Below are 144,179 nucleotides of genomic sequence, written 5' to 3' on the forward strand. Positions count from 1 at the left end.
CAGACACCGCTCCCCTGCAAAGTCAGTGTCTTCTGTTGTCAAAGAGAGGCAGAGGAACGGCGTCAAACACAAGCAAAAGATTCAACGCCTAAAAGTCAGATTGGATCTTGTCAGGACATCTTGTCAGGAAAGGTTCTCCACCAAGCCCTAAGAGAGAGGAAGGTTCCCCACCAAGGCAGAAGATGGTGGAGGATAGAGGAGACCCTGGGGGTTTAGGGGTAAAGGTTTCTAAGACTCCTGACTCGTCCATGAAACTAAAACGTAAGGCAGTGAACGACTTTACATCCCAACAGAAGTTGACAAAGATTCCGAAGATGTTGAATAGGAATGAGAAAGGATGGTTTTCAAAAAGCAAGTGTGAGAATGACTCGCCGCCCCGAAAGCCAAAGCTGCCAAGGATTCCTAAGCTTCCGAGGACTCCAGATGTTTCAAAGGATGGGAATGAGGGAGAGAACAGAGAAGAGACATCTCCCAGTGCTTTACCTGAATCACAAACGCTGAACAAACCTGCAAGAGTGGAACTCAAGCCGAAACCTTTTATCAAACCTGCCAGTCCCAATGGTAATAGGCCAGGTAGTCATGCTTGCCCTAATCCGGTCAGGGTATCGCTGCCATATGGCAATGGACATTTTGGGGCAAAAGTCTTTACGAGGCAGCAGGTGTTCTCTGATTGGACTCGCAGACGATCAGGGTGTCCTCCAGAGGAAGTGGAAGGTCCACAGGCCATTCGCAGGTCAAGCTCGGAGACCAGGATCATCCGACCCATTCCAAAACCCAAGCGGAACATCAGCTTCGCTTTGAATCTAAGGAAGGTGCACTGCTTAAAGCCCCGTGAATATGGAAATGATGTCATGTTCAATAGGTCTTACATCGATCCTGAAGATGCACAGCGTTTTGACGAGGAAGAGGAAGATGCTCCTGTGAACTGCCAGAACACGAAGGAACAGCCCCCTGTTAGGTAAGAGAAGCGGCAAGATATAGGGGAGCTGAAGCCTGGACCAAGCGGTGCATGTGAAAAGCACTTCAAAAGGAAGCGTGAAATGCATGAGCCTGCTGCCATTTTGATGAAAAAGAGCGTTGTTCAGGCAAACCATTTGGAAGAAGTCTCTCCATCGTGAACCTCCAAAAGACTCCAGACACTCGTGTAAGGACACCGATCACAAGCCACTGGCAAACGAATATGGTATGTATTCCCTCAGTTTTTTGTGGAATATGTATAGCTAGCATTGGCATGAAAAACGAACACACAGAATAACGCATTACAGGTCAATATTTAGTTAAATTTTATTGGATTTCCAGTCATTGACAAGTTCTTCTGGTTACAGCAAAAAAAAACTGGAGTTGGTTACAAGCGGTCAGAGAAGCAGACGAAGATGCCAAATGAAATTGAAGGTAAGTCGCAGGCTATGCTAGCCTCACATGGTAGGCTACTTTTACAATTGCGCCAATGATTTCCCAGTATTTCAAACAAAGTTGTATATGTATTTTCTTTTAGAATGTTGATGTTGGAATCATCTAGATCAGGGTTTCCCAAAGTCGGGACTGGGCCCCCCGGGTGCACATTTTTTTTGTTGGTCCTTGCACTACACAGCTGAATTAAATAACCAAAGCTTGATGATGAGTTGGTTATTTGAATCAGCTGTGTAGTACTCAAGCCAAAAACAAAACGTGCACCCAGCAAGAGCCCTAGGACGGACTTTGGTAATCCCTGATCTAGATGAAAGGGTATTATGTTATTTATAGGAACTGAGTAGTGAATGCAAATGTTTCATGCTATTGTACACAGGCCTGTGAGCCAGTTTCAATATTACCTAAGTAAAGTTGGGAGTTAAAGTGAGAGGGGTGACACAGAATAGGGGTGGGCAGACAGGGGTATTTCCCAACTCTCACAGGATGTGACTCAATTCGTTACCATATGTAATTGATAAGGGTCATTCCATTTGATTTCAATCACTTTTTGACCGCACCCCTTTTGATTTGAACAAAACTTCCCATACGTATTTGCCCATAGTAGAAGATGTCAGAAAGTGACTTTTTGAACCAGAATGCCAAAACGTTCAGGAGATAGAGGTGCCCAAAGTTGACCCATTTTGCATACCCTACCATACATCCATATCTTCATCACTGGAAAAGATTAAAGGTTGAGTTTGATATAATTTAAAAGCTTACAAAAAAATATTGGCAAGATTATGCTGTGTCTCAACTGATGGCTGGCACAACACATACACCTCAGATTATGTAAATCAGGGTTTAAGATACAACATATGGGAAAAAATAAAGAGTTTACACGTTTTTGATAATTGATGTTGAAGTTTAAAAAACATACATTTTTATAAGTAGTTTACACGTTTGTGCGTATCCTGAATGGGATATGCAAAATGAGTCAACATTAAGCACCTCAATCTCCTGAATGTTTTTGCATTCAGGTCCAAAAAGCCACTTTCTGACCACTTCTACCATGGGAAAATATGTATGGAAAGTTTCGTTCCAATCAAATGGGGTGCAGTCAAAAAGTGACTGCAATCAAATAGAATGACCCATAAAGTAAATGAGAATGCTTGGGGAAAATGTTGATGTACTTGTTCAGAGTGTACAAAAACTTCACTAGAAATCAGCATTATCGATGATAACGTCAATACCAACTTGTTCTTGGGTAACTGTAACCTATATAAGTGTGACTTATGTTGACTGGGTTGGAACATGTTCTAGCCATGAGGCAGTGTTCCCAGGATCCTGTGTACGGTAATAAATAGATTTCTGAACTGAAAAGTCGCCTTACTGATCCTTCATCTCCACTTGGAAACCCAGTAGCTGGGGGACGGCTATTTCTTACAGTGCTAATGTAAATATTTCTCACCTGCTTGCTTATGTTTGCCTCTTAGGTTCCTCTCCGAATGCAAGCCCCCCTCACAGTAACCATCCAGCTTCCTCTCAGAATGCAAGCCCCTCTCACGGTCACCATTCAGGTTCCTCTCAGAATGTATGATCCCCTCGTGGTCGCCATTCATCCTCCAGCCAATTGAGAAGAGTTGAGCCAACAGCCAGGCACCATAGCTCTCCCATGAACGAATGGAATGAGCGGTGGTCAGGAGACAGACGTGATTTGTAAGCCAATCCGCCCTGACAGGATACACCAGACAAAACAGTAGTTGATGGCAACTGGCAAAGACAATACTTTTACCTCAAACCTGACGTTGTGCATATGCTGTTCTTTTTTAAAACTTGAAACACTACAGACAGTGCCTATAAAGCCATATTTAGGCTACATTATGCAGTTTACTTTTCTACATGTTTTTATCTGTTTTTAAATGAATACATTTCTCTCTCTATAATAGGTTCGGATATTTGTGGTTGAAACAGTCAGAAGTGTGTTTTATATACTATGTATATGTGTTATTGTTACTCTTGACACCCAAGGGTGATTTGTGTTTGGTTACCCGTATTCCTATAGTATTGTTGTCCTACATTGTTAGGGCATCATAATGATTGAGTGATGGTATTGGAAATTGTATTTAGTTTGTTTCTAGTATTTTTATTGTCTACTTCTATTGCAGCCAGAACCAAAGCTAACGGGGAGAAACCAGACTGAACTTATTTTTTAAGGAGATTCTCCTGTCCCACACACACATTTTTTTTATTTGTGGTAAAGTGGGTACATGTATCATGGATATCCAACATCAAATGATGTTTGAAAGCCATTCACTTTGTTTAATGTGGTTCCTTGCGCTGGATTTATAGTTATCTGTGGCCATAGATGTTGTTTGTAGTTAAATTCAACTGATGCTGCTCATGTTTCGGGTATTGAGGAAGGTTTGTACTTTACAGGTCACTGGTTTTATACTAAGTCTTAAAAATTGGTCTAAATGCCAAGTTTTGTTTTTAATATCTGATATGACGTGTAAACACAGGATTTGGGGATGTGTTCAAGCCATTCATTTATGTCACTGTGGATGCCAGAAAGTCTGGGTGGCCACTGGTGTTAATATTAGAATGATTGATAGATGGAATGTCCTGACTGGGGTGCAAGCTGATACCATCGTGGTTGGGAGTGTCCTCCAATGACTGTTGGCAACTGTTGGTTAGAACTTGTTTAACGCTGAAGTATATAAACTGAGAGATCTCTTGGTCTATCATTCGGATAGCAAGAGGCAACTTACTTGTATCTTATGTTGAATCCGGTGCCATATTATTAAATACCTTGTATCAAATCTCCATCTAAGAGTTTAGTTGTATTCTTGCATACTGAATTCCTTAATACCAGATAATCTCATCCCGGCCGGCCCCCTACTGTTTCTGTGCCTACCCCTCCCGGGCCATCTACGCTGTAGACCTTCTACTCAAGTGGGGCACTGGGGACAGAGGTGAGGCCTGGGTGTATTAATGCATACGTTTGTGTGTACGTTTCCTCACACATTCACAAGATAGGCTAATTGTATACACTGTGGGAACAGGAGGACAGCTGGTCTGGCCTTGAACTGGCTACAGTCTCAGAAACAATAGATAGGCTAACTGTTATTGTCCACATTCTTATTGATAATCTCACACTTTGCATGGAAATGATCCCACGCATGGTTTACACACTGTCACGATCGTCATGAAAAGTGGACCAAGGCGCAGCGTGATATGCGTACATCTTCTTTAATAGTGTACTATAAACACGATACAAACTACAAACGATACGTGAAGTCCTCGGTTAACAAAACACAAACCTACACGGAACAAGATCCCACAAAACACAAGTGTACAACAGGCTGCCTAAGTATGGTTCCCAATCAGAGACAACAAGCAACAGCTGATTCTCGTTGCCTCTGATTGAGAACCACCCCGGCCAACATAGAAACACATGAACTAGAAACTGAACATAGAAAACGAAACATAGAAACTACACATATAAACTAACACCCTGGCTCAACATACAAGAGTCCCCAGAGCCAGGGCGTGACACACACAGATTTGTGCTTAAGCATTATTGATCAATGAGGCCTTGTAAGTAAGCATTATTCAGTGAATGTGACATACATTTGATCTATTGTTTCTGAGACTAGCCAGTTCAAGGCCAGCTGTCCTCCTGTTCCCACAGTGTATACATGGTAACTGTGATGGATGGTACTGCCGTTGTAAAGAAAGGAGGGGGATCAGTGGAGGACCAGCAGCAGCTGCATGAAACATTAACAAATGTATAGGCGTAAGGTTGTTACTCTGTAAATGTAGTCCCTACATTTACAGACCTAAAACTCATATGACTACCGGGGTTTGTTGGGAATAATATATTTGTTCAAGGTGTGGGAAATGCTGGATAAAAGGATAAAGTGAACACGTTTGATATTTTTAAAGGTTTAATAGAGATACACATATGGGGAGACAGACACGTTCCCTGGAAGGTCCATACCAATCTGCCGAAGAACTGAAGGACAAACCACTCATATATATATATATATATATATATATATATATATATATATATATATATATATATATATATATATATATATATATATACTCATCTTATCTCTGTTCGCTCTCCAAGTGCCTAGGCCCTGGTCAAAACATCTCCACCCTCTGGGTCAGAGTGAACTCTTTCTCATAGTACACGCCTTTTCCTTAATCCCTCCCCAGTTAGTTCACTCCACCATTGTTTCCAATCTTAACATCTTGACTGCCCCGCCCATCATGTGTATTCTTTAATAGTGGCGCAATCTGACTTCTCCTCCTTCTATTCCTTCCGTTTTTAGAAGCAATAGTGGCGTGACTAAACCTTATTATGTAAAAAATAAGTTTTAACCCTTCAATTGATTCATAAAAAATAACAGGCTCTGTTTCTGTTTTAACTCTTTAATTGGTTTTACTCCATAGGCGTAATCAAATAAGAGTCATTTCCTGGCTCTATTTTAGGCCTCTTCCTTTTGCACCATACTTAGCTTGTTATGTTTTATATCCTTGTGTGAGATAGTGGTTAACTGCGATTTAACTATGATTAACTGAAACATCTCCAATATTGTCTTCTGTTATTTAAATTGTGGTCCTGTGTGGCTCAGTTTGTAGAGCATGGCGCTTGGAATGCCAAGGGTCATGGGTTCGATCACCGCTGGGGCCACCCATACGTAAAATGTATGCTCGCATGACTAAGTCGCTTTGTGATATATAACACAGATACTGATCTCTACAGAAATGTAGTTTCACTAAACTGCGAACACCTCAGCGTGTAGGAAAACTGCTATATATCTTAGTGGGAGTTTCCCGTAGTGATAGTTTCCCCCAGGGAGATAGGTACAATAGCATTGTTCATCTATAAGTCAATAGTGATACCATTGCAGAGTATTACCAGTGTAGACCATTGTACACTAAATACCATATACTTAATCAAATTTCTCACACTTAATTTGTATTTCTTCATTTCTCATCAATCTTATTTTAGTTGTATTATATGTCATCCATTATTAACCCCTGCTAATAATATCCAGTGTATGATCCAACCCTCTATGATCTGTTCCTGGATTAAGTGAATGTGTGATGAAGCCTCAGATCCTGGAGGTGAACTTCAGTCCAGACTGCGCCCGGGCCTGCCTCTATCACCCCTGGCTTCTACGACCACATGTTCCAAACACTCTTCCTGGATGAGGCTGATCAGTGCCCTGTCACTCAGGTCTCATGATGACCTCTAACCCCTGACCTCAAACCCCTTCCATATTACGCAGTTGAAAAGGCCCATTTGGAAATTGTGTATTTCCTCTTTCTAGTAGGAATTGATCATGAGTAGTGGTCTGGACCAGAGGTGCCAAATAAATGTTGCCCCGTGGGCCGCATTCGATCTCCACCGAGGTCTGGAGGATCGCACTTAAAATTGATAATATTTCCTTGCCATCAAAATTTGCAAAGACAATTTTAGATTTTTCTATGCTCCCTGACTGTCTAGATTTCATTTTGATGACTGTTAGCAAACTGGAAAGAGTGAAGAGACTATAAATGTATGTTCATTATCATTTCTACACAGTTTTGATTTGGCTTTAGTCATTTTAAATATCAAATGAGTTTTTCCCCAAATCTTTCTTTATTAATTTTCTTATTATTATTCAGATTGACGGATTGAAGGGGCTTGCGGGCCGGATCTGAGCTGCAGGCTGTATATTTGACACCCTGGTCTGGACTGAAGCACACTGATCTCTCTCACACACATACACACACACACACACACACCTACCCCGAGTAGGTAGACCCAGAGTAGGGGTGGTAAAGGGAGGCCAAGGTGGGGAAAGAGTGGGGACAAAGTAGATGTTGGGTAGGTGATCTAGAAGGAGGACAAGAGGAAAGGCAAGTTTTCGCCACTCCAGTACAAAACACTGGAGGAAGTCAACCACTGCACTTCCTGCTGGAGAGGACTGCTGATCAGACAGTCTCTGTCTCACACACACACTTAAGCCCTTCACTCCTACATATCTGTATCCTGTAACGGGGAGAGAGAGTGAAGTAAGGGCCTTGCACTGGTCTGCTCTGTGGTTTCTCTCTCTTCTCTCTGTCTCGATCCTTCTCCAACTTCCAAGGAATACTGGTTTATTTTGTATATTTTCTGATTGGTATTAAACCTCATGGAAATAAACTGACGGAGTGTGGTGTATTACTATTAATTTGTGTGAAGAGCCGTTCATAATCATACCCCAATCATAAGTATGGGTGATTGATACAGATTGATTGGTTGCAGTGTAAAAATCATGTTAAGCATTCACCAAAGGTTCATTCAATAGTGACCTGTGCAGGGGAGACCATTTTTTTGGACTTTCTTAGATGCATACATTTTAGCTTATATAGGCAAGGAACATCTGGTTTAGATCAGTATGCTCTTTTCTGCACAGTTTTCTGTGGTCCTCTGTAGCTCAATTGGTAGAGCATGGCACTTGTAACGCCAGGGTAGTGGGTTCGATCCCCGGGACCACCCATACGTAAAAATTTATGCACACATGACTGTAAGTCGCTTTGGATAAAAGCGTCTGCTAAATGGCATATTATTATAATTTTTTTCTTGCCAAGCTTATCTATTATTTAAGACATACATGCGGGATTGCCATGTTTCATACTCCCCTTCCTCAAATCCAGATTTGTCTCTTCTAGTTCATCTTGGATAACAGCTTTAAAGCACACAGTAGTTATCTAACACAATTGTCATTAAGCTTAATGTTTTCCTTCACAGCAGTAGGTGTGAGTATAACTTACAATGATCAATTCCAGCAATGAATGTATATGTAGATAATGTATGACCACACTAGTGTGTCTTTAGACAAATATGTGTATTAGTTGCCCTTAGAAATGCATGACAACTGTCGTGGTAATTATTCTAATCAAAGGAGAAACGTTTAGATTTCTTCAAAACAATCATAGGCACTCCCTTTCTCTGTTGTTATTACCCTTTGCCCCAAGTCATTATATCCTGTCCATCAATCATACTACCCTAAACATCAGTAATCTACTTTGACATAAAGAATGTAGACTCAGTGGAACCAAACCAATTATCTCATAACTCTTCCTCGGTCCTCACGATTCTAAGCCCTGACATCATAACAGCAAGCCACAGCATCTTGTAGTTATGATATGATGAGTTTCTCTGGTATTAAGCAAGCCAGGATGCAAGAATACAAATAACTCTTAGATGGAGATTTGATACAATGTATTTAATTATACTGCAGCAGATTCAACATAACAAGCTGCAGGTGAGTTACCACTTGCTATCAGAATGAGAGACAAAGAGATCTCTCAGTTTATATACTTCCGGATAAACACGTTTTAACCAACATCTGTCAACCATCACTGGAGGACACTCCCAACCGAGATGGTGCCAGCCGGCACCCCAGGCGGGACATTCCATCTATTAGTAATTCTAAGATAAATAACAGTGGTCTTTCAGACTTCCTGGCTCCCCGAGTGACATGATAAATGGATTGAACACATTCCCAAATTCTGTGTAAACATGTAATATCAAGTTAAGACACATCCTCCTGAATACGTGACAAACAACAGATGTGTGGAATGGGTCAAAAGGTTAGGATTTGTATAAAAGCAATGAATAATTCACAGCGGACAGTATCTGCTGTGAAGACTGTTCTCATTGTATGTTAACCAGGGTTTGGCCCCCAAGACCAGGTTCTTATCAACTATTCATAACAGATCTCGTCCCTGATAACTTACACACACAGACACCAATTCAGTCTATGAAAATGCAGACTGAGTCAGACCAGAGACATCTCCCTCTCACACACACTACTAATCATAGAATAGAATGTGGCTGGTGGTTTTATCACCTAGCCATCACTTAATCAGTTGCCAGCCTAAACTTCAGAGGCTCAACTGAGTTCACACAGACACAGATGACAGAGTTCTAAGAACCCTATTCTATTGCATAAAACAACCATTCGATGCATAAACAGTATTATAACATAATCTTGTAATTTCGCCACCACACAACTTCAATGCCATGTCATTCTATGATAACTTCGATGACAATGTCCTCCGGACTCAACATGTTTTTGGCAATGGGATGGAATTTCACCATTGAATATGCTTTCTAAACAGCTGCAGTCAAGAAAAGATCACGTTTTCTATCTATAGAAAAAAAAAAAGCCACTCATTCCTTCCATATCACTAAGCATTAGTTCAATGAATCACAACGAAACAACTAGTAATTTGTTTGAGCATGCTCAACTGTAACATTGTAGCAGGAAGAAAAAAGTATAAATTATAGTAAGAACAAAACCCAAAACCTCAGAGAAATTATAACGTATTTCTGTTCATTAATTTGTTTTGTAAAATTGGCTTTATGTTTTTTGTCATTTGCTTCAATAAAATAATGGTTCGAGTATACTGCCAATCAGTTGAGAAGGAGCAGAGAATAACTCTGGGGGCGTGGAACATGAATCTACTAGTACCAGCCACGCGCTCTCACCAGAGATACATTTGAAGTTCTAACAGAAGAGAGTAGTGGTTTTGGCAGTAATGCACTATAACGTTGGATGCCGATAAACCCCTCAGAAGAAGAAGAAGAAGAAGAGTGCGAGTTGTTGATGGCTAGATCTCGGTTGGAGATATGCATGTTTACCGCTGATCTGCCGTATTCGAAAGAGAGAGGAGCAGCGCAGGCTTTCTGTAAGTATCCTAGCTCTATATTCTCTTAGGAAAATCCAATGGTTGACATGAACAACAATGCTATCAATGTTGAACAGTATTTTCTGTTTGTTAAAAAAAAAAGCATCGGATTTATGCATGGGTATTCATTCTCCAGGAGTTATCCAAGTAAATACATGGAGGACGGTTTCAATGTGTTTGCTCGTCACTTTGTAACACATCTTAAAGCAGCAATCAGCAGAGGAAACAATAACGAAGTGAATCCCTGCCACTGTTTCTGTAAAAAGCTGAGGAATGGAGCTGGAGAAATGTAACCACTCTAAAATTTATATACAGCGCTATGGATGCAAGAACGGACCATCCATGATATCAAAATTATAGTTTTAACCATGGTCTGAGGCTGTATAGTCAGTGGCGATTTTAGCATGTAAATCTTGGGCAATCAACTTTTTGTTGTTGTTGATGCATGACAGCAAAGACACAACACTAAACAATGCATTAGTTGCACTATATCGGTTATAAACATTGCCCACAAACTGTTAGGGCCTACTAAAAGCTGTCCCAACAATAGAGCTTTCTTTTCAGCGCCATGAAGTGAATCCTTACCAGTGCTACACCTGGCTATCAGCTGAACCTCGTCTTGCAGCGAAACAGTTCATTCAGCCTCATTTACTGCCTGATATGGCTGACTCGCTTAAACAAATGTGGTTTCTACTGACAATTGAGATGTACAAACTATGGGACGATGAGTTGATAAGAGGCCATCCGTAATTTTTATTAAGACATTAATGAGCGAGCTAAGACAGACTATTTGTTCAGCACTTTTGAAATGTAAGACAGTTCTGAATTCTGTATGACAGAATTCAGAACATGAGCCGTTCTTAAAGTATTTTCCTTGTACACCGAATCAGAACCGAAGGATAAATAAAGGGGGCATATAAGCAGACAATAAAAGTTCCTACATTTCACCACCAAGTCAGAACAGTAGGCTAAGGTATGAGGAGGAAAATGACCAAATTATTAGGGTGAGGCACATGGGCTACTAACAGCTTACTACACAATATACACGTAGTATTACTTTCTTAGCTACAGTACACATATCTCCAGGGGCGCAACTTTGGTTTTAGGAGTGGGGGGGACATAATAATAATACTTTTGTATATCCAGTCAGATAAACACTCCAAACAGCCTACCCGACCGCATGGTCCTAAAGCACACCGTTGCCTCGTTTTGTATCACATTCCAATGATAAAACTGGAGGATGGCGGGGGCCCTCCTGCAATTTCAGAATGTGTCTGCCCTGTCCCCAGTGAAAGTTGCGCCCCCTGTATATCTCCCTGGCATATTACAGAATTTATGTTGCAGCATGCTAGACATTTTTGGACTCACAGTTGTGCTGTGCTCACTTGAACAGGAAGGTGGCTCGGCAGTCCTTCTTGTGGGCAAAATTTGTCATGAAACGTTGTGATCAAAGTCTGGTATTCTCTGGATTTATGGTGCTTTCACGATAACTGGAACTCAAAAAAACAAAACAAGGTACAGTGAGGGAAAAAAGTATTTGATCCCCTGCTGATTTTGTACGTTTGCCCACTGACAAAGAAATGATCAGTCTATAATTTTAATGATAGGTTTATTTGAACAGTGAGAGACAGAATAACAACAAAAAAATCCAGACAAACGCATGTCAAAAATGTTATAAATTGATTTGCATTTTAATGAGGGAAATAAGTATTTGACCCCTCTGCAAAACATGACTTAGTACATGGTGGCAAAACCCTTGTTGGCAATCAGAGGTCAGATGTTTCTTGCAGTTGGCCACCAGGTTTGCACACATCTCAGGAGGGATTTTGTTCCACTCCTCTTTGCAGATCTTCTCCAAGTCATTAAGGTTTCGAGGCTGACGTTTGGCAACTCGAACCTTCAGCTCCCTCCACAGATCTTATATGGGATTAAGGTCTGGAGACTGGCTAGGCCACTCCAGGACCTTAATGTGCTTCTTCTTGAGCCACTCCTTTGTTGCCTTGGCCATGTGTTTTGGGTCATTGTCATGCTGGAGTACCCATCCACAACCTATTTTCAATGCCCTGGCTGAGGGAAGGAGGTTCGCACCCAAGAGTTGACAGTACGTGGCCCCGTCCATTGTCCCTTTGATGTGGTGAAGTTGTCCTGTCCCCTTAGCAGAAAAACACCCCCAAAGCACAATGTTTCCACCTCCATGTTTGACAGTGGGGATGGTGTTCTTGGGGTCATAGGCAGCATTCCTCCTCCTCCCAAACACGGCGAGTTGAGTTGATGCCAAAGAGCTCGATTTTGGTCTCATCTGACCACAACACTTTCACCCAGTTCTCCTCTGAATCATTCAGATGTTCATTGGCAAACTTCAGACGGCCCTGTATATTTATTAATTTTATTTTATTTTACCTTTATTTAACTAGGCAAGTCAGTTAAGAACAAATTCTTATTTACAATGACGGCCTACACCGGCCAAACCCGGACGGCGCTGGGCGCCGCCCTATGGGACTCCCAATCACGGCCGGTTGTGATACAGCCTGGAATCGAACCGGGGGTCTCGTATATGTGCTTTCTTGAGCAGGGGGACCTTGCGGGCGCTGCAGGATTTAGCGATATTCATCATTCCTTCAATTCTGACCAGTTTCCCAGTCCCTGCCGATGGGAAAAACATGGATGGTGTTCTTGGGGTGATGAGAGGTGTTGGGTTTGCGCCAGACATAGCACTTTCCTTTATGGCCAAAAAGCTCAGTTTTAGTCTCAACTGACAAGAGTACCTTCTTCCATATGTTTGGGGAGTCTCCCACATGCCTTTTGGTGAACACCAAACATGTTTGCTTATTTTTTTCTTGAAGCAATGGCTTTTTTCTGGCCACTCTTCCGTAAAGCCCAGTTCTGTGGAGTGTATGGCTTAAAGTGGTCCTATGGACAGATACTCCAATCTCCGCTGTGCAGCTTTGCAGCTCCTTCAGGGTTATCTTTGGTCTCTTTGTTGCCTCTCTGATTAATGCCCTCCTTGCCTGTTCCCTGAGTTTTGGTGGGCGGCCCTCTCTTGGCAGGTTTGTTGTGGTGCCGTATTCTTCATTTTTTAATAATGGATTTAATGGTGCTCCTTGGGATGTTGAAAGTTACATTTTTTTTTTTTTATAACCCAACCCTGATCTGTACTTCTCCACAACTTTGTCCCTGACCTGTTTGGAGAGCTCCTTGGTCTTCATGGTGTCACTTGCTTTGTGGTGCCCCTTGCTTAGTGGTGTTGCAGACTCTGGGGCCTTTCAGAACAGGTGTATATATACTGAGATCATGTGACAGATCATGTGACACTTAGATTGCACACGGGTGGACTTTATTTGACGAATTATGTGACTTCTGAAGGTAATTGGTTGCACCAGATCTTATTTAGGGACTTCATAGCAAAGGGGGTGAATACATATGCACGCACCACTTTTCCATTATTTATTATTTAGACGTTTTTGAAACATGTTGTTTTTTTCATTTCACTTCACCAATTTGGACTATTTTGTGTATGTCCATTACATGAAATCCAAATAAAAATCCATTTAAATTACAGGTTGTAATGCAACAAAATAGGAAAAATGCCAAGGGGGATGAATACTTTTGCAAGGCACTGTGTGTGTATATATATATTTTACATTGTTTGCAAACTTTTATATGTGAGACGTATTATTGCCAGAATAACATGCAAAACAGGCAAGAGGTGGGGTCTCAAAACAGGTGGGGCTCTACCCCACCTGCCCTGAATGACGGATCGCCAATTCAGTGAGGGGAAAAAAAGTATTTGATCCCCTGTTGATTTTGTACGTTTGCCCACTGACAAAGACATGATCAGTCTATCATTTTAATGGTAGGTTTATTTGAACAGTGAGAGACAGAATAACAACAACAAAATCCAGAAAAACGCATCTCAAAAATGTTATAAATTGATTTGCATTTTAATGAGGGAAATAAGTATTTAACCCCCTCTCAATCAGAAAGATTTCTGGCTCCCAGGTGTCTTTTTATATTTTTTATATATATTCTCTTAAAGGGAGTGCTCCTAATCTCAGTTTGTTACCTGTATAAAAGACACCTGTCCACAGAAGCAATCAATCAATCAAATTCCAAACTCTCCTCCATGGCCAAGACCAAAGAGCTCTCCAAGGATGTCAGGGACAAGATTGTAGACCTACACAAGGCTGGAATGGGTTACAAGACCATCCCCAAGCAGCTTGGTGAGAAAGTGACAACAGTTGGTGCGATTATTCTCAAATGGAAGAAAGACAAAAGAACTGTCAATCTCCCTCGGCCTGGGGCTCCATGCAAGATCTCACCTCGTGGAGTTGCAATGATCATGAGAACGGTGAGGAATCAGCCCAGAACTACATGGGAGGATCTTGTCAATGATCTCAAGGCAGCTGGGACCATAGTCACCAAGAAAACCATTGGTAACACACTACGCCGTGAAGGACTGAAATCCTGCAGCGCCCGCAAGGTCCCTCTGCTCAAGAAAGCACATATACAGTCCCGTCTGAAGTTTGCCAATGAACATCTGAATGATTCAGAGGAGAACTGGGTGAAAGTGTTGTGGTCAGATGAGACCAAAATCGAGCTCTTTGGCATCAACTCAACTCGCCGTGTTTGGAGGAGGAGGAATGCTGCCTATGACCCCAAGAACACCATCTCCACCGTCAAACATGGAGGTGGAAACATTATGCTTTGGGGGTGTTTTTCTGCTAAGGGGACAGGACAACTTCACCGCATCAAAGGGTCGATGGACGGGGCCATGTACCGTCAAATCTTGGGTGAGAACCTCCTTCCCTCAGCCAGGGCATTGAAAATGGGTTGTGGATGGGGATTCCAGCATGACAATGACCCAAAACACACGGCCAAGGCAACAAAGGAGTGGCTCAAGAAGAAGCACATTAAGGTCCTGGAGTGGCCTAGACAGTCTCCAGACCATAATCCCATAGAAAATCTGTGGAGGGAGCTGAAGGTTTGAGTTGCCAAACATCAGCCTCGAAACCTTAATGACTTGGAGAAGATCTGCAAAGAGGAGTGGGACAGAATCCCTCCTGAGATGTGTGCAAACCTGGTGGCCAACTACAAGAAACGTCTGACCTCTGTGATTGCCAACAAGGGTTTTGCCACCATGTACTAAGTCATGTTTTGCAGAGGGGTCAAATGCTTATTTCCCTTATTAAAATGCAACTCAATTCATAACATTTTTGACATGCGTTTTTCAGGATTTTGTTGTTGTTATTCTGTCTCTCACTGTTCAAATAAACCTACCATTAAAATGATAGACTGATCATGTCTTTGTCAGTGGGCAAACGTACGAAATCAGCAGGGGATCAAATACTTTTTTTCCCTCACTGTATATAGTGTTTGTTTACAGACATTGGTGTAAAATAAGCTTATAGTTTGGGTTCTGATGGGGTATGACAGTTGAACCAAGCTCAGGAGGCGTTTATAAGCTATATTCTTCAAGAATCAATGGGTACAAATCTGTTATGATGAGTTTCTCTGGTATCAAGTAATTCAGGATGCAAGAAGATATTTAACACTTAGATGGAGAGTTGATGCAGATTATTTAATAGATACAGTACCAGGTTCGTATAACAAATGGCATACAGTGGGGAAAAAAAGTATTTAGTCAGCCACCAATTGTGCAAGTTCTCCCACTTAAAAAGATGAGAGAGGCCTGTAATTTTCATCATAGGTACACGTCAACTATGACAGACAAATTGAGAAAAAAAATCCAGAAAATCACATTGTAGGATTTTTAATGAATTCATTTGCAAATTATGGTGGAAAATAAGTATTTGGTCAATAACAAAAGTTTCTCAATACTTTGTTATATACCCTTTGTTGGCAATGACACAGGTCAAACGTTTTCTGTAAGTCTTCACAAGGTTTTCACACACTGTTGCTGGTATTTTGGCCCATTCCTCCATGTAGATCTCCTCTAGAGCAGTGATGTTTTGGGGCTGTCGCTGGGCAACACGGACTTTCAACTCCCTCCAAAGATTTGCTATGGGGTTGAGATCTGGAGACTGGCTAGGCCACTCCAGGACCTTGAAATGCTTCTTACGAAGCCACTCCTTCGTTGCCCGGGCGGTGTGTTTGGGATCATTGTCATGTTGAAAGACCCAGCCACGTTTCATCTTCAATGCCCTTGCTGATGGAAGGAGGTTTTCACTCAAAATCTCACGATACATGGCCCCATTCATTCTTTCCTTTACACGGATCAGTCCTCCTGGTCCCTTTGCAGAAAAACAGACCCAAAGCATGATGTTTCCACCCCCATGCTTCACAGTAGGTATGGTGTTCTTTGGATGCAACTCAGCATTCTTTGTCCTCCAAACACGACGAGTTGAGTTTTTACCAAAAAGTTCTATTTTGGTTTCATCTGACCATATGACATTCTCCCAATCCTCTTCTGGATCATCCAAATGCACTCTAGCAAACTTCAGACGGGCCTGGACATGTACTGGCTTAAGCAGGGGGACACGTCTGGTACTGCAGGATTTGAGTCCCTGGCGGCGTAGTGTGTTACTGATGGTAGGCTTTTTTACTTTGGTCCCAGCTCTCTGCAGGTCATTCACTAGGTCCCCCTGTGTGGTTCTGGGATTTTTGCTCACCGTTCTTGTGATCATTTTGACCCCACGGGGTGAGATCTTGCGTGGAGCCCCAGATCGAGGGAGATTATCAGTGGTCTTGTATGTCTTCCATTTCCTAATAATTGCTCCCACAGTTGATTTCTTCAAACCAAGCTGCTTACCTATTGCAGATTCAGTCTTCCCAGCCTGGTGCAGGTCTACAATTTTGTTTCTGGTGTCCTTTGACAGCTCTTTGGTCATGGCCATAGTGGAGTTTGGAGTGTGACTGTTTGAGGTTGTGGACAGGCGTCTTTTATACTGATAACAAGTTCAAACAGGTGCCATTAATACAGGTAACGAGTGGAGGACAGAGCAGCCTTTTAAAGAAGAAGTTACAGGTCTGTGAGAGCCAGAAATCTTGCTTGTTTGTAGGTGACCAAATACTTATTTTCCACCATAATTTGCAAATAAATTCATAAAAAATCCTACAATGTGATTTTCTGGATTTTTTCTCTCTCAATTTGTCTGTCATAGTTGACGTGTACCTATGATGAAAATTACAGGCCTCTCATCTTTTTAAGTGGGAGAACTTGCACAATTGGTGGCTGACTAAATACTTTTTTCCCCCACTGTAGATGAAGAATTTGTACTTTCCCTCCTTGCATTAATATTGACTGATACATCTCTAGCTGTAATCACTGGCATGTTAGTAATAGTTTGTACAGATCTCAAAAAATCCCAAAATATGGGAAAACACCCCAGAACTATGGCTACAATAAGTACTATTGCCACTATGGGACCCAGAATGCTTGCCATCCATGTTCCTACTGAATTACCACTAAAGAACCTTGAAAAGACTTCAACAGCGTTCAAATTGCTATATCCCCCCACAATCTTTGCATCTCTATTCGTATTCTTAATTCCATCCTGTATTTCTCTAATATTTCCCATAGCTTTAGTTAAATTCCCAAGACCTTCCTTTTCTGATGGCAAGTATGCACAACATGCATCTCCCCCTATAATCGCATACACTCCCCCTTTAGCTGCTATAATAGCATCCAATGCTATGTGATTATCAATTGCATATTGTCTAATGAGTGCCATTTCAGACCCAATTGCTTGAAAACCCTTGACTGTTACTAGGTACCAGGTTTAGGCTGAACTCTGTTCAACCCTGACTCCGTTCCAGTAATATGCCTTAGGATAGACTCTGTGGCACCAAGAGTGACCTATTTAACAGATTTAACTTTGTTCATACAATACTGTGAAAATACGTTATGTCAATATCATAATTTTGTTAATACCAAAATGTATGTAGAAACTGTTGATTGCCCCTTTTTGTTTTCTTTTGACACTTTTTACACTCATAAACATCTGTTTTAATGATATGTATTACTATTATAAATGATGTTAGAAATATGCACGTAATGCCTCATATTTTGGTGGTGTTTTTAATATTAATGCCATTACCCCTACATTTACAATTATTATTAATTACTTCTCCAGTAAGGATGTTTAGCACATTTTGTTGAGTATTATAATAGTGTGGTTTTCTTCATACACTTCAAGGAAAATTCCACCCCAAAACTATCTTTTGGTATTTGTTTCATTAGTCCATTGTTGATATAGTACCATAATGTTTTGTATGTCAGGAATCAGGTTTTCAAGATATATAACTATAAAAATACAGAAATACAGCTGTATGATGCATTTAGCATCATATGATGCTAAATGCATCCTACTGGCTGCTTGGCACGAAGGAGAAATATGATGGCATATGCACAATGGTTGGCCTGTCAGTCTCAAGGTTCTCCTCTGCAGAGCTGATGGCCTTTAGACCTACTTGTGATCTTAGATAGGAAACCCAGTTTCTACTCTACATCCCAACCATGCTGTGACTCCACACCACTGGATTACCTCATCCTTCATCAGTCAGTCCCTCTCACGGTTCCAATCTCAGTGTTTCCTGCTTATAACTACTAATATTATTGTCATCGAAATGTTTTTCCCCCGACTGTAACACCAGTGTTACCCTAGTGTATACATCCTAATGTTATACTAGGAAAATTGTGTTTCTATAGTTAGGGCTGAGAGTGAGGACTTGTGAAGAGAAGAAGCAACAACGAATGCATAATTAAGACAGTTGCTTTGTGAGAAGGTGTTAACCGTCGAAGGTGTAAACAAATGTTCACAGTTAGCCATTGTTATGTAGATGAGCTGGAAAGTACCAGTGGCCTAACCTTGGCTCCAAGTAAGAGCAGGTCCGCTGGAGCCATGTCCCAGTGAGACACGGGTGCCAGCTTGTGTAGATGGCAACAGAAAAGTCAGTCTTTTGGGTAGAACACTGGGGTAAATCCTCAATGGAAATGCGCCATCATGTCCTTTTTTCAGGCCTATCGCCAGGCTATCAGACTCTTGAACAGCCATCACTAACCGTCTACCAAGTGATTCTCACTCACAGAAAACACACACACATGCTATCACACACACTTTTTTAGAGACACATTTTATAGAGACATTAAAACACTGGACACTTCCCATTTCACACTGTGTATTTAAATACTGTATTCTTGATATGGCTCATTCTAATATCTCTACTACTGTACATCACATTTTAGTTACACTGTTTCACTGTTAGGTTCTGAACAAACAGAGTAAAAACTCAAACGGATGACTAGAAAAAGCTCAAACCAAGTTTATTCACCCACTGGGTCAAACAGCTGCAAAAGACAAGGTATGATTACACAAGCACATATATGTATACCCTCCTACTAGGTGGAGTCAACTCCTAGACAGCCAATACATCTCTGTTGCTAGTCAGGAACTTAATTGGTTCCTCTCACTGGTGTAGTCATGGCCCTGCCTGATGCTAGAACCTTATCCTCCCTGTCTTACCTTTATCAGTGACTGAAACCAGATTGATTTCCTTAGCCCCTCTCCTTAGGAGCCTTGATATTCAACAATAACATGTTTGACAGAATGTAAACTTTCTGCACTCCCCTTGTCTCACTCATTAACTTTCCATACACCACGTTCCTATCCACCCTTCATTGACCCCAACCTTTCTTATACATGTAAAGTCATCAATAAGATGTGGCGCAGTCTTCTAAGGCACTGCATCGCAGTGCTAGCTGTGCCACTAGAGATCCTGGTTCGAATCCAGGCTCTGTCGTAGCCGGCCGCGACCAGGAGACCCATGGGGCGGCGCACAATTGGCCCAGCGTCGTCCAGGGTAGGGGAGGGAATGGCCGGCAGGGGATGTAGCTCAGTTGGTAGAGCATGGCGTTTGCAACGCCAGGGTTGTGGGTTCGATAAAATAATGTATGTGCTAACTGTAAGTCGCTCTGGATAAGAGCGTCTGCTAAATGACTAAAATGTAAAATGTAATGTAAATGTAACATGAATAAGTATATTTTAAACTAGAATCCAACAATAACTCTAAAATATAATTATTATTATATCTTGTGTAAATTCATCCAGTGTATATACATAAAGATTGCATTTAGACTACTTGTTACAGTGCTATTTGGGTTGTTAATTGGATTCGTTACGACATTTTATTATATTTTATTTTACTGCATTCTTAGGAGCTAGTAACATAAGCATTTTGCTGCAACCGCTATAACATCTTCTAAACTGTGTAGGTGTGTCACGACTTCCGCCGAGGCTGCCTCCCCTCCTTGTTCGGGCAGGCTTCGGCGTTCATCGTCACCGGCTTACTAGCCACTGCCGCTCCATATATCATCATTCCATTTGTCTTGTCTTGTCAATTACACACACCTGGTTCATAGCCCCTCATTAGTCTGGGTATAAGTGTTCCCTCTGCCCCCCCTGTCCTTGTGGGTGATTGTTTTATGTGAGTTGAGTGTAGCTCGGTGGAGCTACTCATACCTTGTATTGCCGGGGTAGATTATTCCCCTGTGCCTGTATTTTGTTGTCGCTATCCAGCGCAACTGTGTACGATGGAATAAACTCTGTATTCTGTGATTTACCCTCCTGCGCCTCACTCCTTCTAATCACACTCATCACAAGGTGACCAATACACTTTGATTTGAATTTATAATTTTTTCCTATGCAGCCCAGAGGGGTATACTACAAAGCAGGAATAAATGAATTAGCCAGCTAACTTGCCTAAATATTCGGATAACTTTATTTTGTAGAAATCTACGCTTGAAATGGGCATGGTTTAATAGATTCAACAAACAAAAACGCACATCTAAGTTTAAGTTTAGCTTTTTTTGAATTAACCAGAAAATCAATAGTTGTATCTGGTTGCGTATTAAAGTTAGCTGGCTTAATTGATCCTGATTGTAGTATAACAGTCTAGTCCAACCCGAGACGGGCCAATAGCTTAAAACCTGGTGTGACTCTAGGGAAGTTGTCTACATAGCTAGGAATGAATAGGCTCCATTGTTATGTTAACCGTTTAACCATTGTGATTAATTCACTTCAAGGTTGCGTCTCTGCATCACTTCAAGGCTAGAGACAATTGTTGTGTGGTCAATTGTCATAATAATGATTAGCCTGAGACAAGTTACCTTGGTTTAATCCTGAGAAAGGGCCTTGGATATCAACAATGCCATATTTTACACCAAACAGATGTGGAGGGTCCAACACCCTTCCTGATTCCTCTGGAGAGTCAACCTGACCTGAGGTGGAACTTTCCTCCTGCCCAGACTAGTATTTGTGGGGCACAGGCTCCTCCTATATGAGTGTGTACTATGTTGATGGTTTCTGTTGATTGCTCTCTAACTTTCAACCCATAATGTCTGAACTGGCAGTCACATGTCCTAAACATGTTTCAGAGTTGCAGTGTATGTTAGAAAAATCAATAACTTCGTTGATGGATGATATTACGTGTTACACAGGATTTGGGAATGGGGACATTCCATTTACAGTGCCTTGCAAAAGTATTCATCCCCCTTGGCGTTTTTCCTATTTTGTTGCGTTACAACCTGTAATTTAAATGGATTTGTATTTCATGTAATGGACAGTGAAGTGAAATGAAAAAAATAAGTTGTTTCAAAAAATTATAAATAATAAATAACGGAAAAGTGGTGCGTGCATATGTATTCACCCCCTTTGCTATGAAGCCCCTAAATAAGATCTGGTGCAACCAATTACCTTCAGAAGTCACATAATTAGTTAAATAAAGTCCACCTGTGTGCAATCTGTGTCACATGATCTGTCACATGATCTCAGTATATATACACCTGTTCTGAAATGCCCCAGAGTGTGCAACACCACTAAGCAAGGGGCACCACCAAGCAAGCAGCACCATGAAGACCAAGGAGCTCTCCAAACAGGTCAGGGACAAAGTTGTGGAGAAGTACAGATCAGGGTTGGGCTATAAAATAATATCAGAAACTTTGAACATCCCACGGAGCACCGTTAAATCCATTATTAAAAAAATGAAATAATATGGCACCACAACAAACCTGCCAAAAGAGGGCCGCCCACCAAAACTCAGGGAACAGGCAAGGAGGGCATTAATCAGAGGCAACAAAGAGACCAAAGATAACCCTGAAGGAGCTGCAAAGCTCCACAGTGGAGATTGGAGTATCTGTCCATAGGACCACTTTAAGCCATACACTCCACAGAACTGGGCTTTACGGAAGAGTGGCCAGAAAAAAGCCATTGCTTCAAGAAAAAAATAAGCAAACACGTTTGGTGTTCACCAAAAGGCATGTGGGAGACTCTCCAAACATATAGAAGAAGGTACTCTGGTCAGATGAGACTAAAATTGAGCTTTTTGGCCATCAAGGAAAATGCTATGTCTGGCGCAAACCCAACACCTCTCATCACCCCAAGAACACCATCCCCACTGTGAAGCATGGTGGTGGCAGCATCATGCTCTGGGGATGTTTTTAATCGGCAGGGACTGGGAAACTGGTCAGAATTGAAGTAATAATGGATGGCGCTAAATACAGGGAAATTCTTGAGGGAAACCTGTTTCAGTCTTCCAGAGATTTGAGACTGGGACGGAGGTTCACCTTCCAGCAGGACAATGACCCTAAATATACTGCTAAAGCAACACTCAAGTGGTTTAAGGGGAAACATTTAAATGTCTTGGAATGGCCTAGTCAAAGCCCAGACCTCAATCCAATTGAGAATTTGTGGTATGACTTAAAGATTGCTGTACACCAGCGGAACCCATCCAACTTGAAGGAGCTGGAGTAGTTTTGCCTTGAAGAATGGGCAAAAATCCCAGTGGCTACATGTGCCAAGCTTATAGAGACATATCCCAAGAGACTTGCAACTGTAATTGCTGCAAAAGGTGGCTCTACAAAGTATTGACTTTGGTGGGGGTGGTGAATAGTTATGCACGCTCAAGTTTTCTGTATTTTTGTCTTATTTCTTGTTTGTTTCACAATAAAAAATATTTTGCATCTTCAAAGTGGTAGGCATGTTGTGTAAATCAAATGATACAAACCCCCCAAAAATCCATTTTAATTCCAGGTTGTAAGGCAACAAAATAGGAAAAATGCCAAGGTGGGTGAACACTTTCGCAAGCCACTGTATCTAGTTCACTCTGGCGGCAGAAAGTCTGGGTGCCAGGAAGTCTGGTGGCAGCTACCGGTGTTAATCTTAGAATGATTGATAGATGGACTGTCCTGACTGGGGTATATAAACTGAGAGATCTCTTTGTCTATCATTCAGATAGCGAGAGGCAACTCACTTGTATCTTGTTATGTTGAATCCGGTACCGTATTATTAAATCTCCATCTCAGAGTTTAGTTCTATTCTTGCATTCTGAATTCCTTAATACCAGCGAAAGTCATCATATCAATGGATAACCATTGCATAGTTTTCTCAACAGTCTCTATCCTTCTTTCTCCAGAATTGACATCTCAAAATTCAACTATTGAGGATGGTGCCCCATATGCTTGAAATGCAGCCCAGCTCAATGTGCTGGGACAGACAGAGTTGACACAAAATGGATAATGCTTGTGAAAATGCCAGCGCAAGAGAATGGAGAGATTTTGACGGATGCAGCCGCCATAATATGGCTCACTGGGAAAGTGCTCCCCCTGCTGGTGAAAGACAGTACCTCACCCAACAGGAAAGGGAACGCCAGTCGCTGAACCATGAGGAAGAAGCTGCCATGCGGGCCCACTACAACTCCAATAGACAAAACTGTCAAATGGACATCCATGGACATGGGGCACAAGAGACCCAGCCGCCTCCTCTGTATCATCAGGGCCATCACAGAATGGCTCAGAGTCAGAACAAAAGGGATCGGCCCAATCTCTCTGGACCCTTGAGAGGCCAGGCACCCCCTAATGTAACCTTACACCGCAGTGGAGAAATAACAGAAACACGGGTTAAGCATGAACCCCACTTCCCCAGCTATGATTTTTTGCCCCCACTCATTGTCGAAAGAGGGCATGAGGATATTTCCCTTCACCATAACACTGACTGCGATTATATGGTTGGTCGGATAGTGAATCATAACAATCTCCATTACTTGGAAAGCAAATGGCAGATGTTCAATCCCACCCATTCCAATGGACATGCTAGAGGTAATTTTTATGAACATTCAAGGGGACATTCTAATGAATGCTCAAGAGGATGTTCTAGGGGTGGCTCTAGTATACGGTCTAGGGGTGGCTCTAGTGGACATTCTAGGGGTGGGTCTAGTAGACGTTCTAGGGGTGGGTCTAGTGGACATTCTAGGGGTGGGTCTAGTGGACGTTCTAGGGCCCATTCCAGCAGGTCTCCCAGGCTGAACTTCCAGACTAAGCATGTCAATCATTCTCAAACTACGACCAACAGTTCTCCAGACATTCAGAACGCCAACATCACTCCAACTATTCCTGTGGTCAACAACGAACACAGTGTAACAACATTAGGACGAAGAGCAGGTCCTGTGAGAGATTCTACATCACTTGTGGAACTCCCTTCCACGGGAGGTACAGAATCTGGTGTTGTTGACTTTAAAGCAGCCCAGGTAACAAATGCAGACCCCCATGGTATACTAGGACATAGTGTTCCTTCTCAAGCCATAACACAACAAACCGATAATCTTCCTGGCAATGCTGCTCTGGTTTCTCACACCCAGACCTCTGCCACCCCTGAACAGCAACATGATCCCTCTCCTTCTCCCAATCCTCTCACTGAGACACCTCAGAACAAACCTCCTCATAAACATAAGATCTCACTTAATGAAATACAGGACTGGCTCCAGAGTGTTTTAAGATCTAAAAATGGACCCGTAAATGGGAACAACTCAACACAAGACCCCTCTCAGTCCCAACAATCCAGCACAGAGAAGATGGATGTTTTACAAGCAGGCAAAACGCACCGGCATCTAAACACCAAAGACGACCAGGCGAGGCCCCCTAAGTGGTTTAGTGCTGTGGACTCCACTGTACGGCTAGAGATTAAGTCCACCCCCAGGTGTATGACCCTGACGGCAGTCGCCACCGCTCCGCCCCCCGTGGCTATCGTCCCTCCAATGGGTCTACAGAAGTCCCCAGAGCCCATGGAGACAGAGAATGCAGGCAATGAGGTGCCATTTAAGATTTTACAGGCCTGGTCCATTACCGAACAACAGGCGGAAAGCCTGTGGGAAAGAGCTAAAGATGATGCAAGTTCTCGATCTGTCCTAAATGAGACTGTTCAAGTTGAGAGTGTTATGGAGTGTGATAAGCCAGTAGATGCATGTGCAACAAGTTCACTGGCATCTACTGGAGAGGACAATGATGAGGTCCTTCAGGTCAATCCACAGATGGACAAGAGTTCACCTTCACCATTTGTCCACACCAACCCTCAGGCAACTGATATTGTACGCATTTGTGGTACCCAGACAATTGTGGACGTTAGCTCTAATGGCGCAGATGAGAGAACTCTTGATTTGTCCACAATTGATGAAGTTCAGTTCAAATTAAGTACGCTGCAGCAACTGGTTAATTATCTGGAGAGTGCAGCAACAATCACAGAGGCAAAGGATGGTTGTCTAGAGGCCATATTGGAGATGTATTGGGGTGGGGATACCTCTAACCTGTTAAAAGCTTTAAAAGATAAAAGGGATGAGGAAATCATGCAGGATGTGACTGCCTGGGCCACAGAGGATGAGAAGGCAGTGGTTTTCTTTGCAGTCAATGGTATATCACTGGGGGAAGTCGTCAAGAACTTTCCCATTCCAGCACATGTTGACAGCTCTTCCCAAGTGGGTTACAGGTCATCATGGTTAAATGTCAACGAGAAGCTGTATGACATAGACAAAGAATCTGGAAGAGCTTGGTCTCTGTGGTTTATACCAGATAAAGCAGAGGAGAGTTCCAAAGTGGTTGGGGGAGTAAAAATGGATGACACCTTCCACAGCAAGATGGAGTCTGTGGACTTGCCTGCACGACAACCTGTTGAAGCAGAAGCAACAGACTCAGACCTCGCAACAAACACAGCCCTCATGATGGACGCAGACCCCCCAACAGACACAGACCTCCCAAAAGACGCAGACTCAGAGACAGAACCCCCTTCCCCAATGATTTTGACCGTCCTCACATCAGAGGATGCTGTGAGACTGTTTTGCCAGATCGAAAATGGCACTGACCTCCAACTCGGGTCCCATGAACCATGCTCTGAAAACAAAGATAAGACCCAGACAAAGCAACTAGAGAATATAGTCTGTGGCAGCTTAGATAAGTCCTGCTACTGTCCTTGTATTATTGAAACTGACAATGGGTTTGAAATTGGCCTATGTTCCAGTTGTCAGAGAGAGAAAGGATTGCAGCAAGCTACAAGCTGCATAACAATCGCTCACTGCTTTACCTTGTCAGATACAAATGACAATTCAGATCAGGAGACAGAAGAGGTCCCTAAGGACTCTGGGGGGAAGGCAACTGTGGACAATCAATGCAGAGACATGAAGCAGATACAATCAACTGAAGAAGAGGGTGATGACAATCAATCCAGTGACAATAAAACAGAGGGAGAAATGCAGCAATGTACAACCGTCGTACCGATCACTGACTTTTTTCTCTGGTCAGATACAAGTGAGGATTCAGATCAGGAGACAGAGGAGACCCCTAATGAACAACATGCTCAGATTGAGGCTCATGCTTCTAATGTTAAAAGGACAGAGCCTGAAACTGATGCCAAAGCACCATGTGAGTCAGCCCAAGAACATACTACCCAAAGCAAAGTCAGTCCTGGTTCTGATGATAGGGAAAGACGGCAAGAGAAGGACCAAGACTGTAGGACGAGTACATCACCACTTCGCAAGGTTGAGAACCCCTCTAAGTTAAGAGCTGACTTTGTTTCTGACTTTGTCACCCAATACAAAACCTGCAAGTCAAAGAAAAAAATATATGTATATGTAGAACAGGAGAAAACCCTCCATCCAACGTTACCTGATAGACAAAAGCCCAGGAAAAGCAATGGGAGAGCAGAGAGGGGACGGTCACCATCCCAACCCCCTAAGAGCGCTGGGGTGAAGGCAACTGTGAATAATCAACGCAGGGACAAGAAGCCACATGCGTCGCACAAGAGAAGACATTCGACTGAGAGTGATGAAAATCGATGCAAAGACAAGAAGAAGGCATCATCAACTGAAAAAGGGTGTGAGGGCAGTCAATCCAGGGACAAGAAGCCACCGAAGAGGAGACATTCAACTGAGAAAGAGAGTGAGAATAATCAAAGTAGGGACAAGAAGAGGAGACCTTCAATTGAAAATGTGGGTGAGGGCAGTCAATCTAGGGACAAGATGTCACAGAAGAGGAGAACTTCAACTGAAACTGAAGGCAGGAACTTTGGTGACTCCAAAAAGTTGCAGTGCCAGTTGGTGGAAAGAGAGAGGGACAGCTGCAGTGGAAACGCACCGCTGTGCCCTGGGGTGAAAACCCTCCATGTGCAGGGATCCTCAAGTACCACCGTTTCTCTCAAACTCTCCATAAACGTCCCCAAAAAGCCTTCCACAAACAGCTCACCCTCCAAACATACTGAGGAAGTCCCCAAAAGGACAATGGAACAGCCAAAGACTAAAGCCCTGAACCAAACTAGCAGACACCGCTCCCCTGCAAAGTCAGTGTCTCCTGTTGTCAAAGAGAGGCAGAGGAACGGCGTCAAACACAAGCAAAAAATTAAACACCTAACAGTCAGATTGGAAAAGCTGTCCTTATCCAAACATCTTGTCAGGAAAGGTTCTCCACCAAGCCTGAAGACAGAGGAAGGTTCCCCACCAAGGCAGAAGAGGGTGGAGGATAGAGGAGACCCTGGGGGTTTAGGGGTAAAGGTTTCTAAGAATCCTGACTCGTCCATGAAACTTAAACATAAACAGAAGTTGACAAAGATTCTGGAGGTGTTGAATAGGAATGAGAAAGGAAGGATTTCAAAAAGCGAGTGTGAGAATGACTCGCCGCCCCTCAAGCCAAAGCTGCCAAGGATTCCCACGCTTCTGAGGACTCCAGAGGTTTCAAAGGATGGGAATGAGGGAGAGAACAGAGAAGAGACATCTCCCAGTTCTTCACCTGAATCACAAACGCTGAACAAACCTGCAAGAGTGGCACACAAGCTGAAACCTTTTATCAAGCCTACCAGTTCCAATGTTTATAGCCAAGGTAGTCATGTTTGCCCTAATCCGGCCAGGGTATCTCCACCACATGGCAAAGGACATTTTGGGGCAAAAGTCTCAGTGAGGCAGAAGGTGTTCTCTGATTGGGAGAGCAGCTTTTTCCCGACTCCAACCCCCCGGATTCACAGACGATCAGGGTGTCCTCCAGAGGAAGTGGAAGCTCCACAGGCCAGTCCCAGGTCCAGCTCGGAGACCAGGATCATCCGACTCATTCTACAACGTGTCGATGCTCCGCCAAAACCGAAGCGGAACATCAGCTTTGCTTTGAATCCAAGGAAGGTGCACTACTTCAAGCCCCTTGAATATGAAAATGACGTCATGTTCAACAGGTCTTACATGGATGCTGAAGATGCACAGCGTTCTGACGAGGAAGAGGAAGATTCTCCTGTGAACTACCAGAACACGAAGGAACAGCCCCCTATTAGGGAAGAGAAGCGACAAGATATAGGGGAGCTGAAGCCTGGACCAAGCGGTGCATGTGAAAAGAGCTTCAAAAAGAAGCGTGAAATGCATGAGCCTGCTGCCATTTTGATGAAGAAGAGCGTTGTTCAGGCAAACCATTTGGATGAAGTCTCTCCTTCATGAACCTCCAAAAGACTCCAGAAACTCAGGTAAGTACACCGATCACAAGCCACTGGCAAACAAATATGGTATGTATTCCCTCAGTTTTTGTGTAATATGTATAGCTAGCATTGGCATGAAAAATGAACACACAAAATAACACACTACAGGTCAATATTTAGATACACTTTATTGGATTTCCAGTCATTGACAAGTTCTTCTGGTTACAGCAAAAATAATTGGAATTGGTTACAAGTGGTCAGAGAAGCAGAAGAAGAGGCCAAATGAAATTGAAGGTAAGTCCAGGACGGACTTTGGTAAACCCTGATCTAGATGAAAGGGTATTATGTTATTTATTGGAGCTGAGTAGTGATTGCAAATGTATCACACTATTGTACACAGGCCTGTGATCCTGGGTCAATATTACCTAAGTTAAATTGGGAGTCAAAGTGAGAGGGGTGACACAGAATAGGGGTGGGCAGACTGGGGTATTTCCAACTCTCACAGGATGTGACTCAATTCATTACCATATGTTATTGATAAGGGTCATTCCATTTGATTTCAATCACTTTTTGACCGCACCCCTTTTGATTTGAACAAAACTTCCCATACGTATTTGCCCATAGTAGAAGATGTCAGAAAGTGACTTTTTGAACCAGAATGCCAAAACATTCAGGAGATAGAGGTGCCCAAAGTTGACCCATTTTGCATACCCTACCATACATCCATATCTTCTTCATCACTGGAAAAGATTAAAGGTTGAGTTTGATATAATTTAAAAGCTTACAAAAAAATATTGGCAAGATTATGCTGTGTCTCAACTGATGGCTGGCACAACACATACACCTCAGATTATGTAAATGAGGATTTAAGATACAACATATGCGGAAAAAATATTGTTTACACGTTTTTGATAATTGATGTTGAAGTTTAAAACATTTACATTTTTATAAATAGTTTACACGTTTGTGTGTATCCTGAATGGGACATGCGAAATGGGTCAACTTTAAGCACCTCAATCTCCTGAATGTTTTTGCATTCAGGTCCAAAAAGCCACTTTCTGACCACTTCTACCATGGGCAAATATGTATGGAAAGTTTCGTTCCAATCAAATGGGGTGCAGTCAAAAAGTGACTGCAATCAAATGAAATGATCCATAAAGTAAATGAGAAAGCTTGGGGAAAATGTTGATGTACTTGTTCAGAGTGTACAAAAACTTCACTAGAAATCAGCATTATCGATGATAATGTCAATACCAACTTGTTGTTTGTTAACTGAAACCTATAGAAGTGTGACTTGTTTTGACTGGGTTGGAACATGTTCTAGCCATTCTCTGAGTACATGCTGAGGCAGTGTTCCCAGGATCCTGTGTACGGTGAATAAATAGACTTATGAACTGAAAAGTCACCATACTGATCCTTCATCTCCACATGGAAAGCCAGTAGCTGGGGGAAGGCTATTTCCTACAGTACTAATGTAAATATTTCTCACCTGCTTGCTTATGTTTGCCTCTTAGGTTCCTGTAATGATGTCATGTCATGGTATTGTGTGGACCAGGGGAGAGTTAGTAGGTAAGTGGTTTGGTGCCACAGTCTGCATTCCTTATGTCAGAGTAGATTACTGATGTTGATCTTAGAATAATTGATGGACAGGATATAGTGACAGGGGTAAATGGTAATAACATAAAAGAAAGGGAGTGCCCATGGAGGTTTACCAGATGTTTGTGAAGAAACTTGTAACAGAGTGTATATAAGCTGAAGGATCTCTTTGTTATGGAGTTGGAAGATGGCAGAGGCAGGGATATGTCCTCCTTCTGTTATAACTAACCATGGTACCATATTACATATCTTATATGAACTCCCCAGCTAAGTGTCTAAATCTATTCTTACATTCTTAAGTACTTGTTACCCTAGAAACTCATCATAACAGATTGGCGTCTAAATGAACAGGATGTAGTTAACAGCCAAACTAACAGGTAAGCAGACTTTCATTTTTTTGATTATGTCAAATTTTGCTTATCTGTGGTAAGGCTTAGCTTTAACGAACATTTAAGCAATATTTTAAAAGGGGACGATGAGTGGTATTGAGTTATGTAAGAGATGTAAGGAGAAATATAAAATAGGACTATGACATGGTGTTATGATTCAAAAATAGGGTATGGTCGAAGTAAGGAGTAAAAGCAACAGAAGTTCAAATGAGTGGGCGCAGGGCACCCTTGATGTAAGATACATCATAAAGAGAGTGGGCAGGGCACCCTTAATGTACAGTACATTATAAAGAGAGTGGGTTTTTAGTCCCGTAGTGTGTAAGACATTATAAAATAAGTAGGTTACGGACCTTTGATGTGGTAAATCGTCATAAACAGAAGGGAGAATTAATCCCTTTTTAATTACTCAGAACGCCCAGGAGATGGAGCCAATGCAATGTAACATATTGAATCATAGCACCAAAACGACAAATAGGAACTAAATTTTAATACAGATCAGGATGGGGATTTTATTTAAGTGTTTAATTACTAATATTGCATGAACTAATAGCAGTAATGAATGTCCATCTTAGTAGACCGTTATCGGAAGAAAAAAAAACTGTCACTATTAAAAGTAAAGCAGAGTTTCATTTAACTCGAAGAGAGAAACAGGAAATAAAGAAATTATTACAGGCAAATCCGCAGTTAGAATAAGTATTTTGTAAAAGTAATGTAAAGTTAAGTAATTGAATGGGACAACATCGGCTATCTCATGAACAAGAGCAGAAGTTAATTTAATCTGAGGGGTGCATAATAAGTTCTAAAAATGGGTATAATAATTTGATATAAGTTTGGATAAGAAGTTACAATATATAACATAATTAAGTCATTGAATATCAAGGAGTGGTATGGAGATTGTGAGGTTATTTTAGAGAGTAGTGGAAAGGTTTGTATTTTCTGGACAGGCAGGGCAGTGTCCTGAAATTACAGTCTATTTTTTTGGTCCGCTGGGAAAATGTTTGAAGAAGTGATTTGAGTCCATTAAGAATGGTTAAAAACACCACAAACGGATTATTTGATGTGAGTACCTAGAAGTTTCTAACGTTATATATGTACAGTGAGGGAAAAAAGTATTTGATCCCCTGCTGATTTTGTACGTTTGCCCACTGACAAAGACATGATCAGTCTATAATTTTAATGGTAGGTTTATATGAACAGTGAGACACAGAATAACAACAAAAAAATCCTGAAAAACGCATGTCATAAATGTTATAAATTGATTTGCATTTTAATGAGGGAAATAAGTATTTGACCCCTCTGCAAAACATGACTTAGTACTTGGTGGCAAAACCCTTGTTGGCAATCACAGAGCTCAGACGTTTCTTGGAGTTGGCCACCAGGTTTGCACACATCTCACAGGAGGGATTTTGTCCCACTCCTATTTGCAGATCTTCTCCAAGTCATTAAGGTTTCGAGGCTGACGTTTGGCAACTCGAACCTTCAGCTCCCTCCACAGATTTTCTATGGGATTAAGGTCTGGAGACTGGCTAGGCCACTCCAGGACCTTAATGTGCTTCTTCTTGAGCCACTCCTTTGTTGCCTTGGCTGTGTGTTTTGGGTCATTATCATGCTGGAATACCCATCCACGACCAATTTTCAATGCCCTGGCTGAGGGAAGGAGGTTCTCACCCAAGATTTGACGGTACATGGCCCCGTCCATCGTCCCTTTGATGCGGTGAAGTTGTTCTGTCCCCTTAGTAGAAAAACACCCCCAAAGCATAATGTTTCCACCTCCATGTTTGATGGTGGGGATGCTGTTCTTGGGGTCATAGGCAGCATTCCTCCACCTCCAAACACGGCGAGTTGAGTTGATGCCAAAGAGCTCCATTTTGGTCTCATCTGACCACAACACTTTCACCCAGTTCTCCTCTGAATCATTCAGATATTCATTTGCAAACTTCAGACGGCCCTGTATATGTCCTTTCTTGAGCAGGGGGACTTTGCGGGTGCTGCAGGATTTCAGTCCTTCATGGTGTAGTGTGTTACTAATTGTTTTCTTGGTGACTATGGTCCCAGCTGCCTTGAGATCATTGACAAGATCCTCCCATGTAGTTCTGGGCTGATTCCTCACTGTTCTCATGATCATTGCAACTCCACGAGGTGAGATCTTGCATGGAGCCCCAGGCCAAGGGAGATTGACAGTTATTTTGTGTTTCTTCCATTTGCACATAATCGCACCAACTGTTGTCACCTTCTCACGAAGCTGCTTGGCGATGGTCTTGTAGCCCATTCCAGCCTTGTGTAGGTCTACAATCTTGTCCCTGACATCCTTGGAGAGCTCTTTGGTCTTGGCCATGGTGGAGAGTTTGAAATCTGATTGATTGATTGCTTCTGTGGACAGATCTTTTATACAGGTAACAAGCTGAGATTAGGAGCACTCCCTTTAAGAGTGTGCTCCTAATCTCAGCTCGTTACCTGTATGAAAGACACCTGGGAGCCAGATATCTTTCTGATTGAGAGGGGGTCAAATACTTATTTCCCTCATTAAAATGCAAAATCCATTGATAACATTTTTGACATTCGTTTTTCTGGATTTTTTGTTTGTTTTTGTGTACAAAATCAGCAGGGGATCAAATACTTTTTTCCCTCACTGTATAAACTTGCTCACCCAAACGTAGACGTACGTCATGGGTGGGGAAGTAATTAATATGGGTTTTCTAAGTTTGTACCGTTGTTGGATCATGTGATAGAGATAAGGTTTAAGGAATAAACTGACCATAAGTAATGTGGTTATAGACATAATGTATAATATAGTACAAAGCCAATATAGGGTTTCCATTGAACTAATTATCAGGGTAGAGCTAACGTAGTGAAGTGATGGAACTTCATTTTGTATCAGAGAGTAAGATGACAAAACATTGTGATTGAGCTATTTGTGGAATTTATTTCTCATTTGAATGGCATAGAGTAAAATCTGCATTTATGAGTGTAATTCAACTGCTGGTATGTGTTGCTTGAACGGATACTACAGAGTATTTGGTTTGGTGATGTGAATGGAAGATTTGAAGTGTGCGTGGTTGTAATGGTAAGACTCACTTATTTAACAGGATGCGAGACGATTTCGTGCTAGTCATTTTTTGCGTTGCATAAGGGTTTGCTAGATTAAACGATTGAGAATGGTGGCTTAATGTCTATAAATAAATTGGATATTGATAATATGGATATGAATTCAATATATGATGGTAAAATACAGCAAGTGTTTGGTCTTACTTGTAGCCTACTTAGAAAGGACCGTTACCTAGATCTGATGTATTCTGATAATGGCGGATTGGTGGTTTCAGAAGAGCTGTGGCTATGATCTTAGTTGATTACAGGGAAAATAGAATGTAGTTTAGGACGCATAGAGAAGCAAATGTCTTATCTTCATGGGAAGTGAAGCAAGGGAATTCTGAGAATAAAAGGAAATATAACATTGACTGAGGACTATGGCAACTTTTGGTTGCGGTCAATACAGAAGTATTATGGACATACTATCGTAATACATAAGCTGAACCAAACATGACGTTACTACAGCAATTTAGGATGGTTACTGTTGTTAAGTTAGTTTTTAAACCCTACGATAGAGGTAAATGCAGAACGCTGTTTGAGAATGTGTTATTTTGTGTACTAGTAAAGAAAATATGGAAGCGTTTCCATGTTTTTTGTCTGCGGGTGTTAACCATTGGGGCTTGCTGAAACGTGAGAGCGCTGTAAGGGACATTATGGGTTACGTTAGGTGTACAAGGATCAATGGTTGCTGTGGAGAAAGAAGTCATAGGGGGTTGAATGTTTGGTGTGAAAGGGCTAGCTAGTTAGTGGTGCGTACTAGTGGCGTTTAGAGTGGTGACGTAACTTGCTATGCGACATGGAAGTAGTTGTTTAACTTGCTTTGCAAGGACCGCAGATTTTGTGGAGGGATGGGTAACGGTGTTTCGATGGTGAATGTCATCGATGTGTGTAGAGGGTCCCTGGTTCAAGCCCAGGTAGGGACAGAAAGTAAAACTTTTACATAGATGCTATTGACCTAGATTACTAGGTGAATTGATAAGGGATGTAGCTCAGTTGGTAGAGCATGGCGTTTGCAACGCCAGGGTTGTGGGTTTGATTCCCACGGGGGGCCAGTATGAAAAAAAAAATATGTATGCACTCACTAAACTGTAAGTTGCTCTGGATAAGAGCGTCTGCTAAATGACTAAAATGTAAATGTAAATGTATAACATTATGTGAAAGAGATTGTCTTACCAACACATAGCGGATAGGATAACATTGTAATTAAAGTTGCATCGCTGTGAATAGATGTTTTGTTTGTTTTGACTATAATTAAAAAATAATTTGTCATCTGTTGAAGTACCGTTAGATGGAAAGTCAGCGGTAGAGAATGATAGATATGGTAGAGGGTTTTCTATGTTACAAAATAAGTAGGATCATTGGGAGATGTGAAAGGTTGAATTGGATTGCTTAAGTAGTTTGGTATTAAAATAATTATTTCTAGCAAGGTCTATGAAAATATTTTATTAAGTAGTAGGGGTTTGTGGATACAATTTACTAATGACATGATTTAGCAAGAGGGTGAAAGAAAGTAGTGATAAGTGGGCTATATTGACATATGTAGGACGCATTGGGATGATATGAAGAACATGTCTAGATAGTTGAATATGGAAAGTTTTTTGATAATTGGTAATTATTATTATTACATTTTATAGTTTGTTTAAACAACAAGTAGTTATGCAGACAGTTCATTACTTCTAAAAACAATAATCTGTTTATAGTAGGTTGAACAATGGGAGATAGTTGTTACTATTAGGCTGATGGATTAAGTAAACATTATTTGTAAGTTATGAAACAATAGGTTGTTATTGTAAAACATCAATGCAACAGGTTGTGATGATTAAATTACTAGAAAGGGGTTATAGGTTTATATTAGAAGGTGTAGTGAACTTAATGAAACGTGGTATTATCTAGTGTCTTCTGAGTGGGAGTTTTTTTTTTCCAGGATTGATGCAAGTCTACTATAGTATTATGTTAAGGGGAAAGTAGGAGACAACGTATCAAACAATTTTTAAATAGATCCCTGGGATAAAGTCTTACTTACGCAGAGTATGTGATTGTATTGGCTAATGAATTAAATATGACATTTACAGGGGTGACAGGAACAATAGAAGGGGAAACAGATATTTCTTATGTTGTTGATCAAGTAAACGAGAATGGATAATTTGATATGGGATCACATGGAGCAGATTTAGGGGTTCAATAATCAGTGTGAGTATTACAGAGGATAAAGTCTGAAGAGTAATCAATTAAACATAATCATTATCAACTAAAATAAGTTTGAGTGGTTTTCATCTTTTGAGAGATTTTATATAATCTTATTATAGAGTAGTTATGAGGAATTACATTGAAACAAATGATTATTGATGAGATAGGACTGTGTATATCTGTATCATGTTTTGTGTGTACTTACTATTTTTGGATTACTGATTGTAATTGAATGTTAATGAAATGTATAATTTCTCTTCCAGGAGCAAGGGGATTTCCTTATCTCATTGGAATGTTGCCCAGGGCTAGGGGGAGCAGTTTAGTGAAGTTAGGCAGTAATAGGTCATAAAAGGGAGCTACCAAATAAACTAAGGCCTGGCTATTTTTGTTTGTTTTTTTCCAATAGGGTTTTTAAAATAAACCCACAACCCACCTAGGATGATGTTTATATAGGGTTCATATTTTGATTGTAAAGGCTTCAACAGGTCAAAGGTGATAAGTCTTAAAGGAGCACACACAGTGAATTTTATGACGTTTTTTTTTTCTTTTTTGAGTGAGTTTTGGGTACAAATGTGATTTCTTATGAGAAGGCATGTCATGAGGACTTAATGTATACTTGGGGTACACAACATTTATGAAATGTTTTGAATGTTGGTAATGATTAGTATACTATAGAATGGAACAATTAGTTGAATGATTTCAATTACCTCTGCACTCTGTCCAGACTTTCTAGTGTGAATTGATCACCCACACTGGAAATGCCAGAGGAAAGGGAGGAGGAATTTAAGATAATTTATTATACCGAATTGGGGGTTAGTTATAATAAGGATGTTGTGAGGAAGTTTATAATTTGGTAATAATATATATGATTCGAACCATAAAAAAACATAAGAGAGAAAGAGCTATCCTGAATAAGGGATAACCTGTTGCTAGTCAATTGTACTATTCTTGAATTACTTTACTGGATAAAAGTAAGGTAAGATATTATCAAATGTTTTCATTTTAATTTCTTATTTTGGTTTAATAGGCAATGTTGGTGTTTTTGTTTTTGAAAGCATGAATCATGTTGTGACTCGTGTTCAAAAGAGTAGTACTGATGGTATGAGGATTTTGGGGTACATTTGCATATTGTAGTAAGAATATGAGCAGTAGTAATTAATATGTTATGGGTTAGATTAAATGATTTAGGTGAAAATGTATTTGTGGTATAAGGTAGAATGTAGTGGAGGCCTGTCTATGGAAAGAGTGACTATAACAAGATGCAAGAATGTGCACTTCCTAATCGAGGCTTTTCATGACTGATAAGTAGACATGGTAAAGTAGCATATTGTGTATCAACTAACAATGTTTTGAAGATTTTCTTCCAAAAGGGTAAGGATGCTTTGGCAGAACTAACAGGATAATCTGGGCATTTTCTGAGCATAGGAGACTGTGTTGCAGTAAAGGATTACAGAAGTAAAAGCTGGAAAGAATCTAGGTGAAGAGGTTAGTACTAGGTGTTGCAGTAGAAGAGAGAGATACCTGTATATATTTGTCCCACTGTAGGAGAGGAGGAAGATGGAACTGTCTCTGTGGAGCATTGTTTTTGTGTCTATGTCTGTGTGTCGTTGCAGCTGTGAATCTTGAATTCCATATTGGTGCGATGCAAGAAGGACACACTACACAGAGTGATGTGAATAGAAATTGGTATTAAGAATACTTGTTAAAACATAATTTGTCATATGGTCAGTGATTTATATGGATTTCTTGGATTAGAAATGAAATCAATTAAAATGTTATGTTTGTCTTCTAGTGAGGTAAATACAGATGGTGTCTTGATGCATAGCAGGGATAATTTGGCCTAGAATGGTGTGAACCTAAATAAATAAAAGTAACAACCTATGAACCGGCTGAAGATGAATATCAGAGGCGTTGAAGATGTTCCTGTAAAGCACTACTTCTACATGCAACTGGTGTGCAACAGCCAATCGAAGCTATCAAGGGATTATCTCATGTTTTTATATGAAGAGAGTGGGACAGGAGTCCACCATTGAGTGAGAATGGAGAAATACATGTTCAGATACAACATTTATAATGGTTGGCAAATGGACAAGACAATGAGGTTGGGGAGTTGGTGGTGACTCGGATGAGACATTGTATTTGTGACATTGTATTGGGCAAGTCATTTTGAAATGTGAAGATGTCTGAAGAGACGCCAGAAGATTTAAGTGCTGGGAGAAAAAGGGGTTGCTTAGGTGTGTTGAAAATACAATTGGGTTTATCTAAATTTGATAATTTGGGTAGTAGGTATATACACTGATAAATTAATAGTTTTAAGAATGCATTGAGATAATGATCTGTATTTATTATCAGGATGAGGAAGGTCATAATATAATTATGGATGTTTATACTGTATGTTAATATAAATGTACATTCTGACAGTTGTAATGGGTGATACATTTGAGAATTTTAATTTTAATTGATAAGGATCAAGTGAATCAATAACATTTGTCATTTTAAATTTGGTTGAGTTAAGTAATTTGGTTTTGGGTTATAATTTATAAGATGACTGAGTGATTTAAGTGAATCATTAGTATAATTATTTTCAAAATGAAGGATATTGATTGTACAATTTATTTATGGGTTAAAACAGTGATACATTATGGTAATGTCTTAGGATACACTTATATGATTTATTTTGAGTAGACATTGTAGGAAACATAATGTTTTGAAACATGGAAGTTAAGGTGAGGATTGTGAATGAAATCATGAATTTGTTGATTAATTGGGTTAACGTATTACTAACGTATTAACATATTAGTCATTATATACATTTGAAGTATTGGGTGATATTGATATGGATGTTTAGAGTGGTACATATTTATGTTGCTAGGCAAGTACTTAATTAGTTCCTATCATGGGGTTATGCTAATTTCATATGATCTGATTTTGGTTGAATTATTAAAGCATAACTAGTTCAGGGATGTACTGATTTAACAGGGAGTGAAAATAGTGTTGTACTGTGTATGTCTTCTCAGGTATATTAGTAGAACAAAGTCGGAGTTGAACATTGTATCTATTAACAGTCTTGGATTTGTAAGTAATTGGGTCTGAGATGTCACTCATTAGCCTATATAAGTGATAATCACATAGCAATGGATGCTATTAAAGTAGATAAAGAGGGAATGTATGTGATTATATAGGGGATACATGTTGGACATCAAGATTAGGAAGGTATTGGGAATGTAAATAAAGCTATGGGAAATATTAAAGACATATAGGAAGGTATTAGGAGTATGAATAGTGATGTATCAGTCAGTATAAATGCAAAGAGAAAAGATAAATTATTCATCTATATGTTATTCCAGTTTAGAGTCCATTGATAATGTTGATTGAGGAATGTGGAAGATTAAGTTGGAAATGTATAACAGTGGATTTGAAGGTTTACAGGATTGAAGATGTGGAAAGAAGTCTCAGTCGATCAGATAGCGCCCCAAGTGACCAGTGAAAAGCTTGGGGTTCCTCTGACTGAATATGGATGAAGAAGACTGATTTTATTTTTGATACATTCATTTGATAGTAGTAGATTACTGATGTTGATCTTAGAATAATTGATGGACAGGATATAGTGACAGGAGTAAATGGTAATAACATCAAAGAAAGGAAGTGCCCATGGAGGTTTACCAGATGTTCATGAAGAAACTTGTAACAGAGTGTATATAAGCTAAATGATCTCTTTGTTATGGAGTTGGAAGATGGCAGAGGCAGGTCTATGTTCTCCTTCTGTTATAACTAACCATGGTACCATATTAAATATCTTATATGAATTCCCCAGCTAAGTGTCTAAATCTATTCTTACATTCTTAAGTACTTGATACCCTAGAAACTCATCATAACAGCTCCTCTCCGAATGCAAGCCCCCCTCACAGTAACCATCCAGCTTCCTCTCAGAATGCAAGTCCCCCTCAGGTCACCATTCAGGTTCCTCTCAGAATGTAAGCCCCCCTCGTGGTCGCCATTCATCCTCCAGCCAATTGAGAAGAGTTGAGCCAACAGCCAGGCACCATAGCTCTCCCATGAACGAATGGAACGAGCGGTGGTCAGGAGACAGACGTGATTCGTAAGCCAATCAGTCAGCCCTGACAGGATACACCAGACAAAACAGTAGTTAATGGCGATTGGCAAAGACGATACTTTTACCTCAAACCTGAAATCGTGCATATGCTGTTCTTTTTTAAAACTTGAAACACTACAGACAGTGCCTATAAAGCCATATTTAGGCTACATTATGAAGTTTACTTTTCTACATGTTTTATCTGTTTTTAAATGAATAAATTTCTCTCTCTATAATAGGTTTGGTTATTTGTGGTTGAAACAGTCAGAAGTGTGTTTTATATACTATGTATATGTATTACTGTTACTCTTGACACCCAAGGGTGATTGGTGTTTGGTTACCCGTATTCCTATAGTATTGTTTGCCTACATTGTTAGGGCATCATAATGATTGAGTGATGGTATTGGAAATTGAATTTAGTTTGTTTCTAGTATTTTTATTGTCTACTTCTATTGCAGCCAGAACCAAAGCTAACGGGGAGAAACCAGACTGAACTTATTTTTTAAGGAGATTATCCTGTCCCATACACAAAAAATATTGTCAAATGTAACAGTTGCATTTTAACACTGGTGGTAAAGTGGGTAAATGTATCATGGATATCTGATATCAAATGATGTTTGAAAGCCATTAAGTCACTTTGTTTGATTTGGTTTCTTGCAATGGGTTTATAGTTATCTGTGGTTGTTTGTAGTTCAATTCAACTGATACTGCTAATGTTTCGGTTATTGAGGAATGTATGTACTTCACAGGTCACTGGTTTTATACTCCGTCTTAAAAATTGGTCGAAATGCCATGTTTTGTTTTTAATATCTGTCAGTTTTGATGCTGTTTTGTTTTTTAACTCTGATGTTTACAGTATTGTTATGGCACTGAACTAATATCAATTCATAAAATACATTTTTGTTCTTACCTATCCTCTGACTACACAGCATCCAATGAAGAGGATTGTAGTATTCTTTACCCCCACCACCAGGCAAAGATCATATTTGAGACACACAGGTACACCACCAGAGGGAAGCAAAGTACAATGTTAATGTTCATATCATTTCAGTCACTCACTTGTGCAAGGCTTCTAGGTTCTCCTATTTGTTGAGACTTGAGAGACTCACATAGGTGAATGGATAAGAACAGATAACAGAGGGGGATCTTCAGTCATATTTTCTGTTTCTACACAACATTTAGTGTATATTTATTGGATAAAGCCAAGCAGAAACTGCTGCCTACAAGGGTAAGAGTGGTGGAGGCCTGTTGAGAATGTATAGTTAAGCAATAAGGCACGAGGGGTGTGGAATATGGTCAATATACCATGGCTAAAGGCTGTTCTTAAGCATGATGCAACACGGAGTGCCAGGATACAGCCCTTAGCTGTGGTGTATTGGCCATAAACCACAAACCCCTGAGGTGCCTTATTGCTATTATAAACTGGTTACCAACGTAATTAGAGCAGTAAAAATAAATGTTTTGTCATACCCGTGATATTCAGTCTGATATACCATGGCTGTCAGCCAATCAGCATTCAGGGCTGATGTATCTCATCACGAGTTGAAAAGTCCTAACCTTACATACTTAAGGCCAGCTTGCTTTTGTTTCTGTTATCGTTTTCCTCAACCCCAGTTTTTTACTTAATAGCCTATAGGATTCTGTACTTGACTGACCTTGCCTGGGGGATCGGAGGATTAATATCCAGCCAGTATTCAAGCAATCCATGAGAGAGAATTATGGAGTCAGCCAATATAATAGGAGCCTTTCTCCTCCATCCTCCTCCCTGTTCTCCCCTCTTATTCCATCTGTCTCTGTGACAGGAAGGCAGGTTCTCAGCAAGGGGTCATAATATCACACTGTTCTCTGAATGGCTGTAAATGAGCTGTGTGTGTTTTGATCTCAGCAGCACAGGTGTCAGATGAGAGGCACTGGGCTGTGGAGGAAAGGCCCTTCCCAACACAGTGCTAAAACTCTCATGGTCATTAACCTCACCTCACCAGTCATTAGCCTGAGGAAGTCCATAGTGTTAGGATAGGAATATTGGGGAAATGACAGGCTAGATACAGTATGTTAGGCCTATCTCATGAGATAATGTCCATATAAACATTTGAATTAAATGAATAAATTCAGAGAAAATTAAACACAGCCTGCAGCATACAAAATATTGATTAACATGTAGACTTCATACAGTGTACATTATGCACCCAATTTACCTAATTTATGCATCAGGTTTTATTTGAATGTCCCGCCCTGCCACGCGACGAGCGTCCGCCCTCGCGAGGCTTGGAAGCACGCACACACCCCACACACACCGAGCTCGCGCTTCCCACTCTGCTCGTTTCTGTATTGTCAGTGCGACGAAGAGTTGACAATCAGCAAGTATTCTCTTCGATATTTCAGTAAATTTGAGGAACAGGAAACTCTTTTAATTGTGCGTCGGGAACACTGTCATTCTGCCATTTACAAAGACTAAAGAATCGTTTTAAAACCAGTTTTATTCTCGCTATGTAGATGCCGCTGTTGGAGTACTAGGAACGGGAAGACGCTAATCTGTGAACCAAGATGAGTGGGACCAACGCGGCGTCTGGAGCGGCGCCCTGCCGCTTCGCTCACTACTTTGTGATATGCGGGATAGACACCGAAACAGGGCTGGAACCGGACGAATTAGCCGGTAAGATTACTTACTTACTTTTTATTTATTTAAATTAAACTTTTCCCTGTGAGGTACCTATAAGAAAACAACGGATTTCATTTTAAACTAATACACATTAATCTTAGTGACACTATCAATGCATATCATTTATTTGGGACATATTGTATAGATAAATGATGTGCTGTGTTTAAAAACAACAACATAAGGACAATGGCTACAGTTGCAGCCTGACATCACCTTGTTTACATTCTTGTAGTTTCTGATAAACTCAGTTAAAGGTATTGGGGACATTTCTTCACTTGTTTGTCAGACCTTTCCTCGCTGATTGTGTGGACTAAAGAGAGAGGAAGAAAGCAATGGCTATAATGTAATTATTTCAAAGATAAAACAAAAACGCCAACACTTCTTATGAGGCTGGTGTTTCAGTGCAGCACAGTGAAGGATGCAAAAGTGGAGGCTTTTAGGAAGATTTTGATTACAAAGGCTGCTACTAAGGATAATCATCATTATTTTAGTAATAAAATAGTTAACACCCCATTAACCCTTCCTCAGTCAACAAGGACTGAAATTATATCTCTGCACATATTCTAGGGTCAATCAGCATTGGACTCAGGTCTTCTCTCTATTTGTGTTTGGTGAGGCTGTGTGTTTGTTCAGTGCAATAGCAAGCTCTAAGTACTCTCTGTTAACCATGGAGGTCCAGTATTGAAATCAGGGTCACCCCTTCAGTTTTGCATCAGTGACTGAATAAAGTCCACAGCCCCCTAAGCACAAAGCAGATGCCCTCCATCGATCCCCAGCCAGCCCTCCACTGGGCTACGTTCAGCGGCCAACTGGGCTGCGTTTAGAGTCACTGGAACACTGCCAAATAGCAGTGCTCTGGTGTTGCAGCCTGTTCATATTTAATTACCTGGCAGATTCAGACTCTTATTCTCCTGTTGAGTTAAAACATTTCCTCTGTGACATAATCCTTCTATAGGAAAGGGAGCTTTCTTTGACATTGAGTGCTTTGCACATGCGGTTCAATTGGATAAGTAGAAAATGATCCTGTATGGTCGCGTCATACTGTTGTTGCATATGATATCACATGTCTCCGTGGCTGAGTCTGTATAACTAGAAGTTCAGAATTACTTAACGGTCTGTGTGTGTGTTCATGGAACAGCTTATCTCTACCTGAAGTGAGTGATCTGTGATTGCTTCTGATTTGAATTCTTTGTCCATTGGAACAGCTCTACTAGTACTTACCAAGCACACGACTCTAGAATTGGAGGATTCAGGATTCCTTTAGTTGCATATTTAATCAGACACATTTAGTGTCTCTATGGGGGGCAGGATTTTAGGACAATCAAAGAGTGCTGATCAGGGTGTTGTTTTGTGGCTAATCTTTTGATTCTGTGAGGATGAGTTTGCGCTGGGGTGAAGAGGTGGGATGAATGGGATGGCACAGGCAGTTAAACAGCTATCAGGTTATGACACTGTGGGATGTTCCTGTCTGTGTTCCTGTCTCGTCTCTATAAACGTGTGTGTGTGTTGTCTCTGTGACTAAGTTAATGTTTCTGTTTGTCATTTATACAGTGAGGGGGAAAAAGTATTTGATCCCCTGCTGATTTTGTACGTTTGCCCACTGACAAAGACATGATCAGTCTATAATTTTAATGGTAGGTTTATTTGAACAGTGAGAGACAGAATAACAACAAAAACATCCAGAAATTTCAAAAATTTTATAAATTGATTTGCATTTTAATGAGGGAAATAAGTATTTGACCCCTCTGCAAAACATGACTTAGTACTTGGTGGCAAAACCCTTGTTGGCAATCACAGAGGTCAGACGTTTCTTGTAGTTGGCCACCAGGTTTGCACACATCTCAGGAGGGATTTTGTCCCACTCCTCTTTGCAGATCTTCTCCAAGTCATTAAGGTTTCGAGGCTGACGTTTGGCAACTCGAACCTTCAGCTCCCTCCACAGATTTTCTATGGGATTAAGGTCTGGAGACTGGCTAGGCCACTCCAGGACCTTAATGTGCTTCTTCTTGAGCCACTCCTTTGTTGCCTTGGCCGTGTGTTTTGGGTCATGGTCATGCTTGAATACCCATCCACAACCCATTTTCAATGCCCTGGCTGAGCGAAGGAGGGTCTCACCCAAGATTTGATGGTACATGGCCCCGTCCATCGTCCCTTTGATGCGGTGAAGTTGTCCTGTTCCCGTAGCATAAAAACCCCCAAAGCATAATGTTTCCACCTCCATGTTTGACGGTGGGGATGGTGTTCTTGGGGTCATAGGCAGCATTCCTCCTCCTCCAAACACGGCGAGTTAAGTTGATGCCAAATACCTCCATTTTGGTCTCACCCAGTTCTCCTCTGAATCGTTCAGATGTTCATTGGCAAACTTCAGACGGGCATGTATATGTGCTTTCTTGAGCAGGGGGACCCTGCGGGCGCTGCAGGATTTCAGTCCTTCACGGCGTAGTGTGTTACCAATTGTATTTGCGAATAATCACACCAACTGTTGTCACCTTCTCACCAAGCTTCTAGGCGATGGTCTTGTAGCCCATTCCAGCATTGTGTAGGTCTACAATCTTGTCCCTGACATCCTTGGAGAGCTCTTTGGTCTTGGCCATGGTGGAGAGTTTGGAATCTGATTGATTGATTGCTTCTGTGGACAGGTGTCTTTTATACAGGTAACAAGCTAAGATTAGGAGCACTCCCTTTAAGAGTGTGCTCCTAATCTCAGCTCGTTACCTGTATAAAAGACACCTGGGAGCCAGAAATCTTTCTGATTGAGAGGGGGTCAAATACTTATTTCCCTTATTAAAATGCAAATCAATTTATAAAATTTTTGACATGTGATTTTCTGGATTTTGTTGTTGTTATTCTGTCTCTCACTGTTCAAATAAACCTACCATTTAAAATTATAGACTGATCATATCTTTGTCAGTGGGCAAACGTACAAAATCAGCATGGGATCAAATACTTTTTTCCCTCAATGTATGCTTGTGGTTAAGTCTGCATCGGATCCATTTGTTGCCAGTGTGTGTTTACGTGTGTGTGTTGCTATCGGGCTGTGGCACATCATTGATCCTCGGATGTGACACTGATGAGCATCCACCACACTTAGCCCATACGTCTCTCTGTCTGCTGCCCTCACACTGATCACCCCACCTCTCTGAGCATCTGCCTGTGTGTGTGGCTTAAACTGGGGCACAAGTTAACAGTCGGAGGAGTTGAGCCATCAGCTGTTAGGAAAGAAAAGCAAAGGAGGGGAAAGGACAGGGTGAGAGAAATAGATGGTGTGTTGGAGTGATTCGGTAGAAGAGTGGACAGAGTGATGATGTCAGTGTTGCTGTTGATTTATATCATTCAGGGACTATATATGTGGTCCTCTGTAGCTCAATTGGTAGAGCATGGCGCTTGTAACGCCAGGGCAGTGGGTTCGATCCCCGGGACCACCCATACGTAAAAATGTATGCACACATGACTGTAAGTCGCTTTGGATAAAAGCGTCTGCTAAATGGCATATTATATTATATTAACAAAGCTTTGGGGGACGGGGTTTTCGTTTCTTTAGGGGATTTGATGAATCTGTCTCCAGACACGATTAGCTTCAGATTGAGACGCCACCACCTGTCAAAATCATAACTCTACTGTTCTTAATCCTACATACTACTACTCAGCAAAGTCTCTCAGAAAGTACTATACCTATACTTGGGCATTATGGTATAGTATGTCTATGGGTCTCTGTGATTAGGTTGTGTGTGTGTTTTTGAAGTATGGTAGTCTGCTACAACATTTTCTCCATTTAACTTCGAATAGTCGATTGTGGGCTGTTGTGGTGGTCCATTAACGTAGCATTGTTTATCCACAAACACGGTGGAATCCATTACAGCAGCCATTGGTAGACCATTATCTTCTCCCCCTCTCCTTCCCCTCCTCAGCAGCCCATCCCCTCCCCAGGGCTTTGTCATCTGCCCCAGTGAGCAACTGAACATCCACACTGACATTCATTTACAATTCAGATCAGGCAGCTCGTCGCCCATCGCTCTCCTCCCCCACCCCACGACACTCCTCAGATTGCCATGATGGATATCTTTGACATCAACATGTTGCCACTTGCTGTGAGCTTTTTCTTTATTAGCCTCTCTATCGCTATAGCAACCCAAGCCTGGCTTGTATCCTGTTTTACAGTGGCTGGTTTGGTCGGTGCTGGTTTCAGTCTGATCCACATTAGGCTCCGGCCTGGTCTTGCTTATTTTGGGCTGTGAATGTGGCTGTGATTCCCCTCCTTCCATCCCTCTATCCCCCTCCCATTCCCTTTGTGTGACAGTAGGCCTGTTTCCCCAGGCCCATTGTTCTAGGCACCAGGGCCAGACTTCCTGTGGACCTGACTGGCCTTCCCGCCTGCATGCGTGGCTGCTGAGGGGAGGAGAGGAGAGGGGAGGGGAGTGGGTGTCACTTTCCCAGTGGATGCCATCTATCTCCCTAGGTGTGTGTGTGTGTGTTCAGTGTTTGTTCATTCAGTGACCATGGTAGGACCACACTTTTCTTTGGCTTTGACCTCAATGTTTGTCCTTCAGAGATGAAACATTTCCAAAGTAGAGGAGAGTTGAAGTGTGTGTCACTCCTATTAAAGGGATAGTTCGGGATTTTGGCAATGAAGCCTTTTATCTACTATCCCAGAGTCAGATGAACTCATGGATGTCATTTTTATGTCTCTGTGTCCAATATGAAGGAAGTTAAGAGGTAGTTTCGCGAGCCAATGCTAACTAGCATTAGCGCAATGACTGGAGGTCTATGGGAACAGCTAGCATGCTACAAGTTCATCAGACTCCCTTTAATGGTGACACTGTAATAGACGTCTCACTCACTGACTGTATCAGAATCTTGAAGTGGTTTATATATACCCTGGCTGGTGAATAGAGCGACATAAATAGTTCCACTCTAACAGAGGCCCGCCACCAATGTGTTGTTCGTTCCCTGCATTCTAGGACCAGGTGCATTGTGGTCCGGCGTGTGTGCCTTAGACCACTGAGTGGCGCAGTGGTCTAAGGCACTGCATCGCAGTGCTAACTGTGCCACTAGAGATCCTGGTTCGAATCCAGGCTCTGTCGCAGCCGGCCACGACCGGGAGACTCATGGGCGGCGCACAATTGGCCCAGCGTTGTCCAGGGTAGGGGAGGGAATGGCCGGCAGGGATGTAGCTCAGTTGATAGAGCATGGCGTTTGCAACGCCAGGGTTGTGGGTTCGATTCCCACGGGGGGCCAGTATAAAAAAAATATATATATATATATGTATTCACTAACTGTAAGTCGCTCTGGATAAGAGCGTCTGCTAAATGACTAAAACGTAAACGTAAAACGTGTGTGTGGAGGTGAAAGGTGAGAAGGGGTGTGTGCTATTCTGGGAGGTGAGGTTGGCACACCAGCTGGAGAGGGAAAGCTATTAGTTCAGTGTTCCTTCCTTGTGAGCCTCCCCTCTCCTCAGCCCTTCCTCACCTCGCACCCCTCACTCTAAACCACCACCCCACTGATGGGAAAGTATCCAGGAATGCATCCATAAATATGAAATGAAGTAGTCTTACTGACAAACACACTCAAGATGCAGCCTGTACCAGTAAACAACAGATGCCCAGGTTCAGCTTTCAGTAAACAATCCTGCAATGATGCTATGTTCTCTGTCAGGTGAGAATTTTCTGTTTTAGTGGATCCTGTCTCTTTGGAAGGGGTGAGGAAAGGGGAGAGTGTCTCCCTCTGGTCCAGTGGTCCCAGACCTCTTTCTCCCCTCTCTTTTATCCCCGTCCATTCATCCCTGTCTCCCTCTTTCATACCTCACACCTGTCTCCCACACTAACCTCTCTCCCAGTCACACTCAATCGCATATGGACAAGTGTCTTCCCACTTCTATTCACTGCTTATTATCCTGTCATTACCTATAGGATGATGTATGCCATACTTGACACTGATGGATTAAGGTTGGGGTACTGAAATCTTACAAGTAATTCAACCCCATCCATAAACTGTATTGGCTAATACCTGCACATATTTTCTAGTGTCTGTCTCTAGAACTCTATATGTGTCCCTGGAGTGCAGGAGTGTACAAGTGTAGTCTACAAGTGTACTAGTGTTTCTGGTGCTATGACCTACACATTGATAATGAAATATAGGCCTGTAGGGACTAGCTAGGCTGGGCTGAGGTGGGACAGGGAGTGTCAGCAAGCCCAGTGAAGGAGCCTCACAAAGGGATTTGAAGGGCATTACTCCTGGCCTTGGCCATCTGTCCTCCAGGGGCCAGTCTGGAAGACAGCACAATGCAGCCCTTGACTAGTGCTAATACAACACTGACTTATGCTAATGATGACACAGGCCAGCGCTGACGCACGCCCTTGTTGACATATGTTAATGACGATGTAGGAATCTGATAACATAAACCATAGGCTAACACTTATGCTAATTCATATTAATAACATTGTGGCTAACCCCTTCAGTTCTCTGGTAATGTGACCAAGGGGGTATCTCCAGACAAAGGAGAGAGGAAGCTAAATGTCCTCCATAGCAGAGTGAATTCTTCCTTCTTCCCACTCTCTCTCGCAGATGAGTTTCTCTCTCTTTCTCTCTCTCTCTTTCTCTCTCTCTCTTTCTCTTCTTCTCCCCTTTCCTGCTCTCTCTCTCTCTCTCTCTCTCTCTCGCTCTCTGTCTCTCTCTCTCTCTCTCTCTCTCTCTCTCTCTCCACTGTGTAGTGATTTTCCCCATCTCTCTATGCCATCGTCTCATATGTGTCTTTGTGTAGTAGTGTGATCTGTAGTCAGGCCAGTTAGCTAGGCAGTAGGCAGGGCTATCTATCTTTGGGCTGTGGTAAGCCTGTTAGTTTAATCCATTCAGACAGCTCCTCCAGGCTACACTGAGCAGTGCTCCATGCTTTAACAATCTCTCTAATCTAACACAGACCTCCACACACAAACACACACACACGCAACCACAGCCTCTGCAATCTGCTTCCCTGAACGATTTGACCCTTTTAGACATCAGGGCTACTCAACTCCATTCCCACAGAGTCATTCTGTCTGCTTGTTTTTGTCTTGACCAAGGAGGTCAGGGGATTGACCTCTCTTGCCTAGTGATCATACTAGTAGTAACTTAGTAATAACATTTATGCCAAAAAGCAGTGAAAATGGCCAGACACTGAAGTCGACGCGTACTTGAATAGGATAAGATTTGTTTGTTAGGTATAATGTAGGCTACTCTGTCCTTACCGCATAGTCTAGCAAGAAGCTCATTAGATCAATGTCAGGGACACTGTCACCACCATTACCCCCATCTATCACTGTCGACCTGTCAAGTGTTTAAGTTAAAGATCAGAGGTTAACAATGCATCGCAGTGCTAGCTGTGTCACTAGAGATCCTGGTTCGATTCCAGGCTCTGTTGCAGCCGGCCGCGACCGGCAGACCCATGGGGCGGCGCACAATTGGCCCAGCACCGTCCAGGGTAGGGGAGGGTTTGGCCAGCAGGGATGTTCTTGTCCCATCGCGCGCTAGCGACTGCTGTGGAGGGCCGGGCACAGTGCACGCTGACTCGGTCAGAGGTTAAAAGTTGGAACTGACCCACCTGATCATGATGGATACCCAGCCTCAGGGAGGAGTGGGCGAGAGGTGGGGTTGCTGTTGCTGGGATCCTGTTGCCACGGTAGTACTGTCAGTCCCCCAAACCCCCCTCCAAACACACACATACTCCCCGACCAGTCTCAAAACGAGCAGTTGATCACTGAGGGCTGTGCGCCTCATTTCACACACCCCTCCCCTGTTTGACCCTTGACTGTCTCCCATATGCTCCCTCTCTCCCTGGGCTGGGCAGCAGCAGACGTGGGAGAATGGGGTGTAGTGGGTGAGGGACAAAGGAAAGGGAAAGGAAAGGGGATACCTAGTCAGTTGCACAACTGAATGCATTCAACCAAAATGGCTTCCGCATTTAACCCAACGGACGGGGAGTTGTTGTTTTGGGAAGGCCAGCCAGGGGCTTAATGTTATTTATACTGGTGGCCTAGGAGCCATGTTTAGAATGTGGTGTTCAGTGTTAGTAGGCTATTGGAGAAATCACGTTTCTGTAGTTATAAGCTTCTAGCAGATTCTCATACAGCTTTTGTAGATTGATTGTTCTGAAGCGACATTAACTGTGTTGTTGGTGTTGATTTTCTGTCACGTTTTCTTCCACTTTGTCTTTTTCTTCTATAATAGAATGACTCACAGTGCAGAATTGGCACTAGGTAACATTTTTAATGGTGATCGTGAGGTACCATGTGTGCTTTGTCCTCAGTTCTTTTTGAAGTGCCACCTTCCTTCTGTCTGTCTGTTACAAACCATGTTTACTGTTTAATAGCGCTGAGGTTTGTAGTGTTCCATATAGCGCAGCTCTATATGAACGGGCCCTGTATTCATCCTGTGGTAAAAACACCATTGTTACATCTCTGAATGTCAAACAACATATGTTTGTGAGGCGCTCAGCATATGGAAATGTCACTATCTGACATTTCACTCTCTTTGTTTCCATCAGTTATTATTATGCAGCTATCTGTGTGGAAACAGTACTGGCAGGGAAGCCTATTGACTATGAACAGAATTATCTGCCGCAATAGACTGTAACCGAATACTGTATCTCTACGCTTTTAGGTGAAGAGTGCAGAGACTAGTGGAATTATTATACATCATTAAGGTAGACTCCATAATCCTAATTTGCTATTAAAATGACTGGAGTGTTGTATGAAATCTCTTCTCTTGTTGGACAAAAGGTGGAAGTACTTAAAAGCCACAATGGCTGTGATTTTCTAGGAATATGTCCCTTTTTGAAGGGATTGAAGCTGGACTTGAATAAACACTGTAGAGTGCCATTGTTATCGTCAATTTCAAGAGCACTTGAAGACTTCCTGTGGTTTTCTACAATGAGTCAATCTGTACACTCTGCTCAACTATGAGAATCCTGATGTATAGTACATACAGTGAGGGGAAAAAAGTATTTGATCCCCTGCTTATTTTGTACGTTTGCCCACTGACAAAGAAATGATCAGTCTATAATTTTAATGGTAGGTTTATTTGAACAGTGAGAGACAGAATAACAACAACAAAATCCAGAAAATCGCATGTCAAAAATGTTATAAATTGATTTGCATTTGAATGAGGGAAATTAATATTTGACCCCCTCTCAATCAAAAAGATTTCTGGCTCCCAGGTGTCTTTTATACAGGTAACGAGCTGAGATTAGGAGCACACTCTTAAAGGGAGTGCTCCTAATCTCAGTTTGTTACTTGTATAAAAGACACCTGTCCACAGAAGCAATACATCAATCAGATTCCAAACTCTCCACCATGGCCAAGACCAAAGAGCTCTCCAAGGATGTAAGGGACAAGATTGTAGACCTACACAAGGCTGGAATGGGCTACAAGACCATTGCCTAGCAGCTTGGTGAGAAGGTGACAACAGTTGGTGCGATTATTCGCAAATGGAAGAAACACAAAATAACTGTCAATCTCCCTCGGCCTGGGGCTCCATGCAAGATCTCACCTCATGGAGTTGCAATGATCATGAGAACGGTGAGGAATCAGCCCAGAACTACACGGGAGGATCTTGTCAATGATCTCAAGGCAGCTGGGACCATAGTCACCAAGAAAAAAATTGGTAACACACTACGCCGTGAAGGACTGAAATCCTGCAGCGCCCGCAAGGTCCCCCTGCTCAAGAAAGCACATATACAGGGCCGTCTGAAGTTTGCCAATGAACATCTGAATGATTCAGAGGAGAACTGGGTGAAAGTGTTGTGGTCAGATGAGACCAAAATGGAGCTCTTTGGCATCAACTCAACTCACCGTGTTTGGAGGAGGATGAATGCTGCCTATGACCCCAAGAACACCATCTCCACCGTCAAACATGGAGGTGGAAACATTATGCTTTGTGGGTGTTTTTCTGCTAAGGGGACAGGACAATTTCACCTCATCAAAGGGACGATGGACAGGGCCATGTACCGTCAAATCTTGGGTGAGAACCTCCTTCCCTCAGCCAGGGCATTGAAAATGGGTCGTGGATGGGTATTCCAGCATGACAATGACCCAAAACACACAGCCAAGGCAACTAAGGAGTGGCTCAAGAAGAAGCACATAAAGGTCCTGGAGTAGCCTAGCCAGTCTCCAGACCTTAATCCCATAGAAAATCTGTGGAGCTGAAGGTTCGAGTTGCCAAACGTCAGCCTCGAAACCTTAATGACTTGGAGAAGATCTGCAAAGAGGAGTGGAACAAAATCCCTCCTGAGATGTGTGCAAACCTGGTGGCCAACTGCAAGAAACGTCTGACCTCTGTGATTGCCAACAAGGGGTTTGCCAACAAGTACTAAGTCATGTTTTGCAGAGGGGTCAAATACTTATTTCCCTCATTAAAATGCAAATCAATTTATAACATGTTTGACCATGCGTTTTTCTGGATTTTGTTGTTGTTATTCTGTCTCTCACTGTTCAAATAAACCTACCATTAAAATTATAGACTGATCATGTCTTTGTCAGTGGGCAAACATACAAAATCAGCAGGGGATCAAATACTTTTTTCCCTTACTGTACAAGTCAACGTCAGTTAAGCCACAATATATACAATGGTTACCAGGGCAACATATTGACAATCAGTGGTAGCCTGCTCTAGCCTGACGCCTCGTGTTAAATTCTTCCTCTGCTCTGTCGTTCGCTACAGACTTCAGTCTGAATCTGACATAGTTAAAGTGGGTTGGGTGACGTGGTTTGTGGTGAAAACAGTCATCAGCGATTGGATCGTCTCTAACCAATCAAAGTATCAAAGCCAATTACGTACTCCGAAAGCGTCGCTCCACCCACGTGTATTCTGGCTCTGGCCCAACCCATTGGTTTCTGAGACCAATCAGACGGCCCGAATGTGTTCGTGTTCGGTGAAGGGTCGGGGAGTATGGTAATATCCAAAAACAAACGCCAGTGAGCGTGGCATAGCATTTGAACGGAGCAAAGAGTCTGGGTAGCCAGGCAGAGCCTACTCGGCACATGTAACATAATGTTTTTCCATTCCCCTAGAATGCATTGTTGTGTGTGTCGTCATCAAGGTCAGTTGCCGGGTATAGAATAAAGTATTCCATGGACTCTCTCTCTGACTTCCTCCTATTGGCTGACTTCTCCATCCCAACAATAGCATCTCCAACAATAGAACCACAACATGTATTCAAGGCTCATTATACAACTCATTTAGTAAAATATACAATTTATACAAAACATATGCTGCTTGTCCAATATGCTGGTTTCAAACAATGTATTTATATTCCTCTATCCATCCCTTTCTCACCTCCCCCTCAGTCTCTCTGTCAATACAAGGTTCAACCAGTGTAGTTGGTGTGTGTACCCTGGAAAATGGATAGTGGTTATACCCATAGTACAGCCAGTGCTCTGCGGTCTGTGTGATACGTCCTGTTTGTTTGGTCTCTGCCATGGAGGGGGCTGACCTAGAGAGGGCACTGTCAGTATCACTGAAAGACATTTCAAAGAAACCAGGCTTCTGTTGAAATGGCTGACTGGGATTGAGATAAAGGGAAAGGTATAAAGAGAGGGGGAGAGGGAATATAGAGAAATAATGAGAGGTGTGCAGACAAATAGATAGGCGATAGGGAGAAAGAAACAGGTTACAGACCGAGAGGGGAGATGAGGACTCAGCGAGACAGGAAAGAGAAAGTAATCTCTTGGGAGAATCAAATGAGGGAGAACAGAGAAAAGGGAGAGAGAGAATTTATGAAGGCCAAGAGAGGGATAGTAGAAATGTACAAGAAGAAAGATGCTTCTGGATGCAAGCGAGGGAAAATCCCTCTCAGATGAGGAGTTGTGTGTGATTTAATGCACGCTGGGTCATTTCCATCGATCACAGGATGATAATAATACTACACCGCCCGCGTCCCTAGCAACACGGGTCAAACCGTCAGCAGAACAGCACCCGGCCTCCTCCTCTTCATAATAATGTTGTGCGGTTATATCAGGGGCGCCGGCTGTAAATCTCCTTACGTAACTAACACCCGATAGCCATCACCACGGCAGCCATCCAGGGCCGCCTCCCATGACAGATTACATCCCAGGGTAGTGATAGGCTGGTGGTGCCTAGCGACAGGGCCATCGCCACGGTGAGGTGGCGTCCAGTGTGAGGCCATGCTACTGGACAGTCAGGGATTATTCATGTTGCATAAATCAGAACATTTTAGAGCTGAAATGTATTTATTACATAATTTCTGTGTGCCAGCCAGACCAGTTGATGAATGAGAAGAGAAGCATGTTTTTATAGATATTGCTAGAGTGTGTTATGATCACAGACATGCAATATCTGTTGGCTTGGTGTGGCAGATGTGGTTTTAGAGTACTTTTCTCATCTGTGAATCTGTCCAACAAGCATTTTAATGTCATGTCAACATGTTTGAGTCTCTATTTTAATATTGGTTTGAATGTACTTAGTTAGATTATGGATGTTTAGATACATTTGAGAGAATTTGTGAATATATTTAAAGAGCTCCAGTGTAGCCAACAGTAATGTTAATTCAACGACTTGATAGAGGCTAAAGCCGAGTCACATTGGCTGTCCAGTCCACAAGTCCAGTAGGAAAACAACAACACCAACAACCTCCAAGGAACCAGCAGGCCCTCGGAACATTCCAGAACATCTAGTCGCCACGACAACCCCGTTCAGTCTGCTAGGGATTAGTTGGAAGGTATTCTCTGTTGAGGCTGCTGGGAAGTGATCTTTCAACATGATGTGTGCCTTCGACAGAGTGTGTGTGTGTGTGTTTATGTCTGTCTGGTGATGCTTAGCTGGCCAGTCATGTCGACTTTGTTCTTTGACCGAGCTCCAACTCATCCAGCAACCTGTGCCCTGCGATAAGCCTGCTGGGTAAACAATAAGTGACCGCAATCAGATAGGACACATTGATCTCTCTCTGTCTCGCTCTCTCTGTGTCTTGCACATGACACGGACACGCACACACACAGTCCCCAGGCTGTCCCTACATGTCTCATGTTGACAGAGAGGGCAGCAGAGGCTAAGGGCTCATCAGTGGCCTACAGATACACCACCATGATAAAGACATGTAATAAGTAAAGCCGGTGGCGGTGTCACAGCGGTCATAAAGCCTGAAGAACTGTGGGTAATCATTGGCTAGGACTGTCTCTTCTCCGTCACACGCTGATTCATACAGAGCGGCGGTTATAGAGAAGGATGGAGCAGAGAGGGACAATGGGCTGGCAATGCAGGACTAGAGCTAACGGAGAACTCTGTCTGTTCTATCCGTTCTGTTTCTACGTAAAACATACATTATACCTCTGCTGTCTGCTCCATAGAAATATCATTAATTTAATGATCTGCTCACAGTAGTGATGTGATGGATTGTCCTTGTGTAGCCTACCTTTACAATGAAGTGGCGAGCACTGAGCATTCCACATTTGTCTGTAATGGATAAAAGACAATCAATTTTTTTTATTGGTGTCTGTTGATGAGGATAAATAGTAGGACTGTTGGTGTTTAGTAAAAAGGCTCAGACGGATGTTCTGTTCAATGTGTCAGATTATGACTGCACCACTGTTTACATAAACCAAATGATATCTCAGAGAAATGGGGAAGAAGAGCGAGAGAGATGGTGAGGGAGGGAGTGAGAGAAAGAGGGAGAGATGGAAAGCGAGAGAATGAGGCGGATGGCGTGCACAAGAGGTCAAGGGCAGAGCTTGAGATTAAAGGTGCATCGAGGCTTGTGATGAAAAATAACATTGAGGAACAGCTTTTTGATTTTGCCTTAGTGTAAGCCCCAGTCTTGGTTTGATATATCCTGTAGTAAACACTGTCAGTAGCGGTGTCTGGCAGCACAGATTAACCTCAGTCACTGGGGTCTATTTTTACTCACATTGGCTGTGTCTCAAATGGCACCCTATTCCCTAAATATCGCACCACTTTTGACCAGGGCCCATATGACTTTGATCAAAAGTAGTGCACTTTATTGGAAATAGAGCCGTTTGGGATGTAGACATTCACACTGCTGGAGGACTGTGATTGTATGCTGCTAAAGCTCTTTTCTGTAACAGTCACACTCAGCAGAAAGGAAGAAAACTCCTATACCGTGACAGTATAGATTAGTTTGGTGTTGAGAAGTTGGAGTGGAGTTTATGATGATAATGCTTCCATTGATAAGCGGAAAGTAGGAGGGAGGGGTTGGCTGTAGATAGTTATTTTTCTCCTGCTTCTGAGAAATGTGTTTAATCTTGTAATAGGCCTATGTCCATTTATCATGAATTGTGAGACTTTAGAATTATTTGTTAATTTCCTATCTGAAAAATATACTGGACAAAATCTGATGGAGATATTCTCAGTTGATTCATTCAGTCATTCTGAGTTCAGTTCAGTTCAAATATCTCACTGCTATAGGCTCTCCAAACCACCTGCTCTCCATTGAGAGGGAATTGGCTGGAGTCTGTAATACTCAGCTGCAAAGTGATAATGGATTGGAGTGCCGAGATGATTGTGAATGAACAGTAGTAGCTACATTATATGTGGATTGGTGTAATCTCCCTCCAGCTGTTAAACATTTATCAGGGCACACACCAATGTCATTGTGTGTTTTCCTGGATGAAACACAAAGCGTAAATCTCTGTTCTCTGAAAGCTTAATTTCCCCACCAGGGAAATAAGCTCTTTTGTTGTACCTAGCTCTGCTCTTCTTTGCTTAATTTGTGTCCGTCTGTTGGCCACACTGACCGAGCTTGTTACAAAAAGCACTTTGCGTTAGATACCCTGGCTGCGTCTGTGATGATAAAGACAGTAAACATCAGGCTGACTACCTAGAAGCAATATGTCCATGTTCTCTGTAGTCAAACTATTTTCTGTGCGTTTCTGTTTTGTTTCAGTTCATCTTTGTAATGGACTTGTTTTTATGTTTTTATATGCTGTAGGTTACATGAATATGAATTTTACAGTAGATCATAGCAAAGGACTGTACTGAACTATTCAGAGTGAACATAGAATATTCCCATACGTTAAGATTAGGGATAGAGGTGGTACTGTCTGTTATCCTTTGATGGGATTCATTCTAGTGCTTGTGTAACATGGCTCATGTCAACCGTCATTGGGTCAGCAACACTAACCACTACACCAAATGACTTTCCACCCAGTTCAGGAGCGACCGTCTCATTATGGAAGAATGGGCCACTGCCTGTGCAAGGCGAGGATGCCTTGTTATAGGGTGCATCTTTCGACCAATTGTGTAGATAATCCTCTAAGAAAACCAATGGTCCAAACCTTATGTCTCTATCATAATCCGTTCAAAAGTTATTGGAGTTTTTACCCTTGTAGGATGGCCAGTAGTGCTGAGCGATTAACCCCCCCACAAAAAAAGAAATGTTGGTTATTAAACAACGACGAGAGAGAGGGATAGAGACAGTTCATGAAACTATGCCTTAGCTACTTTGAAAAACGAGTAAAATGATTGTCGGACAGCTCTGCAGCATTCTTAGGCAGGCTAGCCCAGCTAAATAGGATGACTAAAGACCGTAGAGTATGGGGAGCAGAGAGATCGTTGTCTGGCTGTTTGGCTGCTACTGCCTGAGCAGAGATGAGGTGATGATGGAATAAAAAAGAATCAAGTCATCAAATAAAAAGTATTTTATTATTTCATAGTAATTTCCTATTTTTCGATTGAAGTCTACCCAATGTGGACCTGACAGAGACAATGGAATATCTTCAATGTTTTGACAATTGAATGTTCACAATTTTTGCCATTGGAATTTCCATTGATCATTTTAATGTCATTATTTAATCTTTTATTTTATTTTTTATCAAAAGCCATGATTCTTTTTTAAAATAATCAAACTGAAACCGAACTGACCTCAAACAGCACTAATCAATGGAGGCCAGAGGAAAAAAAGTGGTAAAAAAATCTGAAAATTGCATTCCATCAGCTAGGCTGGATACTGTGCAAGAATTAAGGCTAATGGCTACCTGGCAGGCTCAGTTACGCATTGAACTCGCCATCTTTCTTCTCGAATCCGCAGGACATAAAACAATATAGAGGGAAGATGGAGACATGACATGTAGCATTTTCATATTTTAGTATACAGTTTTCATATTAATTTGAAAGATTTCTCACAAAAGCAAGCGTATCTCTGTGAAATGGTTAGATTTTTTTATTTGAAATGTCAACGGAGCAATGAGCGTATACCAAGCGTTTTATTTTCAAAGCCTTTTACATTTAATTCAGCTCGTCATGCTAATTTAGCTTTTTGCGACCCGCGGAAACAACTTTGTAGACGACGACCACAAAATGTAAAATCCTCAAAAGTTGTTACGAGAAACCTGCACTGCTATGTCAACAGAGCTCGGTGCTTATTATCGGATGTATTAGGTTACGAAATCCGATTTGGATTGGTGATGGTGGCTCGTTGTGCTGGCTTGTGGAGGATGATGATGTGCTGAATTACAACAGGTTCCGGTTCTGATTTTTGAAAGCCTTGAGGTCCATCTATCCATCCACCATTGTTTCATCTCTTTCCTCATCTATCTTTTTTTTTCCTCTCAGCTTTCCTTCACATTTTATCCATCTGTAGTCAAGTTGTACGGTGGATGTTGTCTTTATACTCCACTGTTGGGGCCTCAATCTGTGAGAGCTGCTGTATGTAAAGTGGCATGCAATTTCAGCTTGTTGCAGGATGATGCAATCTGGGCCAACAGATGAACACACAGATTGGTCATTTGCATGTTGCTTTAGAGACACACACACACACACACACACACACACACACACAATACATACACACACTGTTGCTCAGGTGCTGTTAGGGCTCAGTGATCTGTTTCCTCTCTGGGTATTTGGTATGAAGCCATCTGTAGCAGTAAGCATCACCAGATAGTTGTGGACTGTTGACATTAAACAAGTGATTCTTTGTCTGTTTGTATAAACATTAAGGGGTGAACAAATGAATTACCCTTCTTTACCATACCCACCATCCACACACTTGTCTCTCTCTCTCTCTCAATCTCTCTCACTGTCAGTCTCTCTTTCACCCCCCCTCACTCTCTGTCCTTTAGAATCTCTTGCCTGGCTCCAAGTGAGCACTCTACTTTGTTGGCCTGAGCTTGTGCAGTACAGAGCTCTCTCTCTCTCTCTCTCTCTCTCTCTCTCTCTCTCTCTCTCTCTCTCTCTCTCTCTCTCTCTCTCTCTCTCTCTCTCTCTCTCTCTCTCTCTCTCTCTCTCTCTCTCTCTCTCCTCTCTCTCTCTCTCTCTCTCTCTCTCTCTCTCTCTCTCTCTCTCTCTCTCTCTCTCTCTCTCTCTCTCTCTCTCTCTCTCTCTCTCTCTCTCTCTCTCTCTCTCTCTCTCTCTCTCTCTCTCTCTACTTTTCTCTCTCACTCTCTCTCTCTCTCTCTCTCTCTCTCTCTACTTTTCACTCTCTCTCTCTCCACTTTTCTCTCTCTCTCTCTCTCTACTTTTCACTCTCTCTCTCTCCACTTTTCTCTCTCTCTCTCTCTCTACTTTTCACTCTCTCTCTCTCCACTTTTCACTCTCTGTAATAAAAGTATCTTTCTCTTCTTTGTTGTGAAATGGCCTTCGCATTGTCTGTTGGTTGTCAATCAACTCATGTGTCCACTCCTCTCAACACAGAGGGACCCCTCTCTCTGAGGTGGCCATGGGGCTTCTATTGGGGTGATGCAATTACCATGCGTTTATAGGGTTAAAATAGGATTATGTAACCTCACTTCAACCAGGGCCATTAGTCTCTTCACAGAGCTTTGGGATGCGTAACAGGTTGTCATGGTAACCGAAGGCTTTTAAGCAAGACATGTTATTATGCTGTAGGGGTAGATGGGTTGTTAGGAAGAGAGTGACCCCACCCCCTCCACCACTATAGTCCCATGCTCACTCTGCCTAGACCTAATTATATTTAGATAATTTATGTTGCAGTCAGTTGTTGGCCTTTTGGAAGCATCGAGGCAGCAACATATTTGACCCTTTTATGCACACACACACACACACACATTCAAGCACACACAGCCACACACACACAAAACACATATTTCTCAATGCACAAGTATAGTCATTTTAAGAAATAGTTTCCTTTCTTCAGAGCCCTCACTGACACTACGCACAGATCTTAGAGATGAATGGATCAAAGATGGCCGCCACTGGCGTTCAATGTGCCTGTCTGTGTGATCTCAGCCCTTGTTGGGCAGAGAGGGGCTCTTACAAGGCTACAGAGGGCTCTTACATGGCCGTGCTGCATGAGTGTGTGTACAGCACTGTGGGCAGGAACTAGTCTACAGAAGGCTCCGTAATACTACAGTAATTAGTCTGACGGCCAACCAAGCCAAAGCCTTATCTGTGGATATCAAATGAGACAGCGAGAGATTGAGATGTTTTGTTCCTCTCTCTCTTCTACGCTCTCTCCCGCTCTCTCTCTGTCTTCCTCCCCCTCTGTCTTTTTCACCCCCTATCCCCATCTCTATCTGATGACAGTTCCCCTTCCTCAAGTGCCGAGGGCCAATTTTCTCCTTGTCCTTTCATCTGCCTCTGAGGAATTGAAATGTGCTGCCAGTGGCATTTTTACCACCATTACATTTTAAATTTTATTTAAATAAAGTGATCATGAACAATCTACATTTTACATTTACATTTTAGTCATTTAGCAGACGCTCTTATCCAGAGCGACTTACAGTTAGTGAGTGCATACATTATTATTTATTTTTTTTCATACTGGCCCCTCGTGGGAATCAAACCCACAACCCTGGCGTTGCAAACGCCATGCTCTACCAACTGAGCTACATCCCTGCCGGCCATTCCCTCCCCTAACGTGGACGACGCTGGGCCAATTGTGCGCCTCCCCATGGGTCTCCCGGTCGCGGCCGGCTACGACAGAGCCTGGATTCGAACCAGGATCTCTAGTGGTACAGAGAGGTTATCTACCATGTGATTACTGGTGTAGAAATATAGCAAACCTTTACATCTGAATCAAAACATCCCATCTGCCATTTTACTGTATTTCCTCTTCTCTTTTTTTTGCCAGAAAGACTGTTTATTTTGCGGGAATGGCATTGCTAGGATTTCCGTGCGCAAGATAATTATAAAGAAAAACTGAAGGGATGGGAAATGTTTATATGGAATGTGGCTGGGCATTTGGGGCAGGTTTATTTTGGGGTTGTGGAAACGTCAGGCAGGCTGGCAGTTTGGCCCTGGAGGTTTGGGAGCTGGTACTTCTCCCTAGTGTACGCTACACTGAACTCTACAGCTGTTTTCTCTCTCTCTTCTTTATCTCTATCTCTCTCTCTCTTTCTCTTTCACTCACTCTCCTTTGTTCTCCTTACATCTATCCCTTTCTTTGACGTTTTCGTCCACACACTCCCTCACTCTTGTCTCTTTTGCTCGGTTCTCGTCCTCTAAGGCTCTCTCACTCCCTCTTTCTTTTTTTCACATTCCATCTGCCGTTTCTCTCACTTGCTCTCTGTATTTCTCAGTCCAACAAGTCCACCCTCCCTTCAGTGTTCTCTCCTGGCAGGCTTTCTCCTCTCTCTGTCTTTAGACAGGAGGCTGGGGCAGTCAGGCTGTACACTACTGCAGCTGGCTTTACCCCTGTGGGAATGAACATTTGGACGAACCTACATGAACTTATTATATAACCCCACAGTACATGAACATACTGAACCAAATGAACCCAGATTACTCTTCTAGAGGAACACCTGGCCACCTGAATACACCTCTGTACCTCACAGCTTGGTGGACCAGTCACCCGTCATCATCATTTTCATCACCTTGTTATTGCAATGCATGAAAACAGCTGTTAGTACTGCCCTCATTCAATTGCTTAATTATAAGTTGCTCCTGCCCTCAAAACATAATTAGGACAGGTAGCTACTTGCCGTCCTACTAGAGTTTTCTCCATAGGTCTATTTGATTCCCCCTTTCATCAGGTACCACTTCCAGGATGGGTAAATGTTTTCTGTCCTGTATCTCCTGCTTTATGTTCACTCCCCAGTGCACCACTGACATAAACTCCCTTCTGAGGACTGCCTGTGTGTGTCTCAGACTCCAGTGATGTTGCCATGCAGCGCTAAATCCCTCCTGGAGTGTCTTACTTTTATTTATTCCAGGCTCTGTCGTAGCCGGCCGCGACCGGGAGACCCATGGGGCGGCGCACAATTGGCCCAGCGTCGTCCAGGGTAGGGGAGGGAATGGCCGGCAGGGATGTAGCTCAGTTGGTAGAGCATGGCGTTTGCAACGCCAGGGTTGTGGGTTCGATTCCCAAGGGGGGCCAGTATGAAAAATAAACTAACTGTAAGTCGCGCTGGATAAGAGCGTCTGCTAAATGACTAAAATGTAAATGTAAAATGATTTATAGCCCTTTATCACTCTGAAGCCTGTACCGCCACTCGCACATTGTTACAGCTGCCAGCACGCACGCACACCCCCTGCACAGCATGCTGGGAAATCTCAATCCCAGTTGCATATACAGTGGGGGAAAAAAGTATTTAGTCAGCCACCAATTGTGCAAGTTCTCCCACTTAAAAAGATGAGAGAGGCCTGTAATTTTCATCATAGGTACACGTCAACTATGACAGACGAAATGAGAAAAAAAATCCAGAAAATCACATTGCAAATAAATTCATAAAAAATCCTACAAATTATGGTGGAAAATAAGTATTTGGTCAATAACAAAAGTTTCTCAATACTTTGTTATATACCCTTTGTTGGCAATGACACAGGTCAAACGTTTTCTGTAAGTCTTCACAAGGTTTTCACACACTGTTGCTGGTATTTTGGCACATTCCTCCATGCAGATCTCCTCTAGAGCAGTGATGTTTTGGGGCTGTCACTGGGCAACACAGACTTTCAACTCCCTCCAAAGATTTTCTATGGGGTTGAGATCTGGAGACTGGCTAGGCCACTCCAGGACCTTGAAATGCTTCTTACAAAGCCACTCCTTCGTTGCCCGGGCGGTGTGTTTGGGATCATTGTCATGTTGAAAGACCCAGCCACGTTTCATCTTCAATGCCCTTGCTGATGGAAGGAGGTTTTCACTCAAAATCTCACGATACATGGCCCCATTCATTCTTTCCTTTACACGGATCAGTCGTCCTGGTCCCTTTGCAGAAAAACAGCCCCAAAGCATGATGTTTCCACCCCATGCTTCACAGTAGGTATGGTGTTCTTTGGATGCAACTCAGCATTCTTTGTCCTCCAAACACGACTGAGTTGAGTTTTTACCAAAAAGTTCTATTTTGGTTTCATCTGACCATATGACATTCTCCCAATCCTCTTCTGGATCATCCAAATGCACTCTAGCAAACTTCAGACGGGCCTGGACATGTACTGGCTTAAGCAGGGGGACACGTCTAGCACTGCAGGATTTGAGTCCCTGGCGGCGTAGTGTGTTACTGATGGTAGGCTTTGTTACTTTGGTCCCAGCTCTCTGCAGGTCATTCTCTAGGTCCCCCCGTGTGGTTCTGGGATTTTTGCTCACCGTTCTTGTGATCATTTTGACCCCACGGGGTGAGATCTTGCGTGGAGCCCCAGATCGAGGGAGATTATCAGTGGTCTTGTATGTCTTCCATTTCCTAATAATTGCTCCCACAGTTGATTTCTTCAAACCAAACTGCTTACCTATTGCAGATTCAGTCTTCCCAGCCTGGTGCAGGTCTACAATTTTGTTTCTGGTGTCCTTTGACAGCTCTTTGGTCTTGGCCATAGTGGAGTTTGGAGTGTGACTGTTTGAGGTGTGGACAGGTGTCTTTTATAATAATAATAATATGCCATTTAGCAGACGCTTTTATCCAAAGCGACTTACAGTCATGCGTGCATACATTTTTGTGTATGGGTGGTCCCGGGGTTCGAACCCACTACCTTGGCGTTACAAGCGCCGTGCTCTACCAGCTGAGCTACAGAGGACCACACACTCTTTTATACTGATAACAAGTTCAAACAGGTGCCATTAATACAGGTAACGAGTGGAGGACAGAGGAGCCTCTTAAAGAAGAAGTTACAGGTCTGTGAGAGCCAGAAATCTTGCTTGTTTGTAGGTGACCAAATACTTATTTTCCACCATAATTTGCAAATAAATTCATAAAAAATCCTACAATGTGATTTTCTGGATTTTCTTTTCTCAATTTGTCTGTCATAGTTGACGTGTACCTATGATGAAAATTACAGGCCTCTCTCATCTTTTTAAGTGGGAGAAGTTGCACAATTGGTGGCTGACTAAATACTTTTTTCCCCCACTGTACCTGCCATTTGGGGCAAGATGAAGAGTCATATGTCTGTCAAAATAGTCCCTGAACATTGTTTATAAGGGCTGAAACAGTATCTGAAACTGTAAACTGAAACTGGCTGAAACTGTATGTGCTGCCACCACCATGAATTACAATGGTGGAGCTGATGAGCTATGGAGTATCAACTTTAAGTTTTCTCTGTTATGTATCTCCCTTAAAAGTAGGGCTGGGAATTGGCAGGGACCTCACAATATGATATTATCACAATAACCTAGGTGCCAATATGATATGTATTGCGATTATCCAGATTCTCTATGTATTGTGATTCGATACTGTGATTTATGTTACAAACATATTGCTCACCATGTCTGCTGCAGAGGGATAAGAGAGAGCCTTGAGAAAATTAGTTTTGATCAGTCATGGACATAAAAGTGCTGAAAAAGAATTGGCTCCCCACAACTTTAAAGCTCCATCTCTCTCTCCTAAACAAGCGGGGCTGATGATGCCGTTGTGTCATGGGGAAAGAATGTTGGACAGGTTCCACTGTGGTGAACCCAGCTTAGCAGGGATAAAATAACTGTTGGAGAAGCTTTTTTCCCCTCCTAAATCTCACATCACAAACATGTGCCATATTTTTCCCCTCTAGTGAACTAAAATAAAAACAATGACATGTTTTGTTCAGATCCATCACTTATTACAGGGTGTGGAAATGGAATAAAGATAGCATATTATGTTGATTAATGGGTTGATTAATTGTGATGATTGTTATACCTATAGTGTAAACAGTGTTTATTAAGCTGCACCTGTACTCACTCACTTCCTCAGCTACACCTCCACATTTAGTATAGGGATCAGCAACACCTTCTAATTGACCTGTCATTGGATCACGTTGCAGTGAGTCATTAAGCTGGGACAAGTCTATCTGGCTCAACGAAGGACCCCTGGGAGAGTGGTGCATGTGCCTGAATAAAAATGAGTCATCCACACACCACCTCCTTTCCCCCTTCCTTTCTTTTCTCTCGCCTTCTCCTCACCCTCCTCCTCTCCCTCCTCCCACTAACCCAGGCTCGCATTTCTCTTTCCCTCTGTTTTACCCCTGTCCCTCCTCTCTTCTCTCCCCCTCATGGGGAGAGGGGACAAAGCAGTGCCTGAGAGAATTACAAAGTGGTGACATCACCGTGCCAGTGTTCTGTCCCTGTACTCGGGACAATAGAGCGATGAATAGGGCCATCAGAACCAGGCTAATTTGGGCTGTGACATGACCATTGTGACACAACACACACACACACACACACACACTGACAAACAAAAACAAAGCAGATGCACACTCACACCAATGTATTCATGCACACACTGTTATTCTGTCTCACACACTCCCACACACACATCCGGCCCTGCATCAAGACCCCTCATGTAAAGATAATTCATGATAATTAAGAGATTACAAGGTGGCGACCCTGCCCCCTACCTGTTTATCTTGTTGCCAGGAGACAGATGCGGTGCTGCTCTATTGCTGGTGTCACTGTGGCACTGCCAGTCTTGGTTGGGCTTGTAAGTAAGCATTTCACGGTAAGGTCTACACCAGTTGTATTCGGCGCATGTGACAAATAAAACTTGATTTGATTTCAGCACTGTAGCACTGCCAGTCTTGGTTGGGTGATTTAGCACTGTAGCACTGAGAGTCTTGGTTGGCTGGGTTCAGCACTGTAGCACTGCCAGTCTTGGTTGGCTGGGTTCAGCACTGTAGCACTGCCAGTCTTGGTTGGGTGGGTTCAGCACTGTAGCACTGCCAGTCTTGGTTGGGTGGGTTCAGCACTGTAGCACTGCCAGTCTTGGTTGGGTGGGTTCAGCACTGTAGCACTGCCAGTCTTGGTTGGGTGGGTTCAGCACTGTAGCACTGCCAGTCTTGGTTGGGTGGGTTCAGCACTGTGGGTGGTGTGGTTGGAGGTTATGGGGGAAGAGTTGTGTGTATGTGCATTGTACATGATCGTGAATGAGAAAGTGTGGCTGCATTCGCCAGTCTTTGTGTCTCTGTATATGTGTGTGTGTGAGTGTTTGACTGTGTGTGTGTATCCTGACTAGGCCTGAGCAGGTGTTGGTGCTGGTCTGGTGCGTACTGGAATGTGTTCAGAAGCCCAATGGGCCAATGGGAACAGGGCCAGCACTGCAGGATGCAGCACAGCTAACTTTAACACTGAGCTACTGTTCCTAGGTGGGGCAGTAAAGTATTAGCCAAATCATGAAATGTTACTAGCTATAATAATACAATTTTATTTCAATTTTATTAGTCTTAAATCAGGACTTAAAGCTTATCTTTTTAATTTTACAACCTGTACATTTCTCTTTGTCATAATAATTATCATCTTTTGTCCTCAGAATTCTTTGTTCGTACTTTGTCATTTCACAGGCATAATGTATTCAGGAGACACTCTGATATAGAGATGTTTTTTTTAAGTTAATGTCTAGAAGCCCATGGGATTGTCTGTCATGATGGCCCCTACTGCAGAATGTCACATCTATCCATTCATAGTGCTGGCTCCCGTCTCTGTCAGGGCTAGGTGACGATCGGGGACTGACTGTGTTGTCAACCACCCACAAAGCAACTCTCTGTGTGCTACAATCCAACAGAGCTGATTCAACCCAATGGCACACACATACATGCATGCATATACAGACATGCGCACACACACAGAGAGACAGACACACAGTCTCTGGCTACAGCCACGTCTGACGGACGCCAACTCTGTCATGGCAACAAAGCCTCTCAATCATTCTTTGTGGCTGCCATCCCCAGCTGCTTGTGTTGTCTACTACAGTCTCTCCCAGTGTAGCATGTATGAACACCCTGCAGCCCAGCCTGCTGAATACAACACATGCATTATACATCACCGTCTGGAGCTACACTGTGTATGTGTGTGTGTGTCTGCATAGTGATGAGAGTGTGTATGAGACTTTCTGGTTGTATAGATGAGCTGATTGCTGCTCTAATTGGCCAGTGTTTTGGGTGCTGATGCTGAAGGGGTTGGAGATGGGGTCTCCCTCCTAATGAGGGAGAACACGTGTGTCTTTCTCTCTGGGGCTTTTGGCTGTAATTAGGGGTGCATTAAGTGGTCTCTGGTTTCAATCATCACACATTCAACTGGAGCTTCAGAGGACTAGATTAGGAATAGTGTGTGAGTGGGCCTGAATGGGGTTTAGTTGTTTATGGATAGAAATAATGAACCTCAAATTATAATGTGTGTCATGGAGGGAGAACATGAGAGGGAGAGGTTGGGAGGAAGGGAGAAAGAGGAGGGAGAGAAGGAATAGAGAGCGAGAGAGGTCAGAAGAGAAAGAGATCGAATGAGAGCGGGTGATGGAGAGAGAATGTATTTTACCTGCTTTGATAGGCCATGAAATGAATGAGCACATTGGATAGAATCCCATTACTTCACACCCTGTCGATAGAACTCAGCTCATCACAACTACCGGTAGATAGATGCGAAAATGACACCTTCAGAAATGCCTGAATAGGGGAGGCTACTTGTCTTGTGTTTTAAAGGTGTTGTCACTTATGAGTGTTGTGAGAGTGTTGGAGATGATAATCTGTGTGCGCTCCTCTGCACTACTCCATCCAAGGCCTGTCCTTGATCTGTGGTCGGCTCACGTTCTGTCTGTCAGGTGTTCAGGTCTGGCTCGGACTAGGGCTGTCGCGCTGACCGAATTACCGCCACACCAGCAGTCACGGTAATCCCATTCCAAAACTGTGCAAATGAATGGCGCTGATGGGTAGCCTACCAAACTTGCTAATGGCCCTCGTTAATGGCCTGGTACCCAGCGCTCTAGTGTCCCTATAATCACTTTGTGATTGAATTTGAATAATCTGAATGAGGACAAATGGTGATGGGAGTTGGAGGTCCCGTTCCAAAAAGCAAAGAGCGAGCAGCTGTAGGCTATTAGGGAGTAGAGGCCCTGTGTGTGTGTGTGTGTGTGTGTGTGTGTGTGTGTGTGTGTGTGTGTGTGTGTGTGTGTGTGTGTGAGTAACACACAGGATGGAGGGAGAGACACCAATTCTTGCTAGTTATTTATCATCCCATCTGATTACATAGTACTACCTGTCTTGACTGCATCAAACCGAGAGAAGCTAGCTAACTAGGCTAATTGAGGCTAGCCATAACGTCTCACCGTCCTACAGTTATCCTACACATAACAACAACTCTATTCAGATTATAGTGTAAATAGCAGCCTACCTGTTGGCTTTTGGTCGTTGTAGCCTTTCTTTCTCATTTCACTTTTAATTCTGTCATTTTAATTCCATCTTCCATTCATTAGATATCTCCTAACCTTCTTGCTACACAAGCAGAGCAGCAATGCAATTGTCTCTCTCTCGGCAATGATCAGAGCACATGCCCAAATCATCAATATAGAGTCGCATCATGCAGCCCATATGTTTTGATTTCTAAGACATTCCCAGGTTTATCGGCCTATCACAGCTAAATAAATAATTGATTTTATTGTGATGGTGAATGCTATATTAAATGGATTTATTCAACTTTTTTAAATGTAGAGGTTCCCAAGGCGCGGAAGCCTGGAGATGCTAAACATATTTATGTTAATTAATGGTCAATTACTGTGAGACCGGCAGTCATTTGCATGACAATTACCAGCTGTCAAAATGTCATGACCGCCACAGCCCTAGGTCAGACAGGTCAGACTGCTCTGACCGCTGTCTGTCGTTATAAAAAAACAAGCATCGTACACCCACATCGACACACACAGTAGGAGGCTTGGTTTTCACAACCAGTGCCAGGGCATTGGTTTTGGCTTGAGTTGACTGGTCAGGGCTTAAATGGATGTAGGATTTCAATGTATTATCCCCTGTCTCTTTTTTTGTACTCCTGAATTATACATCCATGCATCTCTGTTATGCATTCCAGTGTAGCAGATTATCATGATTGTATTTTATAATACATGCACAGCTCCCACTGTTGTGTGCTATACAGAGACAAAGCACAGGCTGTCCTCAGGAATGGTATATGTTGTGGGACATCCACTGTCCTTATCTGCCCCCTTTGACCTCCCACCTCTGAACTCCAGTCGACCTGTCACACTGTGACAGCAGGGGGAAGACCATGATAAAACGTGTGTTTTTTCCCTTCTTATCGCTCTGGGTGCAAAGGTCATACTGTCTCTTATTATCCTCCCCCTGTCCTACTGTACTGTAGTGTGTATGTGTGTAAAGATGACAAATTGCTATCTTTTTCATTGCTCATCCTTTCTTAAAGGCCATCTCCCTATCTCCACTTACCTCAGGATGCACTTCATTAAACAGTAGCAATCTTTCTCCTCATCTGGCTGCTCTTTGAGGTAGCAGGTTCCAACAGACACACACACACACTCACACACACTTTTACGGTTATTGTTTTACAGGCCTTGTGCTGTGATGTAATGGTCTCCCAGCCAAAATGGCCCAGGTTTATGGACCATAGTGAGATCTGATGAACACTGCCCAACCCTGGATCAGAGAGTTTGATGAGCTGCCTGACATTAAAGAGATGGACAGCTATAGGCTGCCAACCACTACAGTATAATAGCCAGTAAGATACTGTGGGATGGAGGGAGATAGGGTGTGTATAAATCAGATATGAATTGTGAGGTTACTCATCATGCGAGGTTAGCTTGCTGAACTAGCTTCACTTCATGTTCCATGCTTCAAAGTCTCTCTATGAGCGATAGGAACAGAGAAAGAGAGAGAAATGTAACGTTCAGTGACATGTGACATAAAGGTATAGTGGAAAACAAGGTGGCGCAACGTAAACAACAACAACAACAGGAAAAACACTGGTTAACAGGTGTGTGATTCAATCTGCACTGTGTCCTTTGTGTCAGAGAGGAAGAACAAAGGGGAGTGTGAGAGAGAAAGAACAAGAAATTGTGTGTGTGAGAGAGAACGAGAGAAAATGAGGGAGAGGGATTGAGGGAGGGAGAGAGGGAATGCGAGGGAGGGCTGCGAGGGAGGGAGAGAAAACCAAATCCAAGTTTATTGGTCGCATACACAGTTTTGCAGATGTTATCGCAGGTGCAGCGAAATGCTTATGTCTCTAGCTCCAACAGTGCAGCAATATCTAGCAATACAATAACTATACACACAAAATCCAAAAGTTTTAAAAAAGAACAAGAAATTAAGACATCACACACAAGGCACACCTGTTAATTGAAATGCATTCCAGGTGACTACCTCATGAAGCTGGTTGAGAGAATGCCAAGAGTGTGCAAAGCTGTCATCAAGGCAAAGGGTGGCTACTTTGAAGAATCTTAAAATATATATTTGTTTAACACTTTTTTGGTTACTACATGAATCCATATGTGTTATTTCATAGTTTTGATGTTTTCACTATTATTCTACAATGGTGAAAATAGTAAAAATAAAGAAAAACGTTGAATGAGGTGTGTCCAAACTTTTGACCGGTACTGTATATGTTTGTTACTGCTCGACTAAAACAATTTAGGTCAACCAACAGCCGAATGACAAAACAATCGACCAGTCGACTAATCAGCCCTAGTGTGTGCTATGTTGCTTTATAGCGATGCGTCGTCCATGATTGTGTGAGCAGTTAGCCAAAGCATGGTCCATACTCTCCAAGTGGCCGTTGCCTCCAGTTGGTGGAAACACTCCTCTGCTCTCCCACTGTAATGCTATGAATATGGAGGAGGTTGTGGACAGAAGTCAATCTCTGCATCATTAAAGAGCAGAGAGAATGAATATGGTATTAAACTCTTATTATTCAACATCATTACATCCAGGCCACCACCACTCAATACACAATTACAATGGCCCTGATGGCTATAGATAAAAACTGTATTGTTCCTTTTGTGTTAGAGCTTATGTGGTACATTGTATTGGTGCTTTACAGGATATTGTAGTCAGATCATTCAGTCCTACCATTGGAATGAGTTGGTCCAGTATATTGTATCAGTGTTTATGGCGCCAATAATGAGTGGTATCATTTCAGACAAGTGTGTATTGATTTAGCCTTGGTTTTCATTGAGCCTGGTCTCCCAGTAGAATCTCAATAGGATCCCGCAACCCATTCCAGCCCAATAGGTAATCAGCTTAATACTGCTGCACATTGATCCTCATTCCATTTCTAATCATTACAATCACTCACAACTAGCTTTGTATTGGGGACAACAGATCAATTTGGTGTGTGTGTACGTTTCTGCATGTGTGTATCCATGTGAGTGTGCATCTCTGTGTGTACGTTTCTGTGAGTGTGCGTGCATGAGCCCTGCACCATGTAACACAACACACAGTGTGGTGCTGACTGACACACTCAGAGGCCTGGCAGACACACACAACTGAAGGTCACCATCAGTTACAGACAGCCCTCCCCTTTGTGTGTGTGTGATGCTGGCGAGATGAATTGCCGTGTGAACGGGGAGATAAGAAAGAGCTTGTACCTCCACTGGTCTACACACTGCATCTGTGAGTGTGAGTGTTAGAGAGAGAGAGAAGGGGTTGGCATTGGGCCTCGTGTTGCACAGGATGTTGTGCAGACAGCTGTGTGTTTCTCACTGTGTAGTGTGTGTTCTGTGTGCCCATGAGGACTCTTATCTACTCTTATCCCAGTACATCTTCCAGTTCAGTTACAACAGACATATCAAAACAATAGATTTTAAGCTATTTACAAAGCAGATTCATGAGTTTATTCTGTAAATAGAGACCGGGATAAAGAATGTGTCACCAGCAGAGAAGCACAAGGACAGAGAGGGAGAGAGAGAGGGAGGGGGAGGGAGGGAGAGAGAGAGAAATTGCATAGATTGCAGCCTTCAAATATGATAAGTGCGATGGCATTATATAACATAGATATAGAGGTGTTGGGTTGGCATGTGCCTGTCTGCATGCTGTACTGTGTGTGTGATCTCCATGTGAGTGTTGCAGAATCAGGGTTGGAGTAATGATAGTGACCGCTGTAATGACTTGACAGAGCTCTGTGCTGCTGTCATAAAGCTGTACAACAGGGATGAGTACGGTTCAGAAAGTGCTTTCCTCAGGGTTTGTCATTACACAGCCCCCTTCCCCACCTGGCCAGTGTACACAATGTACCTCTGTGCTATAATAAAAGTCTGTCAGAGAGAGAGAGACGATGTGTCATACTCATCATAATGACCCTTCAGTCTTCTCTGCTTGTGTGTTTGTGGAGCTAGGTTTTCAGGGCAGATCCCTTCAGTGAGAGACAACACACACACCCCGGTGGCTCCGCTCTGATCATTGACCTGGTTAGACATGAGAGACAGTCAGAGCTCTGTGGCTTAGTTAGTCAGTCATCTGGGAGACATTTAATTACTTAGCTAGGGCCTTTAATGTACAAACCAATGACTCTGGAAAAACTCAGCCTGGAATAGGAGAGACTGGGCTGTGCAGCGTGCATGCAGGATTTAGGTTTGTGTGAGAGAATGTTTGATAGTGTGAGATTCAAGATGGTGCCCCCGTCCCCCATCCCCCCCAGGACAGCCTCAATTCATCGGGGCATGGACTCTACAAGGTGTCAAAAGCATTCCACAGGGATGCTGGCCCATGTTGACTCCAATGCTGCCCACAGTTGTCAAGTTGGCTGGATGTCCTTTGGGTGGTGGACCATTCTTGATATACACAGGAAACTGTTGAGCGTGAAAAATCCAGCAGCGTTGCAATTCTTGACACAAACCGGTGTGCCTGGCACCTACTACCATACCCCGTTCAAAGAGACTTAAATATTTTGTCTTGCCCATTCACCCTCTGAATGGCACACATACACAATCCATGTCTCAATTGTCTTGAGGCTTAAAATCCTTCTTTAACCTGTCTCTTCCCCTTCATCTACACTGATTTGAAGTGGATTTAACAAGTGACATCAATAAGGGATCATAGCTTTCACCTGGATTCACCTGGTCATTCTATGTCATGGAAAGAGCGGGTGTTCTTAATATTTTGTACACTCAGTGTATCACTGGAATTTATTCAGGAAATGAACAGGAAACAGAATTTATCATGGTGTTTGTTTGAAGCTGTGAGTGCTGCTACACCACAGGCATTGGGCTGGAAAGATACTAAAGGTGTTTGCTGGTCTGGGGTTTGTGTAGGCTGCTTCTGCTTTGATGATGCCAGGAAATGTTATCCTAATAACATGGTCCAGTCTGCAGCCTGCAGCCAGACAGCCTGCTGCTCACTAACTAACGATAAGCCATAAGCCACTGCACCCTCTGCGCCATCATATGTCAAACTGTCACTGCAACATGCTAATACATTTACTGTCTGTCCCCAATACTCTCACACACCTGCCTGTCCAGCTTTTCTCTTCTCCTTCACTACCACTGATGCATATAAGATCTGGATAGATTGAAAATGTATTGCTTATACCTATCAAATGTTGTCGGATCAGTGGTCGTGAAGGAAAGGAAGCGGTTTGAGACTATTGGGACTTGACATGTTTTTTGACATGTTTTGTTTTGATGTGTCTGACTACGTTTCATGTTTATGCTTGTCTCATTCATCATGCTTTAATCATTGATTCATTTTGCGTTTGTGTGCTTTTTTGTGTGTTTGGTTTGACATGGGCTGTTTCTTGTTCTTTTCTGCATGTGCCTCCACCATAGCTTTGTACCAATGGCTAGAGGCTGACCGCCAAGGCAGAGACCCCGATACAGCAGCCACAGGTAAACTCCACCAACGTTATCCCATCCAGAGGTGTACAACTCTCTCTCCCTTCAGATACTAACTTGCATAGTATCTCCTCTCTTCCTTCATCTCTCCCTCCTCCTCTTTTTTAAGACCCTTCCTTACCAAAACTTCAACCTCTCCCCACCACTCTATTTAATGAAGACCATCATATCCTCCTTGCCTCCATTGTCCACTCCCTTTCTTCCTTTCACCCTCCCTCCTTCTCTCCATATCTATCTTTCCATATCTCTCTCTCTCTCTTCCGGTCGACCCTTCCCCAGTCGTTGTATGTGGGTCAGGTTCTCAGAGCTTGTTATTCCAAATCAGTCACTCTCCTCTGAAGCGGGCTATTTTTACCTTCATCCTCCTCATCCTCCTTCTCTTTCTCTAATGAAAGAGTTTTACCAGGCAGTTTCTCTCTTCTTCACTCACTGTTGTATTTGATAGTGGAGGTTTGGCTTTCTCCTCTCAATCTCTCTCTCTTTCTTTCTCTCTCCCTTATTTCACGTGTGTGTCCTGGTTTAACTTTGAGAGACAGAGGGAGTAAGAGGGAGGGAGAGAATGAGGAAGAGAGAGAGGAAGAGAGAGAGAGAGTTATTAGAGAGGAAAGAGGCTTAGGCCCTCTCCTCTCTGTCCTGTCCACTCCTGTTTGTCTCAGCTAAGGGCCTTAGGAGAGCTTTAGGCATCCTTCTCGTGCCAGCTCAGATCACTGTACCTCCACACAGGCACTGAAACCAGGAGCTAACCCACGGGCACTGCCAACAACAAGGCACTCAGGCAAGAGATGGCAGGATAGTGTGTGTGTGTTCGAAACAGAGCTATAGAGATACAGGGACAGTATAATAGGACAGAGTGCTTAACAGCAGCTGGAACGTCTTGGCATTGTGTTTACATGCTAAAGACATCTGTTTAGCACTGGAAATCTGGAAAGTGTTGGAAATTTAAAGATCAACACACACACAAACACACACAGGCATCCCTCTGGAGGACCGAGGTTATCCAACTGTAACCTTGAGATGTTTTTTTTCTGGTCTCTACATGACAGAGTGGGAGAGTGTTCACCAACACTGCCAAAATGTCAACTGCCCACACATACACACACACACACACACACACACTGATACAATAACACTAACGCCTAAAGCGGTATCCAAATCCCTAGCTCACGACAGCCATCAATATCCATCAAAGCAGTGCAGGTTAAGGCTTGTCTAACATCTCTACTCTTCCATCTCCTTACATTAACCCAGCTGTGTGTCCCCATCTCGCCCCATTCCTCCCCCACACTCTTCAGTTTTCCAGCTTTCTCCCGTGCTGCTATCTGGCTCCCTGCCTCTGTTTCTTTCTGCTCCCCCTTGCTTGTGTTTGACCTCTCGGACTCCTGCTGCTGGTTTGTGCCCTGCAATCATCCTCACAATATCTCACCCTTGCATGGTGTGTGCGTGTGACCTCATCCTTCAGTCTTTTGTTCTGAAGGGGTTTGATATCGTACCATTTCCAGCCCTAACACTCCGGTGACGAACCATTTGAGTATGTACAGTGAGGGAAAAAAGTATTTGATCCCCTGCTGATTTTGTACGTTTGCTCACTGACAAAAACATGATCAGTTTATAATTTTAATGGTAGGTTTATTTGAATGGTGTGAGACAGATTAACAACAAAAAAATCCAGAAAAACGCATGTTATAAATTGATTTGCATTTTAATGAGGGAAATAAGTATTTGACCCCTCTGCAAAACATGACTTAGTACTTGGTGGCAAAACCCTTGTTGGCAATCACAGAGGTCAGACGTTTCTTGTAGTTGGCCACCAGGTTTGCACACATCTCAGGAGGGATTTTGTCCCACTCCTCTTTGCAGATCTTCTCCAAGTCATTAAGGTTTCGAGGCTGATGTTTGGCAACTCGAACCTTCAGCTCCCTCCACAGATTTTCTATGGGATTAAGGTCTGGAGACTGGCTAGGCCACTCCAGGACCTTAATGTGCTTCTTCTTGAGCCACTCCTTTGTTGCCTTGGCCGTGTGTTTTGGGTCATTGTCATGCTGGAATACCCATCCACGACCCATTTTCAATGCCCTGGCTGAGGGAAGGAGGTTCTCACCCAAGATTTGACGGTACATGGCCCCGTCCATTGTCCCTTTGATGCGGTGAAGTTGTCCTGTCCCCTTAGCAGAAAAACACCCCCAAAGCATAATGTTTCCACCTCCATGTTTGACGGTGGGGATGGTGTTCTTGGGGTCATAGGCAGCATTCCTCCTCCTCCAAACACGGCGAGTTGAGTTGATGGCAAAGAGCTCGGTTTTGGTCTCATCTGACCACAACACTTTCACCCAGTTCTCCTCTGAATCATTCAGATGTTCATTGGCAAACTTCAGACGGGCCTGTATATGTGCTTTCTTAAGCAGGGGGACCTTGCGGGCGCTGCAGGATTTCAGTCCTTCACGGCGTAGTGTGTTACCAATTGTTTTCTTGGTGACTATGGTCCCAGCTGCCTTGAGATCATTGACAAGATCCTCCCGTGTAGTTCTGGGCTGATTCCTCACCGTTCTCATGATCATTGCAACTCTACGAGGTGAGATCTTGCATGGAGCCCCAAGCCGAGGGAGATTGACAGTCTTTTGTGTTTCTTACATTTGCGAATAATCGCACCAACTGTTGTCACCTTCTCACCAAGTTGCTTGGCGATGGTCTTGTAGCCCATTCCAGCCTTGTGTAGGTCTACAATCTTGTCCCTGACATCCTTGGAGAGCTCTTTGGTCTTGGCCATGGTGGAGAGTTTGGAATCTGATTGATTGATTGCTTCTGTGGACAGGTGTCTTTTATACAGGTAACAAGCTGAGATTAGAAGCACTCCCTTTAAGAGTGTGCTCCTAATCTCAGCTCGTTACCCATATAAAAGACACCTGGGAGCCAGAAATCTTTCTGATTGAGAGGAGGTCAAATACTTATTTCCCTCATTAAAATGCAAATCAATTTATAACATTTCTGACATAAGTTTTTCTGACTTTTGTTGTTGTTATTCTGTCTCTCACTGTTCAAATAAACTTACCATTAAAATTATAGACTGATAATTTCTTTGTCAGTGGGCAAACGTACAAAATCAGCAGGGGATCAAATAGTTTTTTCCCTCACTGTATGTCATTTCCTTGTTTACTAGTATAGGAGAAGACGATTGCCATGATAACTGTCCATGAGATTGTCCCTCTACTACAGGAAACTAAATCAACAACATGTACTTGTGTTGTAAACACTGTAACCTTCCAACCGTTCTTACTGATGGTGATAGACTATTCATCTTACTATCTCTGCAAAACACATTACATTGATCTGAGGTAGTTGCAATCGCCATGAAATGATAATTGTGACATATTTAAAACTATCACTTTGCTCCTCCCTCCATTCTCCTCATCCTTCCACTACCCTCTGACCTCGCTCGCATCATCAAAAGGCGCTGAAACGGTCATCATGATTGGTACAACCCTGCCCATCTAACAGTTATTTTCACTTATCTGAAATCAATGGGTGTTGGTCTCCCTGTTGTTGCTGTAGTATTGGAGACCTGGTCACCCACAGTTAAATAACTAGTGTGCCTGGATTAGCACTAACATTTAATGGCCCACTCTGAGACTTCTTAGTATACAGAGATGATCTCTCCATTGGAAGCAACAGTCAGTAGTTGGACAATCATGATCATGGCTTCTTAGTTTTGGTATTGAACCCCATCAAAGAGCCAATGTCTATAGTCACTAGGTAATGTGATTCCATGCTAGGAAGCTACAGAGAAAGCACACAGTAGTGAAGGAAATGGATAAGACTCTGTAAACTGCACACATCTTATTACTGCTTAGCTAAGCTAAGCTAATGACACGGTCCCAGCTGCTCCTTACTCAGTGGACCTGTTGTTGTAGTCAGTGCAGCTGTCTGACACATGAGCCAATATGGTCCTGCTCATATACACCATTAGACACGCTGCTGCTGCCCCATTAGATACACACTGTTACTTGTGTAGCATTGAGGCTTTTAGCAGCCTAGCATCAAGGCTGGGGCTTAATGATGATGATGTAGATGTGTTGTTCATTACACCTTGCTGTTTTCCACATGAGAGGCTGGCAAAGTGAGGGGAACAAGAACAAGGAAGGCCGGCAAGGGGGAATATCTATTGTCGTGTGTGTGGGTGGGGGAAGGGGGAGTGGAGAGCTTCATAGCACAGCTGCTGACAGATAGGAATTCCAGCTATGAGATATCCCAGAATGCTGTGCAACATACAGCTGTGCTTATTCTTGTGTTTTCTTCCTTCTTGTATTCCCTTATGACGATCTTTGATCCCCCTCTTATGCGCGCACCCCCCCCACACGCACACTTTGACACACACTAATATCTCTGGTTAGAGTCAACTTGGTTGTCCAGGTAAACCTCTCAACTGGGCGAGAGACTTGACCGCTCTCGCTTTCTTTCTCTCTCCTTTTCTCTGTCTCTAGGGGAGAACTTTGAGCAGAGCCCCCTGAAGAGGACGTTCAAGTCTAAAGTCCTGGCCCACTACCCTGAGAACGTGGAGTGGAACCCTTTCGACCAGGATGCTGTCAACATGGTGGGTGAACCATCACTGCGTTTTGAGCCAAACTGGGTGGTGTATGGATGGAGGGACCATATTGGAGAAATGATGGCAGGGTTGAGGAGTAACTGATTACTTGTAATCAGTTACATGTAATCTGATTACAAAAAACTGTAACTGTAATCGGTTACGTTACCGGCAAAAATGTTGTAACCAGATTACAGATACATTTGAAAAACTAGATGATTACTTATTGGATTACTTTTTAATTCAGAAATTATGTTTGTGAAAAAATACATTATGACACCTTTCTGTTTTCTCAATGACATTCAATTCAGCATTGAAAAACAGGACAATTTAAAGTTTGTTCCACATGAGCAAGTCTGACCACAAGTCAGAGACCACTATGATGACAGAGACCACTATGATGACAGAGACTGCTATGATGACAGAGACCGCTATGATGACAGAGACTGCTATGATGACAGAGACCACTATGATGACAGAGACCGCTATGATGACAGAGACCACTATGATGACAGAGACCACTATGATGACAGAGACCACTATGATGACAGAGACCACTATGATGACAGAGACCACTATGATGACAGAGACCACTATGATGACCTCCAAATGCGTTTGATGGATCCTTTTTGTCTTCTTCTAATGCCTCTTACGGGGAAAGTCATCCAAAAGAAAGTGAAATTAATCAGATTACATTACTGAGTTTGAGTAAACCAAAAGTTACTTTACTTATTACAATTTTGGACAGGTAACTAGTATCTGTAACGGATTACATTTAGAAAGTAACCTACTTAACCCTGAATGAGGGGAATAGAAAGATGATGAACAGGCTCTTCAATCTAATGAGTGGGTAGCAGGGAACCAAACTGGGTTCGAGGAAGGAGTGGATGGAGGGACCATATTGGGGAACAGAAGGAGGATAAATGGGGGCTATTGACTCTAACAATACCCCAACTAGCCATTGAAAAGCCTTTTAGATCGTTTACAGGGGAAAGGAAGGACATGCTAGGATTATTACAACCGATGCTTTAGGAAACAACGCACGCACACACACACACCATTGGAGCAGAGAGGCCCAGGATTAAGACACAATGCAGTGACTTCTCTCTAGGGTATCCTGGGTAATGGGGTGAAGGCACCAAATCCCCTCTGTCTCTATGGATTTACCCAGGGGGTTTTGCAGGCTACGCTACACAGACTGTGGCTGCTTTGCTGCAGTTGGGGTTTAGATTGAGTTGTTTCGTGTTGACAGGGGATGAGTGGAGGGGAAGCGTGCCAGGGTGGAAAGTAACGTTAGGGGAGGGAATATCTGATAAGACAAAGCTTTATATTGTGAAATATCTGCATTCATGAGAAAAAAAAGGAAAAGTTAAGATGGTGATGATGAAATTGTATTTGTGCTTTATAGGATTTTATAAAACTGGGTGGTTTGAGCCCTGAATTCTGATTGGCTGAAAGCCATGGTGTATCAGACCGTATACCACGAACATGACAGAACATTTATTTTCACTGCTTTAATTACGTTGGCAACCAGTGGTCTAAGGCACTGCATCGCAGTGCTAGCTGTGCCACTAGAGATCCTGGTTCGAATCCAGGCTCTGTCGTAGCCGGCCGCGACCGGGAGACCCATGGGGGCGGCGCACAATTGGCCCAGCGTTGTCCAGGGTAGGGGAGGGAATGACCGGCAGGGGATGTAGCTCAGTTGGTAGAGCATGGCGTTTGCAACGCCAGGGTTGTGGGTTCGATAAAATAATGTATGTGCTAACTAACTGTAAGTCGCTCTGGATAAGAGCGTCTGCTAAATGACTAAAATGTAAAAAATGTAAATGAAATAAAGCTCCTCGGGGGTTTGTGATATATGGCCAATATATCACGACTAAGGGCTGTGTCCAGGCACTCCGCGTTGTGTCGTGCTTAAGAACAGCCCTTAGCCGTGGTATATTGGCCATATATCACACCTCCTCGGGCCTTATTGCTTAAATAACCCATACACTGCAGGAAATGGCAAACCAGAAGACTACATTAAACATTTATTGAATCACTCAAGACCTGTCATGGAAGACGGTGCCAAAGGTCCTGCTGACCTGTCACTCAATGATCTGGGTCCACTGAAGTGTATGTGGTTGAGGGATCGGATGTTTGTGGTGTGGTATTTGTGTGTGTGTGTGTGTGGGTCAATTTGTGTGTGTTTGCCTAGCCCAGCATATTGAACCCCAGTAGAGCTAGCTGATATTGATACTTATCCCTCAAGGCCCTATAGAGGAGGCTCTGGAAGCATTGGGTGTCGGCTGACCCTGCCTCTCGTGATGCAAGGTCACTATTTTTCCGTTGGTGTTGGCCATTACGTCACACACTGGCGTCAGCACCGCTGAATAATTCACATCGGGTTCTCCGCTTACGTCGGCATGGAAACGACGGCCCATTGTCCGGTGTGTTCCAAGCGGTTCCAGGTCTGAAATGGAACACCAATGCAGCTATGAAGGCTTCGATGGCAGAACCATTATGAATCTCAGCCCTCTCCCTACTTGCCTCAACCCAACCCCCTTAATTTCAATGTATAGTATCTCCATCCTACTCATCCTCCCTCATCCCACTCTCCCTTCATTTCCCTCCTCTCTTATCTATACTCTCCCTATCCATAGGGGGAGGTAACCCTAGTGTAATCACACTTCCTGCCCCTGTGGGCCTGGCAACAAAGCCCTTCTGATGATTGTTTTTCATATCCCAATCCTTTTCTCATAAATCCCTACCTCGATTATTCTTTCTTTCAATTCAATTTCAATTCAATTTAAGGGCTTTATTGGCATGGGAAACGTATGTTAACATTGCCAAAGCAAGTGAAGTAGATAGTAAACAAAAGTGAAATAAACAATAAATATTAACAGTAAACATTACACTCAGAAGTTTCAAAAGAATAAAGACATTTCAAATGTCATTATGTATATATACAGTGTTGTAACAATGTGCAAATAGTTAAAGTACAAATGGGAAAATAAATAAACATAAATATGGGTTGTATTTACAATGGTGTTTGTTCTTCACTGGTTGCCCTTTTCTTGTGGCAACAGGTCACAAACCTTGCAGCTGTGATGGCACACTGGTATTTCACCCAGTAGATAAGGGAGTTTATCAAAATTGGGTTTGTTTTCGAATTCTTTGTGGATCGCTGTAATCTGAGGGAAATATGTGTCTCTAATATGGTCATACATTTGGCAGGAGGTTAGGAAGTGCAGCTCAGTTTCCACCTCATTTTGTGGGCAGTGTGCACATAGCCTGTCTTCTCTTGAGAGCCAGGTCTGCCTACGGCGGCCTTTCTCAATAGCAAGGCTATGCTCACTGAGTCTGTACATAGTCAAAGCTTTCCTTAAGTTTGGGTCAGTCACAGTGGTCAGGTATTCTGCCACTGTGTACTCTCTGTTTAGGGCCAAATAGCATTCTAGTTTGCTCTGTTTCTTTGTTAATTCTTTCCAATGTGTCAAGTAATTCTCTTTTTGTTTTCTCATGATTTGGTTGGGTCTAATTGTGTTGTTGTCTCTGTCTCTCTGTCTCGCTCTCTCTCTCTCTGTCTCTCTATCTCTGTGTGCACTGATGGATTTTCTTGTTAATTGGGCCCTGAGTCAGAAGGTGTGTGTGAGAATAAGGAGAGCTGTGTGAGAGAGAGAGTGCCCGATGATATGAATGTGTATGTGCTTCAGTTTGTTGAACTTATTGCTCCATAATCATCAGTGCGTCACTCACCCGGACCCCCCACATCATCCCGTGTCCGTGCCGGAAATGGGGATAATTTAACACATGGGAACATTACCTGGGATTATCCAGGAATACTGTGAAATGTTCTGCTAGGAATTCCGAAAAGTCTATCTGAAGTAATTTTGAGCCTAACAACAGAGCTGAGGCCCCAGGTTGATGGCCCCAGACACAGTTATGGTTGACAGGAGAGTGGGATGGCTTTTAGGCCTGGAGCCTTTCCTGTAAACAGTCAACAGTTTCTGCTCCCTTTGTTAGAACAGGAAGAGAGTTTTGAGGGAGACTTCAATGGAAGTGTGTCAATGGGATTAGATGAAGCTGCTGTGCTACGGAGTCACTTGTATATGTATACAACATGTCAGATAGTGTTGAGTTGTTGATACTGTGTAATGTGTTTCAGAGCAGTGTTGGTTTAGGCATGTATTCTCCAACATGCATGCAGAGTTGTACTGATGTTGATTGCCTGTTGTTGTTTCCCCGGTTTCAACCTACAGTAGGTCGAAAATGTGCAGGTTAAGACAACAAATCTGTGACCAGCTCCGTTGCTAATTAGCATAGCTGGCCCCATTGTTGAACGATTTGAATTGGAAGCATAGAGAATCTAATTTCTGGTGAGAAAATGCAGCATTTCGGATGTTTTTCATTTGCCTCTTGAGGTAGTGTGGGAGTGATTATCTAGTGATCAGTTGAAACCATGATTCACTCACCCCTCTTATAATCCAGTCCGAACAGAACATTGGCCAACTACAGGCCTGTGCCTGTTGCTTGTTTATCTGTGTTAGCGACAGAGGTTAATTTGTGTGTGTGTGTGTTATGATTCATTTTGTATTCAGCTCAGCTCTGCAAATCAACATAATGGAGATAATCAAGCATATTTTATTTCATGCTGGCTGCTGTGTTGCTGACTGAGGTGCTATCAAAGTAGATTATGCTGACTTGATTAGGGATGCGACACACACACACACACACACGTAGATGTACACACCCACACAGTCTGGTACACGCATAGTCTGGTACATGCAGTCTCAGTTGTTTCTGATGTAAGGCCTCTGCGTTGGTTCTGTCAACGATCTCAATTATTAATACCACGTTAATAATCATCATTATTATTGTCTTTCCCCCCCCTCCCTCCCTCTCTTGCTCCGTAGCTCTGTATGCCCAAAGGCCTGTCGTTCAGGACGCAGGCGGACAGCCGGGAGCCCCAGTTCCACTCCTTCCTGATCACCCGGGAGGACGGCTCTCGCACCTACGGCTTCGTCCACACCTTCTACGAGGAGGTGACGTCCCCTCAGATCTGCTCGGCCATGCAGACCCTCTACCAGATGCACCAGGCCGAGAACCCTTCCTCCGCCACCCCCTCCTCCTCTTCCTCCTCTTCCTCCAGTATGGACTCTCTGGCTAGCAGCCTCGACGAAGCAGATTCTCCATCTTCATCATCTTGCCGGTCGGTGGCGTGCGGCGGCTACGACGCGTCGCGGGACACCCTCTACGTCTCCAAGGCGTTGTGTCTGATCACGCCCATGCCTTTCATGCACGCCTGCCGCCGTTTCCTGTCCCAGATGCACCGGGCCGTCACGGCTGCCTCGCCCCCGCCCCTCCCCCTGGAGAGCTACGTCCACAACGTCCTGTACGAGGTGCCCCTGCCCCCTCCGGGGCGCTCGCTGAAGTTCCACGGGGTGTACGAGCCCATCGTGTGTCAGCGTCCTGGGCCTGGGGAGCTGCCTCTGGCTGACTTCCCTCTGGGCCAGACCTTCACTCTGCTGGGGGTAGAGAACCTGGTGCAGCTGTTCAACTGCACCCTGCTGGAGATGCAGATTCTGCTCTACTCACAGGGTAAGGGGCGCTTATTATACGTGTATACACACAACTACACACACACACACACACTCCTCTCTGCCTCTACATTCCAGGTTGTTGAGTGGGGGTTGCTGCCACAGCCAGTGGTGATGACAGAAACCAGGTTGGGGGATGGTTGGATAAGTCATTCCTCCCTATTCCTCAACACATCCCCTCAGCTGGAGCCAATGGAACGTTACTGGCTGTGTCATTACTGCGGTGTGATCTGTGGTCCAGGCTTGTGCCTGGCTCCCTGGCCCTAATGAGTTTAGGATTAGACTACTGTAATCTGGGTGTGGTAGAGAGCTGTTCCTCTCCCTGGGACTGGATCTAGGCAGGTTGACTGACTGAGATTAGGAAGCATGGTCAGTCAAAGGACAAACAGACAGCAGTCTGTAGATGACAGGCCAAGACTGACTGTATCTGCCGTAGACTTCACTGTAGAATACAGAACACTAAACTAAAGGATGCCATTATCTGATTGCCTGAAGACTGTTGCAGAGAAAGCGACATTGCGAGAGCTTCTGGTGTGTTGACTGTTTGATTGGGTGGTTCTGGTCCATTGACATCCTTTGGAATGGAAAGTAGTCTTGCCTAATGAATTAATGGGTTATGAGTTTCCATTAAGTGGCTCTTGATTTGTTTTAGAGTTGATGGAGTTTAATTTCCCTAATGTAATGATCTGTAATGCATGGGAGTTCATTAGTTGAGTTTATGTCAGTCAAACAAAGGGATTCCACTGTGACTAGCACCATGCCATTTCTGTCTGCTTGAGAGAAAATGACAGCGACAGGCCTCCCTCCTCCTTCCTCATACACCCCTCCGCTCCCATCCATCCCCACTCATCTGTCATCTATCCATTGATGAGAAATTATCTCCCATGTTTAATTAATCAAATCAACTGTCAGACGGAATCGCTCCTAAAACAGAATAATTAAAAACCTCTCGTTCCGAATGAAAAAACATTCCAGTAACGTTTTAATGTTCCTCATTCTTCACCGGGAAGCGTTGGCGGCATCCTATTTCGCTCCTACCCTGTGACACGGCTGCTAAAAGGCATTCTAATTTCTCTATAATAAAAACACTGTGCTTCATTTGCCTGGAGGCGCTTTGATGGAAGGGTTGAGACACGGAAACTGCATCTATAACATGTTCTGTGGATACACATTTTGACATGCAGTTGAGAGAAAAGGTTGCAGTTTAAAAGCAAATTTCCTGCGATTCTACACATTCTGCCATGGCTGAGATTTAAAAAAAATATATATTTTTTAAAGCTAATTTCCTGCAATTCTATGCATTTTGCCATGGCTAATGCTGTGTTCTTTTGCTCAAACATAATAATAAAATCTATACTGCTAAAATCAATGTTTGGGGAATTGTTTTCTTCTCCCGGACTTTTATGTTGGTGATTGCTAGTTCTCAAAGATTATATACTAAAAAGGTCCATTATCTACTCTACATACATTATATCTGGTTGTAGTCGTTTAAGTTGACACTGAAAGCGCTTTTCCATCACGAAAATTAGGCGACCAGAAAAAACGCTTAGGCGGGCCGCCCAAGGATTTCAATAGCAGAAAAATCCCTGCATTCACCCAGAGAGACTTAGTCAGTCAGTGCACACAATAAGGTGGTTGATCAAAAGCATACTGTTGGTATGAAAATGAGTGGACTCTACACCATGTCTCCTTCCCCCCTCTCTCTGTGCTTGGAGTGCACCTGGTTTCTGTTGTTAACCATTGTTGGCTTGTCTCTTCCCTTCTGAGAGTGTGTGTCTGTTAGGGAACAGTTTCACTATGAGTTGCCTCAGGTCATATGTTCAGCCTTGAAACACAGCTGCCGATCTTTGTCTCTTCCGTTAAAATTTTCTACTTGGCCTCAGCAGCATTGTGGTCAGCTGTATCTGAATTGGATGTTTGCAGATGATGACTATGCAATGCATTCCCCTATTTATCAAGCAATAATATACAATATTTTACACACAACCCTCCATTGGAATTCAGTATTGGAGGGAGTTATGAAAGTTTAATGGCCCTGTGTAATAGAGTTAAACACTTTCGCGTCATCTCTGCCTGAAATCACCTCCCCATGTAGTTCAGCTGAGGTCAACGTCGGACAGAGAGAATAATATTATTCTGTTTTTTCACTCTTATTTTCCCCCCTCACCCCCCATGAGCCATTGCGGGGTGCTTTGATGTTTTTCGTGTTCGGGGAAAACTGGAGTCTGACATCTGTGAAGGGTTGCATATTAAATTAGGAAGAGCTGGCGTCAAATCAGCACGGCTTATGTATTAATGAAGTCTGTCGAGACGCTGTGTATTCATATTCATATAGAGGCCAAACTTATCTTCGCATAATACGATCATAACAGTGGATGAATGAGGAGGGAAAGAGGGGATATAGTTGCTGAGACATGAGTAAAGTACCATGAATCATCCTTTAATAAGAATCACTCTTTCTTTCTCTGCATCACAGAGCAGGCTGTGTCAAGTTAAAACCCTCAACATGCAGAGGCTTGTGAGAGTTTATTAGGTTATAAACTGGGTCATCTTCATTTTTGTGCTCTTATGTACCTCGTTGTGGTTCTATTGCTCTGTTTATTTCAGAGAGAGACTGGTTTCCCACAGGTAACGCCAAAAAGGCATGTTCAAGCAATGGACCCCCTTGGTTGTTGGCGATACTTTGAAGTAGTTACCGGTAAAATGATTGCAAGCATTTCTTTGGTAGACTAGAAGCTGAAGGGCAAATTGGTACAGTTATGCAATACAAATAAATGGATATTAGTGTGCTGTGTAGGTTCCTTTTATTTTATGCATTGCTTTAGTAAAGTAATGTAAAAGTCCCAAGTTATCTGCAGCTCTTCTAGGTTTCCCCTCATACAGTGGGGGAAAAAAGTATTTAGTCAGCCACCAATTGTGCAAGTTCTCCCACTTAAAAAGATGAGAGAGGCCTGTAATTTTCATCATAGGTACATGTCAACTATGACAGACAAATTGAGGGGGAAAAAATCCAGAAAATCACATTGTAGGATTTTTAATGAATTTATTTGCAAATTATGGTGGAAAATAAGTATTTGGTCACCTACAAACAAGCAAGATTTCTGGCTCTCGCAGACCTGTAACTTCTTCTTTAAGAGGCTCCTCTGTCCTCCACTCGTTAGCTGTATTAATGGCACCTGTTTGAACTTATCAGTATAAAAGACACCTGTCCACAACCTCAAACAGTCACACTCCAAACTCCACTATAGCCAAGACCAAAGAGCTGTCAAAGGACACCAGAAACAAAATTGTAGACCTGCACCAGGCTGGGAAGACTGAATCTGCAATAGGTAAGCAGCTTGATTTGAAGAAATCAACTGTGGGAGCAATTATTAGGAAATGGAAGACATACAAGACCACTGATAATCTCCCTCGATCTGGGGCTCCACGCAAGATCTCACCCCGTGGGGTCAAACTGATCACAAGAACGGTGAGCAAAAATCCCAGAACCACACGGGGGGACCTAGTGAATGACCTGCAGAGAGCTGGGACCAAAGTAACAAAGCCTACCATCAGTAACACTACGCCGCCAGGGACTCAAATCCTGCAGTGCCAGACGTGTCCCCCTGCTTAAGCCAGTACATGTCCAGGCCCGTCTGAAGTTTGCTAGAGTGCATTTGGATGATCCAGAAGAGGATTGGGAGAATGTCATATGGTCAGATGAAACCAAAATAGAACTTTTTGGTAAAAACTCAACTCGTCGTGTTTGGAGGACAAAGAATGCTGAGTTGCATCCAAAGAACACCATACCTACTGTGAAGCATGGGGGTGGAAACTTCATGCTTTGGGGGCTGTTTTTCTGCAAAGGGACCAGGAGGACTGATCCGTGTAAAGGAAAGAATGAATGGGGCCATGTATCGTGAGATTTTGAGTGAAAACCTCCTTCCATCAGCAAGGGCATTGAAGATGAAACGTGGCTGGGTCTTTCAGCATGACAATGATCCCAAACACACCACCCGGGCAACGAAGGAGTGGCTTCGTAAGAAGCATTTCAAGGTCCTGGAGTGGCCTAGCCAGTCTCCAGATCTCAACCCCATAGAAAATCTTTGGAGGGAGTTGAAAGTCCGTGTTGCCCAGCGACAGCCCCAAAACATCACTGCTCTAGAGGAGATCTGCATGGAAGAATGGGCCAAAATACCAGCAACAGTGTGTGAAAACCTTGTGAAGACTTACAGAAAACGTTTGACCTGTGTCATTGCCAACAAAGGGTATATAACAAAGTATTGAGAAACTTTTGTTATTGACCAAATACTTATTTTCCACCATAATTTGCAAATCAATTCATTAAAAATCCTACAATGTGATTTTCTGGAATTGTTTTTCTCATTTTGTCTGTCATAGTTGACGTGTACCTATGATGAAAATTACAGGCCTCTCTCATCTTTTTAAGTGGGAGAACTTGCACAATTGGTGGCTGACTAAATACTTTTTTCCCCCACTGTACATTATTGAGTATTGTGGTGTGAGGGTTTGGCTTGTATACAGTCAGTGTGTTATTGTACGAGTGTGTGGGTGTGCAGTGCACCACAGCTGTGCTAGCAAGTTTACTCAGCAACTCTCACACTCTCCTTTTAGTTCAGTCTTTCTCTCGGTTTCTCCCACTCTTTCTCACTCCGTCTCGCTCTTTCGCTACCACACTTTCTCTGTGTGTTGGTCTCCATCTCATTTCTCCGTCTCACTTTTCTTATCTGGGATCCAATCATATAATACATAACTGTAATCTTCAAACCACACTTTCACAGTGTTTCTAAATTACTCTCATTCCATTTTCAGGTGGTCCTGTGGTGCAAGTCTTTTATCAGGGCATTATTACTCCTGTCTATCATGGGTGTCTTTAGTTTTCTCATAAATATTCTATAAGTAGGAGCCTCTACATATGCCTTTTCACACCGGACCCCCTCCTTCTCTCCATTATTACTAATCATCTCCATGGTAGACAGGATGGCAGGTGGGGTAAATTATGCTCCCCTTCAGTCTGAGATATATAACAGTCCATTACACTTGTACCTGCAAGCACCCCTGTTCTGTTCCTAATTACTTGTTTGTAACCATGGCCTCAAAATTGAGAATTAGAGGTGCTGACAGTGGCTAATGGACACACACACAGGTGCTCCTGCAGTGCACACACACACACACAATGATTAATGGCCAGGTCTTGTGTGCTCTCTGCACAGCATTAGTGGACGTGTGTTATTAATATGATTAGTTGCACATGAGACAGAGAGGACGAGATGCTAAAGTGGAGCTGTTTTCAGCACTCTGAAAGAGCATCTGGATCCTTACAGCTACTCTGTTTGTCTAATACACAGTAACTGACCATTAGTCTCAGGAACAGAGCGAAGATGTAGCCAGTCTGGATCCATGCTCTGTATTGGAATGTATTGTGTGTCCAGTGTAATGTCCAGTGTAATATGCAATGCACCTCTGGATGTGCATTATATATAGTCCTAGATTCGGGAATAGAGAGATTGCAAATGAGTGTCTGTCCATCTGTCTGTGTGTGAGATGCATGCGTTGGTCTTTGCATGCGTTGGTCACTGCATGCGTTGGTCACTTGCAGACAGACTTTGAGAAAAGATAGATGCACACACACATGCCCACACACACACTCACGCAATACAAAAATGCTAGGTCCCCTAGTTCTCTTGTAGAATATAAATAGGCTTGGTCTCTGTTTAATGCGATGTCGGCCTTGAAAAGTGTAATGCATTTTGAATGAAAGTACACAGAACCTCTGTGCCTTAGCAGCAGAGAGATTGAGGGAGAGAGTGAAAGCGAGCAAGTGAGGGATGGAGAGAAGGGTAGAGGGAGAGAAGTTGAGTGGATAAATTGGTATAGGGTGGTGGTGTTTTATTATGAAGGTAATTCAGTCTGATCATTTTATTCATATCGGATGATGGAACTCCTGAACTCAATACCAAAGCCAGGCTGAGATCACGGGCCCTAATCTTTAACCTGGAATGGGAGACAATGCAGGCCAACACACGCGTACAGACACACACACACACACATACACACACACACACACACACACACACACACAGAATGGTGATTAAATTGAATCCATCAAAACAGAATTCCTTTCATCCCATATTGCGCCCAGATTCAATTTTGATCGGTTGATTTAAAGTTATTCTCTGCTTCTTTTTCTTTCCTCCCTCTCCAACATCTACCTTCCATTTCCCCTTCCCCCCCTCACCTTTCCAATCACTCACTCCGCCCCTCTTTCTCATCCACCTCTCCCCCTCCCAATTTACCTCTCTCTCCTCCCCCTCCTTCCCTCACCCTACCTCTCTCCAGACTACCAGCGGTTGATGACAGTTGCGGAGGGCATCACCACCCTGCTCTTCCCGTTCCAGTGGCAGCATGTCTACGTGCCCATCCTGCCCGCCTCACTGCTGCACTTCCTGGATGCCCCCGTGCCCTACCTCATGGGCCTGCAGTCCAAGGAGGGCACCGACCGCTCCAAACTAGAGCTGCCACAGGAGGTATGGACTACTGTGTGTGTCAGTGTCTGTGTGTGTGCGACTGTGAAAGGGTCTGTTTTTTTTTTTCTTTGTGTGGGTCTCATACAATAGGCAGTTACTGTAAGGGCTCATTGTTGCTGACTGCACACTGTCCAAGGCCATCCAACCCTGACTGTTCACAATGAGCCTCCCACGCACACAGACAGACTACCTGGCTCCTATTCAGACTGAGCAGGAAGCAGAAATGCACCTTTTAGACTCTTATTGTAGAGGAACGTCTATTGGAAGTTTATTTTAGTCTATTGGAGAGAGCTTAAACTTCTCAGAGATATTTCTATTGGTTTTATCACCCACAGCCCAATGTGTTTACATTGACCCCTATTGCTCCTGTGTAGAAAGAACTCAAACTGATATTTCTCTGGAAAGGCTTGGTGAATTTTGGGATAGTGTTTGTCTGTACCCTCTCCCTCCTCCCTCGCTCCCAGCTTGAGCGGCCTCGTCCTCAGACAGTGAAAGGGATGGAACCCTCGTGCACAGCGTGTGTGTGGGGGACGAGATAAGACTCTTAATGGTCTGGAACATTCCAAAGAGATTCCCAGCTTCAAGGCTCTCCCTCCTTCCTTCCCTCCCTCCCTCTCCCACCGCTCATTAATCTGGCCCATTCCGTATGGATGGTAATTATCCGAGTCAGTGCAGCATCCGGCGACATTCCCTGGTGCTGCTCCTGTCTCCTCCTCACAATCCAATTTTCTGCCCCTGTGTGTTCCTTCCTCCTCCCCTAAAGATCACACAGTGCCAAATGTTTTAATTTTGTAATATCTCTATTTCTGAATGATTTTTTGAAGTGAAGAGGATGACCTAGAAATGGAGGGATGAAATAACGGCTGAAAGGAAAGGAGGGAAGGATTATAGAGAAAGAGAGGGAAAGAGAGAGGATGTGAATGGTGAATGAATGAAAGAAAGACTTGCCTTTTTGAACCCTGGCTCTGTAGAAATAATTAATCGAATTTCCATTTCAAATGGCAGAACAGTAATTAGTCTCCTAATCATATTAGTCATGTTTGCATAGCAAATAGCAAACAACTACAGTGAGGGGAAAAAAGTATTTGATCCCCTGCTGATTTTGTACGTTTGCCCACTGACAAAGAAATGATCAGTCTATAATTTTAATGGTAGGTTTATTTGAACAGTGAGAGACAAAATATCAACAAAAAAATCCAGAAACACGCATGTCAAAAATGTTATAAATTGATTTGCATTTTAATGAGGGAAATAAGTATTTGACCCCCTCTCAATCAGAAAGATTTCTGGCTCCCAGGTATCTTTTATACAGGTAACGAGCTGAGATTAGGAGCACACTCAGTCCTTCACGGCGTAGTGTGTTACCAATTGTTTTCTTGGTGACTATGGTCCCAGCTGCCTTGAGATCATTGACAAGATCCTCCCGTGTAGTTCTGGGCTGATTCCTTACCATTCTCATGATCATTGCAACTCCACGAGGTGAGACCTTGCATGGAGCCCCAGGCCGAGGGAGATTGACAGTTATTTTGTGTTTCTTCCATTTGCGAATAATCGCAACTGTTGTCACCTTCTCACGAAGCTGCTTGGCGATGGTCTTGTAGCCCATTCCAGCCGTGTGTAGGTCTACAATCTTGTCCTGACATCCTTGGAGAGCTCTTTGGTCTTGGCCATGGTGGTGAGTTTGGAATCTGATTGATTGCTTCTGTGGACAGGTGTCTTTTTATACAGGTAACAAGCTGAGATTAGGAGCACTCCCTTTAAGAGTGTGCTCCTAATCTCAGCTCGTTACTTGTATAAAAGACACCTGGGAGCCAGAAATCTTTCTGATTGAGAGGGGGTCAAATACTTATTTCCCTCATTAAAATGCAAACATTTTTGACATGCGTTTTTCTGGATTTTTTTGTTTGTTATTCTGTCTCTCACTGTTCAAATAAACCTACCATTAAAATTATAGACTGATCATTTCTTTGTCAGTGGGCAAACGTACAAAATCAGCAGGGGATCAAATATATTTTTCCCTCACTGTGTATATATATATACAGTTGAAGTCGTAAGTTTACATACACTTAGGTTGGAGTCATTAAAACTCGTTTTTCAACCACTCCACAAATTTCTTGTTTTGGCAAGTCGGTTAGGACATCTACTTTGTGCATGACACAAGTAATTTTTCCAACAATTGTTTACAGACATATTATTTCACTTATAATTCACTGTATCACAATTCCAGTTGGTCAGAAGTTTACATACACTATGTTGACTGTGCCTTTAAACAGCTTGGAAAATTCCAGAAAATGATGTAATGACTTTAGAAGCTTCTGATAGGCTAATTGACATCATTTGAGTCAATTGGAGGTGTACCTGTGGATGTATTTCAAGGCCTACCTTCAAACTCAGTGCGTCGTTGCTTGTCATCATGGGAAAATCAAAATAAATCAGCCAAGACCTCAGAATTTTTTTTATAGACCTCCACAAGTCTGGTTCATCCTTGGGAGCAATTTCCAAACTCCTGAAGGTACCACGTTCATCTGTACAAACAATAGTACGCAAGTATAAACACCATGGGAACACGCAGCCGTCAAACCGCTCAGGAACGAGACGCGCTCTGTCTCCTAGAGATGAACGTACTTTCGTGTGAAAAGTGCAAATCAATCCCAGAACAACAACAAAGGACCTTGTGAAGATGCTGGAGGAAACCGGTACAAAAGTATCTATATCCACAGTAAAACGAGTCCTAAATCGACATAACCTGAAAGGCCGCTCAGCAAGGAAGAAGCCACTGCTCCAAAACCGCCATAAAAAAGCCAGACTAAGGTTTGCAACTCCACATGGGGACAAAGATCGTACTTGTTGTTGAAATGTCCTCTGGTCTGATGAAACAAAAATATAACTGTTTGGCCATAATGACCATCGTTATGTTTGGAGGAAAAAGGAGGCTCTTGCAAGCCGAAGAACACTATCCCAACCGTGAAGCACGGGGGTGGCAGCATCATGCTGTGGGGGTGCTTTGCTGCAGGAGGGACTGGTGCACTTCACAAAATAGATGGCATCATGGAAGGAAAATTATGTGGATATATTGAAGCAACATCTCAAGACATCACAAAGCCCTGACCTCAATCCTATAGAACATTTGTGGGCAGAACTGAAAAAGCATGTGCGAGCAAGGAGGCCTACAAACCTGACTCAGTTACACCAGCTCTGTCAGGAGGAATGGGCCAAAATTCACCAAATTTATTGTGGGAAGCTTGTGTAAGGCTACCTGAAACGTTTGACCCAAGTGAAACAATTTAAAGGCAATGCTACCAAATACTAATTGAGTGTATGTAAACCTCTGACCCACTGGGAATGTGATGAAAGAAATAAAAGCTGAAATAAATCATTCTCTCTACTATTATTCTGACATTTCAAATTCTTAAAATAAAGTGGTAATCCTAACTGACCTAAGACAGGGAATTTTTACTAGGATTAAATGTCAGGGATTGTGAAAAACTGAGTTTAAATCTATTTGGCTAAGGTGTATATAAACTTCCGACTTCAACTGTATATCCAGGCAGTATACAGTATCATTGTTCCCCGGTCCCAGGGCTGAGTGTCTCAGATGGAGGAGGGCTATAGAGCTGGAGCGGCAGGGTGATACATTAGACTGGGGGCTTTGGGAGAGAAAGCTGTAAGCCCATTTCTACCACTGTAAGCTGCCATTATGGTTGGTTTTTGAGTGTGTCTGTGTTGCTTTGTAAGTGTCTGTTAGAGTAAGACAGTAGGGATGATAGGTTTGTTTGAATTTCTATGTGTGTCTGTGGGATTTGTGGGATTTGTGGGTGTGATTTAGTGTGTGTGTGCAGGCATGTGCATGTGTTTGTTTCTGTGTTGTCTGGCACACTACCCTTGAGCTCAGGGTTTTTGTCGTAATTCCGGTGGTTTGTCACAATAACTCCATTATATCACATTTGGGTTTAATACTGACAATCTCTTTATAGTGTCAATCACATACTGACCCAGTTACCCAATACTCAATCTGTTTATGTCCAGTCCCAACACACCCCTCTCTGAGTATCTATTTATTGAGCAATAGCTATGTTATAATTGTTGTATAAACTTCCATGTCATTCCAAACCTCTCTCTCTCTCCTTACAGGCTAACCTTTGCTTCGTGGACATTGACAACCACTGCATTGAGCTGCCTGAGGACTTCCCCCAGTTCCCTAACAAACCAGAGTTCATCCAGGAGCTCAGTGAAGTCCTCCTCCGCTACGGCCTATCCCCAGTGGGGGGCGCTCCTCCAATCTCTGACCCCCCCTCCACCACCACCACCCCTGGCTCCGTCTCTACCCGTCACCCTGGTCTGAAAGGCCAACAGGCCCTGAGGGAGCTCGAGGATGATGGGAGGAATGGGAACCTAAGAGGGGAGCAGTTAGCTGTGTTGGAGCTTCTCCAAGGGAACGCTACTCTGGAAAGACTCCAGGCTCTGGCTAAGAGAACGGGGGTCCGTGTGGAAGCCCTGAGGGGGGTAGGGGGTGAGGGAGAGGGCCAGGGGGGGAGGACGGCAGTCGAGGAGGAAGAGCTGAGGAACGCTAAGCTGAATGTACAGCTGAGGGAGGTGTTCGCTAGCAGATTTACCACGATGTTCGCGGACTATGAGGCCTTCGTCATCCAGAGCGCTCCGGACCTGGAGTCCTGGCTCACCAACCGAGAGCAGATGCACAATTTTGATAAGGTGAGATGGGTTTACACACAGAGACATTTTACCTTGATCTAATGGGCTGTTTATTGAGGCCTGTGTTGTGTGATAATAGAAGTCCACTGGGGTATTACCATGTTTGTGAGATGCTGGATTCAATTATTTCGTAAAACCCATCCACTATAAAAAATATTAAATTTGATAAATAAGTAAGATGAACACAGCTGGAGCTGTTAAGACGTGGTATTGGCAATAACAATGTTTGCATTTATAAAATCACTGGGGAAATACATTCATATCAGCAAACAGCCAGCAAACAGAGTTGGTTGGTGTGTGTTTACGCTACGTGCTGTGCACCCACAGATGGGCAGTATTAGCAGACACTCTTATCCAGAGTGACTTACAGTCAGTGCATTCAACCAAGGTAGATGAACAACAACATATCACAGTCATAGCAAGTAAAACGTTTCTGTAACCATTACTGAGAATGTTGTTTCTGTTCGGGCCGGCTACTGTAAATGTATTTCTGTATTTTAAAATACAAAATACATGTATTTTAATTAAATACATTTCAAAAGACAAGTATTTTGTATTTTATTTTGATGCATTGATCTTTATGGTATTTTATAATTGTATTTTGTAATTTCTGTCCGTCCCTGTGTGTACCTATATCATTTTGTAATTACATTTGTATCTTTCCCTACCTAGCAGTATTTGTCTTCATATCTTTCCCTGCGTGTGCATGCATGTTAATGTATCTGTGTCTATACTAACATATCTCCTCTCTCCAGGCATCCTTCCTGTCTGACCAGCCGGAGCCCTACCTGCCCTTCCTGTCCCACTTCATCGAGACCCAGATGTTCGCCACCTTCATCGACAACAAGATCATGTCCCAATGGGAGGAGAAGGAGCCGCTGCTCCGTGTGTTTGACGGACGTATCGATAAAGCTCGTCTATACAATGTTAGAGCCCCAAGTCTGAGGTCCTCCAACTACCAGAGGTGCACCATCCTCAAGGAGTCAGGTGAGTCAGAGGAGAGCGGTGAGGGGCTGTGTTGGGAGGGGGGGGGGGGTGTGTGTGTGTGTGTGTGGACGAGAGAGAAAGACAGATAGAGAGGGACAGGTGGAATTGAAGGAAAAGTCGTTTGGTAGGTAATTGGTAGGTAATAGACAAATATGGATAGAGGTAGAGAGAGGAGAGGGACTAATTGAAAGTTTGGGCTTGAATGAGAATGTGCTCTCTGTGCTGTCTGTCTGATCAGCATGCTGTAGATGACTTCTGTCTATCAGTCTGTCTGCCTGGCTGGCATACCAATCATGCTTTAACAGAGGTCACACAGGACTCATTTTAAAAGGACTCCTTATAAATCCATCTCTTTCCACATCCATCCTATTACTTTCCTTCTCATCCTCCTGTCCTCCCTCTTGACCTCTCATCTGTTCATTGGGAACGTCAGACTTCTCTCCACTCAGCAGATGCTCTCCTTTTTTCCCTATTTGTCTTTGTCTCAAAGAAAGCCTCACCCCACCAAGCTCATTCTTCTACGCTCTCTCTCTCTCTCTCTCTCTCTCACTCTCACTCTCACACACACACACACACACACGCACACACACACACATCCACATGCATATACACACACACACACACCCACACGCTTCCCCCAAAACACCCCCGCCGCCCCTACCCCTCTGAGTCAGTCCTGAGTCTGGCTTCCTCACTTCCTTTTGCCTACGCTGCAGCAATCAGAGACTTAATGAGGGCAAGCCAAATGAGCACTAATTAAGATCAAAAAGACCTGACCAGACACTCTCACAGACAAAGGGTGTGTGTGTGTGTGTGTGTGTGTGTGTGTGTGTGTGTGTGTGTGTGTGTGTGTGTGTGTGTGTGTGTGTGTGTGTGTGTGTGTGTGTGTGTGTGTGTGTGTGTGTGTGTGTGTGTGTGTGTGTGTGTGTGTGTGTGTGTGTGTGCATGCTCACATCCGTGAGTGGTACAGGTATGGGGAGTCAATTCACAGGGCCCGACATTGGCAGATTTTAATGGAGCGAGTGCTGTAAAAGCCTAATTGCTCAGGGAGAGCTCTTTCAGAGGTGGTGGTGCGTGTAGTTACCCAATTAAACACACCAAAGAAACTATTTTATTCTGCTTAATTTCCCTCAGTCGCTCCAGTGCTCCTCTCTCTCTCCTGTCTGATAAACAATGAGGACTGAGATTGGAAGATACATTCTGAGGGTTTTGTTAGACAAAAAAAGGTCCAATACAAGCCATGTAAAAAATTACCTCGCCAACAGATGCGCTGTTTATCACCGCGAGCAGGGGTTAATTGACGGATGCCTGTTGGTTTGGGTTGAGGCGTACTGCGTCTGTTTTCTCTACCTTGTGTTCATTAAAGAAAGAAAGGAAATGGTTAGAGAATGTGGTCCTCTGTAGCTCAATTGGTAGAGCATGGCACTTGTAACGCCAGGGTAGTGGGTTCGATCCCCGGGACCACCCATACGTAAAAATGCATGCATGCATGACTGTATGTCGCTTTGGATAAAAGCGTCTGCTAAATGGCATATTATATTATATTATAGATAGGTTTGGAGAGCGAACAGAAAGACCGAAAGAGAGACCGAGAAAGAAAGAGCAAGCAGCGAGAAAAAGAGAGTGGGGTGTTTATATAGTAGATGAGCAGGAAAGAGAGAGGGAGAGAGGAGGATGAAAGGACAGCAGTAAAGCATGTCCTGTAATGAATTGAACAAACACAAAGCTTTGATGTCCTGCCAAGCTTTGTGTAGAGGAGCACAAGAGTGTCAGCTTATTGGTCTGTGCGTGTGTGTTTGTGTAGGTGTGAATGCACTTGTGTGTATGTGTCTTTGTGTGTATGTCTCTTCATTCAAAGTGAACTCAAAGGTTTAGTCCTAGCACTGTACAGAATGTATTCTCAAGTAGAGGTTACACCAAAAGAAGGCCTTACTCAAATCCCCCCTCTTGATTTGATCTCCCTCCCCAGCCCAGGCCATCGAACAGCGGCTGATGAAGATCGACCACACAGCCATCCACCCACACCTGTTGGATATGAAGATTGGACAGGGCAAATATGAACAGGGCTTCTTTCCCAAGCTGCAGTCTGACGTGCTCTCAGTCGGACCCATCAATAACAAGTGAGTATATAATGCCATTACCGAAGAGGCAACCAATGACAGGCATTGTTTCTGGGTAAAAATGATAATGGTTTGAACATAGAATGGCTAAATGAACGTAATAGATATGCTACAGTTGTGCTACAGTGATGTAGTCCACGTTAACAAATGTTTTCCCCTAATCTTCCATCTGTAATATGTAGTTGAGTAAAGTCTATATACATTTTTATGTGGTTAACAGTGTTGTCTGTCAGCAGGTGGTCCAATCGTACCGCTACGGCTCAGCGCAGGAAAGACCGCCACAGACAACAAACAGAACACCTGACTCTAGATAACGACCTCAAAGAGGTACCTCCCTCTTCATCTTCTCTCCTCCTCTTCCTCTGGTCCCATAGCATGCCTGTATGATCCTTTTTTTATTTGATTTCTTTTGAGAGAGTCTTCGCTTTGTTTTCCGTTTTCAAAGCCTGTCCGTCCTTGTCTTAACTGATGTCATGTTTGTTTCTGTTACTTGTTTTCTCTTTTAGTTATTTTCATTTTCCTTTCTTTCTTTCTATTATGTGAATGTCCTGTGCATTCATGTGCATGGTGCCTCTTTTCCTTTCTTTTCTCGTTCCTGTCTTTTCTGTGGGTCGTGTGCGTTGGGGTTGGGCCGTACCACCTCTCAGCAGGTAGAGGGGTGTCTAGTCCTGCAGAACTCCATGGCGTTTTGGGAGTGGGACAAGGCGTCTCCCCCACCTCTCAAACCACCAAAAAAGTCTGCCTCTGAGTGCTGCCTGGTACGTGGAGGAGTGATGGACCCCCCCCAGTCCCTCCCACTAACCCCCCAAAACTACCCCCACCCCCAAGACAACCCCCACTCCACTTCTCCACTCCAGTCCTGCTTCACACACGCACACAATCCCTGCTTGCTTACACACGGTGGCTCCCTCATGCACCTGTCACATTAGTTAAATTCAACAGCGCTGAAGAGAGTCATGGCTCTGCAGAGGATCTTGTTTTCCTCATCTCTCTCCTCTTCCTTTTACAGTTATTTTTATCATCTATTGTATGAGCTCTGTGGGGAGCAGAGAGTTGAGAAAGGAATTACTGAATTTTAACGGATACAAAATCAGATAAGATGGCAGAATCATTTCAGATTCAAGCCAATTTAAGTAAACTAGAGTGAACCCACCAGAGTGTGTCAATGAAATGGGCTTAGCGCCTCAACTCTTTGTGGATAAGTTAACAGAAAATGTTATTTTCACTTTGTCTTGTTTTTGTCTACAAGCACATAACCCCTCACCACATCCCAATGTTTGTTAAAAGGTTATCAAGAGTGTCCGAAAACCACAACCCTCTCCCTGATCAATGTCTGCCCTCACTCCTACCCTTACACAACCTCTTGAAATCTCCCTCCATCCATCTGTAATGGTTAATATTGGGTGTAGAGTTTTACAGACAGAGCTGACTGTTGCTCTGTCTCTGTCTCCATCAGAAGCACATGCAGGACGCTCGGAGCCTGGGGAAGAACCTCCGTCAGCCCAAGCTGTCTGACCTCTCACCTGCCGTCATCGCTCAGACCAACTGGAAGTTTGTAGAGGGACTACTCAAGGAGTGTCGCATTAAGGTGAGTCTGTACAGGCAAAATATATTGTGGTATTGGTCAAGTAATGGTCAGGTTGTGGTTGCAGTTGCTGTGTGTCTCCAATGTATATCGGTCCAATTTTGTGTTGTGTGATGTAGTCATGTTATGAGGGGATTGGTTCCTATCTACAAACCTATTTTTTGTATTCTATGTGTAGGGGTCATGTTGTGGTCATGTTGTGTTGACCATGTTGCTGTGTCTGCTGTCTCCAGACTAAGCGTATGTTGGTGGAGAAGATGGGCAGGGAGGCGGTGGAGCTGGGTCATGGGGAGGCCAACATCACAGGTCTGGAGGAGAACACTCTCATCGCCTCCCTCTGTGACCTGCTGGAGAGGATCTGGAGCCATGGCCTGCAGGTCAAACAGGTCAGTAGAGACAGACGCACACACACACACCTACTGAACAGAAACACACACACACACATACATGCACACTCTCTCTTTCTCTTTCTCTCTGTCTCTCTCTCTCGTTAATCAGGTTTTATCTTAATGACGATATTGCATTTACAATATAAACCCACTCTCATGCTCAGTGCCCTACTTGGAAGAACCTGCTATAGGTCAGAGGTCAGGTCTACCAACACTGGTTAATCAGGTCTTATAGCAATAACCATATGACCATATTTTATTAGGCTTATTGACTGGTAATCCTCTTTATATCTATAGTCTAGTAGTATTAGTGAATGTATTAGCTATTGGCAGTGCAGTGTTATCTATGAGTTTCCTGTATTAGGGAGTGTATTGGCTATTAACTGTGTGTGGGTTGACCTTTAACCTCTGAACTGTGACCTCTGTAGGGGAAGTCAGCTCTGTGGTCCCACCTGCTGCACTACCAGGCCAGAGAGGAGAAACTGGAGCAGCAGCAGGCAGAGTCACCAGGTAAGAACACATACATATACACTTTACATGGTCCATTAATACACAGCATTGACATAAAACACATGTCCCTCCTACCCTCAATGCATTCAGTCACACACTATCCATACCCAATGATCCCCTGAAATACTCAATTTGAAATTCAACTCATGTGTTTAAAAGTAATCTACAGACCTTTCACACTCCAGTGGCATCTGATAGGTTTATTTTGAATTGGAGCGCTGCCAAGGCTGAGATGTGTGTGCTACTTTCTCCCTCCCACAGTGTCAAACGGTTCAGAGAGACGAAAGTCTGAGTCATCAATAGGGATGCCATCACTGCGAGCGTCCGTCATACAGGATATGAGGTATGAATTACCTACCACTGTACCTGTACATTACGATGTGACATACAGTACCAGTCAAAGGTTTGGACACACCTATTCATTCAAGGGTTTTTCTTTATTTTTACTATTTTCTAAATTGTAGAATATATAATAGTGAAGACATCAAAACTATGAAATAACAGATATGGAATCATGTAGTAACCAAAAAAGTGTTAAACAAATCAAAATTGATTTTGTATTTGAGATTCTTCAAATAGCCACCCTTTGCCTTGATGACAGCTTTGCACACTCTTGGCATTCTCTCAACCAGCTTCACCTGGAATGCTTTTCCAACAGTCTTGAAGGAGTTCCCACATATGCTGATCACTTGTTGGCTGCTTTTCCTTCGCTCTGCCGTCCGACTCATCCCAAACCATCTCAATTGGGTTGAGGACGGGGGATTGTGGAGGCCAGGTCATCTGATGCAGCACTCATTCACTCTCCTTCTTGGTCAAATAGCCCTTACACAGCCTGAAGGTGTGTTGGGTCATTTGTTGAAAAACAAATGATAGTCCCACTAAGCCCAAACCAGATGGGATGGTGTATCGCTGCAGAATGCTGTGGTAGCCATGCTGGTTAAGTGTGCCTTAAATTTGAAATAAATCACAGACAGTGTCACCAGCAAAGCACCCCCACACCATAACACCTCCTCCTCCATGCTTTACGGTGAGAACTACACTTGCGGAGATCATCCGTTCACACACACCGCGTCTTACAAAGACACGGTGGTTGGAACCAAAAATCTCCAATTTGGCCCAAGTAGGTCTCTTCTTATTATTGATGTCCTTTAGTAGTGGTTACTTTGCAGCAATTCGACCATGAAGGCCTGATTCACACAGTCTCCTCTGAACAGTTGATGTTGAGATGTGTCTGTGACTCTGTGAAGCATTTATTTGGGCTGCAATTTCTGAGGCTGGTAACTTTAATGAACTTATCCTCTGCAACTTATCCTCTGGTCTTCCTTTCCTGTGGCGGTTCTCATGAGAGCCAGTTTCATCATAGCGCTTGATGGTTTTTATGACTGCACTTGAAGAAACTTTCAAAGTTCTTGAAATGTTCCGTATTGACTGACCTTCATGTCTTAAAGTAATGATGGACTGTCGTTTCTCTTTGCTTATTTGAGCTGTTCTTGACATAATATATATACTTGGTCTTTTACCAAATAGGGCTATCTTCTGTATACCTTGTCACAACACAACTGAATGAAGATGGCACACTTATTAATTGAAATGCATTCCAGGTGACTACCTCATGAAGCTGGTTGAGAGAATGCCAATAGTGTGCAAAGCTGTCATCAAGGCAAAGGGTGGCTATTTGAAGAATCTAAAAAATTTGTTGAACACTTTCTTGGTTACTACATGACTACATATGTGTTATTTCGTAGTTTTGATGTCTTCACTATTATTCTACAATGTAAAAATAAAGAAAAACCCTTGAATGAGTAGGTGTGTCACAACTTTTGACTGGTACTGTAGGTAGATGGTAATATCTCACAAGTTTTTTGGTTATTCACTGTTATTTTTGTTCTTCTTTTTTCTTTTCTTACCTCATCACCTTCTCTCTCTCTGACTTTCACCCGCCTTCCCTTTCTCAGGCACATCCAGAGTATGGGGGAGATAAAGACTGATGTGGGCAGAGCGAGGGCCTGGATCCGTCTGTCTCTGGAGAAGAAGCTGCTCTCACAACACCTCAAACAACTGCTGTCCCGCCAAGCCTTAACTAAGTAGGCAGGCATATACACACACGCAATATTATTCACAGTGACCGTGTCTAAGCCATGGTTAACGTGTATTAAGTGTGTGTTGTGTTGTTTCCAGGAAGTTGTATAAGCGCTACGCCTTCCTACGCTGTGAGGAGGAGAAGGAGCAGTTCCTGTTTCACCTGCTCTCCCTCAACACCGTCGACTACTTCTGCTTCACCAGCGTCTTCACCACCATCAGTGAGTAGGACTTCAACAGAACCACAATATGACCACAACTCAACCTCACTATGACCATAATATAACCACTAATTTACCACAACCTAATTCTACTTCACCGGTGCCATTACCACTATCAGTCCGCACACTAGCTAAAACAACTTAACCACAAGTCAACCACTTTATAACCAACCACGTTATAACCAACCACAAGTCAACCATAGCAAACCTTTCCACTCAGCCACTGGGGAGAGGGTGGATGGTAGGCTTTGGATAGTCCTAATTGGTCTGCTTGCCTTGGCCTCTCACTGTTTTCCATGGAGCTTCATGTTAATGTAGGAATCAGCCCAGAACTACACGGGAGGATCTTGTCAATGATCTCAAGGCAGCTGGGACCATAGTCACCAAAAAAACAACTGGTAACACACTACGCCGTGAAGGACTGAAATCCTGCAGCGCCCGCAAGGTCCCCCTGCTCAAGAAAGCACATATACAGGCCCGTCTGAAGTTTGCCAATGAACATCTGAATGATTCAGAGGAGAACTGGGTGAAAGTGTTGTGGTCAGATGAGACCAAAATCGAGCTCTTTGCCATCAACTCAACTCGCCGTGTTTGGAGGAGGAGGAATGCTGCCTATGACCCCAAGAACACCATCCCCACTGTCAAACATGGAGGTGGAAACATTATGCTTTGGGGGGGGTTTTCTGCTAAGGGGACAGGACAACTTCACCGCATCAAAGGGACGATGGACGGGGCCATGTACCGTCAAATCTTGGGTGAGAACCTCCTTCCCTCAGCCAGGGCATTGAAAATGGGTCGTGGATGGGTATTCCAGCATGACAATGACCCAAAACACACGGCCAAGGCAACAAAAGAGTGGCTCAAAAAGAAGCACATTAAGGTCCTGGAGTGGCCTAGCCAGTCTCCAGACCTTAATCCCATAGAAAATCTGTGGAGGGAGCTGAAGGTTCGAGTTGCCAAACGTCAGCCTCGAAACCTTAATGACTTGGAGAAGATTTGCAAAGAGGAGTGGGACAAAATCCCTCCTGAGATGTGTGCAAACCTGGTGGCCAACTACAAGAAACGTCTGACCTCTGTGATTGCCAACAAGGGTTTTGCCACCAAGTGCTAAGTCATATTTTGCAGAGGGGTCAAATACTTATTTCCCTCATTAAAATGAAAATCAATTTATAACATTTTTTACATGCATTTTTCTGGATTTCTTTGTTGTTATTCTGTCTCTCACTGTTCAAATAAACCTACCATTAAAATTATAGACTGATCATGTCTTTGTCAGTGGGCAAACGTACAAAATCAGCAGGGGATCAAAAACTTTTTTCCCTCACTGTACATGTAATCAAAGATTGAAAGCAGGATTACATTATTCACATAGCAGTTTCCACTGAAGCAGCACCAGATAAGTTTCTCTCTTTTACACACACACACACACACACACACACACACACACACTCACACACACACACACACACCACGACCACCAATAGCCCTGGGTTTGCTTTCTCCGAAACCCTTGCCTGCAGTTAGGGAAACTGGGATACTTTTTTATAGTAAAATTAATAAATAAATTATTACTCTAAAGCAGTGCAATCCACTGAAATCTCCCAGATTTAGTTTGCCCTAGTTAGTTTTATAGTACAATAGTTTTATAGTAAAATATATGAATAAATTGATTATTTCTGTGTTGCACTGAGAGGTACTGAAATACAATTTTTTTTGTCCCTGCAGTGATCCCATACCGTGCCGTCATCATCCCCATCAAGAAGCTGAGCAACGCCATGACGACCTCCAACCCCTGGGTGTGTGTGTCGGGTGAGCTGGGCGACTCGGGCGTCAGGCAGATCACCAAGAACGTCCTTGAGATGACCTTTGATGTGAGTCTGAACTATGACCCCACAGCCAGGGCCCGCACACCTCCTCTCATGTCTCTGTGACGTTCTGCTGCAACGTTATATCAGCATTGATTGATGGTTTTGCTGAGAACGTCACTGAGTCATTGTTAGGTGCCAACTGGGGTAAAGTGGATGGCTGATCTCTTTTTGTGGCATGAACTCACGCATGGTCTCACAAGGCAGAAGACTCTAACTCACTCTCTACCCTTCCATACTTACTACTAATCCCCTATCTCCTCATTCACTCGTTCATTCATCCCTTCATTTATCTGTGTGTGACTATTTGATCTGATGCCTTCCACTCAGAGCCAGGGTTGATGAGTTAAAAGTTGGGTTCATGTAGCTGAATCCAGTAGATATTGGAAATATGCTTGAATAGTAGTTAACTCTGTGAGATGCTGACAGGCACAGTGAGAGGATGGACCTAGACTTCCCGTTTTTCCTCTTTCCTACTTCCTTCCTCACAGGAAGTGCATGAATCTACCTGCTGAGCCTTTTTATAGTCTCTACCGTTCTGAGTGGTGCCGTGTTCACTAGTGTTGGGTGGTAGCTCTTCATGACTTTGTGAGCAGTTTGGGTGATGGCTAACTCTTCAGTATAGCTTTGTAGAGCATCTCTCAATAGAGGAGCTTTGTTACTAAGGTGGTGAATTGTTTGAATTGTTTAAATTCGTTTCCACTCAGTGATAATGTTGACTTGCACAGTTTCAGTGGTGGTTTGGGTACACACCTGGTTTGTAGCCTGGTGAATGGTAGTCTACTAGAAACCAGCAACCCAATCCCATTCTCCCATCCATCCTCTCCCACTCATGCTGTCCATCGTCCATCATGTCCTAACACATGTCTTCATCTCCCCCAGTCTGCTTTCAGGCCACACACTCACATCGACGCCATGTTCAAGGTTAGAAACGTCATCCCCCTCTCCCTCTCTCTCTCCCTCCCCCTTCTCTCCACCGGACCCGGTTGGATCATCCCAGACTCAATGTTCACTGTGTACCATAGACTCCAGGGTCGTATTCATTGGGAACCAAACGGAAGAAAACTGACTGAAGTTGTCCAATAACAAACACTCCTTTTTCTGTTATCCGTTGCAAAACATTTTGCTACGTCGTGCCCTAATGAATATGACCCAGCTCTCTCTCTGGGTTGATGGCTTCATCAACGATGGGTTGGTCTGTGTACCGTCTGTTGGTTATAGTGTACTAATGGTGTTCTAGATTAATGAAGAGGTATGTGTTTGTCCTTGAATGCCACTTTGTGTAGTTTAGCATTACATTACATTAACATTTCCTTGACATGATGTTATGCAAACATGTAATGCACCAGTTATACATATCACTCAATGCACCAAGCTCACCTTCAACTAAAAGGTTTAGAAAGGGGATGCAACTTTCTCCTAAGTGGCATTCAAGGGCATATTGTAGGAATACTCACCTGTCATTGGCCTAATGTAGACTTTTAGTTGATCAATTGGATAGATGAGTAGGACTAGATTCGATAGAGGATTACACTGTTCTAGAATTAACAGTCATACTGTTGTTGTTAACAAATTATTTCTGAGTTATCATTGTGAATTTACATAGAAAAAACATGTAATGACATCTTGATGCTGATCTTTCTTTCTCTCTCTGTCACGCTCTCTCTCTTGTCTCTCTATAGTGTCAGAACCTGGGTAAGCTGACTACAGTCCAGTTGGGTCATGATAACTCTGGGCTGCTGGCTAAATGGCTGGTGGACTGTGTCATGGTCCGCAACGAGATCACAGGACACACCTACAAGTTCCCATGTGGGCGGTGGCTTGGTAAAGGCGTGGACGACGGCAGTCTGGAGCGCGTTCTGATTGGTGAGCTGGCGTTGCCCAACGCAGATGAGGATTGTGGGAGAGGGTGTCGCACGCCCGACATGGAGCATTCGCCGGGTCAGACCAGACGCATCAGCATCACCTCGATGGGAGGACGTGGATACAGTGAGTAACACCCCAACATGACATGACATAGCATAACACACTGTAACATAACCAATACCTGATTTACATTACCAAAGATGTTTTGTCAAACTGTTGACATAACTATAGATATTCACTTTTTGTCTCTTCTCTCTTCTGTTGCAGAGCCCACCTCAGCTCAAATCCAGGAGGCCATCGGCGAGGCAGTGAACAGCATCTGCAAACACTTCCACAAGCCTGAGAAAGAGGTGTGTGTGTGTGTGTGTGAGGTAGAGAGAGAAAGTGCGAGACCGACTGAGAGAAAAAAAAGTAACAAGCACCTGCTCCATGTTTTCCATTTAATCTGTTCATTTGACTTCAGACAGTGAAAGGCCTGTATAATAGGTTTTTGACTACTGCAGCACTCTCCTCATCTGGCAGGTTAATAGTCTCTGAGGTGCTCTGTCTGGGAAAGATGTCAGGACAGAGAGCAGTTGCTCTTTTCATTATAAACACTATGAACTCATTCTAGTGCTTAACAATCCGCTCAACCCCCTGTCTGCACACTCTCTCTTTAAATATAATCGTATTCTCTCTGTAGAATGACTCTCTCTGTGCTCCCCTCTGGCTTCTCTCGCTCTCTCACTCTTGTGCTCTCACTCTCTCTCTCTCTCTTGCTCTCTCTCTCTCTCTCCCTCCCTCCCTCTCTGAGGTGGCAGCGTTCATTATGTGAGTCTGTTTTATGGCTCTGGTATAATGCTGTTTCTATTGAGGATGTTCATGTAGTAATAGGAAATGGCTAAATGGCTGGCGTGGAGCCCCAGCTACTAACAGACCCCTGTTATAGGATAGATAGAGACCCCACACACCCCAGCCACGAGCTGTTCTCTCCCTTAACGTCAGGCAGATGGTATCGGAGCATTAGGTCTGATACCAACAGGCTCAGAGACAGTTTCTATTTACAAGCCATCAGACTGTTGAACACTTGAACTGGACTGACCACCTGCTCTGATTCTCCACACCTTAGAACACATCACAACTGCTGCTACCAGACTCTTATTATACTGGTCAATTTATACACTTGACCCCCATCCCCCCCTTCTCCAATACCATGCATATCCCGTATATACGACAAATACAACTTGAAACTGAAACAAGTCTAAACCCCTGGAGGGAGCCATTAACTCAGCATCTACATTAGTTTAACTGGAGGACTAGTATAGCATTAGCCGTAGCTTCCTCCTTCAGAGGAAAAAGGCCTTTATAGTGCAGTATAGATGCTCTCCACTGTCACATGCTGGTTAACTCTGTGAGAGGGTATAGGAGAACAGTGTTGTTTAATCCTTTGAGGAGAATTAAAGGAATGTTATGTTGAACATTTTCGCTGTTTCTAGTTGATTCTTCAAAAGGGTAGTGTTTGTTGTTTGAGAATCAACAATTGGTACCTTTTTAGTCACAAAGGTTAATGAAATGACGCTAAATCTCTCTTTTTGAATCTCTCCCTCTCTCTTTCTTCCCTCCCTCCCTCTCCCTACTTCTCTCCCTCTCTCCAGAGGGGCAGTCTGACCATCCTGCTGTGTGGTGAGGTTGGTCTGGTCGGGGCTCTGGAGCAGTTCTTCCACAACGGCTTCAAGTCCGCCCGCCTCTTCCAGAAGACTGTCTTTGTCTGGGACTTTGTGGGTGAGTGGCCTACCTACACACCGTTGGCGCCATCTAGTGGAATAACCTAGAAATACCACTTCTTTCTCCCTACATATGATACATTGAGATGGATTGAGGGGTTTTTCTTCTTCTATGAAGGTGCTTTGGTGCACCCTCTATCCATCTTTATGGTATGATTATAGGTCTAGGTGATAGGCTTTCCTCTAGTGGTGAAAACTAGGATATTGCATACCGTACTTCCCCAATGGAAATAAAAGAACCCTGCAGGTAGCTGCTTCAGCTGTCATATGAAACAGCTGCTTCATCATTTTATTAATATTCATATCACAGCTTTTCACTGATATGAATGTTAAGGATATGAGGAGATGATGGTTTCCATAGAGCACTTTACTTGCAGAGATCAAAGGTTCAAATATAATAGAGGGAGAAAAAGAGAGGGAACCCCTGTAGACTAGACATACTCTTTTAGCTGTAGCTCGACCAATCAAATGTATTTATAAAAGCTCTTTTTAGCAGTTGTTACAAAGTGCTTCTACAGTAGACCCTACCTCCACGTCCCCTCCCCTCTTCCTCTTCTCCTCCTCTGCCCCCACCTCCCTAACATATCTCCTCCTCTCCCCCCTACAGAGAAGGCGGTGGCTTACATGGAGTCAGCGGACCAGATGGGGGACATGCAGGAGACGGCTGAGCCCCTGGGCCTGACTTGTGTTTATCTCTGTCGCTATGTCAGTGCCATCAACTCCTCGCCCAGGAACATTGGCAAGGACGGCAAGTTCCAGCTGCTCGTCTGCCTCGGAGCCAGGTGAGGGCGCCACTCACACACAGTGAGACCGAGATGGGGCTGCAGAACTGAGCTGTACATGGGTCCATTAGTTATTGGGCTGCATACATCCCCTCGAGTTACTTCAGACACACTGAGACAGATGCATGGGGCTGCTGGTGATATTGAGACCCAAGAAACTGGCCTAGGGTCAGTATTGTTGTGTGGCTCACAATGGTAAAGCCCAGGATTGAGCTTACGAAAGCTGATGTCAAGTTGTTATTGGCACAAAGCATCCAGAAGGCTGTATTGGGAATCAACATCACACTTCTGAAAAGTCTCATTGGTGACATTGAAGCAACTGTTTAGAAAACATAGTACTAATTGTCTCCTCCCTCTTTCTCTCTCCCTCTCTCTGCAGAGATCGTCTGCTGATTCAGTGGCTCCCTCTGTTGGTGGAGTGTCCAGTGATCCAGCGGATGTATGAGGAGTCTGCTCTGCTGCGGGACCGCACCATGGTCAACGCTCTCATCGCTGTCCTACAGACCCTCCATGACTTCCCCATCACTCTGGAGGCCTCGCTCATCAAGGGTATCGACCTTTAACCCCTACCACACAGCCTGCTAGGAAACCACCCAGCCCAGGACTACATTATCCACAACCCCTTGCTCTGTTCCCTTTTGCCCTTTCACTGTCGCCATCGTCGCGGCCTGCTTCAGCTGATTCGCTCTGGGAAAAGTCACCTTTTAGGGAGGAAGTAAGAAGTGAAGACTGAGGACTTTATAAAGAGACGAGAGACGGTTCGCTACCAAAGCAATTGATTCCACTGCTGCAAAGCAGAAGCTTGGGCTTTGGATCATTGATGAGTGATGATGCAGTATTATTATTACCTAGCTTGTGGTTTTTAAAAATATCATTTTTGACATTTTAATAAGAAGGGACTGTTTTTAAAGAAAACCTGTGGATGTTTCCCCTATGTGCTAGATGTGTGTAGCCCACTGTAGGTATCTCTTCAATGGACAATTTTAGCCTGTGTGATGGAGATCCTATCTTTGCCTGTGTTCTATCTCTCTGTGTCTGCTGGATCCTGCTCCAACTTCAGCTAGTGTTAGCATTAGCAAGCATGCCTGTGGGTCATAGTAGGCCAGGAAAAAGGAAACCAAAACAGAAAGTGACTGTTTGCTCCTGCTGCCTCACTATAGTCTCTGCACTGGGAATATCTGTGGGTGACACTTCATCATTTGGACAACAATGGTCAAGGAAAACTGGACTCATCTGCTTTCAGCACTACACTGAGTTGTGTGCAACGCAGCTTTTTGATTGGATGTAGGCTCATTCCAGACACATCTACTGTGTTGGACTGGACCTTTGCTCTGCTTTGTGATTGGTTAGCAGATCTTGGTGGACACAACCACTGCGCTGGATTGGAGAGGTCTTTCCTAGGGGGGCAGGGGCTTTTCTAGGATTGCATGGACATTCCAACCAAATTACAGGCATTGACCTGACCCTATTTCAAACTGTGTGTGTGCGTGCGTGTGTATGTACAGAGTGTACAAAACATTAAGAACACCTTCCTAATATTGAGATTTGGGGCACCTCCCCCTTTTGCCCTCAGAACAGCCTGAATTCGTCAGGGCATGGACTCGACAAGGTGTCAAGTGTTCCACATGGATGCTGGCCCATGTTGACTCCAATGCTTCCCACAGTTGTGTGAAGTTGGCTGGATGTCCTTTGGGTGGTGGACCATTTTTGATACACACGGGATACTGTTGAGCGTGAAAAACCCAGCAGCGTTGCAGTTCTTGACACAAACCGGTGCGCCTGGCACCTACTACCATACCCCGTTCAAAGGCATTTAAATATTTTGTCTCGCCCATTCATCCTCTGAATGGCACACATACACAATCCATGTCTCAATTGTCTCAAGGCTTAAAAATCATTATTTAACCTGTCTCCTGCCCTTCATCTACACTGATTTGAAGTGGATTTAACAAGTGACATCATAGCTTTCAACTGGATTCACCTGGTCAGTATGTCATGGAAAGAGCAGGTGTTCATAATGTTTTGTACACTCAGTGTATGTGTGCTCTCCTAATGTTATTTTTATATTAGAAATCGTAATGGTCAATGTATTCAATTTCATCCTGGTTTCTGTCATGCACAGTTCTTGTGTGTGTGTGTGTGTGTGGTCTGTGTGATTGTTGATCTCAAATGGACACTTCAGGACAGTTTCCTAATCTTGAAAAGCATTACTTTGTGTGGTATTGAAATGTTCCAGCCCCTTATTCAATGTGATACATGTGAAATACACTGGAATATAAAACAATTGCAATAAGAACCTAAACATACAACCCCTAATTATGTATTTATCATAAATGCCTCAAACCTTCCAATGATAAGTGGTTATTTTCTGGTGAGTGTTAAATCCTTCTGGGAGTATTTCTAACTGGTTGTATTTTTCTATATAAATAGATCTGTAAAATATCTGTCCTAACATTACTAGGTAGGCAATGCTACTACTGAACCTTTCCTTTCCCACAATTGCATGTGTAAACTGTATGTCCAGTGGGAGGAGATCATGAAATGAATGGAGTCCTATGTCGGTGTAAGAGTCAATGATCACTGTTCTGTTCTGATATTTATGATGCACTTCATTAAAAACATGCTCAATATGTAAAACGGTTTCCTGTGTATGTTGATGGGTTGGGAGGTGTGTGTCCAGCTCTCAGGTAAAATACATGTCCATTGTGATACTGAGATCACCTCTATGGTTGGAGATGACATATGATCCTCATGAGAATTCAATGGTAAACAATATGAAGTTTTACTATTTGAGCTACTTCTGATTCCTGATGCACTACCAAAACAAATCGTGTTACATACATGGTACATTCTGTTATTTTACGACTTTTCTAGCCGAATAACATTTTCATTTGGTGTTTATTCCATTATTACTATTTATTTTAAAATTGTCTGTTAAAACGATCTACTATGCTCCTCGTACCACACGTAGCCTACCTACAGACATGCTGCCACTATTTTTGGAGTAGTCACGCCTCCTTTCTTCGATTCACAGCGCACAGATTGCAACTGGTTCCACCCCCCATTTCCCGCGTAATTCCCCTCCTTGTATGGGCAATAGAATGCAGACGCAGTCAAAACGTCAGCTCCGTATGTAAATTGGTTTGATTGAAAAAATCAGAAAATGGTGGCGTGGCCAAAAGCGCATGCGTAAACATTTATAATACTCCCAGGGAGAATCTCGATTGTACACTCCTCGCGTCCTCTCTCATCTCCTCGCTTCCTTCTCAAAACCCATTGGATGAGAAAGCCAGAGGTCTCGCCCCTCCGACATTTTCCTCCAATGGGTTTTGAAAAGGAGTCGAGGAGAGAGGACGCGAGGAAATACAATTGAGATTTTCCCCCAGACACGCAAGTAAAACGGCAACATCCGAACCGTGTGCGTGTTAACAGTGTATTCATTGTTACATGAGTTTAAATAGCCTACCAACGGCGTCGTTTATCACCTTTACAACTCATTCATTATTGACTATAAATCAAGGTAAGGACATTACTTTGTTTGAAATAGACAAGCAGACAGACAATTCTATCTTCACACTATGCGCTGAAGTTATTCGAGGATGTAGGCTATTTAACATGGTTAAATATCTCGAAAAGGCCATTCTAACCATATTTTCTTATCATAAGTTGTTAAACTTTTTGATGCGTTAACTAATGTTTATTTCAGTGTTTGTCAGCGAATGACAAACACTGGAAATGGTATTCGTGTTGTTAATATGCGCGCTCCTTTCTTCTTCTGCTTGGCATTTGGTGTCGGGTGACAATGAATGCTCAGTCTTTGATCAGGACAAGAGTCCTACAAATGTTTGTTTCTGTGCAACAACGCAACCATTCTAACCTACACTGTTTTAAATAGTTATATGGAATGTTTTTTTCAAATAACTTAGGCCTATAGGCTGGTTTCGTTTTCAAAAGACACCATACCGCCCCATCAACAAAACCTTTAATAGTGTAGGCTAGAAGACTTGACTACGAGTTAACAATTTCGTTGTGATTTAACCTCCTTTTCTTTTCCAATCTGAGTAAAATACTTTGGGTGTCGTTTGAGTGGTAGGTGGGTGTGTGGCTCTGCGCCAAACATGCCACTGGTCTCCTTTCAATGTTGTTCAATCCTGTAACTTGTTTGCATCCATGGACTGTTCAGGTCTTCTATCCGTTTAATAATTCATTTCTATTAATAAACTTCCTAAAAGTAGGTAGCAACCAGCTTCTCTGAAAACGTGCATTTGTTTACAGTCCGGCCATGGGTTTAGAACCTTCCCACTGACGCATAATAATTCGGAAAGAAAGATGCAATATAGCAGCAGCGGTGATAAGTGACACTTTGTATCTAGTAGTTGTTGTTTTGGGGTGGTTTTACGAACTGGTTGAAGCAGCATTTGTACTCGTAAGGTGGTCAAATAGTCTGAATATGGATGATGCAGGGGAACCAGAGGGGACCATGCTTTCTCGGTGGGCGGTGACGATCAGTGTATATTCTCGACGCATGCGAGTCTTTTTAAAGAATGTTACTCTAAAAACCGATCGACAATGCAGTGGTTGTTACCTTTTATCTAATTATTGATGACGGAAACAATTCAAAACAGTTATTTTGATCGTAGTAGATGTCGCAAACAGTGTACAGTCGGCACCATGCCGCCCCGCCTGCATCATTTGAAGCATGTTGCCATATTTGAGTTAGGCTATAGGCCTATGTCAGAGCGGGTATTATACAATCGTTTATGCCGCTAAAGATGACAAGTCCTGTTGACGACATTCGTGGCTTTTACAGTTTAATCTTTTAACCTTTTAGGTATTAAATTCTCCGCGTTTAGTTTACCATTTTTACACCCTTGGCATGATAAAACAACAAAAAAAGCCTCAATCAAGATGTATCAACTCCCTTTTATCACGTTAAATCGGTCGTTTTTTCCCATCATAATCGGATCTGTGAACACTGACAATCGAGCATCACATGGATGCTGCCGCATCCCTGCTATAGGGAGTCGGGACCACATGGCTTTTCGTTGCTTCAGCACTGCGGTTGCATAACAGCGTCGCGATTATGGCCAGGCTGTCCTGTTCCTGTCTCATTGACGTGGTGATGGATGATAACCTAGTTCTCTCTCTCTGTCTGGAACTCTGGGCCAAGCAAGCAAGCATGAAGGGGGCTCGCCTCCAAAGCATTGTGTGATGCAGGCCTATGACTGTGTATTATGTTCATAGTAATGCATGAACAGGGCCATTGCCAGGGCTTTAGTTTTAGTGAGGCCCTGAAGGGGTTAGTAAATTAGTTTAAACTTTCAAAACATTTAGTGCATTTCTATACAATAAACAAACTTTTTTTAAATGCTAGTTGGGGAACAGCAAAAATGACACTGGCCATTATCACCTTGGCTGCTGTAGCTTCATACACCTCAGTCAATCTACAAACACACAGCCTATTAGCTATAAAGTTGTAATGTTCGGGGGGGAAATGTGATAAATTATTCACACTGTAGTTTTGAAATTAAAACTTATTACATTTATAGAACTGTTTTGCTTGCATTTTAATGTTGGCATATATGGGAAGATGTTCATATTAAAACCATCTTTTTAAAAAGTTCCTACTTTAATTAGTACAGATTTTATCAGGGTACCACCCCACATGAGGCCTTGACCCCAAGTTTGGGAACCACTGTACTAACCTCTCTGAGTGCTTCATCTCTCCTCTGCTTCCTCCTGCATCACCACTGAGCACCACATCACTTTCTCAGTAGCCTACTCTCTGTAAAGCAAAGTTATGAGAACTTAGTAGCTTGTTTTTTGCTCCTGCCAAGGTAGGCTCTGTTTATCATTAGCTTCTTACTTCATCCTTCTAGCTGGCTTAGCAATTCTAGCCAGAACACTTCAACGTTACTGCAATAGAAGTCTCAGCCGGCAGCTAGCCACCTGACTGACATATCTATACGAAACGATTTACCAGTTGTGCACGCATTCTTCAAGAGTTGATTTTGTTTGAGGGCTCTGTAGACAGGAGTCGCGGGACGGTTTTAAAATGGCCTTTTTTCAAGTTAGAAATAATGACAGAGGTCCGGACCTCTGTGGACTCGTTTGTAATTACGGCCATGTGCGTAAATTATGAAGACTGTTATTCCATGCTGTTGTAAACTGATGGTTCAGGGACAGTAAACTCTTATGAACAGTGAACTTTTGAATAGTCACCCTACCTGTATACTGTCTGTTGAATCGGTGATAGGCTATCCTCCCCAAGAAATAGATGTCATTCTAATCCATAACCCTGGCCAGATTACATATCATATCCATATATTTTACATAAACATATCTATGTGAGTGTAAGCTATCATTGCTTCATTCCCCCATCCTGTATGTCCCAGATGTTTGGCTTCCACAAGCCCAAGATGTACCGGAGCCTAGACGGCTGCTGTATCTGCCGGGCCAAGTCCTCGAGCTCCCGCTTCACCGACAGCAAGCGCTACGAGCGGGACTTTCACAGCTGCTTCGGGTGAGTGGACCACTCCTCTATACACTGGCACAGCCCAGGAGCTCAGACCCTGGGCAGGTCCACCTCTCAGCCTTCCTCTGCAGCTCAACTCCGGGGGTAGAGAGGTCTGAGGCCTTTAGACTTCCTGTCAGATTTAAAGTAATCGTATTTGTTTTACAATTTGTCAATACTCATTCTCATGATTATGCTACCCCTTTTACAGTGTGACTGAGTGTGTTGCTGTAATGCAACTAGATATTCATTAAGTTTTGGAAAAAGTTTTGTTTTAACTCCCAATGCAATAACTTAAACTCCATGGGTAAAATACTCAATTATTTATCAAACTAAGACACATTTCCATTTTCATCTCATTAAATCATTATTTTTGTATGAAACCAAAATTGAAAGCGTTTTTAGAGTTAACACGTCTTCACCTTGTCACTCTACCTCTCGGCTATTGGCCGGGCCAGTATGAGTCGGTCCATTGCTATGGTAACCAGTGATGTGAGTCAGCAGGAGAAGCTTTTGACAGAAAATAGCTCTGACCGACTCCTACTGACTGGAGCAGGGATAATAATAACCACACGCTGAGCTTCAAGGCTGTCATCGCTCACGCACACCTTTCTCCTTAAACGACTCAAATCCTCATTCTCTCGCCCCTATAATTTGTCCCTGCAGGCTGAGTGAGGTGCGTTTTGGGGAGATCTGTAATGCCTGTGTTCTCCTGGTGAAAAGGTGGAAGAAACTCCCAGCCGGATCCATAAAGAACTGGAATCATGTAAGGAACTCTCAGAATCCATCCATACTCCTGATCCTACACCCATCTACTCTCAGTATTTCATATGTCTTAAGACAACTCTCTATTACAGGGGGGGGGTACTGATGTAATGGTAGGCGTATAATAACTGCTTCTCCTTAGATGCAGTACACCCTGTTTGCTGCCCAATAGGCCATTCAATACATTCATGCAGTTACCTTGGAAATGGACATCCATCCAGCTCTGTCACTCACCCCCTCTCTCCTGTGTCACAGGTTGTTGATGCTAAAGGTTCAGGGTCAAGCTGGAAGACGACAGTGAGGTCCAAGAAGATGAAGAGGAGAGCCAGGCCAAGCCAGATCAGCAGAGTGCAGAAGGAGCTCAAGAGACGCAGTAAGCAGCTGATACTCTGTGCTCTGCTACGCTGCCTTATGCAGTGGAAACTTTGGGGTTTCAAAAGTAGATGTATCACAACTCTTCTCTCCATTATTTGTCCTGCCTAACGGGCTGTGAAACAAGAGACCTTGATTGATATTTGTTGACTATTCCAAAAATACATATTATTGATGTTTATTTGAACCATGGATGCTATGTTATGAATGAGTTTCTGATTGATTGTGCTCTACCCCGCCCCCACAGACTCTGATGCCCACAGCACAACCTCCAGTGCCTCCCCCGCCCATTCTCCCAGCTACAGCAACCAATCAGACGAGGGCTCGGACGTGGAACTCTCACCAGGTGCCGCCCACTCGCCAGTCTTCTCTTTCCTGGACCTCACCTACTGGAAAAGGTAATTGCCAGTCTGGTGGAATCTAATGAGGAACTACCTGAACTTGTCCAATGAGAAACACTTGTTTTCTGTTGCATAATGCCTTGCTACGGTGTGCCCAAATGAATACAACCCAGGTTATACTCTACCAGTTTGGGTTCAGACGCTGCATTTCCCCATTATTAACTCCATAGCTCTATTAATCCTCCTTCATGGTACATTTGTTTGCTTTGGTTCCCTCTCACTATAGTGCTTTGCTGTCTTGACCGTCCTCTGTGGGTTTTAGGCAGAAGGTGTGCTGTGGCATCATCTACAAGGGACGCTTCGGAGAGGTACTCTTAGACCCCCACCTCTACAAGCCCTGCTGCCAAAAGAAACGACAGCACGAGCCAAGAGAGGAAGGAGAGGAGGAAGCACAGGTGAGCAGAGAGAACCTGATGAGCCCCGCGCCACCGAACAACCCCCCGCTCCCCCAGGTCAAAGACGACGAGGAGGTGCGAGGGGGAGGAACAGTGGGAATTTGATGTCGTAATGTCACACAGATGGACACAGAGAAATGACATTGCACTCTACAGAAGTCAGATGGAGACCATTGGGATTTTATGACGTCCTGGAGCACTCTCAAGACGGTCTTCTGGGATTGCTTTATATTCAAGAGCAGCTAGACTACTTATCAAATGTTGTGTTCTGTACCAGGATGCGGTGAGGTTTGTTCTTTTAGATCTCCTAACGATTATGGACCCCCCCCCCCTCTCTCTCTCTGAGTGCTATGAGATTGTGAATATTGTATTTGTTTTCAATATGAAATGCTGGATCCACAAAAGCTGCATGAGAAATGGAGACCTCTGGAACTGTACCTTTTCTAGTAGGATAGAGCCATATCCATTAGGCTAGAGAATAGCCTTCTAACACTTTGCCTTCACCTGTCCTGTACTATACACACACACTGGCTCTGGTCACTTTCAAAAAGATGCATTCTCTCCTTTTTATTTTGCTTGTCCATCCCTTACTCAACATTGTCACTGATGGGACGCCTAACATTGTAAGGGTAAAGCTGTAGAAAATGTAATTTGCCAAATTGATGTCAGAGGTGTGAAAAGTGGGAAGAAATTATGCGTTTTTAAAGAATTTGATCAGAGCCTTATTCTTTGGTTGTGTCCCTTTACCAATGTCATATCCAGCCTTGATTGTGCACCTGGTGTACTCTGTTTATATTGATACTTTTTCCAGTCTACATTTAATATTTGAGATTGTAAATATGTAAGGCCAGTGATATCGTTACATTTCTTGTCATAGGAGTAGGTATTTGGCTGTACGTACAAAGCACATTCAAAGGTTTGAGGGAGCCTGTAGTGTGCCATCAAGCACTCAATCGCCAATCCTCACCTGAACCAATATAAGCTAAAACCCACAAACTGACCTTGGAGCAGCACTTTTTTGAGCACTTCCTATCTCAGTCTACGGACCAGTTCCATTTAGTTCCCTAGCCCCTTAGAATATCATATCTGAAGGTGATGGTAGAGTAGATGCTTTATTCCTTTCAGTTCTGTCAACACTAACAGGGTTCAGGCTAACTGGGAAGGGGCTATGGTGCTAAATGGAACTAGGCCTATGGACCCTCTAATGATGTCAAGAAAAGCCTGGCTGAGTGGGCCAACCAAAAAGCTTCCCTGGTTTTCTCCTATTGAGAGTTTTGATGCCCTTTTTAATTGGGTCTTGTGCTTTAATTTTGAAGCCTTTAGGGACTTGGTTGGACAAATGCAGGACTTGGTTGTACAAATGCAGGACTTGGTTGTACAAATATGTCTACATCTTTTGCATGATGACCTTGGGTGAAATAACAACTCTATTTGTGTATGTCACTTTTCCTCTGTTTAGAGCAAAATGCTGTACAGCTATGAATATATTTTTGTATATAAATGGAAAAGACTACAACATAATGAATAGGTCAAACATTTAGTTCTTAGTATTGTATTATATATGTCCCAAGACTGTCATGGATATTGAGGGTGGTTCTATACAATTGTCAGTCCGAGGTGATTTTAATCTAGAAACCCCCTCCCATCTCTCATGTAGGTTACTTCTGTCTTCACTTTTATTTCAAGAAATGTGTTTCCTTGTTCTATACCTCTGTCTATTCACTATTGTTCATATAATTTAAATGTTCTTCAACCATGGTAAGCATTTTGGAAACAGACATTTATTTCTCAGCATTTTATTTCACATGTCAGTGAAATAGACTAGAGCCTGTATTTCAAATCAAATGTTATTGGTCACATACACGTTTAGCAGATCTTACTGCGGGTGTAGTGAAATGCTTGTGTTTCTAGCTCCGACAGTGCAGTAATATCTAACAATTTCACAACATATACACACATCTAAGTAAAGCAATGGAATTAAGAATATATAAATATATGGATGAGCAATGTCAGAGTGGCATAGACTAAGATACAGTAAATATATATGAGATGAATAATGCAAGCTATGTAAACATTATTAAAGTGACTAGTGTTCCATTTATTAACGTGGCAGCAGCCTCTAATGTGCTTGTGAAGGATATTTAACAGTGTGATGGCCTTGAGATAGAAGCTGTTTTTCAGTCTCTCGGTCCCAGCTTTGATGCACCTGTACTGACCTGGCTTTCTGGATGATAGCTGGGTGAACAGGCAGTGGCTCTGGTGGTTGTCGTCCTTGATTATCTTTTTGGCCTTCCTGTGACATCGTGTGCTGTAGGTGTCCTGGAGGGCTGGTAGTTTGCGCCCGGTGATGCGTTGGGCAGACCGCACCACCCTCAGGAGAGCCCTGCAGTTGCGGGCGGTGCAGTTGCCGTATCATTACATTTTTACATTTACGTCATTTAGCAGACGCTCTTATCCAGAGCGACTTACAAATAGGTGCATTCACCCTATACAGGCGGTGATACAGCCTGACAGGATGCTCTCAATTGTACATCTGTAAAAGTTTGAGGGTTTTAGGTGCCAAGCCAAATTTCTTCAGCCTTCTTCACCACACTGTCTGTGTGGGTGGACCGTTTCAGTTTGTCAGTGTTGTGCACGCCGAGGAACTTGAAGTTTTCCATCTTCTCCACTGCGGTCCAGTCTGTGGATAGGGGGGTGTTCCCTCTGCTGTTTCCTGAAGTCCACGATCATCTCCTTTGTTTTGTTGACGTTGAGTGAGAGGTTATTTTCCTGGCACCACACTCCCAGAGCCCTCACCTCCTCCCTGTAGGCTGTCTCGTCATTGTTGGTAATCAAGCCTACTACTGTTGTGTTGTCTGCAAACTTGATGATTGAGTTGGAGGTGTGCTTGGCCACGCAGTCATGGGTGAACAGGGAGTACAGGAGGGGGCTGAGCAAGCACCCTTGTGGGGCCCCAGTGTTGAGGATCAGCGAAGTGGAGGTGTTGTTTCCTACCTTCACCACCTGGGGGCGGCCCGTCAGGAAGTCCAGGACCCAGTTGCACAGGTCGGGGTTCAGACCCAGGGCCTCGAGCTTAATGACTGTACAAAACATTGCTCTTTCCATGACAGACTGACCAGGTGAAAGCTATGATCCCTTATTGATGTCACTTAAATCCACTTCAATCAATGTAGATGAAGGGGAGGAGACAGGTTCAAATAAGGATTTTAAAGCTTTGATAAAATTAAGACATGGATTGTGTTTGTATGCCATTCAGAGGGTGAATGGGCAAGACAAAATATGTAAGTGCCTTTGAATGGGATATGGTAGTAGGTGCCAGGCGCACTAGTTTGAGTGTGTCAAGAACTGCAACGCTGCTGGATTTTTTCTCGCCCAACAGTTTCCCGTGTGTTTCAAGAATGGTCCACCACCCAAAGGACATCCAGCCAACTTGACACAACTGTGGGAAGCATTGGCGTCAACATGGGCCAGCATCCCTGTGGACCGCTTTCGACACCTTGTAGAGTCCACGAGGCTGTTATGAGGAAAAAGGAAGGCATTCCTAATGTTTTGTACACTCAGTGTATGATGGCAACTATTTCAACATACAAATGGTCACCATGATTTGATCAAAGCTTTACTACGCAACCGTATTTATGTATAAAGGCATCAGACATGGACTCTAGTTAATGTTCCTTTAGATTCCTCTAATCTTCAGGTTTGATTGAATGTTAGTGAAAGTGGTCATTGTCCAGCTCTCCCTGTTAATTTATTTTTTTATGCGTTTGTATAATTTTTCTGATATTGTTGACTATTGTATTACTTTTTCCTGTAACTGCCATAACCTTTTGTTTTATTAAAGTTCAGGGGGCCAATACTATTCAATTCACTTTAATGATTATGTAAAATGTTGCCATATACTGTGATATGGATTGTATCAAAACTATACTATTATTCATAGATTTGTATTTGTTTATGTAAACAAACTAGCCGTTATTCTCCTGAGTCCTCTTATACGGCTGTAGAATGTGCTTGTCTTTTATCTGTGTTAGTGCTACTCGCATGTGTGGTAGATATGCACTGTTATTTATCTGTCTAGGAAAGTCCCAATTATATTTTTATACACATTGTAATTTTAACTTGTTCAATAAATGTAGTTTGTCTAGTTTGCCTTTGAGCATCAGTCTCTTTCTTCTCAATCTCTGGAATATGCCTAATTGTTTTGACATAAATTTATCTTTACAAAAAAGCCATGAACCTTTTTTAAGTTTTATCCCTTTTATTCAGAGGACACAATAGTAGGGCTAAAAAGTATAACGTAAACTATAATGCCATCTAAAGATGACTTGTACAATGATTGTACTTCGACTATACTGTCTGAACCAGCCATCATGAAGACGGTCTACATTAGAGACAGAATATTACTATCATACTGTATTATAAAGGAGTGTGCGGCCCTTGGTGGTGATTTGGGGTAGGGCTCATAAGGCGTAATCATAAACCCAATAACGACCACCTGGAAAGAAGCGGGGCCATTCTTAGTATAAAGGGTGCACGCCTGCGTTCGTTAAGCCCCTTTCCACCAACCAAACCAGTTCAACAGAGTCCTAAAGATGCTTGTATAGAAAGTAAGTAATGAGTGTGGTGTGTAGCCCAAATGTATATATTGTTTGTATTTAACTACAATGTTTTTAACTAAGAGTTCTAATTGGAGGCCATATTTAAAGCCTGTATTATTGCTATGGCTTGAGTGATTAATACTGATTGCTGCTAATTGTGTAGCATTTTACAAGCATGTAGAATCTTTCAGTTCAAGTATATTTCCTGTTTTGACAGTTTCTGTTTTATGGTAAAACCATCTGACATCCATCCTCAAACAAACCATGTTTTTTCTGGTCATAAAACTATTTGGATAATTATGTATTGTGTGAAATCCAGTCTTCATAATGTAGGCAAGTCTCTATAGCTGTTTTAGTTAATGGTAATCAAATGTCATATGCACTTAAGTGATGTGTTTTTATTAATTTTTATGCTTCACCAGCCTTAGGTTGTTGACTATTTTCTACTGTGCCTCCACAGATGTGTCTGGCCAACCCCTGAGTGGTAGTTTCAAAGGCTTATGCACATTGTTCTACGTATTCTGGAAAATGCCGAGGCATATTTGGATGATGTGGTAGTATTTAGTGCCACCTTGCCAGAGTGCTTTCAGAACATTAGTCTGTTCGAACGATTTGAGTCTGCCAACTTGACCTGTCAGAGTGAAATTGCCCAAGCAACGGTTAAGTACATGCATATTAAGGTGGTGGCTACTCCCGGTTTTACTGACTAAAGTGTTCGACATGAGGGTCGCATTAAGAATGTTTAATGTGTTTTAACGCTAGGCCTACTTAATATGCATGTTTTTGACAATGTATGTAACTTATGTATGTCTCTGTGTAGGTGTTTGTCTTTATTTTTTATTTGGACTGCAGTAGCCTCAGTCTGTCAACGTCATGTCTAGTTTTGTGGAAGTCTTACATTGGTGTCTAATTAAATCTGTAAAAATGAAGGTTGTGTACAGTTATTTTGAATGGACTTGATTTGTGTGAAATATAGTACTATTTAGGTGATAAAATGAAGGCTGTAGCGCAAGGTGGGGGGCTATAACCCAATATTTTTGGGGGGGTTGGGGTCCCTAGATACGGTGCTGTCAAAGTATTCACACCCCTTGACTTGTTCCACATCTTTGTTACAGCCCAACTTTAAAATGGATTAAATTGAGTCACTGGCCTACACACAATACCCCATGTTTTCAGAGATTTTACAAATGAAAAGTTGACGTGTCTAAGTAGTGAACCCCTTTTATGGCAAGCTTAAATAAGTTCAGTAGTAAAGATGTGCTTACGTTACACTGAACAAAAAATATAAATTCAACATGTAAAGTGTTCCCATGTTTCATGACCGGAAATTAAGAAACACATTTTCAATATGCACAAAAGCTTATTTTTTTTGTGAGCATTTCTCCTTAGCCAAGATAATCCATCCACCTGACAGGTGTGGCATACCAAGAAGCTGATTAAACCGCATGATCATTACACAGGTACACCTTGTGCTGGTGATAAAAGGACACTTTAAAATGTGCAGTTTTGTCACATTACAATGCCACAGATGTCTCAAGTTGAGGGAGTGTGCAATTAGCATGCTGACTGCAGATTTGTCTGCCAGAGAATGTAATGTTCATTTCTCTACCATAAGCTGCCTCCAATGTCGTTTTAGAGAACTTGGCAGTACTTCCAACCGGCCTCAACTGCAGACCACTGTTAACCCCACCAGCCCAGGACCTCCACATCTGGCTTCTTTGTCTGTGGGGGGGTATTTTTGTCTACAATAAATCTATTTTGTGGGGAAAAACTCAGTCTGATTGGCTGGGCCTGGCTGCCAAATGGGTGGACCTATGGCCTCCAAGGCCCACCCATGGCTGCAGCCCTGCCCAGTCATGTGAAATCCATAAATTAGGGCCTGATTTCCTTTATATGAACTGTAACTCAGTAGAATCTTTGAAATTGTTGCATGTTGTGTTCATATTTTTGTGGAATAATATTGTTTAACATTTTAAAAAATGTATGACTACCTTATTTCTGTACCCCATACAATTATCTGTAAGGTCTCTCAGTCGAGCAGTAAATTTCAACCACAAAGACCGGAGGTTTTCCAATGTCTCACAAAGAAGGGCACCTATTGGTAGATGGGTACAAATAAAACAAGCAGACATTGAATATCCCTTTGAGCATGGTGAAGTTATTAATTACACGTTGGATGATGTATCAATACCCAGTCACTACAAAGATACAGGCGTCCTTCCTAACTCAGTTGCAGGAGAGGAAGGAAACCGTTTGCAACACCAGGGTTGTGGGTTCGATTCCCACGGGGGGCCAGTACAAACATTTAAAAAACACTAAAAATAAATACATGGTTTGCACTCACTAACTGTAAGTTGTTCTGGATAAGAGCGTCTGCTAAATGACTAAAATGTAAAAAAAAAAAAAAAAGTTAAATGTAGTTACTCCACAATACTAATTAACCTAAATGACAGAGTGAAAATAAGGAAGCCTGTACAGAATAAAAATATTCCAAAACAGGCCAAATATACGAGCTGCTTACCAAGACGACGTTGAATGTTCCTGAGTGGCATAGTTAGTTTTGACTTAAATCTGCAAGATTTGGAAAATAATAATGTGCAAATATTGTACAATCCAGGTGTGAAATGCTCTTAGGCTTACCCAGAAAGACAGCTGTAATCACTGCCAAAGGTGATTCTAACATGTATTGACTCGGGGGTGTGAAATACTTATTTAAATGAGATATTTCTGTATTTCATTTTCAATAAATGTGCTAACATTTCTAAAAAAAGATGTGTTGGGTGAGATTTTTATTTAATCCATTTTGAATTCAGGCTGAAACACAACACAATTTGGAATAAGTCAAGGGGGTTGAATACTTTCTGAAGGCACTGTATGAACATTTCATAAAACATGAAAACATTGTTCAGAATGACAAGAAATTGGCTTTAAAACGGATTGCTTTATACTATTCTAAACGTCAACAAAAAAATTATAGGACAAAACTGACTGAAGCATCCTATTAACTTTTCATAGGAATCCAAATCCTCTTGTAGCTTCACTGTAGATTAGAACTAAAGTTATTTGTTCAATTCCAGCATTTCCTTGTAGTCTTTCATTTTCTTCATTTCATGCACTAGTGTTATTTACACACTTACGTTTATTTTGTCTTTATATGCCTCTATTTCGTCAAAAAATCCAGTTATTTTTTTGATTTTCCTCTGTGACAATGTATTTATGGATTCAATGGGCAGTTCTTATTTTGAACCAATTTCTAGTCATTTTCTCCCGCTTCGGAAGCTGTCCCAATAATGTATATGGTCCCAACACTGAGCTGTAGACTGTAAAGTGTCTTTGGGTGTGCTGGCAAGTTCTCAGTTACAATTGTTCTAGTTTCATTACTCAATTATGACATTTAACAAACTAAACATTAAAATGGTAAAAATCCAAACCGGTCCGTGTATGAATTACCGGTGTAGCCCACTAGGTATATAGTAAAATAAATATATACAGTTTATACAATTTACCGCCCAGCCCTAAATTGGGGTGTTGGAGGTGGATGCGCGTGCAAAGCAGGTGCTATATGACGTCACGTTCATTTTCTGAGCCCCAGCAGTCCCAATGAGGGAATTCGATTAATGCCCCGGACCTGCCCCGGTGAACCGGGTTTTATTACGTTCGTTTATGGAACCAGACTGCCTCCCAGGCGTGAGCCAGGTCCCCCATTTTGGCCGACAGCGAAGTGGGCTCAAAATAAAAGTGATATAGGTTAAGCAGGTGGAGTAGACCTAATGAGTCGGATTCTATATTTTCACATGCAAAAGTAATATATGTTTTTGTTGTTGCACAAAATCGTTTGATAAAAAGGCTTTATCTGCCTTTCCAATTAAAACTAACTTGAAAATTCGAACATATATTTTATGGAAAATAGATGTTGCATTTTTCTGAACGATGTATGCTGCCTTGTTGACATCATGACCGAGCGGCACAGATTACTTTGCAATTTGAGTAGGTCGCTCCTCCCTCCCGCTTTTGCCCATTCACGTCACGGGCCATAGCCCGGTGCAATTAGGCCTAATCGAACTCTCTCAATGTTTGGGCATAGAAGGTCCTATATAAAGGTATGAGTTCGCACGCGTTTCCCTTTATAAACTAACATCACTGTTTGGTCGGGTTGGAGAGGGCTACCGGTACTTTATTTTGTGTTTGGATAGCAAGCGCCTGGATTCGGGATTTGCAGCAACAGCATTTTCAACACACACAACCAGCCACGAGGTTAGTCAGCTGTTTTCTAAACGTGGCACTTGTTTTTGTCAAGGATGACGACATGGATTTTCAATTTCTAATGTTTACAGATTTTTCAAGAACTGCATACTAGTTGTATAATGATGCAGTAGAAATGCAGTATTCGAGTTGCTGTACATTCTTGGAATTTTGGTTTGGAATGTGTTTGGGGCGTCTGTTCTGCAGAGAGTAGGCTTTTGAAGAAAAGATGCTGGCAGCGGGCATGTCGGGGTCTGAAGATTGTGATACCGATTAAGATGGAAGGGTTTTTAGAAGATTCCATAGAATGAACATCCATGCCTGATGATTCCCAAACAACATACAAAAAAATACGCAACTTTAAGTATGAGATGACTCCCGTCGGCGACACAAAATGCGCACACATTGGGTATGTGTTTGGGAATCCATTTCAAAATAATAAGCATTGTTTTAACGATTTGTTTGTAACGCTGTCGCGTGCTATGAGATTTATATCTGCTGTTTCACGATTCTCTAATTTAAATCCATCAACAACATACGTAATCACACCGGCTGTGCAATGGACAGAAATGCACTATCACGGGTTTGGCAATCACCCAGTGGCGGTTGAGCCTAGCGCGTTAGTGGACATTAGCACATTTATGGAAACTCCTAATAGGAAAGGATAATGGGGGGAGGGACATTTTCTACTATAAATTCAATTGGCTCATTTTTTAAAGCCACATTTGATAGTGATTATGCAAGAAGATCACACATTTCATGGCCAACATTTTCATCCTATGGACACCAGTCATGACCATTACCTGTTCTGTCTTGAACCCCCTCCAGCGAGGATCTGAACATGGTGCAGCTGTCTCCATCCCCAGCCCGGGATGTCTCTCCTTCACCTGCGTGCTCCGAGAAGGGGAGGCAGGGGAGCCCTAAGGCAGGTAGCCCCAAGATGGGCGCCCCTGGTGGGCTGAGTCCTCTCCAGCTGGCCCTGGCAGCCTCCACCACCATCTACCAGGGCTACGAGAGTTACATCGAGGACGGCCTCATCTGCCTCAAGCACAAGATCCGCAACCTGGAGAAAAAGAAGGTAGGATGGATGACAAGATTAGTGGTTTGGTGGGTGTTTAAGTGGGTGGAGATATTACCATCCCTTTCAGGGTTTCCTGCATGTCACCATAAAATAAAGACATTGTAAGTGTTTGTATCCACAGATTAAATTGGAAGACTACAGGAAGCGTTTGAAACATGGGGAGTCACTCAATCAAGACCAGATAGTAAGAACAGGATTTCCAATTGTGGTAATAAAAGCAGTACATTTATTTCTACCAGAGGATTGAGATGTTGCCTTGTCTTTTAAACTCTTTGTATGTGTGTCAGGATGCAGTGGAGAAGTACGATGAAGTGATCCACAACCTACAGTTTGCCCAGGAGCTGCACAAGACCCTGAGTGGCCTAACACAGGACGTAAGGATCTCTGTTTGCCATTGCTTATCATAATGCTGCTGTGTGTATATGGGGATGGGTAGAGCAGTTCCGCATGCATTCCTTTTGGTAGACCAGGCGTTGTTTCTTATGCATAGTCAGAATAGTGCTTCTCCATTCATTTCAAGCGTCTGAGAATAGGTCAATGAGGGCAGAAAGGGTGATCTATTGGATTGGAATCCAGCCTCTTGTCAATGGATTGTACACTTGAGGCTTTAGCCCATTGCACAGCTGAGTTGGGAATTAGCACACTGCTGTTCCATTCTGTTGCTCGAATACCTTGATTGCTTTCATGGTTAGGTTTGACTTTCCCTGCTTCTATGTCTTAAGTGCATGGCCTGATATGGTGTCAGTAATCTAGACCTATTAGCTGGTCAACAGATCACTTGTTAGTCCAGATTCATGATGAATCATCTTGCATTTTTGCAAGACAACATAATGGACTTTAACTTACACCCATCCAGACATTTGAAATCCACAACAGCAAGTCGACTGGTCTAGTGATCAGGCCTAGGTGTAGGAGTAGGTTTGGGATTGGTCCGTAGAATCCATCTAACCACCCCCCTTTAGCTGCTAAAGGCCCAGAAGAAGGCGGTGAGGAAGGAGCAGATGGCCAAGCTGGAAGTGGAGAGGAAGAGGCTGTGCGTAGTACTGCAGGTTAAGTTCCTCCTGCAGACCCTGCTGCAGCACGAGCACATCAGGAAGGACCTCCTCTCTGCCCGCAACCCCCAGCTCCAGGTTGCAGAGCTACAGAGCCTGCTTGAGCTCGCTGAACTACTGGGGGTGAAGAGGGACAAGAATGTGAGGTACTGGGGAATAGATGTGCACACCACACACACACATTCTGTTGGACTTGAGGCACAACAGCATAAGTTACAATGAAACACTCCCACATGTCTGTGTTGATTGAAGACTAGTCTGATCCCCCTCTACTGTGTCCCAGTTTGGAGGAGCAGATGGAGAGCGCAGCCCTGGTCTACCTGGACCTGCTGGAGGGAAAAAATATACCAGTAGCCGGCACCACCTGTGAGTTTAAATACTACCTGTCCTGTACCTTTTTAAACACCTGCACACATACTCAATTTACTATGACTGGTATCCTCAACTTTATCTGCCATTTGCTGAACTACTTTAGCTGCCATGTTTAAAATGCATGCATTTGAATGTTTGCAGACAAGGTCCTGAAGGCTAAGTTGGCTAAGCTGATGGATTGTGGGTACTTTGATTGTGTACCACCACCTCCGAGCAAGAGTCCCAAGGAAGTAGAGGTTCCGATGACCAAGAAGACGGTGTCTCAAACAGTCAGCCTCTCTGGTAACTCTACAACAGTGCAACTATTCTTATTCAAAAGCTACTTAGCAGGCTGGGTATAGAACAATGAATGTATACAACATTTTGTAATTTAGCTGGATATTATTTTGCCTTTCAGCCCTGATGAAGTCAAACAAAAAAGATGTGCCTAGCAGAGAGGTAAGAACCACTAACATGCATTTCCTGGAAGTTGTGTGCCACTACTTCTTCAACATTCAACCAGTGTTCTCCTTAAGCTATTTACCTGAATGCGCTGTGGATATCGTACTGTTTTGCTGATAGTCTGTGGGTGATGCCAGTTTCTTAACAGACACTACCTGCCTGACACAGACCCCAATGGGTGTCGAGACGCTCCCATTAATCAGAACTGGAAGGCCGAGTTCCAGGCCATGAAGGAACAGGAGCCACCGGACTCATGGGATATGGAGTCGGACTCCACTCAGCCTGTAATCCAGAAACCATGGAGAGGGGCGGCTGTGTTAATCTCCAAAGTGCCAGTTACTACCAAGAAACAAAATGGCGAATCCAAACAGGTGAGATATTCTCTTATACCTTAACTCTCAGGGCAGTTGGAACTTGAGACTGGTTGTGATGTCTAATGGCCAAGGTTAACACTGGGATTGGGCTAGATGATCTTACTTCAGGTCAATCATACAACTCAATGACACTGTTTCCCCAGAGAAGAGCAAAGTCTAAAAGGGAGCGGGACGCCACAGCTGTGAGTAGACTCTTATCCTTGCATCTCTTAGGTTTGATGGACCTGTCCATATTACTCCATCATATTCTAATTTCTAACAGGCACCTCGTGTGGACACCCCTGTGGAGGTGTTCAACTCGCAGTCTTCCTTGCCCAAGGACCCCATCCTGCGCAAGCAGCAGCTGGAGGACCTGATGACCAAGATCAGAGGCTCCTTCAGCTTCATGCAGGTACAGTACTGCTCAGAGGTCATTTCCAGGTGAAAAGCCATGGATCATTTCCAATGTTCCACCTGGGTCAGGTTTACCACGGCACACTGCGCAGAAATCAAAAATAAACATTTCTTATTGGTTAAGTCCAGGTAGTCCCTCCCTGTTTAAGTCGGTATTCTTTTGTTGGGTACCAAATAAATACAATCCTGGATTAATCCCCTGTTTCCAGGATTCTCTTCTGGATGGAGAAGGATCACCCACTAACAGCCATCTTAGATTGGGCAGTCGTGCCTCTGGATCCCCCTCTCCACTCGGTAGCCTACCACAACAAAGTTGGTATTTAATTGTCTGACTTCTAGAAGAACAGAGAATAATTAACATATGTTTTTTTTTTACCTCTTATTCTCAACAGTACAGAGAGATTCAAGGAGAAGCCCAGTGGACCTTCTCCCCAAAACACTGCATGTAAGATCTGGAGAAGTGTGAAATGGCACCCTATTCTAGTACATGAATTTTGACCAGAGCTCTGTTTAAGCTTATGACTGTTGGAGTAAGTATTTTAAGATAAATATTTTTGTCCTGTCTCCAGTCCACTCCATTGCCTTCTAAACTCCTCCCTGTTGATGACAAACCCAGTCTGACCAATGGAGACAGCGGTTGTCTAGAGAGCTGTGACCTGGACCTAACTACAGAGGACCTGGCTCACGTAATAACCATTGTAAGAACTCCCCTGTCTGTTAAATGAGACCCATTAAAACAATGACATTTTCTTATTTTAGATCCACAATTGCTATGACGTTTTTTATAAAGCACAATGGTTGTCCTCTCCAGGATCCATGTCTGCTGCTGTCTGAGAGTGAGACTGCCTGCCCCTCTCCTCCAGCTCCTCCTCCCCTCTACCGTAGGGAGTCCTCCATCACCCTGGACGAGAAGACCTCTGCTCAGGTAAAACAACTATTTCCCTGACCATGTAGGATTGGCAAGCCTAAAGTGCATAGTATTCTGATTTTGTTTAAGTCTCCCCTGACAGTGTTCCCTCACTGTACCCAGACTCCCATCTCTGAATCTGGGAAGCAGTCCCCCTGTAACGGGGTGGTGCCTCCTTGTACCTCAACCCCAACCCCCACCCAGGGGCAGCCCTTTTCTACCCCTCCCAGCAGACGTACACTCACCATGGCTCCCCCTGTTCCCTTCCAGACCATGCATTCGGTAAGTCTACCCTACCACACTTAACATGCTCATAGAATAGGCAACAGGCTTTAGTCTGAATACCCATAAAAGACACTCCTAGTTAGTCTTTGAGAGACGTTTTAGTATGAGCCTTGGGTCTGTTTTGTCTCTGAAGGTATTCAAGGTGAACGCCCCCTTACTTCCGACTGGAGACTTTAAATCCGATATAATCCCCTATTCCACCACCAGCACCCAGACCCCACCGGAGTTTGCTCCCCCGGAGGACGAACACCTACAGTCAGGTATGCCAGAGTTGTATTCATTAGGGCAGTCAATAGAAAACGTTTGCAACATAAAACTACAATTAGTTTATTGGACAAATCCAGGGGTGTATCCATTACGCAGGAAAAAAAACAAATTCAGTTGGGTCCCTCCCGTTTCATTCGGTTTGGTTCTTAAATGGTAAACAGTTTCCAATGCAAGACTTAATGAATACACCCCTTGTTTGTCTGTTTTCTTCCTAATGAATACGACCAAGTCTACTCTTATTTCTCTCCCTTGGGCAGTGAACCAGTCTGAATGTCTGGTGGGTAGTGGTGGGCAGATCTTCCTGTCCCCTAGCCAATCAGGTGGCACCATGGGCCGTTCTGGCCAATCATACTACAGAGGATCTGTTAGAGGAATTGCACGTGGTGGCAAGGGGCTGGCACACTCCTACTTTCGCTCTTCTGGTGGGCACAGAGGTATTTATCCTCTTTCCCTCTTACTTCTCTTCTCCCATCCATCCCTCCATCCTATCTTTTTCTGCTGATGCATGTCTCCTACTGATTCAGAATAAGCTTCTAAACCTTAATGGATTGGATCAAGTAAACTCCATTCCCTTGCCTCCCAACAGTTTCCACATGACATGATCATAATATTACAAGGTTTTGAGTTAGACATCACAACCCAATTTTATCTGTCCCCTTCTCCTTGGGTTTGACGGGTTTCGGGCTGGTCTACACTCCCCAGGAGGAAGCTTCATCCCCCAGGCTCACCTGTTCGGCGCTCGGGTAAGACACTGCTTCCCACATCTGTGTGCACTATCAGATATTGTATGTACATTAGTATAGATTGCTGAAGTGAAAGTTTTAGAGGTTTTGTCTTGTCTAATGGTGTGTTCTTCACCATTAGGACACTGGCTACCAGCATGGCTACAGGCGCGGTGGAGGCAATGCAGGACAAAGGCACAATAATAGTGGTAAGTTCACTTCATTCTTCTGGCTTGATGCAAAACGAAATCTCTGATTGGTTGGGTATTTTGGTGGCTTAACTGGCTTTTGATTGGTCCTCCGCAACAGGTTGGAGTGACTCCTCCCAGGTGAGCAGCCCAGACCGGGAGGGCAACTACTCCCTGGTAGACTCTGCCCACGGCGACTCGCTGCATGGTGTTGGCATGGACCTCACCCCCCATACCCTGATGCACGTACCCATGTACCCGCTCCCCCAGCATCCCCAGCCCCTCCGCGTGGCCTTCACAGCAGCCCGCACAGCCAACTACACCCCGGGCACCCTGGACCAGCCCATCGCCTTTGACCAGCTCCACAGCAACCTGGGGGAAATGTTCAACACCAATGTGGGTCGTTTCACCTGCCCAGCCAATGGCACCTACGTCTTCCTCTTCCACATCCTCAAGCTGGCGGTCAACGTGCCACTCTATGTCAACCTGATGCGCAATGACGAGGTGATGGTGTCTGCGTACGCCAACGACGGGGCTCCGGACCACGAGACGGCCAGCAACCACTCCATCCTGCAGCTGTACCAGGGAGACCAGGTGTGGCTGCGGCTGCACCGCGGCTCCATCTATGGCAGCAGCTGGAAGTACAGCACATTCTCTGGCTTCCTGCTCTACCAGGATTGAGCTAGTGTGGCTTCTTGAGCCAACATGGAGGATACAGGTGGAGGAGAGTATTGCTTTGCACTAAAAAGGAGAAACTGACATTTTCCATTTCATGTGGTCAGACTGCATACCCACCCAGTGCTCGCTTCATTGCCAACCCCAGGCCTTGAGTGTATGGGGTGTGTTCAATGTTCAAACCTTTCAGATCACCCTTTTGTTTACCCTGTAAATTGCAACCAGTAACTACTTCTGGGGCAGAGGGGAAGACTTCCTGCTGGCTTGACCTTTCATGACCCATAATGTGAGCATTTTCCCATGAATGTGGGATTTTTGGTTGTGGTGCTTAGAGACTGACATTCCAATTTCTGACTAAAACTGTTAGATTGTGAATAGTTGTTACATTGACCCAAAAAGCTGCCTCTACTATACATTACTGCTGCTGTATTGGATGTCACAATTTAGTTCTAGTAGAAGGTCCGCTTTAGTTACAATGTGTCTGATCTCTAAGACCTTCAATGAAATGTTATGAATTGGTGGCTTTTTGTTTGTTTTCAGTATGAATGCCTGAGTAAATTAATTGAATGGCTAGTAATGTATGGTTGGCGAAACATGAATTATAATGGACTGTACTTGACAATGCTAAGCACTTTAAATGCATTCTGTACTGCCTTGCTGTGTGGGGTGATTGGGGTAAAATGTTTGGGTGGGGGGTATGGTGTCCGATTCTGAACACTAAAGGCCGTATTGTCTACGGAGATGTGATTCCTCAATGTGCCTAAATAAAAAATATCAGCAGTTGAAAAGAGTTGTGCCTTCTGTTTCTGTATGTAGCGGTTGGTCCATCCATTTAATCAGCAGTAGGCTATGGCATTTTATCTCAATTGATACAGTAAATGCATTTTCGATGCTGTACAGTTCTACTCAACGACATGCATCTTCTTGAAGTGTATAGTCCATGCGGAAAGGCAAGTGTATTAGTTTATTTTTCCAAAGGATATATTATCTCTGCATGATGTTTGTCACTTTTGTCAAATTATCACTCTTTACATTAGCACCTCAGACTACAGTGAACGTATTACTGTCTAAGTAGAGTAGTTGGCTATTCCTTCAGGTGTAATTACGCCGTTAAACTAATGTAAAATCTTAGACTAGTGACAGAGGGATACTAGCAAATGGTATGAAATACAGCACAAGTGTGTAACGTCACTACCATATCCCATGTACACTAAAAGTGCAATGGCTTTGGTGAACTCTTTCAGTACTTCAGAGGAAGCGGCCAAGTGACAGGGACAACCGGGCCCAAAATCGGTCTTCTGCAGCAATGGCTTTTTTATTTTACGCTCAACAAGCAAGGCGTTTTTGTATGGAGGTCAATGAGTGTCAAATTTGAAGTTGTTCCTGTTCACACGCGTATCTGCCCTCTCATTGGCTAGGATGGTCCAACATGATCTTGCCGTCTTCCATTTTTTAAGAAACGTCTTTCCAATGTTAGAGCGGCCACTTGAGTATCTGGTTAATATAATGGATGATCTGTGCTTGAATAGACATTCTTCAAACTTGTGTTGTCTTATTTCAGTGCATTTATATGGTGTTGAAGTACATTACATTGTAGTGTATTTGTTATACTAAATCACATTTTATAGGGTACGAATAACTTGACATTAACACACTTCTGTTGTACATTCAACTACTTGAGAATATCTTTCTGTGTCACTACAATACATTTTAAAGGTGTATAGAGTACATCTCAAATGCTGGTTGTGTTCCCATGCTCACACGATGCATTCCAGACTAAGGAAATTACCTCTAACATTTTAGGCAGTTAAAATTAAACAAAACAAAATGCAATCTTATGTTTTTTTAACACTAATTTGTTTACTAGCATGATCGCTGTACTTTTAGTTTATGGTTGACGCAACTTGTTGGCCATTAGCCAATCGGCGTTTCTCAACGAGTTCAAAGCACATGAATGCATCCAACTGGTAATTACCGCCTTCCCACTTGGTTATAAACCCTGTGTAACATATAGTTTGTGTTCCCCTGCTTAGACATTGCATGCATCAACCAATGGTTGCGCGCCACGTTTTCGACTGACAGATTGATATAACATATGTGGTTAGCGGATACGTAAAAATACCTATCCAGGCATTGTAAGATCTGCATGCGTCAGCAACATCTGGGCAGAGGAACGTGCCCAAAATGTGGCATGCTGATACATAAAATACCTATCCAGGCATTGAAAGATCTGCCAGTCATCAGCAAAGTCTAAACAGAGGTACGCGCCCTTTGCATGCATCAACCAATGGTTACGTGCCATGTTATCAACTGTGCCGTCGGGCACCAGATTGCTGATACGTAAAAAATACCTATCTAGGCGTTGTAAGATCTGGCATGCGTCAGCAATGTTTGAGCAGGGGAACACGGCCAAGTACTGTAAAAAACTCCCACTTCCCCCCTGCCCTGGAGGAGAGCCTGCTCCTTATTGGCCACCACACACCTCCATCAAAAAAACAATAACAACCACCTGGAAAGAGGCGGTCAGTCCTATAAAGGGTGCTCACCTGCATTCATCAGCCCTCTTTCCACCAACAAAACCAGTCCTACAGATGCTTGTATACTGTAGAATGTAAGTAATGTATTATTGTGGTGGCCAATGTTAAGTATATCCCTATTGTAAATGTATATGATGTTTGTAACAGAACCTGGGCTAGCAGACACTAGCTAGCCCTCCAACCTGGCCTTGCAGAATTGGCTTGAGTAAGATGAAAAGCTAGCCAGCCAGGTAAATTAGCCCCTAGCTGTTGGATTTCTAATCTCAATATGAAGTGTCCCAGTTCAGTTATTGTTTCCCTGGAGCAGGTCTCCTGGGGGCCCAGATTTGCAGGGGGGCAAGCCTACAGCAAATGGGGAGGTGTGGAGATGGCGGCTGCTAAGATCAATGCTATGCTGATGGTTCCTCTGCCATTACCTGATAAGGTGAACAAGGGTTAATGTAACTTTATCTTCCTCCGTCCTGGTCCTGAGGAACCACTGTGTAGGCTTTTGATCCAGCCCTAAGGGTCACCTATCCATTGAGACTCAAACTACAGACTAGATTTTGTTCATACTTGTGTTTGAAAACTGTCATTATTGTCAACCACAAAATACAGTGTACAAAACATTAGGAACACCTTCCTAATATTGAGTTGCACCCCCTTTTGCCATCAGAACAGCTTCAATTCGTCGGGGCATGGACTACAAGGTGTCAAAAGCGTTCCACAGGGATGCTGGCCCATGTTGACTCCAATGCTTCCAACCATTGTCAAGTTGGTTGGATATCCTTTGGGTGGTAACCCATTCTTGATATACACGGGAAACTGTAGCGTGTGAAAAACCCAGCAGTGTTGCAGTTCTTCACACACAAACCGGTGTGCCTGACACCTACCATACCCCATTCAAAGGCACTTAAATATTTTGTCTTGCCCATTCACCCTCTGAATGGTACACATACTCAATCCATGTATCAAGGCTTAGAAATCCTCCTTTAACAGGTCTCCTCCCCTTTATCTACACTGATAGAAGTGGATTTAACAAGTGACATCAATCAGGGATCATAGCTTTCACCTGGTCAGTCTGTCATGGAAAGGACATGTTCCTAATGTTTTGTACACTCAGTGTATGTAGCCAAGTTCCATTGCTGGCGGTAATAGGTGAGGCCAGGTGATACCATGTTGACCTCAGATACCAGCTCCTATAGTAAAACAGCAGAGAGAACAACTCAAACACACCAGGGTTACTGCTGCTGCTCAAACACTTCTCTAGGCAGCCAGGCTCTAACTCAGTGCTGTTCCTAGGGACTGTGCAGGCTTTTGTTCCAGCCCAGTACTAACAAACGTGACTCAACTGATCAGGGGCTTTAGTAGTCCACTGGGCAAGAACTAAAGCCTGGATGGTTTCCCAGGAGTGTCTAACACTGTAACCGCATGATATTGTATGACCATGATATAAGCGCTTTAGTGTATGTATAATTAACAAAAATATAAATGCAACAATTTCTATGATTTTACGGAGTTAGTTCATATAAGGAAATCAGTCAATTGAAATAAATTCATTAAGCCCTAATCTATGGATTTCACATGACTGTGCAGGGGCCTGGGAGGTGGTCATAGGCCCACCCACTTGGGAGCCAGGCCCACCCACTGGAGAGTCAGGCCTAGCCAATCAGAATGAGTTTTCCCCACAAAAGGTCTTTATTACAGACAGATATTAGCTGTCCGGGTGGCTGGTCTCAGACGATCCCGCAGGTGATGAAGCCGGATGTGGAGGTCTTGGGCTGGCATGGTTACACGTGGTATGTGGTTGTGAGGCCGGTTGGACGTATTGCCAAATTTTCTAACACGACGTTGTAGAGAAATTATCATTAAATTCTCTGGCAACTGCTCTGGTGGACATTCCTGCAGTCAGCATGCCAATTGCACGCTCACTCAAAACTTGAGACTTCTGTGGCTTTGTGTGACAAAACCGCACATTTTAGGGTGGCCTTTTGTCACCAGCACAAGGTGCACCTGTGTAATGATCATGCTGTTTAATCAGCTTCTTGAAATGCCACACCTGTCAGGTGGATGGATTATCTTGGCAAAGGACAAATGCTCACTAACAGGGATGTAAACAAATTTGTGCACAACATTTGAGAGAAATAAGCTATTTGTCTGTATGGAACATTTCTGGGATCTTTTATTTCAGCTCATAAAACATGGGACCAACACTTTACATGTTGCATTTTATATTTTTGTTCAGTGTATGTAGCCTTAGAAATAAGGTTTATGAAATTAATAACAGTCATATATTGGCCATCTCTGAGCCTCACGAAGATAATTCCTTTGATACAGAAGAGACAGGAATGCTATGGTTGAGTTGTTGTATATTTTCAGAGCCATATTCCTGTAAAGCTTAGAGGATCTAATGCTGTTGAAGTGTTGTGGTTGCACGTTCACCTGCCTCATCTAAAGCCTCTTCCTTTGGGGTGTTGCTATAAGCCACCAAGTGCTAACATTCATTATCTGGATAATATGTGTGCAATAGTTGATATTGGAATGGGTGACCTGAATATAGACTGTTTTTCATCAAACTGTCTGCTCAAGAGAACTGCTCACTGTAACCAGCAGTGCCTGTAATCTGGTTCAGGTTATTAATCAACCTACCAGGGTGTTTAAAAACAGTACAGAAACTATATCATCCACGTGTATTAATCACATTTTAGCAGACACTCTTATCCAGAGCGACTTACAGGAGCAATTAGGGTTAAGTGCCTTGCTCAAGGGCACATTGACAGATTATTTCACCTAGTCGGCTCGGGGATTAGAACCAGCGACCTTTCGGTTACTGGCACAATGCTCTTAACCACTAAGCTACCTGCCGCCCCAAATCACATTTTTACCAATGCTGCATAACACTCCTCTAAAGCTGTATCCATACCCTTTGGCTGTACTGATGGATTTGGATGGACATACAGTTGAAGTCGGAAGTTTACATACACTTAGGTTGGAGTCATTAAAACTTGTTTTTCAACCACTCCACACATTTCTTGTTAACAAACTATAGTTTTGGCAAGTCGGTTAGGACATCTACTTTGTGCATGACAAGTAATATTTTCAACAATTGTTTACAGACTGATTATTTCACTTATAATTCACTGTATCACAATTCCAGTGGGTCAGAAGTTTACATACACTAAGTTGACTGTGCCTTTAAACAGCTTGGAAAATTCCAGACAATGATGTAATGGCTTTAGAAGCTTCTGATAGGCTAATTGACATCATTTGAGTCAATTGGAGGTGTACCTGTGGATGTATTTCAATGCCTACCTTCAAACTCAGTGCCTCTTTGCTTGACATCATTGGAAAATCAAAAGAAATCAGCCAAGACCTCAGAAAAAGAATTATAGACCTCCACAAGTCTGGTTCATCCTTGGGAGCAATTTCCAAACGCCTGAAGGTGCCACGTTCATCTGTACAAACAATAGTACGCAAGTATAAACACCATGGGACCAAGCAGCCGTCATACCGCTCAGGAAGGAGACGCATTCTGTGTCCTAGAGATGAACGTACTTTGGTGCGACAAGTGCAAATCAATCCCAGAACAACAGCAAAGGACCTTGTGAAGATGCTAGAGGAAACGGGTACAAAAGTATCTATATCCACAGTAAAACGAGTCCTATATCGACATAACCTGAAAGGCTGCTCAGCAAGGAAGAAGCCACTGCTCCAAAACCGCCATAAAAAAAGCCAGACTACGGTTTGCAACTGCACATGGGGACAAAGATCGTACTTTTTGGAGAAATGTCCTCTGGTCTGATGAAACAAAAATAGAACTGTTTGGCTATAATGACCATTGTTATGTTTGGAGGAAAAAGGGGGTTGCTTGCAAGCCCAAGAACACCATACCAACCGTGAAGCACAGGGGTGGCAGCATCATGCTGTGGGGGTGCTTTGCTGCAGGAGGGACTGGTGCACTTCACAAAATAGATGGCATCACGAGGAAGGAAAATTATGTGGATATTTATTTATTTCACCTTTATTTAACCAGGTAAGCCAGTTGAGAACAAGTTCTCATTTACAACTGCGACCTGGCCAAGATAAAGCAAAGCAGTGCGGAAAAAACCACTACAACACAGAGTTACATATGGAATATGTATATAATAGATATATTGAAGCAACATCTCAAGACATCAGTCAGGAAGTTTAAGCTTGGTCGCAAATGGGTCTTCCAAATGGACAATGACCCCAAGCATACTTCCAAAGTTGTGGCAAAATGGCTTAAGGACAACAAAGTCAAGATATTGGAGTGTCCATCACAAAGCCCTGACCTCAATCCTATAGAAAATGTGTGGGCAGAACTGAAAAAGTGTGTACGAGCAAGGAGGCCTACAAACCTGACTCAGTTACACCAGCTCTGTCAGGAGGAATGGGCCAAAATGCACCCAACTTATTGTAGGAAGCTTGTGGAAGGCTACCGGAAACGTTTGACCCAAGTTAAACTATTTAAAGGCAATGCTACCAAATACTAATTGAGTGTATGTAAACTTCTGACCCACTGGGAATGTGATGAAAGAAATAAAAGCTGAAATAAATCGTTCTCTCTACTTTTATTCTGACATTTCACGTTCTTAAAATAGTGGTGATCCTAACTGACCTAAGACAGGACATTTTTACTAGGATTAAATGTCAGGAATTGTGAAAAACAGAGTTTAAATGTATTTGGCTAAGGTGTAAGTAAACTTCAGACTTCAACTGTATATATAAAATCCAAAGTTCCAAAGGCTGGGCCTAAAATAGTGTATTAGAGATCATACAAAATGTTTACTACTGATTCCTATGTTGAAGATACAACAAATATTTGTTGGTCTGATGTGTGTAATGAGTAGCATCTAGAAGCTGCACTTGATGCATTTATTTTAGTCATTTTAGCAGATGCTCTTATCCAGAGGGACTTACAGTTAGTGAGTGCATACATTTTTCATACTGGCCCCCCGTGGGAATCGAACCCACAACCCTGGCGTTGCATGCGCCATTCTCTACCAACTGAGCTACAGGAGGCCCATGAAGTAGTTTCTTCCAGTTATTGAAAAGCTTGCAACTATTAAGAAAGTGACTGTTATAACTGTTACAGCCCTGTGGATTGATGTCTGGTTGAGAGGGAAGAGGCAAAAGGAGTGGTGAATAAATCTGGCTGCACATCTGATTGGCAAACTTACTGTCAATTGAGAAATGATGACTAAACTGAACAAAAAGAAGAAATTGTATTATGAAGCCAAGATAAATTACATAACATATGATGGAAAAAAGCTTTGGAATACTTTAAATGAAATTATGGACAGAGACTAATTCAACTCGTTAATTGAATCAGATTGCTATTTTATCACATAACCTTTTGACAGTGCTAATTACTTTAATTTCGATTTCATTGGCAAAGTAAGCAAACGTAGGCATGAAATGCCAACAACAAACTGTAAGCCATCCTATTCATGCATAAAATACCTAATGAAAGAAAAGCATTGTAATTTACAATTATGTGAAGTTAGTGTGGGTGAGGTGGAAAAATGTATTGTCGTCCATCAATGAGAAACCACCTTTTATAATAATATAATAATATAATATGCCATTTAGCAGACGCTTTTATCCAAAGCGACTTACAGTCATGTGTGCATACATTTTTGTGTATGGGTGGTCCCGGGGATCGAACCCACTACCCTGGCATTACAAGCGCCGTGCTCTACCAGCTGAGCTACAGAGGACCACTTTTATTGACAACTTGGATGGAAAGCTACTGAGGATGGTAGCGGACTATATTGCCACTCCTATTTGTCATATTTTTTTATCTGAGTCTGGAGAATTTTTTTTGTCCTCAGACCTGGAGGGAAGCAACAGTAATTCCACTACCCAAGAATGGTAAAGCACACTTTACTGGTTCTAAAAGCCGACCAATCCGCTTGCTGCCTACTCTTAGCAAACTTTTGGAAGAAATTGTGTTTGACCAGTTACAAAGTTATTTCTCTGTAAACAAGTTAAGACTTTCAGCATGCTTATAGAGAAATGCATTCATCATGTACTGCACTGACACAAATGACTGGTTGGTTGAAAGAAATCTATAATATGAAGATTGTGGGAGGTGTACTGTTAGTGAGCATTCCTCCTTTGCCAAGATAATCCATCCACCTGACAGGTGTGGCATATCAAGAAGCTGATTAAACAGCATGATCATTACACAGGTGCACCTTGTGCTGGGGACAATTAAAGGCCACTCTAAACTGTGAAGTTTTGTCACACAACACAATGCCACAGATGTCTCAAGTTGAGGGAACCTGCAATTGGCATGCTCACTGCAGGAATGTCCACCAGAGCTGTTGCCAGATAATTTCATGTTAATTTCTCTACAATAAGTTTCCTCCAACATCTTTTAGAGAATTTGGCAGTATGCCCAACCTTCCTCACAACTGCAGACCAAGTGTATAGCGTTGTGTGGGCGAGCGGTTTGCTGATTTGAACAGAGTGCCCCGTAGTCGCGGTGGGGTTATGGTATGGGTAGGCATAAACTACAGACAACGAACACAATTGCATTTTATCAATAGCAATTTTATTACAGACATACGGTGACGAGATCCCGAGGCCCATTGGCGCGCCATTCCTCCGTCGCCATCACCTCATGTTTCAGCATGATAATGCACGGCCCATGTCGCAAGGATCTGCACACAATTCCTGGAAGATGAAAATGTCATAGTTCTTTCATGGTCTACATACTCACTAGAAATGTCACCCGTTGAGCATGGTACGTATAGGTTATCTACATTACAACCACAGAATTTGATTATATGCTGTATTATGCCAAAGTATAATACCAACCCCCCCACACACTTTGTTTTACAGGCATGTATAGCTCAGTTCCCCAAGGACCACGCTGTCTTCAAAGAAAATGTTTTAATGTTTTAAATGTATTTTAACACATTTTAATGTTTAAGGACTCTTCAAAGATTAGTCCGAATGAGGACTAAAATATACTAATAAAACCTAAAATGTTTGTGTAGGCTGCCTTTTATTTTCGATCAACTTTATTTGTGCTAACTAAATTGAAGTTGTTATAGTACTATTTAATGACAACAATGTAATCCTACTTGCTGAAATGGCCCACTTAAAGTATACTAAATGTAGCCTACTTCTAAGTGGGGCTGGAAACCCAATGTTGAATTGCATTGAATTCTACGTCAGGCAGAAATTAGTGTTTGAATCAGGAAAGTTTCCTCTCCCGACCTCTACAAGTCAGCGTTTTGAATAAAGGCTGAGCGTGT

The 144,179-nt window shown here is 43.1% G+C and overlaps 4 protein-coding genes across 17 annotated transcripts; all 4 read left to right on the forward strand.

The window, feature by feature from the left end:
* The first annotated feature begins 23,956 nt into the window (after positions 1–23,956).
* LOC121542553 lies at positions 23,957–31,933 on the forward strand. 2 transcript variants are annotated; one of them, XM_041851962.2, is made up of 4 exons: positions 23,957–28,901; positions 29,082–29,147; positions 30,368–30,422; positions 30,765–31,933. In XM_041851962.2, the coding sequence occupies exon 1, from the start codon at positions 24,145–24,147 to the stop codon at positions 28,873–28,875; it is 4,731 nt and encodes a 1,576-aa protein (XP_041707896.1). In that variant the 5' UTR covers positions 23,957–24,144; the 3' UTR covers positions 28,876–28,901; positions 29,082–29,147; positions 30,368–30,422; positions 30,765–31,933. The 2 variants fall into 2 exon arrangements, with proteins under 2 accessions (XP_041707896.1, XP_041707895.1); XM_041851961.2 differs by having other exon boundaries at positions 30,368–31,933.
* Positions 31,934–42,512: 10,579 nt separating this feature from the next.
* On the forward strand, positions 42,513–111,877 carry LOC121542551 (DENN domain-containing protein 5B). Of its 10 annotated transcripts, XM_041851951.2 has the most exons (24): positions 42,514–42,618; positions 42,699–42,858; positions 74,706–74,765; positions 79,247–79,356; positions 84,243–84,927; positions 91,266–91,453; positions 95,585–96,163; positions 96,919–97,150; positions 99,120–99,270; positions 99,504–99,597; positions 99,918–100,028; positions 100,727–100,858; positions 101,089–101,241; positions 101,673–101,754; positions 102,016–102,097; positions 103,710–103,838; positions 103,933–104,054; positions 105,780–105,925; positions 106,802–106,843; positions 107,602–107,908; positions 108,053–108,135; positions 109,420–109,546; positions 110,156–110,330; positions 110,710–111,877. In XM_041851951.2, exons 2-24 carry the CDS (start codon positions 42,750–42,752, stop codon positions 110,891–110,893), a joined length of 4,083 nt encoding a protein of 1,360 aa, XP_041707885.2. In that variant the 5' UTR covers positions 42,514–42,618; positions 42,699–42,749; the 3' UTR covers positions 110,894–111,877. The 10 variants fall into 10 exon arrangements, with proteins under 10 accessions (XP_041707884.2, XP_041707886.2, XP_041707887.2 ...); XM_041851950.2 differs by having other exon boundaries at positions 42,513–42,858; XM_041851952.2 differs by having other exon boundaries at positions 42,513–42,858; positions 99,507–99,597.
* A 1,840-nt stretch (positions 111,878–113,717) lies between these two features.
* On the forward strand, positions 113,718–119,587 carry LOC121542550 (SIN3-HDAC complex-associated factor-like). Its single transcript, XM_041851949.2, has 6 exons — positions 113,718–113,850; positions 116,726–116,853; positions 117,511–117,610; positions 117,865–117,982; positions 118,229–118,379; positions 118,645–119,587. Exons 2-6 carry the CDS (start codon positions 116,726–116,728, stop codon positions 118,880–118,882), a joined length of 735 nt encoding a protein of 244 aa, XP_041707883.1. The 5' UTR covers positions 113,718–113,850; the 3' UTR covers positions 118,883–119,587.
* A 7,871-nt stretch (positions 119,588–127,458) lies between these two features.
* Positions 127,459–135,147, forward strand: LOC121542549 (caprin-2). 4 transcript variants are annotated; one of them, XM_041851947.2, is made up of 21 exons: positions 127,459–127,629; positions 128,446–128,695; positions 128,820–128,882; positions 128,986–129,072; positions 129,661–129,896; positions 130,034–130,116; positions 130,264–130,404; positions 130,520–130,560; positions 130,701–130,934; positions 131,081–131,119; positions 131,200–131,328; positions 131,540–131,624; positions 131,723–131,775; positions 131,900–132,028; positions 132,142–132,255; positions 132,361–132,519; positions 132,656–132,782; positions 133,047–133,223; positions 133,492–133,532; positions 133,654–133,720; positions 133,821–135,147. In XM_041851947.2, exons 2-21 carry the CDS (start codon positions 128,459–128,461, stop codon positions 134,378–134,380), a joined length of 2,802 nt encoding a protein of 933 aa, XP_041707881.1. In that variant the 5' UTR covers positions 127,459–127,629; positions 128,446–128,458; the 3' UTR covers positions 134,381–135,147. The 4 variants fall into 4 exon arrangements, with proteins under 4 accessions (XP_041707881.1, XP_041707879.1, XP_041707880.1 ...); XM_041851945.2 differs by lacking the exon at positions 127,459–127,629 and adding an exon at positions 127,661–128,026; XM_041851946.2 differs by lacking the exon at positions 127,459–127,629 and adding an exon at positions 127,661–128,026 and having other exon boundaries at positions 131,900–132,016.
* Positions 135,148–144,179: the final 9,032 nt, after the last annotated feature.

This window comes from Coregonus clupeaformis, chromosome 28 (genome assembly GCF_020615455.1).
Source record: "Coregonus clupeaformis isolate EN_2021a chromosome 28, ASM2061545v1, whole genome shotgun sequence".
NCBI classification, from domain to species: Eukaryota; Metazoa; Chordata; class Actinopteri; order Salmoniformes; family Salmonidae; genus Coregonus; species Coregonus clupeaformis.

Coding starts and splice junctions, on each gene's coding strand:
- LOC121542553 (XM_041851961.2), top strand. CDS start 24,145: ATGGTTGGTCGGATAGTGAATCATAACAATCTCCATTACTTGGAAAGC.
- LOC121542551 (XM_041851950.2), top strand. CDS start 42,750: ATGAGTGGGACCAACGCGGCGTCTGGAGCGGCGCCCTGCCGCTTCGCT. Junction 96,164..96,918: donor AGATGCACAATTTTGATAAG/GTGAGATGGGTT, acceptor TCCTCTCTCCAG/GCATCCTTCCTGTCTGACCA. Junction 101,242..101,672: donor ATGGCCTGCAGGTCAAACAG/GTCAGTAGAGAC, acceptor TGACCTCTGTAG/GGGAAGTCAGCTCTGTGGTC.
- LOC121542550 (XM_041851949.2), top strand. CDS start 116,726: ATGTTTGGCTTCCACAAGCCCAAGATGTACCGGAGCCTAGACGGCTGC. Junction 117,983..118,228: donor GAAGGAGCTCAAGAGACGCA/GTAAGCAGCTGA, acceptor CCGCCCCCACAG/ACTCTGATGCCCACAGCACA. Junction 118,380..118,644: donor GACCTCACCTACTGGAAAAG/GTAATTGCCAGT, acceptor TGTGGGTTTTAG/GCAGAAGGTGTGCTGTGGCA.
- LOC121542549 (XM_041851945.2), top strand. CDS start 127,935: ATGCCTGATGATTCCCAAACAACATACAAAAAAATACGCAACTTTAAG. Junction 128,027..128,445: donor ACAAAATGCGCACACATTGG/GTATGTGTTTGG, acceptor AACCCCCTCCAG/CGAGGATCTGAACATGGTGC. Junction 132,783..133,046: donor GGACGAACACCTACAGTCAG/GTATGCCAGAGT, acceptor TCCCTTGGGCAG/TGAACCAGTCTGAATGTCTG.